Genomic DNA, 144,179 nt, shown 5'->3' with positions numbered 1-144,179 from the left:
TGGATGACTGTTATTTATATATTTTCATATTCATGTATTTGATCCTGCAATGTCAAGTATTCTGTTGATTTATTCACTACATTTTAAAGATTTATTTATTTATTTGAAAGACAGAATGAGCGAGGGGGAGGACTAAAGACAGAGAAAGAAGGGGAGTAGGAGGAGAGAGAGAGAGAGTGAGAGAGAGAAAGATCATCCATTTTCTAATTTTCTCCCCAAATGCCTTCAATAGTTAGGCCTTGGCCAGCCTGAAGTTAGGAAACAGGAGATCTATCTGGATCTCCCATGTGGGTGGCAGGAACTCAATCACTTGGGCCATCATCTTTTGCTTCCCAGGTACATTAGTAGGAATGTGGAATGGAAGATATTGTATGATTTCAAATTTTCTATTTATTTTACTTCTTTTCTTCTGTATTCTTGCATGCAAGTATATTGATAAGGCCATTTTAATGACCTTTTCATCAATTCTCTGTCATTTTCCCATCTGTTTTATGTCTATTTTTTCCGTGTTGTAATTGGAAATAGTTATCATGCCTGATTGTCTTTTATTTAAGCCTATACACGTTAACTTTTGCTGTTGTTCTTAGGTCTTATACTAATGGGCTTTATTCAACACTGAGGTAAATTACTAGGAATAATTTGTTTTTCACAGCTTGCTTTTAAGCTTTGTTAGACATATCCAAAAGATGTGTTTAAAAACTAATGGTATTTTCTTCCTTTCTGATTGCATAAATATTCCTCTAAGAACTCTATCTGATGCTCATGTGTTTGCAATCTTTCCTACTTCATTGTAGAAAATGAATTGCTGCTAACTATAGGGGTGTTGTTCTGCTTGCTATTTCTTCATCATTCTATGTCTAGTCTTTGTTGTCTTCTTTTAGGAATTTAGCTGAAGACCTAGGGAAAATTCTGTTTACATCTTTGGAGCTTTGTCTTGGCACTGGACATAACAGAATGGGAATTAAATAATTAACCAGAAGTAAATGTACTAATATCCATTTGAATTTAATGTGGTAAAAAAGAATTAGGAAATCAAACATTTTACATGCAATCTCTTTTTTTTTTTTTTGAAAGGCTAGAAATCTAAATGTAGGAGAGAAAAGAATCTTTATTCTATTTAGAGGACATATGTTCATTGTTGCTAAGAATAAAATTTATTATCACAAGGTAATGAAGTATTAATGGCTCATTCATATAATGCTTGAATTTATCATTCTGTGCAGGATTGTTAATATTTCTTAGCCTCTGTATATAAACTAAGTACAAATAATTGGCTTAGGCTTCAAATAAATTAGTTTGTGACAAAAGTAATTCAGACTCTATTCAGAAGGAATTAAATAACATCTTTATTTTTATTTTTTTCCTTGCTAATTTAATTTTAGCGTTGAGTTAGGTAATAAAATATTAATTATTTGATGTCCTAAATACATTTCAAAGTGCTTTACATGCATTGTTTTGTTGTCCCAATGAGTTACTTAATATTTTAATGTTTGCTTATAGGACTAAGTTTAAAAAACATATAAATGTTTAACAAACATTAATTTTAATTTTTTAAAATAATTCTTTAATTATATATCACAAAATAATGTTATATTGGCACTCAAATGAAATGTATTTACCTCTGTCTAATTATTTACAACATGAAATTTAATCCTTGAGGATTACTTTACGTTACAATAAATTAAATTATGTTTTATATTGTTAGATGTTGAAAAATTTGCTTTGTGAGAAAAAAATCAAAATATTGTAGAAAGTTGTCATCATCTTAAAGACTCTATTATGTTCATCTACATTCAAGCACTGACCCCAAATCTTAGGAATGCACTAATATGTGTCAATTGGATTCATCTGTCTCTTCTAGAGTTTCATACAAGTGAGACTTTATAGTAATCTGTAATGTCTGGATTCTTTGTCTCATCAAAATGTATTTTAGAGTATCCTGTAATATCACATAATTATTTTGAATCAATAGATAATGATTGAAGTTTTGTTGTTTTTTCCCTATGACTATTTAGTTGTTTCAGCAAGATTTGTCTCTTGTCTCTTTTGTTTTTCCTTCATACTCTTTGTTGGACTCTTTAACTTAGTGTAGAGTTAACTTAATGGTCATGAGTGAACTGATAGTAAATCTTTGTAAAAATTAAGAGTGGGATTGGGAGTGGGAAGGGGAAGAACATTGGAGTGTGGTCAGGAGGGAGGGTAGAGTGGCAGATTTCAATATGTTCCTAAATCTGTACATATGAAATACATGAAACTTGTATAACTTAAATAAAAATTTTTGAAAAAGCAAGATTTGTTTGAATACTATATTCTTTCCTACGTGGTATCATCAGCATCTTCATCAGAATTAAATTGGCCAGCCAGTGCCGCGGCTCAATAGGCTAATCCTCCGCCTTGCGGTGCCAGCACACCGGGTTCTAGTCCTGGTTGGGGCGCCGGATTCTGTCCCGGTTGCCCCTCTTCCAGGCCAGCTTCCTGCTATGGCCCCGGGAATGCAATGGAGGATGGCCCAAGTGTTTGGGCCCTGCACCCCATGGGAGACCAGGGTAAGCACCTGGCTCCTGCCTTTGGATCAGCGCAGTGTGCTGGCCGCAGCGGCCATTGGAGGGTGAACCAACGGCAAAAAAAGGAAGACCTTTCTCTCTTTCTGTCTCTCTCACTGTCCACTCTGCCTGAAAAAAAAAAAAAAAAAAAAAAAAAAAAAAAAAAAAAAAAAAAAAGAATTGAATTGGCCATATATTTATTTGTGGCTTATTATTCTGGATTCTGTGCATTTGTATCCATTCATATGTTTTGTGTGTACAAATATGTCATACTCACTATTTTATAGTTGATTCTTTTATAAATGAGATACCTTTAAATTTTAGTTTGAAATGCTTTTGATAGCATACAGACATAGAAATGTGTTTTTGGTGTAATATTGACCTTGTTTCTGAAAACCTACTGATCTCACTCATAATCCTAGTAGTTTTAGTTTATGTATTAGGATATTCCTCTTTAGTGATTGTAGCAGTTATGAGTAAAGTGTCAAATTATCTTAATATTCCTATTATGTTTTTCTAGCTTTACTGTAAAGATTACAACATTCATTATGTTTTAGTAGTTATATTGTTTAAATTTTAAATTTATTGCTACAAGATATAGTTAAAATTTATTTTCTATTATCATAAATTATTTTTCTTTCTTAAGATTTATTTATTCTTATTTGAATACATAGTTACAGAGAGAGAGAGGGACAGACACAGAGAGGTCTTCCATCCACTGGTTCACTCCCCAAATGGCTACAGCAGCCAGGGTTGGGCCAGGCTGAAGTCAGGTGCCAAGAGCCAGAAGTTTCTTCTTGGTCTCCCTTGTGGATTCAGGGGCCCAATCACTTGGGCCACCCTCTACTGCTTTCCCAGGAACATTAGCAGAGAGCTGGAACAGAAACAGCATCAGAGCCTTGAACTGGCACCCATATGGGATGCTGACTTTACAGATAGCAATTTAATCCACTACACCACAAGAGTTCCATTATATGATTTTTCTAAATTATAATCTTAGCTGATGTTTCTGATAAGTTAATATTAAAGTTCATTTTAGATGTGTTTATCCTGAAAAAAATCTAACTTGAAGAATAAATGACATATCCATTAATGAAACATCCTAATTAATTTAATAGTCTGGAGAATTGTGGTTTACTATGGTTTATATATATATGCTTATCAGAAGTAAAATGTTCCTATATTTTCTATAGACCAATAACATTTATCTGTCACTAGATAGATTATTGAAGCTTTTTTTTTATTTTTCTTTAATGATATCTAATGTATTTTATTATGAAAAATGCCAGATTAAGAATTTTTTAATACACCTAGTCCAGTTATTCTTGGTAGAGTTTGTCAAGCATCTGGAGGATAAAAGGGGGTCTCATTCCAGATGGTCATACTAAATGCCTTAATATGCAATCTTCAGTTTCTTTGCCAGCACATCAGAGTTGTGTTTCTAATACTGAGCAATTGACTATGAGAGATCTTCAACTTGATGTCTAGACCAAACATCAATATATTAATGCAATTTCCCACAATTAATTTTCTTCCACATTTTTCTCCCATGAGCATCTGTTGCCTTGAAGGGATTACGTTAGGCTTTAGTTCAGATTTCCAGTTTAGGTTTGCTGTGTATAATTTGCATGGCTTTGAACAGCTGGCTATCACTTTTGCTTTTCTGTTTCTCTCACAGTTGAAATGATTTACCACCTGTAGATGCATCATTTTTCTTCTGTGTTCATCTGTTGAGTTAATTAACTTTCACTCTTTTCTTCTAATATAAGTCTTCATACTTAATATCGTATAAACAGCTACAGGGTATGCACTGTTTTACTAAAAACAACTGTGTTGAGAAGTCTACATTAAAGATGTGTTATTAAAAAATGAAAATAGTTTCCCCAATTGAAATGCATCCTATTAAAGTTCAAAGTCATTTCATAGATATTTTTACTTGACAATAGAACATCTAGGCTATAAAGTAAACCATAATTATGTCAATAAACAAACTATGTGTCTTCACAATTTCTGCCCCACAGAAATATCTGCTTTAATGCAGTTATGAATCAGGAAGCCTGATTGTATTTCCCACACAGTCCATGTTGTGATACTTTCCTGGTGTTTGTGCATTTATTCTGCAGCTAAAAATTCTTTTCTCCCAATTTTCCCAGCCAGTGTGTTTCAGAAAACCTTAGCTGACATAGTTCCTCTTGCATTTAAAACATATTAGAAATGCTAACATGATGGAATTAAAATGTTGGCAAATAAGAATTATTTTATATTTTATTTTTAATACTCATAGATTTTACCCAAGTGATGCAAATATAAAAATTTTGCTTTGGGCTAAAGTAACTCAGATAGGTATTTCTAACTAAAACTAACATTGCACAGAATAGCACTCAAGAATAAAAAATCCCATGGATTGAATTTTATGCCCCTTGACAAGTTCTCTTAGCCTCAACTAGAGCTGTTCCAGCAGAAAATGTTTTCAGAATGACTTGGACTCAAGTTCTATCAGTGGAACCGGACAGCCTCCTGACCTAAACATTAGCATGGGCTTTTACTTCTTCTCTGAGACTCCATAGTGCATGAAAGATGAGACCTGTGAGAAACCACATGCCCATCAAACATGCACACCAAGAAAAAGCAGGAGAGTCAACACTGAAGGGCCAGCCTTGACCATTTAGGGACGATGGCAAGTGAGTACATCCTCACCACTTCTACTAGCAGGCAAAGGATGCACGTAGAAGGGCAATGGATGCTCTGTCTTCTGATTGCAGGAACGGCTTAGGGTCCAAATATTGCCATTAAGTGTCCCAAAGTCAGAGGGGCTCCACAGTGCTTGGGCTGATGACTTCTGGTGAATCTTGGTGAATCTCAGTTCCAGCTTTATAGTCTCTGTCCACTTTGAATTGATTACAATTAGAAGTAGACATTTCCAGGTGGAACATCCCCCACACTTAAACATTATTTGTTTTACATAGACTACATTGTAATCTGATATGTATTCTACTCAAAGTGGTTTAATGTCCAGGAATTTATGATGCAGACCTCATGAATGTGCCACAAAGCTGAGTGCCCTCTTTTCTTTTTCTTGGTTAGTGGAGATGAGCTAGGAAAATGTTTTCATACCAATAGTACTGTTGCTTCCTTTTTCTTCTCAGAGTGTGCTTTAAAGTCAATGCAAAACTGCACGACTACCACTTGAAAAAGGGTTCATGAAGGCAATTGTATTTAAAGATCTCTAGAAATGTAATGGGCTACTCAGGAAGGCTCTCAAAGCTTAGGTCTCTTGTTTAAAATGTATGTCATTCCCTTCCATCCTTTTTGGCACACCTGAAGTCTCTGGCAGTCAGAAACCAGCTTTTGTAGTAGTCATCCTCACAGATGCTTCTTACTGATTTTTCCCTCTTTTCTCAATCAGTTTCTCTGACTTCTCTTTCCTGCTCTTGTTTCCCAAGTTATCATTTACCTTTTTTTTTTACATATGTCTTTTTTTTAAGATTTATTTTACCTATGTCTTTTTTTTTTTGGATTTACTTTATTTGTTTTAAAGACAGAGTTATAGAAAGAGGTAAGCCAGAGAGAGAGAGAGAGAGAGAGAGAGAGAGAGAGAGAGGTCTTACACCTGCTGGTTCACTCCCCAAATGACCGCAACTGCCATAGCTTAGCTTATCTGTAGCCAGGATCAAGAAGCTTCCTCCTGGTCTCCCACGCAGGTGCAGGGGCTCAAGGACTTGGGCCATCTTCTACAGCTTTCCCAGGCCATAGCATAGAGCTGGATCGGAGGAAGAGCAGCTGTCATTAATATTCATACATAATTCATTCATATTTTTCTATTCTCATTTGATATTTGATGGAGCGCTCTCTCAGAAAAGATTATATGATAGTAGTCTTCCATAGCCTGAAGTGAAAGTATATGTGACTGCATTTGAGGAACTTGCTTAAAGAAAACTAAAAATTTCCTATTGCTATATATCCCCATATCCAGTTTCAATATATCCTCCCCAATTAAGGGCAAGTATTTAATAATGTGGAGGCCAATAGTATTGTATGATCTTATGTTGCTGCCAAAAAGGGTCAATTTTTCACTAATAAAAATATTATTTCAAATAGATAATTTCATAATCATTATAATGCTTAGGTCTTAAAATATGATTTTCACCACATTTTTTATCAGAGTTCCTATCACAGAAATCTAAGTTGTTGTGAAGTTGCACATTTATTCTGTATAATTTAAATTAACACCATTGGCTTGTGCCGCGGCTCAATAGGCTAATCCTCCACCTGCGGTGCGGGCACACCGGGTTCTAGTCCCAGTCGGGGCACCAGATTCTGTCCCAGTTGTTCCTCTTCCAGTCCAGCTCTCTGCTGTGGCCCGTGAGTGCAGTGGAGGATGGCCCAAGTGCTTGGGCCCTGCACCCGCATGGGAGACCAGGAGAGGCACCTGACTCCTGGCTTCAGATCAGCGCGGTGTGCCGGCCACAGCGCACCTGCAGCAGCGGCCATTGTGGGGTGAAACCAAGGGAAGAGGAAGACCTTTCTCTCTGTCTCTCTCTCTCTCACTGTCCACTATGCCTGTCAAAAATTAATTAATTAATTAACTAACTAAAACCATTACTTATCCCTGTGCTCAGAGAGAAAATGTTAAGAACAGGTGAATAAAATTTTGAAATGAAGAAAACACACTCATACACAATGTTCAAAATATATTTCAATTCTATTTTTTGTCTTAATGCTATCTTTATAAATATTTCTGCCACTTAATCAGCCCAAATACAAAAGAATAGGTGGTAAAATGATGTGATTTGAAGCCTCCACATGTTGTCTGAATTCAAGGAAAATACTCTTCCCTATCATCCTCTTGCTCTGTGGCTGTTTTCAGATTTTCTTTGATGTGTTAAATAGAAGAAAAATAAGACCTCTGTTTGTATTTAACTACCTGCTCTTCTTGTCTTGAATCTAGAATTTATCTCTGCAAATTGGCCAAGAACAAAATATAAAAATTGAATTGAAGTTTATAGATAGCTAATATTTTCATGGTAACATTATAACATATAGAAGATGAAGATAATATGTGCTAAAAATTTAAGTATAAGTCAAGGGAGTGGAAGATACTAAAGCTGATAGGTATAGTAATATTTATGTATACTTATACAATTTATATGAAAGGCAGAGAGACAGAGACCAAGAGGCAAAGAGAGATCTCTCATCCATTTGTTCAAAACACCAACAGCAAGCAGGCTAAAATCAGGAGACTGAAATGGTAAACAACTTAAATTTTCGTGATAGGAACCCTGATAGATCACATGCTGAAAATCATATTTCAGGATTTAAGCATTATAAAGATGCATGAAATTATCTATTTAATATCTTGTTTTAATGATAAATGATAGCTTACAAAACATCTGTATATTATGTTCTGTAGCCATGTAATTTCGCACATAAAAATTCTGTAGATTCAAAGTCTAACTAATTTCATATACATATATATGGACAGAAATGAGAGTATAGTATATATTCTCTGACCCGTATTTTAAAGGACCTATTACAGGATAATGTGGATTCTAGGGCATGCTATATAAAAATAAAATTTATTTCATAGTTATATTTAAAAGTCATCATAATACAATTTTCAACCAGCAATTCCAGTAGCATTAGGGCTATATTGCTTCATATTACATGCCTATTAAACAACTGAAATTCCATGCATTGATAGGCACAGATAGGTATATATATTGCTCACAGTCCTTATCATGGTCTCTGTGTCCATTGCAGCCTTAAGTGAATTTTCACTATTCCTACAGTACCAGAAGCCTCTAATTGGTGGGTGTAGTGATACAGCGGTTTAAGCCAGAACTTATGAAGCTGCATCCCACCTTAGAATGCTATCTTAGAGTCTCAGTTGCTCTGCTTCTGATCCAGGAAGGCAGTGGATGATTTTCCCAAGTACATTGGTCCCTGGCACACATGTGGAAGCCCAGGATGGAGTGCCTCTCTCCTGGCTGTTGCTTGGCCCAATCCAGGCTGCTGTAGGGATTTGGAGAGTGAATCAGCAGATGAACATTGTCTCTCTATCGCTCTCTCTCTGTCACTCTTTCAGTGAAATAAAAAAAAAAACTTTAAAAATACATTGGTTGCTACATTATATATAAAACCTCATTTTCTTCAAAACAATGACATTGTATACAGTTTAAATAAAATTGTTTTTCTGGGGGGGCGGTGCTGTGGTGCAGTGTGTTAATCCTCCGCCTGTGGCGCGCTGGCATCCCCTATGGGTGCTGGTTCTGGTCCTGGCTGCTCCACTTTCCATCCAGCTCTCTGCTATGGCCTGGGAAATCAGTAGAAGATGGCTCAAATCCTTGGGCCCCTGCACCCATGTGGGAGACCTGGAAAAAGCTTCTCTCTCCTGGCTTCAGATAGGTGCAGCTCCGGCCGCTGTGGCCAACTAGGGAGCGAACCAGCGAATGGAACACCTTTCTGCCTCTCCCTCTCACTGTCTGTAACTCTCTCTCTCAAATAAATAAATAAAATCTTAAATAAAATTGTGTTTCTTGTATTTATAATGAAAACTTGTACATTTTAAGTGTAAATTGATTCATATAAGCCTGTAGAAATATATTTAAAGCATCTGATTCTAGAAATTTCAGATGAATGATAACTAGTATCATGTAAATAACCCTTATCATACAAATAATTCTTAATCAGCTTAGAAAATTGGGTTTTATATTTTAGCCAATACAATAAAATTATTTTTCACTTCAATATTTTTGGTTAAGCATAGTAGCAATATGTTTGTACATGTTTTTGTTATTTTTTCCTTATTGTATTTTTATGCTTTTTCCTCTTTAGTACAAAATACATGTGAAAGGGATGAAAAAAATTAATTTCATTAGACTCGGAACAAAATAAATTAAATTTTTAAGTCAAGTTGATATTTTTCTCCACATTTAGAACTCCTTGGCTATCAATTCTGCATTCACCAATTATGAAGTTTGAATTGTGTCTTAATTTTCTAGGATGCAATATGATGACACAGGATTACTTTAATGGGCATCTTTTGCTTTCTATGTGACCACTACCTTCAGAAATTCTTATAATGTATCTTTTTTCCTCAAGAAATAAGACATAGCAAATTCTTTCCTTTGATCTACAAAAATAAGCAAACTAGGCTACCCTAATCTAAAAAATCCTCTCAAGAGCAATGATGAAATAGCCATAGTGCAGACAATAGTGGGAATGTTTACCTTCACACAGCTTCAGCTGTAAATAAATTGACTTTCTACACAGAAAATGGTAATATTATAGTGTAGGTAAAACTAAGAACACTGAATTTTAAGATTTTTCTGGTTCTTATCACCCTACTAATTTTCATGTTTAAGTTCATAAAAGAAAATAAAGAATTATGATAGTAGACTGTTCCTTCCTATAAAATGCTTAACATTCAAAGGAGGTGTTGTTGGATAATGGTCACAATGCCCAGTTACTTTTTTAATCTACTTTTTGTAAAATATCAGCTATAATATCCTTTTTTTATAATACTTATGGTAGAAATTAGATGAGACATTTTCAATCAATAACCTATCATAGTACATGTAACATTAAAAAAAAAAAAACCTTCAGTTAACAAATTTCTAATTCTATTTGAACAATATTTGTTTTTCCTTGTGTTTCTGTTTAATTCCTGGCTAAAAAGTTCTCTGTTAATAATTTCTGTTGAGTAATAAAATGTAAGTTGCATTTTTTTATATTAGTAAGGGTTTTAGTATCATTTTTAAGTTTATGTCTTCAGTTTCTCTTCAGTTCCAAAGGTAGAAATTTTGGTTATTTCCTACTTTGTTCCATTTCTTCTAATTTCCTCAATGAATTGTTTGCGTTTTTCTTTATCATTACTGCTGTATTTAAGCAGAATGGAAATTGAGCTATTCTGTATTCACTACTTGGTAAACTTTATTTTTTGAACTGTGAACATACAAAACGGTACATGGGCAGTATCTGGTTACTGCTGGCATAATGGTGGACATTTTGCTTCTTTCCTATTTCTTTCATTCTTATGTAATGTTCTAAATTTGCATCTCCCTTTATGTTGGTATTTAAAAGAGTTTAGTATCCATGAAACTTAAACTTAAGTTTAAAGTTTCTTGGTACCATTTCTACTTGAATAATCACCTGAAAATGATCATGATTTTTATTTCATAAAATTTTATGTGTTTTCTGGCTTCAGTTTTATTTCGATTGAAAGTAGTTCAACGTGCATTATTCAAAATCAGGTAACAGCTAGTCAGATCTCTGGAAACTGAAAAATTTCTTCCTTTTAGCCTTTGATTTTCTAGAGTTAAAGAAAATATTGTCAACGTAGGTGAGATGTGCTTCATATGTTTTTTTCAAAGGTTACATGCATATATATGTATATACACATAAATGTAGACAGACATAGACATAGATGTAGACATAGATATAGATATAGATATAGATACAGATATAGATATAGATATAGATATAGATATAGATATAATCTTCCAACCACTGCTTCACAGGTAGATCCAGAGAGAGAGAGAGAGGTCTTCCATCTTCTGGTTCACTCCCCAATGACTGCAATGGCTAGAGTTGAGCTGTTCCGAAGCCAGGAGCCAGGAGCTTCTTCCAGGTCTCCCACGCAGGTGCAGGGGCCCAAGGACTTGGGCCATCCTCTACTGCTCTCCCAGATCATAGCAGAGAGCTGGATAGGAAGTTGAACAGGCAGGACTCGAACTGGTGTCCATATGGGCTGCATGGCACTGCAGGCCATGGCTTTAACACACTGCGCCACACTTAAATATTTCTAATACAATCACTTTGTCTAGGAAATGTCAAGGATAAGGTGTAATCCTTACTGTAGGTTCAGTTCTAGTTTTTATGGCTAAAAAAATAATGAATAAGTAACAAACCACAGTAGTAAATATACCACACCTATATCCTATGTCCTTAAATCCAATCAGTATGTGATGTTTATACACACATCAATGTAAACAACAATATTTACCTGTATATCACTACATAGTCTTCATGATATTAACTGTTCAACTCAGGAATAGTATTGGATATATAATGAAGTTATTTCTCATTGTTTATTTATGCCTTCATAGTTTGCTGCATTACTGGGCCTGGGAAAGATTTTATTTTCATACTAATTTTATGTCTTGCAAGTGTACTAGAAGACATGACTTAAGAATATGTTGATTTGAGATGCCAGGTAAGCTATATTTGTATGACTATAACTATAGTAAATAACTATATATTATCTGATCATTGGCAATTAAAACATCTATCTAACAAATATATCTAAGTAATTTAATTTCATAAAATTTGAACATTTAAACATTAATCAATGAAGAATAAATCATTCTCAGCCAATTATTTTATTTTTAGAGTGCAACTAACCTTCAGTTTAAGCATTACTTTTCGAGTTTTTAAAATACCTGCAGAAAACTAATGTATTTCTCATTGTACATAGACAAAAATTGTCATTTATAATTTTCAAATATTAAATTGAGGAAAGCATTTGGTACAGTGGTTCTGTTACACCTTGGATTCCCATATCCTGTATCAGAATGCCTGGTTTGAGTTCTGGCTACTCTGTTTCAGATTCAATTTCCTGCTGAAGTGCATGCTGGGATGCAGCAGTAATGTCTCCAGTGCTTGGATTCCTGCCACTTTTGTGAATCAGTCGGATTGAATTCTGGGTTGGCTCAGCCTACATGTTAACAGTCATTACAGGTATTTGTGGAGTAAACTGGTAGGTGGAAGACATTCTCTTTTATCTCCTTATCTCTTTCTATGATTCTGTGTCCTTCACCATTCAAATAGAATGAAAAAAATTACTTTATCTGTCTATATTTATGTTTGATAAAGTCATCATGTTCATTGTTTCTCTAATTAGAATAAATATTGCATACTTATCTGCAATTCTTTATTCAAATACAATATGAAATATATTCAAATTTATTCACTGCCACTGCTTCACAAAATAAATTATCTGATAAATACAATATCTATAAAGCTATAGCTTGCATAGTGTGCAGTGTGCTATAATTTTATTATTTTCTTTCCCTGGAAACCTTGAAATGATGTGATATAATTCAAACTAAAATGAGTTTAGTTATATTTACTTTTTAAAATGGGCATACTTGATACTCCTGATGTTAAAATATGAAGAGGTTAACAAGAAAGAATTCTAACAGAACAATAGTTCTAAAAACTCCTTTGCAGATTGATTTTGACAAATCAATAAACTTTATATGTACTGCAATTTCATTTTCATTTTGTCCTCTTCTGCTTGGTTACTAACACAGTGGTAGATTGCTGTCTGTATCAAGGTCAGGAAACATGTTTACAATATAATGTTCCTGAATTCTCAAGCCTAAATGAGCTAGGTTCGTATCTCTTCACATGCGTACTGTTGTTCCCTTCAAAACACCCGTCTCTGAGAGATACTGTTTAAAGTGGCAAAAGAAACTAATGGTGTATATACAGGTATAAAATTTAACTATGATTCCTGCTTATATTTTTATATCAGTTTGTTGTCAGTTTTTTTTTTTAGGATTTTCTCATTTTCTTCAAGAAAGTGTTGTATTGTTGCCCAGATACACATCATTCCAAACAGTGTAGAAATACTAATGATTCTAATAAAGTTACCATAGATTCCCGCAACACACTTTAGAGTCTTTAGATAGTAACCTGTAAACAGTTATATTTTCAGTATAGATTTTTTTTAGTTTTTCTTCATGACAGAGATAAAGAGAATTAGTTTTGTCAAATTAAACAAGTGGATTGTCGGGGAATAGTCTGCGGTGGTATCGCTAGGTGGAGGTTTTTTACTTTCGGTTTTGACCAGGGGGCTTTCCTACGGGCGGGGCTCTCCTGAGGCAGAGGGATCCAGGTCGCAGTAAACAACAAGCTGCCTGCCTGCTGCGTGACACCTCTCCTGATTGGCCGAACGATGCGTGCCTTTCACGTGAACAGAGACCGGATTGGTGTGCCCGATGCATGGACTCTAGCTTGCTCCTGACTGGTCGCATTTTGTATATAAGCCGCGGGTGTAAGGAGGAAGCTCTCTTTCTCTCCTCTCCTTTCCTCCTCCCTCTGTCACGTTTACTTTCTCTAATAAAAAGTCTACTGAAGACGGATAAACGTCGTTTGTTCTTTTCTCGCCCGAGAAACCGAGAAACCGTCGTCGCGGGCCCTGGGTTGAGTCTGCTGGCCAGACTCCCTGAGACGCTCGCAGCAGTGAATCAAGATGAGTTTATCATATTATTAATCCAGAATCATGTTGGAAAAACATTTAAAATATTAGAAAATAAAACAAATTCTAAATATAATAAAATCAGAGATATATGTTTTTGAAAGGAACAAATTTTTTATAATTTATCAAAGGAGAAATATATTATTCATAATAGTTACAAAAATTATTAGTAATGAGATAATATATAAATCAATGGGAACAACAAAAAGTTATAATCATATTACACAAGATATTATACAACACTCAAAATTAAAATTTAAGTTAAATTCAATCACAGAGAAATGAAAAGTCTGAGTGATATCAATAGTTTTAAAACGATCTTTAAAGCATATTTAAAAAGATTCTTAAAGACGGCGCCATGGATCACTAGGCTTATCCTATGCCTGCGGCACTGGCACCCCTGGCTCTAGCCCCAGTTGGGGTGCCGAGTTCTTGTCCTGGTTGCTCCTCTTCCAGTCCAGCTCTCTGCTGTGGACCGGGAAGGCAGTGGAGGATGGCCCAAGAGCTTGGGTCCCTGCACCCGCATGGGAGACCAGGAGGAAGCACCTGGCTCCTGGCTTTGGATTGGCGCAGCGCACCGGCTGTAGCGGCCATTTGGGGGGTGAACCAACGGAAGGAAGACCTTTCTCTCTGTCTCTCTCTCTAACTCTGCCTGTCAAAAAAAAAAAAAAAAAGATTCTTACTAGTTAAATATTGCCTCTCCTTAAATACACTTGGTTTCTTTTATAAAATATGTCTGAAATTTGCTTTCTGCCTCAATGTCAGATCTATATTGTTTTAAATATTAATTGATAATAAAATATTTTAAACAGATGCAACAGTATGGGATAGGTCATTAAAATAATTTCATTTTACAGTTATTAAAAGGAAAAAAATTTAAAGCACTATTGTTTGATAGGATTGGACAAAAATATCTTTGGCCTCTTAGCTTATAGTAATACTGTTCAGTTTTGACAATTTATTTTAATATAAATTATGATTGCAAATATTTTTATAAGAAATATAAATTGACTTTATTTTGAAATTGAAATGAGAGATGCTTGTGCGCAAATCCTGGTCCCCCATATTATATATTGATTATCATGGCTAAACCTGTGATTCAATTAGGGATTTGGAGGAAGTAATTATTCTGTATTTCTCCAGATGGTCCTTAAATCCAATAGTATGTGTTTTTAAAGAATGAGACAGGGAGAGTAGATAGACACAGAGGAGCAGAGAAGGTAATGTGAAGAAGCAGGCTGAAACATTATTGATGCACCCACATAACAAAGAATGCCAAGAGAAACCAGAACTGATAGAGTCAGGATGAAATGCAGTCCTTAGGCCAACCTCGTTTTCAAAGGTCTGACTCCAGAGTGGCAGAGTGTAAATTTTGCTTGTGATTTTATGTGCCAAGTTTTGGAGAATGTGCTACAGAAACTCTAAGAAATTAATATAGATGGCAAGCTACCATGGTACTGAGGATAGTTTTGAAATAACAATGTTTTTAAAATTTATGAAGGGATTTTAAGCAATTGCTGGATAGAATATCAAAGACAGTATACTCAGAGTGCATATTATAGTCCTACCTATGGACAAAATGAGAAAAGTTACAAGTCAGTAGACATTAAAGCATTTTGTTTCTAAGTTTCATAAAGCTTTTTAAGTTTCAACATTTAAACTTTGAATTTTGCTCCATCGCCTATATGAACATTTTGGATTAAATATTAAGTATTCAAAAATAATAAACACAAATGAACTGATAGCAATTATGGAACATTTTGCTTAAGAGTAGCTGATGAATCTACAATGTGGTTGGGAAATCTCCACTATGTCATTTGTACAATATGTTATAATATGTATAATAAGCATACTCTACAATAAATATACCATTTTATTATATGTATATACTATTTGTTTGTATCAGTAACCCCAAAATATTGCTGGTATTCTAGGAGCTCAGGAGCTCAGTGTAAGACTTACTATTTATACTTCCATTTTAAACTTCCACTTCTGCTTCTTTTGACAAATATGCTCAAAACCTGAAGGACGGGTTAACAAAATGCTTTCAGGTTTTCATTTGGTTCATAATAATTGCACTGATATACGTAATGGAATCTTGAAGCTGGACAAGGTCTGGCTATTAAATATGAGTAAGGGTTCACTCACGTCCATGTGTCTAACAGACTGAACATGACTCAATCAGACAGGTCAATCTTCTTGATATTCATTTGTCCTTGAGCCTCTTTCACTTCACTTGTCAGGGTTATCTTCATGGAAATAAGTCCCATTCATTTTTAACCAGTTAATATTACTTCTCTCCATGAACGTCATCTAAAACTTTATCTGACTATATATAAGGTGTATTTACTATTGTTTCTTTATTTTTTTTTAATTTTTTAAAGATTTATTTTATTTATTTGAAAGACAGAATTACAGAGTGGTAGAGACAGAGAGAGAGGTCCTCCATCTGAAGGTTCACTCCTCAATTGGCTGCAACAGTCGGAGCTGTGCCGATCAGAAGCCAGGAGCTAGGAGCCACCTCCGGGTCTCCTACGTCGGTGCAGGGCCCAAGGACTTGGGCCATCCTCCACTACTAACCCAAGCCACAGCAGAGAGCTGGATCAGAAGAGGAGCAACCAGGACAAGAACTGGCGCCTATATGGGATGCCAGCGCTTCAAGCCAGGACTTTAACCTACTGGGCCACAGCACCGGCCCCTACTATTGTTTCTTTCAATCTTTCTAAACATGACCAAGGAAAAAGCACTAGTGTTTCCATGATGTAACTCCTTCCTCACTGTTATTCAACTACACAGGATAGGGCAAGTGATTAAGAGACATGCATATAATGCATCATTTCTAGTGATTGCTCTGTGATTTGAGGAAATTTCCAAAAACAAAAATTTACTCAACTTGTGACTGCTTACTTGTAGACAGACAGCCCACAGAACTTCCCCAGTGCAGCTTTGTATGGTGAGCAATAGGGCAGAAGAATAGCTGTGGTAACTTTTATAACCCCTTTCAGAGAATTGTGGAAATTCACTTAGACTCATAAGATTGTTAATGGCTTTTCAAATATGCCACTACAATGGAAAACACGATTGATTTTGTTTTCCAAGGCTTCATTTCGATTTTGGTTTTCCATTTACAAATACCTAACTCACACCAGTGGAAATAAATTTGACATTAAATGCATTATACAAAATGTAAAGACCTATAAAACAGTGTTATTGAGCAGTATAATAATCTACAAGATCTCAGTAGAGGACCAGGTCCATTTAATCTCAGATAAATATTTTTTTTTGTCTTAGAAATGTTCTGAATTTGGTTTTCTGTGTGAAGATTGCTTCAAACTGTCTCACACCTTCCCTTTAATATTCCAGGACTCTTGCTTTTCTCTTCACTCCTTTCATCCTGTTAATTCAAAAGGAAAATTGAGAGTACTGAATAAGAACACTATCTACTGTTTGACAAAATTTACAAATCCCCTTTATTATTCTACTACCTTCTATTCTTTCCTGTTACCCCAGGACAATGGCCCATAAAACCTGGTGTTCCTCAAAACTACCCTGAGGACTTGTTAAAACACAAATTACTGGGTCCTGGGTCTAAATTGGGACTGTAAAATGTGCATACATCTCTGGTACCCTTAATATTTTTAGTATTAGACAACTTCTATACTACCTTTGAACTATACAATGATTTTTGCATCCCTTATGTATAACAGAAAATATGAAAAATATCCAAAAGTAACCAGAACAACATAATATTGTTATCTCCATGATTCTGATCAATGTAAAACTAAAATGATAATTTCTGAAAAAAAATGAAAAAAGCATCTTTAAAACTATGAATGTATTTTAATTTCACCTAAGAAATATTTATTTCTTTATTCTCATGGTATGGTCCTGATTTGGTTGTTTATAATTTATTGTCTGAATTAGTGTTATCAGGTGAGTTGAAAAACATTTAACATATGACTTCCCTCTTGTATCCAGTCTAAAATGGCGTAGAGAATCCTCTCAAATTATCTGAAAAACTCAAATTTATAATCACTATTACTTTTATGAAACAAATCTTGTGATTTCTGCAATACACAGTGAAATCCCTAATTATTCAAAGGAATTCCATCTTCTCTTTTTTATAAAAGCTTTCTTGATCTGCAGTGGGAACTCATAATATTCAATTCTATATGTCTCTATCACTGTGCTGAGAAACCTAATTCAGAAGTTTCATTCATTCTATTTGAATTGATGTTTACCTATCACATTCATCACCTTATAATCTTATTCAAAGCCAAATAATAAGACATAGTCTTATCTTTACTGTTAATATATAGCACAGCTACCACAGAGAGTAAGCAGCAATAAGTTATTGTCAACCTAATAAGCCAATCAATTTGCAGAAATAGGAAAAAAAAAACATTAGAAAAGACCATGGAGAAAAAAATTAGTAGAATCATAGTGGTTTATGTAATGAATCTTGATTCTGTATTGGGAAGCAAAGGGACTTTAAAGTTATTTTTATTATTCTAATCATAGAAACTCAGTATCAAAAATGAACAAGAAAGCAAGAGAAACTTAGATGTATACATGGCTACAAGCAGTGCATTTGATCATGCATATCACCTGCATGCATGTGTTTTATGGATCTTTCTACTAAGATCTTTCTACATAAAGGTATTAATATAAAATGGATACTTTTTAGTAGGTTTTGAAATGTGTTGATAATATCACTTATCAATTTTAATTTCCTTTCCTGATGAATATTTTTATATGACATTTGTAAATTTCTTGCAGTTGATTCTGACTTGTGCTCAAGTTAAAAACAATGCCTGCAGAATGGTTTTTGAAGCACAAGATATTTTACTTCTTATATTAGTTATACCTTCCTCAGATTCTGAGACTGTGCTATCTCTAAGTTAAATGCTGACAGAGAATGTTTGTACAGATTAAATTTAATTCTTTCCATTAATTGTAATTCCAGTTGCTAGCAACAATCTCACAATTCATGATTTTTAAACAGATTGTTTATTTGCAAGTTGTAGTTATAGTGAGAGAGAGATTGACTTCTTCCATCTGATGGTTCACTCCCGAGATGGCCACAGTGTTCAGAGCTATGCTAGGCCAAAATCAGGAGTCAGGAGCTTTTTCCAAGTCTCCCACTGGGCGCCAGGGCCCAAACACTTGGGACATCTGGTGGTTTTCTCAGGCCATAAGCAGGAACCTGGATCAGAAATGGAGTAGCCGGAATGCAGACCAGCACCATATGGGATACTGAGGTTATAGGTGGCAACTTTTACTCACTACTCAACAATGTTGAGCCTATATTTCATTATTTTTTTTAACTTTTATTTAGTAAATATAAACTTCCAAAGTACAGTTTATGGATTACAATGGCTTCCTCCACCATAACTTCCCTCCCACTCGCACCCCTCCCATGTCCTGCTCCCTCTCCCATTCCATTCACATCAAGATTCATTTTCAATTACCTTTATATACAGAAGATTGATTTAGTATATATTAAGTAAAGATTTCATCAGTTTGCACCCACACAGAAACAAAAAACAAAGTGTAAAGTACTGGTTCAGTACTAGTTATAGCATTACTTCACATTGGACAACACATTAAGGACAGATCCCACATGAGGAGTAAGTACACAGTGACTCCTGTTGTTGACTTAACAAATTGACACTCTTGTTTATGGCATCAGTAATCTCCCTAGGCTCTAGTCATGAGTTGCCAAGGCTATGGAAGCCTTTTGAGTTCACCGACTTCAATCTTACTCTGACAGGGTCATAGTCAAACATAGTCAAAGTGGAAGTTCTCTCTTCCCTTCAGAGAAAGGTACTTCCTTCTTTGATGGCCCGTTCTTTCCACTGGGATCTCACTCGCAGAGATCTTCCATTTAGGTTTTGTTTTTTTTTTTTTTTTGTTTTTTTTTTCCCCAGAGTGTCTTGGCTCCAGATCCAACAGCCTTTAGGGCTGATTTTGAGGCCAGAGTGCTATTTAGGACAACTGCCATTCTATGAGTCTGCTGTGTATCCCACTTCCCATGTTGGATCGTTCTCTCCCTTTTTGATTCTATCAGTTAGTATTAGCAGACACTAATCTTTAACTAGGATTTTACATGATATAAATGTGTGGTATGTGTTTTTTTTCTCCCTACAGATATATTGCAGTCATTATTATTCTAAAATAATTGGCTATAGAAATGAATCACATATATTTTCCTGTTTTTAAGAATGAATATTTTTGATTGACAAAATTTGCAATGTATGTAAATAAAAATTAGTTTAATTTTACTCTTTCATATTTATATGGAAGGTACTTTGGAATGATGTGTTTTGTAAGTGGAAGTGAAAACTGTCATACATAAATAAAAGAACCCAACGATAGAGTAATTTTTACAGATTTTTGTATTCAACTGTGAATTCAAGATGTCATGAATTGTAGAAAAACATGAAAACCATCACATTCTCATTTTCCACGTATTTGCTAAGCAGACTGCCATGTACACAGTATGTCATAAATATTGATAAATATAAGATGTGTTAAGCTATGTAATCTTACCAGATTAAAAGGATTACTATCTGCTTAAAGCTGAGTAAAATTCCATGCATTTATTCACTTACTTAAAACAAATATTTATCAAACACATTAAATATTCAAGGCACTGCAGCATGTGCCAGACTTGCAAAATGACACAGAGATACTCTTCTCAAAAACTACATAGCCATATAAAGTTCTGGAACTGAAACTATTTCCATTATTCAACACAAAATTAATCTTATTTAATGAAACTAATTTTCTTTTTTACCCATCTCTGTAATATCTCTCTTGTGATTGGTTTTTAATCCATGTATAACAACTATCATTTGCATCTGCTCTTTTTTGAATTACTATACACTCCTAACTTATGTCTTTTGTGTCTTGTATCTATATATATTACTGATTTCTTGTATATAAAAGAACACTGTATAAATTCTGCTTCTTTGTGGTATGTGGGGGCTAGGGCTGGTATCCTTATGCATTTTGAATAATGTACCATAGATAGTCTCACCTTTTTTAAATTTCTGAAAAGCTTGCTCTTTGTTTTATTTAGTAATTATTTTGGCTAATCTCCAACCATAACTTCTTTCCTTACTCTAATGGACTCTTCTTTAATCTGTTTAGACTGCTTGAATTTGCTTTGTGCAAACTTGGTTTAGCCTTAACCACATTTGGGTGATCTTCCAGTTTGATTATTGTCATTTAGGGAAATTTCCCTCAATTTTCTGTTTTCAGAAAAGCTCCAAATTCTGTCCTCATATTTTTCTAACTCTCCAGGAAACCAAAGATTTAGATTAGAATTGTATTCTCATATGCATTGAGGAATGATTTAAAGCTGAAAGCCTCCCAAAGCAGAAATTTGCCAGTGTCATTCCTTCATGTTGAATTTCTGCTACCATTCTGTGATGCTGATGGTGCTCTAGTACTTAGGTACTTGCCTTTTTTATGATTTTTTTAACATTTCAGTGTCTGAATTTAGAATTAGTCAAATAGGATTTGCTAGGTCTGGTTGGTTGACGCAGCAGTTAAGACACCACTTGGAACATCTGCATTTCATATTGGAGTTTCTGGGTTCTGGTGCCCACTCCTATATGCATTCCAATTTCCTTCTAATGTGCATCCTCAGAGACAGCAGATGATGCCCCAAGTGGTTGGAACCCTACCACTCACAGGGAAGACCTCAGTTGAGTTCTGAGCTCCTGGCTTTACTTTTGCCCAGAGTCATCTGTCCAAGGCACCTGGGGAGTAAACTAGTAGATGGAGGATCTCTGACTGTCTCTTATTTTATCTCTTTCTTTCTCTTGGTCACTCTGCATTTCAAATGCATAAAATAAATACGTAATTTTTAAAAAGAATTCCTTGGAGCTGCCAGAATTCCATATTGGCAGCAGTTCATGTCCAAGCTTCTTTAGTTCTTCTTTTTTTTTTTTTTTTTTTTTTTTTTTTTTTTTTGACAGGCAGAGTTAGACAGTGAGAGAGAGAAAGACAGAGAGAAATGTCTTCCTTCCATTGGTTCACCTCCCAAATGGATGCTAAGGCTAGCGCACTGTGCCGATCCAAAGCCAGAAGCCAGGCGTTTCCTCCTGGTTTCCCATGGGGTGCAGGGCGCAAGCACTTGGGCCTTCTTCCTCTGCACTCCCGGGCCACAGTAGAGAGCTGGACTGGAAGAGGAGCAACCGGGACAGAATCTGGCACCCCAACCAGGACTAGAACCATGGGTGCCGGCTCCGCAGGCAGAGGATTAATCTAGTGAGCCTCAGGGCCGCCCCCAGCTTCTTTGCTTTTTGATCCATTTTCCTGCAAATGGCTAGGGAAAAGCAGGGGAGGATGACCCAAGTGTTTGGCGCCTCCTACCTACATGGGAAACCCTGTGAAGCTCAACACTTCTGGCCCAGCACTCTTTATGGGAGGTATTTTATTCCAATATGCATTATTTACTTCATAAAGAAAATGAAACATGAAGTAAGCTTTTCACATTAGAATATTTTGAATATTAGGACCTCATATCAGTATGTATTTCTGCTCTTAATAGGGCCATTGCCTAATATGAATTGAACATGTGTTACATATGATTCCCTATACATGTGACACCTTAGATATACTTCTACATGCATACAGTGATTGGTCAATATATATTGTAAAATCACCGGGCTAGAACTTCAATGTATTACTCAGATTCATGTGTAGATGTAGAAATGCATACAGTTTTTTCCCATCACAACTTTTCTGAACTAATCCCTATTAAGAAATTGGCCATTTTGCACTCCAGAAGACAAGGTGCCAATCAAAATTTTAAGGCTACTGGCCAAGAGTGTACTATAAGTGAATTTTCACAAATTTTTGCTCTTCCAGTGTGTTTGCAAGTTTACTGTAAGACTGTTTTGCTATAGAGAACTCAGTGTCATGAAATGAGTATGTGTCAGTTTGGGGGAGGAAGGTTGATCCAGGACAAGTGCTTATGTCAATCTAAGCATGAAACTGGCATTAGTTTTGTACTGAAAAAAGTAATATCCACCAAATTCTGCCAAGTATGGAAATATATCTGAAAACATTGCATTAATAAGCTTCTAGAATTAGTAGAGTGACAGAATCCTTTTTCAAAGGTTACATTTTATACAATGCACAAGTAAATCATATCTCTGGCTGAGAGAATGAAATGGGCCTCAGACTGAAAAGGAAAGAGCAGCTCTGCTGTTATTCAGGCTGAGAGAACAAGAAACATTGTGTCAGCTTCACTCTCACTTCATAAACCACTTCTGTTTTATGACAGCATCCAAGCACTCCTGCCTCTTTTAATCTCACTTCCAATACTGCAACCATAACAAAACTGAACTTGCCTCCCTTAGACACTCCTCATGGTTTTTCAGAGGACACCTAAACCTCACAAAAGAAGCATCCTTCTTTTATTTTGTCAAGAAGCATTTTCCATTTCCTTTCTACATCACATCTTTGCAGTAAATATGATTTCGACAGATTATAGGCTTAGTTTGGTCAGTTTGGGGATGATTATGATTTAGCAGTTCTTTTGGTCAGTGATCACAGATAAGAAAAAAATTCAACTTTTAGTTTAAAAAAATTATTGCAAAGACAGTGATACTGGAGATTGAGGGAGAGTGTGAAGGAGAGAGAGAGAGAGAGAGAGAGAGAGAGAGAGAGAGAGAGAGAAAGAGGGAATTGATTATATTCATTAGTTCACTTCTCAAATGTCTACAACAGCTGGAGCTACGCTAGGTTCAACCCAGGAGAGAAAACTCTTCTGGTCTTCCACATAGGGGGCAGGAAATCAACTACTTGTGTAAACATCCTCTACTTCCTAGGATCTGAATTGGAGTAGCCAGGACTTGAATTGGCACTCTGATATGGATGTGAGTATCCAAAGCAACAGCTTAACCCATTGTACCACAATGCCCATCCTCAGTTCTTAGAGGAAAAAAAAACTTTTTGATTAGAAATTGGCAAAGATTTATGGCTAGGATAAGTATTAGTATAATCAATTATAATATAATTATATATTATATTAATGTATATATTTATATTAATATATTATAAATAACAAAATATTGCAAATTTCATCGCTATCACCTTAAAAATCAAATTTAATCATAAATATCTATGTTCACAAGGAAAAGTTATAATTAAAGCAGAAACAGTATAGTCACAATAATTAAGATCTGAGTTCTGAAGACACTTTGCATAGCATTCCATATCGTGTTTTACCACTTGCCAGTTATGGAACCTGAGTCAGTTCTCCTGATTCTTTTTTTGAATCATTGATAAAGTATATATAATTTTCAAAAAAATCAAACTTACAGATTCACAGATTCATTGTGAGGAATAAATAAGATATTACTGTTAAGTCTCTCAAGATAGTGACTCTAAATGCTTTCTGAAGTTCTTAAAGTAGTCTTGGTTCAAGCACCTAATTCATCTCCTTATGAAATGTAGTATTAACCATGGTAGGGTCAGAAATACAGAACAGGAAGCCTGAACATCTCTAATATCTCTCCTTCCCACAATGTGTGCAAAATTCTGGTGCTATGTTGAACAGAATGTACTTGTGAATTAAAACTCCCTTTGCCCTTTGGTACCTACTTTTTGTGTTCAACCTTTTAACTAATGTACAGAACAATTCCAAGCTCATAACCAACACATTGTATTTTTCAACCAGTTACTGATATATTTTTAACCCCATTCTAATCTATTCAAGTTTTGGTTTATTGCTATATAATTGACAAGCAATAATTGAATATACTAAAGATATTCAGTGTGAGGCCTTTATATATATATATATGTATATGTATATATGTATATCTATATATATATATATTGTGAAATGATCATGGAAAATCAAAATAATTATCATATTTATCATTATCTCACATAGTTTTTTTTTTTTTTTTTTCCGTTGAAAAAGAAAGAGAGAGATCTTTTGTCTGCTGGTTCACTCTCCAAATACCCACAATAGTAGAGCCATCCCCTGTAGTCTCTATGGGTGCATGTTAGCAGGAAGCTGGAATTAGCAAGAGAGCCAGGGCGCTAATCCAAACGCTCATATATGGAAGGAACAAATCCCAAATGCCATCTTAATTGTTGTCCAAATGCATGCTTCATATTTTTCTTTAAAAAAAAAGAAATGTGTATTTTCAAAAACCCTTTGTCCTCGGATACTATTATTTTCTTCATAATTGTACCAGTCTTCTGGTATAAACAATATCATTTCGGGTTTCTTATCCAGTTTGATTCTTACCCAAATTTTTGTCTCTTTTTACAATTGGAAGACTAACACTAATGTCAATTCTAATGTTATATATCAAATGAAATTCTTGGGCTTTGAAAATATTTTGTGTAGGAAATGTATAGGCTCCTCCAGCTTCAGTGTACAGATTTCCAGTATTGATTATGTTAGTTATGCTGACCTCATTGCCAGACAGAAACCAATTTCAATAACAACTGAAGTTTGATTTTCTTTAAAGATGCCTGAAATGTATGTATGGCCCTAATAACTGTTTTTTTTTTCTTTTTTTTTTTATTTTTTACAGGCAGAATGGACAGTGAGAGAGAGAGACAGAGAGAAAGGTCTTCCTTTGCTGTTGGTTTACCCTCCAATGGCCGCCACAGCTGCCGCGCTGCGGCCAGCACACTGCGCTGATCCGATGGCAGGAGCCAGGTGCTTCTCCTGGTCTCCCATGGGGTGCAGGGCCCAAGCACTTGGGCCATCCTCTACTGCACTCCCTGGCCACAGCAGAGAGCTGGCCTGGAAGAGGGGCAACCGGGACAGAATCCGGCGCCCCAACCGGAACTAGAACCCCGTGTGCTGGCGCCTCAAGGTGGAGGATTAGCCTACTGAGTTGTGGAGCCGGCTCCTAATAACTTTTACAGTTTCATCTGTGACTATCAAAAAACCCATTAACCCTTGATACACCTTGAGTTTTCAATGATTTCTATTTTTACCCACTTGCATAGAACTCTGTGGTTGGTACCACTTTGGGAAACATATATTTTCACTGTTGTCCACCACACTTCTTAGCTGGAGAAATTAAGACCTATGATATCCCAATACCCCTAACCTAGCAATTTTCTATAATATGCAAAACTCTATAGAATGATAATTATGGAATGGGAACATAACAGAATCAAGGAAAGAAACATGGAGGACTGAGAAAGACATGAGACCAGGAAGGAGTCCAATACAAGGGAACTAGAAGAACCAAAGAAATAGTAAAGTTCATAAGATCATCAGAAATAAGTCATAAGAACAAAAGTCCATTTGATTTCATTATCAGGAGGTGATAGGTGAGAATAAATAATAGAGTGACTAGGTTGTTTTATATACTCAATTTCTTTTTATATTCACCTTCTAAAGGTGCAGACTTAACTGATGAACAATCATCTTCATTATAAATTATACACATCTTCATTATAGACTATACACTTCATGGAGGTAGGTAGGCCCTGTATTTCATTTTTTAATATGAACCAATTATCTAAAAGAATAACTATAGCAAACTCATGTTCAGACTGTTTATTTTGTTCTCGTAATGCTTGTGGACACAATGACTAGAGTTGGCCCAAGGCAAAGCCACTACCAGGGACTCCATGTTGGTGTCCCGTGGGCATAGCAGGGCCCCAAAGCATGTTAGCAGGAAGCTTGATTGGAAGAGGAGCAGCTGGGGCTCAAACCATCTCCAATATGAGATGTTGACATTGCAAGTGTTGATTTAACCTGCTACTCCACGTTGCTGGCTCCTAATTTTAAAACTCATATAATGCTTCCTAAGGTTCACATGACTGAAAATTAATGAGACTAAAATTTAAGCAGAGTGCTATCCAGAATGCATCTCAGCTTCTGAAAACTATACACAGCTTGATCTGTAATACTACTGTGAACAATGTTGAATAAATGGATAGTAAAATTGTTTTCATATGAAAGCAAATAGAGAACAAGTGATTAAAATAATGTGAAATACAACCCATATGCTTATTTCATTACTAATTTATATTTATTCCATGGAGTGTTAAAAATACACATTAATTTTAAAATATGAATTAGAATATGAAAATACCAATTTCACGCTTTTGAGGGGGGAAACGGAGATATCTGCAATATTTGGCTACTCTTCATTTTTGAACATTGCCCCAGAACAACATTTGGTGCAGAATCTACTCATTGGAAAAAGGCATTCAACATCTAAGTTGATACATCATTCCTGATAACTTAATCCTTTGTGTTGCCTTCTTGTCTTCTATAGTTGTTATTGGCTACATTCACTGGTATTTAATTTTCCGATTAAGAGAAGAAAGTAGGGCGACCATTGGTTCAGAGATCTGCTTCCCACATCGGTATGCCTGGGGTTGAATGTTACCTCCACTTCTGATCCAGCTTCCTGCTAATGTACCTAGAAAGAAGCAGATGGTGACCCAAATACCTCCTGCCACTCACATGGGAGACCCAAATGGGATTCCTTGCTCTTTTCTTTGGCCTGGCTGTTACTCAGATAATGGATAATCTCTCTCTCCCTCTCCCTCTCTCTCAGTCCCTCCTCTCTCCCTCCCTCTCATCTGTTCTTTTCTCCCTCTGCCTTTAAAATAAATAAATAAGTAAAACTTTAAGAAAAATGAAAGTATATGTAATAAAGCAGCTATGGGAGGGAAGGTTAAAAAGGTAAGAAATGGAATCTTGTAAGATGTAATAGATTAATTTCATCTACTCCTCCCTGATAGAGCAAGAGGAAATATTGAACATGGGGGGGGGGGTTTACAATCAAGAAAAAGGCAAATTGTTTTGGAATTTTAGGAGCAGCACTGCAGCAGTCACCTTTCATTTCTCTAAAAACAAACTACTGAGACTGAACTTGCTACTCATGGGCATAGCAACAGAAAGATCCCATAGGCCTAATGGGAATCCATCAGGAAACACCTAACTCTACATCCTTCTCACATATAATAAAAAGCTAGGAGAGTGTCATTTAAAGTACATATCCAAGGTAAATAATCTATTTCTGAACTATAATTGAGAATCTATTTTTCCTCCAAGAGACACTGGGAAGAACAGACAGAACCAGATGGGGCACCTCTTCACATAAAATGGCCCAATCCAGAAAACTGTTAACCATGTACTTCAGGAGTCTTCCCTTCTCCTGACTCCAGCACAGTGTGAGGTGACTAATAATAGGTTACCTTGGAAACCTCTTCACCTGAGCATTGCCAGCAGGTACCATACAAACCAACCAAAACAAAATAACAAAGAAAAGCTCTTAAGATGTTATTGGAACTGCAGAACACATTGGATAGCCAAGATCATCACTGTGCTGAATACAGATTGAATTCCTGCTATTTTTTTTAATTTAATTGGACTCAAAGTCTCCGAATATAAAAGACAAAATATCCAGAATGAAACAGAAGATGATCCATTATTCTTAAAAGCAAGCAAATCAGGATAAAAAAATCAAATGATGCCAATATTGAAATGGATTATGTGACAGAATTATCTGACATGGATTTTTTTTAAATTAGCCATCAAAAAAGGGGTTAGCAGTTACAAATACTATGGGAACAAACAAAATAGAAAACTTCAGCAGAAAGTGGAGGTTATAAAATGGAAACAAGGAAAATTGCTACAAAATAATTAAAAAACAAAATAAATGCAATAATAAAGTACAATGTAATATGTAAAATATTGTACAATACAGTAACAATAAAATATTCAATGAAATACAAATGAGAAAACCTGTATAGGTCCACATGATGCAGTAGGTTAAGTGCTGCTTTCAATGCCATCATCCCATATTGGAGCACTGGCTAGCAGCCCAGTTGCTCTGCTTCAAATCCATCTCCCTGAACATGTACATAAGAAGGCAGTAGAAGATGACCAAAGGACCTGGGCCCCTGCCATCCACATGAGAGACCTAGATAGTATTCGTGATTCCTGGCATCGACTTGGTCTAGTTCTGGCTATTGTAGCCTTTTGAGGAGTGAACCCTGGAAGATGGAAGATTCTCTCTCTCTCTCTCTCTCTCTCTCTCTTCCTCTCTCTCTCCCTTTCTCTCTCTACTTTTTCAAATAAATAAAAACTTAAAATATATAGTTATTAAAAAATCTTACAAAAGGTTTTAAAATAATTACAAAGCTAGCAGTTTGGACATGAGAAAGTATAGAATTTGTGAACTTGAGAACAGAAAAATAGAATTCACAAACTATGAAAGACAAAAAAGAAAGAGAGTTGAATTAACAAAAAGAATAAGCAGATGCTGCAAGTCACATAGGATAATAACCAAAGAACCAGTATTTGTATTATTCAATATCCAGAGAGGCAGAGAATTAAGGAATGTTCAAAGAAATGCTGTCTGAAAATTTTCCAAAGATGGCAACAGTCAACCATCAATTCTAAATCTAGTGAAATTAATCATTAGAAATTAAAGAGAAATTAAATATTCTCTGGATATATGCATGTAGATAAGATTTTATTATTATATCTAATATATTTAATACCACAATAAATCAACAGAACAGACTGACGTATGTATGGATATACCATTCTACCCAATGACAGTAGAATAGATGTTTTTCCAAGTTGCATAGAATATTCATTATGAAAGAATATAAGAGCCATAAAACAAATCTAAATGGAGAAAAAAGAATTGAAATCACAGTATCAATAACAGAAATACAATAGAAATATATTTTATTGAGTTAAAATTGAATAATACCTATCCAATATTCCATAGTTCAAAAAGATAATCACAGGATATTCTAAAAATACATAAAATTGCAAAAACAAAGCATTACTTATTAAAATATTTGAGATATGATGAGCTCTGTTTAGGGAGATTAATAGTAGTAAACCTTCATACTAGAAATCGGAAAAGGTCAATTAGCCTATATCCTTATCTCAAGAAATAATCAAAAAAGGGTAAGTACAATACAAGCATAAAGAAGGAAATAAAAAACAGAAGAATAAAACAATGTTATTGAAATTAGGAAAACTATAGAATGTATCAATAAAATTTCTTTAAAACTATTAAAGTAAGAGTCTAGAAATACAGACAAAAATGAAAAGAACGGCTATACAAATTACCAATATCCCATGAAATAGTGAATACTGCTTCAAATACTATAGTAATTAAAAGAAATACTAATGACATTATTCTCATTTGAGAATTTAAAAGAAAAAATTTTTCTTCTAACTCCACAAAGTACCAAAAATTTTAAATAAAATGAAATATAAAACCTGAATAAACAAATAACCAATAAATATGTGGGATATACTATTTTCACAGCTCCTCAAATAGAAATTTTGCCTGCCCAGATCAATACAAAGATATATCAGGTTTAAGGGTATATATATTACTTCTGTAATTTGCACTACTCTCCATGATTCAACTAATTTTTTTCAACACCACTGTTCTCAACCTGGGAGAATGAAGTTGTTTTATTGGATTGATACATAGAAAGGGGTTTATAGGTAGACTGAGAAACAGTCAAACTGTTTCTTCATACAATCTTCACAATGTTATTGACATAAGCATAATATGAAAGAGAAATCTTTTGGTCTGTTTGAACATAAAAAGAAAATACATGCCTGCTTGCTTGGCATGCTTTCTAATCTCTGTGGATAAAACAATGATTTGTAATAGATATTCATCTCTGCAGAAAATAGTGAATTAATGTTAAATATTGGAATCAACTCTATAAATCAAAAAGGGGTAATTGAAAATATTCATGTAAAGACAGAAATCTTGAGTAAAGACAGCAATGGCTTTTCTAAATTAAGTTTTATGATAGCTTAATTTGCAATGAATTAGCCTCCAAATATTAAAAATATGCCAACATTCAATATAATTAATCGAAACATAGAAATGCACAATTTTAAATTTTAGTTAGCATTTCATCCTATAAATAATATCCCAGACTGCATAATTTTTAGTCTTCATTTTTTCCACTAGGAAAACTTGTGCAATATATTTCTGTGTGCTGGTGTTTGTGTGTGTGTGTGTGTGTGTGTGCGGAGAGGAAGAATTTCTGTAGATTCTTCCAACAACAGCATCTAAGACAGACCTCAGCCACTTTTGTTCATTTTTGTCACTTCTGCTAATTCTTGCTTAATCTCACTGCCAAGCAACTGTTTTATTGACTTCTATAATACTCATCAACCATCCAAACAGCCAGAACTTTCCCAAGATTTTCTAATCATTGTAGCAATAGTCATCATTTAAAAATGGAAATCTGACATATTACCTCACTTCCACTAAATGTTTTTCAATTACTTTCCTTACTTTTAGAACACTTTTAGTCATAAATTTTACATATCCTGCAGAGCCCTGCATGACTAGATACCTATTATACATCTGTTGCTTTGGCAGGGCTGCAAAATCTTTCCTTTTCTCTGCTAATAATTCCCAAAGTTTTCCTTAAAGGACAGCAGTGACTCCTACCATCACAGTAACTTATATGAATTAAGCTGAAAGTGTCAGATAAGACTCACATTAGGACGTTTATTCTGTTCCACTTTTTGCACTACAGTTAATTTTAAAAAAATAAAAAAAGAGAGAAAGAGAGAGTAACTTGAGTCTAATTTAAAACAATCCATAAGATTTTCTTAGAATTTTCTATAAAAGAGATCCTTTGTTGTTGTTGAAGTAAACTAGATACAATAGAATTCATCCCCTCTGAATAAGAAAAGAGCAATTAATACTGGGAACAATACAATAAAATTCCAAGCCAAGCAAATACAAGGAAGTCAAGTCTTCAAAGCATCACTTAAATGCTGAATGCAGTCATGTCTGAATTTTTCAATTCAGTAACTCAAATAAATTTTATTTATGTACTGTTTTTGCTCAAGGAACTTTGATTTACTTCCTACAACTAACAGTTAAAATACCCTGCTGGAGATGGCCTTGTAGTATAGCAGGTTGTGCCAGCCACTAGGATGCCAGCATCCCATATAGGTTCAATTTCAAGTTTCAGCTGCTCACTTCTGATCCAGCTCCCTGCTAATATACCTGAAAAATCAGTAGAGGATGGTGTGAGTACTTAGGCCTTTGCCCTCAGTGGGAGATCCAGGTGAAAATCCTGACTCCTCTCTCTGTATTTCTGCTTCTCTCTCTGTAACTCTGCCTTTCAAAAATAAATAAATAAATAAATAAATAAATGTTTCAAAAAAGAGTTGTTAAAATATAAGATAAAATACCCTGACAATTATGTAATTGTCTATTATTTCCTTGCATCACAGACCTCCCCCACTTTTATAAATTTCTTCAAGTCTTTTGGAAATCTGTCCCAGACTTCCATATATCTGTCATTTTCAAATATGCCACATGATGGTATAGTAAGTTGAAAGTATGTTATTGGGAAAATATTAAAAGAAAACAAGGAAAAAAAGAAATTAGGAAGGAGGGAGGTTAGGAGGAAAGTACTACAATTGTATCTAGGACATCCATGAAATGTCCTCTTTGTATTAATAAATAAAATGCAATAAAAAGAAAAATGAAAGAGCAATGTCCCTAATGAGCCATTAATATCAAATCAATTATATTCTACATATACAGAAAATCTACATTCAAACACCTCATTTGGTCCATAAACAAATTATTTGTAAGACTTTTGATGATGAGGATTTTACAAAGTATTTCATGTTTATCTGAATAGCAACTAACCCACACTTCAATATAAACAGCCTAAAAGAAGGAAAACATATTTTAGCTCTTCATTATATTTCTGGCTTGGTCTGTAATTCATGCAGAAAAGTCAATAATAGTATATATTATATATATATATATATATATATAGAGAGAGAGAGAGAGAGAGATGTAAGAATGAATCATTCTGTTCATTAGATTGGTTTTATTATCTGTTCGTAATCATCTTTAACAACTAAAACATATTCTCTGGCCAATTGAATCAACATATATCAGCATCAGTGAGTTCATTTAAGATAAAATGGCATGCATCTAATTTTTTAAACATTCAACCCAAAGTTAATTTCTTTTCTCCACATTGTCAAACTTTTCTTTGTACATTATCTCATGTATAAAGTAAGTATTGTCTCAGATCTAATTCACCCTCTCTCCACCCATTTAGCTCTTGAAACATTTTAATGTGCCCTCAAAAATGTTATTCCCTTACATGTAACCTCTCTTTCCTTATATTCACTGTACAATAAAAATGCTATTATTGCTAGAAGTAGTTCATTGGAGTTGTTCTGTGTTGATAGATGATTACTAAATTTTCATACTCTATGCAAGCTGATCATTATGTACAATGTTGGAGAAAAATTATAGGGTCCATGAAGTAAAATTGAAATAGGAGCAAGAATTTGTCTCCCTATTGAGGCAACAATTGTAAATTTTAATGTAATTATTTTGGAATTTTGAAGTATAATAAAGTCATTTAATTTCCAAGGGAAATACTGAATTAAAGTAAATTAAATTTCCAAGGGAATATAAATTAAATAATATTCACCACATAATTAAGTGTGATTAATATTTATCAATTTTCAGTTTATCTCCATTTCAGCAAGCTATTCCCCACACCCATGACGAAAAGACTTGGAGCTTTCAGTATTGAAATTTCAAAACATTTAGAGAAAAACTAATATCAATTCCTCTGAAAATTTTCCTCAAAACTGCTTTAACAGATGGGATGCTTTAACATCTTCTCTATAGCCAATAATTCTATAGTAAAGACAGCTAAAATTACCACCAAAAACCCAGAGACCATTATCTTTTATGATCATCAATGTCTCATTTCTCAATAAAATACCAGTAAATCAAACTGAATTCATCATCATATATTAATAATTATACACCATCTACAAAATAGAATTTTTATTGGAATTCAAGGTTGGTTCAACATACAAAAATGGATCAATGTAACCTCTATATTGACGGATTGAAGACATAAAAATCATCTTAATTGTTGAAAGGAAGGCATTACATAACATTCAGTTCTCTTTCAATGTAAAAACACTCAATAAAATAGGAATAGATGAAAAGTACCTCTACATAGTAAATGTGTTACATGAAAATCCCAGAGAGATAAAATTCCCTAACATCAGGAAATTAAGTAATATACTTTTTTAAAAAAGATTTTATTTATTTATTTGAAAGTCATAGTTACACACACACACACAGAGAGAGAGAGAGAGAGAGAGAGAGAGAGAAAGAGGTCTTTCATCCGCTGGTTCACTCCCCAATGGCCGCAACGGCTGGAACTGCACCTATCCGAAACCAGGAGCCAGAAGCTTCCTACTACGGCATGGTGCCGGCCCCAGTAATATACTTCTATATAAACCTTGGGGAAAGGAAGTGTCTCAAGAAAACTATTTAAAAAATTTTTTTTTTAAATTAAGTGAAATGTAATTTATCAGGAATTTTGGATTCAGTAAAAGTGGTACTTAAGAAAACTTTTTTTTTTTTTTTTTTACTTATTTATTTATTTGAAAGGCAGAAGGAGAGTTAGCGACAGGGGAGGGGGGGATCTATTATCCACTGAATCGCTCCTCAAATGCCCACAACAGGTGAAGCCAGACAAATTCAATTAACATGTACCAAATAGGTGATAGCAACCCAAGAGTAAGGCTGTCACTGATTGCCTTCCTAGGAAGCTGGAATCAGGAGGGGAGCTAGGTCTTGAAACAGGTCCTCACATACGGAATGAACGTGCCCTACACAGTATCAACTGCTACACCAAATGTCTGCTCTTGTCCCAGATTTATATGATTAAATGTATATAGTAGAAAATAAGATATGAAATCAGTTACTTAGCTTTCATCGTAGAAAACAGGGAAAAGTGCAATTTTGCCATAACACTATAAAAACAAAATAATAAAATTAAAGAAATTGATTTAATTTAAACAATAAAATGAAAATACTAAAAGCTAATCCTTTGAAAATTTCTGTAACATTGATAAATATCAAGCCAGAAAAAATACAGAAAACAGAGTGACATAATTAATGTTAGAAATAAAAATGAGATCACTGCTACTGATACTGGTGATTTCATGAAGTTTAAATCAGGAAATGAATGCTACTCACACATTTGATAATATAGATTAAATGGACCAAATTGCTATGATTTCTACTACTAAAATTTACATAAGAAAAACCAGGGAAGTTATATTGACTATATCAATTAAGAAAATTGAACTAATAGTTAAAATCCTACCCCCAAAATAAGTAATAGACTTACATAGTTTCATTACTGAGTTGTCAGAAACTTTAGTATATTTATCAGAAATTATCCATGATTCTTGCAGAAAATAAAAATAGAGGGAACATTTCCTAATTCATTCCACAGCCAATGTTACACCCAGAAATATTACAGGAAAATGAGAATCCTAAAGGATGCCTCTCAAGAGATCTGATACTAAAATATTCAACAAAGTATTTGAAAGATAAATATAGCTATAAGAAAGGCATGCAACTCAAATCAAATGGAATTTAACCTACATATTTAAGAGAGGTTTGACATTCCAAAATATCAATTCATCTACCATATCAACGAAAAATAATTGTCATAAGGAATGGCATAGAAAATACATTTCATAATCCAGTATCTACACATGATATAAACTAACAAGAAATTAGAACTGGAGAGAAACTTTCTCAACTTGATATAGAACATTCAATAAATAAATACATACATAAATAAATAAATCCTGAAATCATATGGAATTGTGAAAGAGGGCACATTTCCCCTAACACTGAGATAAGGCCAAGTGTGTTCTCTCTTCCCATGCTTTTTCTGCATCCCACTCCTACTATAACATGTGCAAATACCTGGCTCCTGGCTCCTGCCAACGGATCAGCGTGGTGCGCCGGCCACAGCGCACCGGCCGCGGCGGCCATTGGAGGGTGAACCAACGGCAAAAGGAAGACCTTTCTCTCTGTCTCTCTCTCTCACTGTCCACTCTGCCTGTCAAAAAAAAAAAAATAAATAAATAAAAAAATAAAAAAGCATTTGAATTTTAAAAAATAAAATAAGTCTATCTTTGTTCTCAGATGAGAGGATTGTTTATGTACAAAATGCAAAGAAGCTACACTAACAAACAATACCAGAACTCTACATGGATATAATAAGGTAGCAATGTTCATATATTTCCTATATACCAGCAATGAAGAACTAGAATTTGAAATAAAAAATAGCAGCAACAATAAATTTCTAAATTGCTTATGTATAAATATTATAAAACACAGTCTAAAAGTAGAATTGAAAGATTGATGAAAGACATTAAAAATTACAAGTAATTGACAAGATAATTGCAATTGTATTAGTAGATTCAATGTAGTCTAGATAAAATATCAGCAAGTTAACCTGTATTTGTGAAAAAAAAAAAGATTATAAAATTACATGGAAAATTAAAGTGCAAAGAGTATCCTACATAATACTAGAGAACAAAGTTAGAAGACTCGAACTATCAAATTTTAGATTTCCTATAAAGATACAGTATTAAAGAAAGTATAGCATTGTCATGCAAACAGGATATCAAATGAAATATGAAATATCAATGAAATAACTGAGAAATACACATACATGAACTTAATTAACTGATTTTGTTAAAGAAATAAGGCCAACATAGTGAAATAATAGATCTTTTCCAGAAATACTAGTATAGATATTTGAATAAATAAATTGAAAAAAGACAAACATTCATGCAGAAAATTCCAGACAATTGATGTAGATACTTCTCTATTAAATATGTGAAGTATCCATCAGTCATCATTCTTTAATTGAAGCCTTTACAAATCTGTCTTCCTTCCAAAGAGTACTGTATAATAATGTGAGGTAAATGAAACAGTAACTTTTAAGTACAGAAATCAAAAGCTTTCAAAATTTTATGATCAATGAGAGAATCAGCAGTCTTAACTGATGTTGATAGAATATTTTCTTAGTATGATGTGCTGAAAATAATATCTTACTTCTGTTGCTTTTCCTCACAAAATACCACCTTCCAACTGTAAATCTGAGAAATTGATAAATTTGATAAAAAAAGCTCATAAGTGTTGATCATCAAAATATTCAAGATCATCAAATATACAGTCTAATAAGCTTTCACAAACAAGAGTAGTGAAAAGTGACTTGACAAGAAGTGATTGTGTGTCCTGGATATTATTCTGGAAAAGATAATGGACAAGAGTGAGTACCAAATTCAAAGTTTCAAAATTGGTCTGTTAATTGTGACAAATGCACCATATGTAGGTAAGAGAATGGCTATATAAGAAAGAGAACTCTATCTATGCAATATTTTTTTTTTTTTTTTTTTTTTGACAGGCAGAGTGGACAGTGAGAGAGAGAGACAGAGAGAAAGGTCTTCCTTTGCCGTTGGTTCACCCTCCAATGGCCGCCATGGCCGGCGCGCTGTGGCCGGCGTACCGCACCGATCCAATGGCAGGAGCCAGGAGCCAGGTGCTTTTCCTGGTCTCCCATGGGGTGCAGGGCCCAAGCACCTGGGCCATCCTCCACTGCACTCCCGGGCCACAGCAGAGGGCTGGCCTGGAAGAGGGGCAACCGGGACAGAATCCGGCGCCCGACCGGGACTAGAACCCGGTGTGCCGGCGCCGCTAGGCGGAGGATTAGCCTAGTGAGCCGCGGCGCCGGCTTCTATGCAATATTTTTGATAAATGCAGAACTATTTTAAGCTTTAAAGTTTATTTATAATACTAAATATTCGATGAAATATGTAATCTTTATTACTAAATATAATGGGCAATGTGGGAAACACAAATATCTCTTTTAAAAAAAAATTACATTGATTTATTTATTTGAAAGGCAGAGTTACAGAGAGGCAGAGCCAGAGAGCCAGAGAGAGAGAGGTCTGCTATCTACTGGTTCACTCCCTATTTGGCCACAATGACCATATCTGGGCTGATTGGAGGCCAGGAGCCAGGAGCTTCTTCCAGATCTCCCATGTGTGTGCAGGGACCCAAAAACTTGAGCCAACTTCCACTGTTTTCCCAGGCCATAGCAGAGAGCTGAATTGGAATTGGAACAGCCAGGATTTGAACTGGCACCCATATGGGATGTTGGCACTGCAAGCAACAGCTTTACCAACTATGCCGCAGCACCAGCCCCATGGACAAATACCTCTTAATGATAAAATTTCCTTACTTAAACCACAAATCTTCCAAAAGTCAAGGCCTTTAAATATCCTTTTTACATGCTCCAAACAGATTTTGACATATTCAGAGTTGCAAATCCATCATCCTAGAAGAATATTTTAACCTTCACAAATAATAAAGTTATTTACTCTTTTATGTGCCAGGCACTAAATATTACTCATTCAGCAACACTTTTAATTCTCAAACCAAACTGAAAATAGATATCATAGGGAGAAAGGACCATAAAAAGACACAGAGAATAGTGCATGAAAGTGATGGGAGTTGTAGCACACTGCCACTTGGAATGTCTATATTATATTACTGCATTTCATATTCAAATCCTGGCTACTCTGCATCATATCTAATTTCTCATGAATGCATCCAAACTATGCAGAAGACTATGTCCAGTGCTTGAATCTTTGTCACCCACGGGTGAGACCTGGATGCATTTTCAGGTTCCTGTCTGTCCTGGCCAAGCCTCAGATGTTATGAACATTTCGACAGTGAATCATCAAGTGAGAGACATCTTACTCACCCTTTCTTAATGATTGTGTGTGTGTGTGTTTCTATGCCTTTCAAGTAAATGAAAAACAAGAGAGAAATGTTGTGTAGCTTTGTGCTTTAAACCACTGCCTGTGGCCGGCGCCGCGGCTCACTAGACTAATCCTCCACCTTGCGGCGCCGGCACACGGGGTTCTAGTCCTGGTCGGGGCGCCGGGTTCTGTCCCGGTTGCCCCTCTTCCAGGACAGCTCTCTGCTGTGGCCAGGGAGTACAGTGGAGGATGGCCCAAGTCCTTGGGCCCTGCACCCCATGGGAGACCAGGATAAGTACCTGGCTCCTGCCATCGGATCAGCGCAGTGTGCCGGCCGCAGCGCACCGGCCGTGGCGGCCATTGGAGGGTGAACCAACGGCAAAGGAAGACCTTTCTCTCTGTCTCTTTGTCTCTCTGTCTCTCTCTCTCTCACTATCCACTCTGCCTGTCAAAAAATTAAAAAAAAATAAATAAATAAAAAAAAAAAAAACTGCCTGCAACACCGGCATGCCAGAGGAATATCAGTTTGAGTCCCAGCTGTTCAGTTTGTGGTCCAGCTCCTTGCTAACACAGCTGGGAAAGTGGTAGAAGATGGCTGGAGTGCTTGAGCCCCTGCCACCCATGTGAGTGACCCAAATGGAATTTGAGGCACCTGGCTTCAGCCCGGTCTAGCTCTGGTTATTGTGGTCATTTGCAAAATGAACTAGCAGTTGGAACATCTTCCTCTCCTTTTGTATCTCCCTCTGTCTCTTTCCGTAACTCTTCCTTTCAAATAAAAAAAAATTAATAAGTAGATTGAAAGCATTTTTAAAAAAATATTATATTTCAAGGAACCAAATAAAGTGGAAAGTCACAAGACTGAATGGGGCTTTGTTAGTTTCTTACAATACATGCTGTTTATTGGCAGTAAGATGGAACAGTTGATTTAGATATCACGAAGTCATTAATGCAATACTTCCACTCAACATTAGAAACAATAAAGTTTGTAATAAAGATTCTACCTCCATATTTTTCTACCATAAATCAAATTATATTTCATATTTATTTCTTAGACATTTTTCATAAAGCATATCACTCTTATTCCTTCATACCTGCATTTTTAAATTCAAGTCCTCAGGCTTTCTTGCTTCCTAGAGCTTAGCATGTTTTCTGACCTCTGTAATCTAACCCACAATGCTCAACACTGCTTCAAGAATGATAGTTTTAAGGTGACTGCCAGTGAATATCAATTCAAAATGATGGAACAAATGTTACCAATTCTAATGTGAACTACTGAGAACCGTATGTATATCATGAAAACAATGAACAATGTGTCAGCTTTTATTTTAAAACATTACTTTGTTTTTTTAATTAATAAATGCAATGATGGTATGAGAAGAAATTCTTATAAAGTTTTTTCTGGGTTCCACAATGTTACAGTCTTGAATATTCATGATATTTTTATCAAAATTAGGAATTGGACATTGGCACAATATCGTAAATTAACTATAAACTTTCTTCAGATTTCACCAATTTCCTACTAGTGTCTTTATATGGGGATTCAATTCAGATACTAAATATATTAGGTCAACATGTCATTGTATTCACCTCCAATCTGTGACAGTTGCCCAGTCTTTGTTATAATTTCATCCTTTGAGGAATACTAGCCATGTTTTTGCGATGTCTTACAATGCACATCATTTATAGTCAGTAAAATGGAATAATTAATTTAGATGTCATAAAGCCATTGATGTAATACTTATATGTCTTATTTTCTGAGGATTTCCTACATTATGGACCCAGAGGTTGAATATCATAGAAGTGAGGTGATACTTCACCCTTTGATCAGAGGGTATGTGATACCAGCATGACTTCTTATTGGTGAAGTTTACATCTGTAACATGGATGTAAGTGGTGCTTGCCAGGTTTACTTACTGCTAAGCTTATTTGCATTGCATTCTTGTACCCTATTCTGTAAGATTTGAGATAAATATGCATGCAGTCTATTTAAATCTACATGCTAGAAGAAGGCATCACAGCACTTGCAGACTTATATTATTTTACACAGAATGCTGTGCCTCCCTCCATCAAATTACTGGTTTGAATTCTTGACCTTCAATGTGAAAATACTTGAGATAGGTTCTTTGGGACTTAATTAGGGTTAGATGAAGCCATGTTACATATGGTTGAAGGATGTCTTGTTTTCAATTTTTGGTCACTGTAACACTGCTTGAACCTCTATAGGAAATCTTTGTTTGAACATGTCTTCAATTCATTTGAATATTTACTGTGATATCCTGCATTACAAGACAGTCCTAAACTGTTTTCTAAATTATGTCTACTTTCTGAATTACCATTAGTAATAAATCTGAGTTTCAATTTCGCCCTAGATTTGACATTTTCCAATTTATTCATTTTTTCTTAACTTTTAGACAATTTAATTTATTTATAATGATACTTCGATGTGATTTTAATTTTCATGCTGTAGTGACTAATGATGTTAGGCATCTTCATATGTTTATTTAATATCAGTATATTTTCTTTGATGCAGTGTCTGATCATGTTTTTAAATCTACGCTTTAAAAAACTTGTCTGCCTTTTAATGTGTTCTACATATATTTTGGATGCAAATCTTTTATGTGATTTATAAATACTTTCCCTTAATGTGAATTTGTTGATTTTTACTGTTTACTAAACAATGTCTTTCACAAAACAAAAGCTGTAATTTTGCAAATTTTTCTTCTTTTATAAGTTTGGATTTAGGACCATATCTAACGGCTTGAAAATATTCTGATCATACAGATTTTAGTTTTATATATTTTTACCTGAAATCTGTATAACATTTCATTGTAATTTGTATGCATTTATTTTATTTATTTGAAAGACAGAGTTACAGAGAGAGGTCTTCATCTGCTAGCCCACTCCCCAGATGGCCACAACGGGGTCTCCCACGTGGGTGCAGGGTCCCAAGCGCTTGGGCCATCCTCCACTGATATTCCAAGCCACAGCAGAGAGTTGGACCGGAAGAGGAGCTGCTGGGACTAGAACCAGTGCCCATATGGGATGCTGGCACTTCAGGCCAGGGCTTTAACCAGCTGTGCCACAGTGCCGGCCCCTGTATGCATTTATTTTAAGTAAAATTGCATATAAAGTGAGAAGTGTATGTCCAGTTCCATGTTTCTTTCTTGTATTCTTTGCACATCCAATAGTTCTAACAATGTTTTCAAAGAAATTAGTCATTCTCAACATAAAGGTTTTACACTGGTATAAAAGAAATAATAGAAAGTATAGGCAATCTATGTCTGGAATATGCATTCCATTCAATTATATAATGTATACTGTTTTGACTGCTGTAGCATCATGGTGAATTAAAATTCATGGTGAATTAAAATTATGAATTGAAATTGGATAATGTGAACTTTATCCTGTTATAAAAGCATTATGTGGCTGTGCTACTCTCTATGTCTACAAATTTTAGAATGCCTTAATATACAGTTATAGCACCATATTTGTAAGAAATCAATTAATAAAATAAGTAAATTCTGAAAGATGAGTTTATATAATATAAACATTCATGTTTTCCTCCTCATCACACAATTCTTTCTACTTTCTCTCTCTCTCTCTCTCTCTCTCTCTCTCACACACACACACTCTCTCTCTCTCCTTTTTTTATTTTTATCAAATTTTATACATTTCCCTTATTAGATTGGTATTCTACAGAAAGTACCGACATGTTCCATTAGCTTAATATACCTCAGGGCAAATCTGCACTAAATGAACTTTTTTAAGAAATAGAGTACTTACACAATTTTTCTATATTAGATACAGAAACCATCTTAATAGCAGCTCAGAGTTAAAAACAAAACAAAATTAAAAAACAAACATACAAAAATAAGAAAATCAGGTTTTATCAAGGGCATAAAGACCTGAACCTGTGTTGGAGGCAAAGCCTCTAAGGTACAGAAACTACAAAGTCATTAGACGCCTATCTACATGCATTGCACATGACTAAAACAATCATTGTGTCAGACAAAAAGATTCTTAATCATTATATTAAGATATCTACTTTTATCCTGATGCTAATGCTATAAGCTAGTAAATAACTCATTAGTTCACAATAAAAATGCACATATTTATTTATGCAACTTTCATTCTTTCTAGTACATTAATATGTAGCATCTCAACCACTAACTATGTGATAAATTTTTCTCACATTTACACAAAATATAAGCATATAAAATATGTATATGTATTTTATATAGCAAGGGTGATGTTTATGCATACATCTCAATGTTTGCACAATCTTTATAGCACAGTTCAAAATATAGATGACAACATGCTTATTTCAAACAATCTTCCTCAAGAATAGCAGAATCTCAATTGAAATAAGTAATGTTGATTCATTACTTTCTTTTACTCTATAGTTCAAACAGACAAATGAAATAAAAGGCTGTATATTTCTGCTAAAGTTCTTGTAGCTTTTAAGATGCTTGTAGTGAGCTTCCTGAATAAATTTTCAATGTATTTAAAATGTACCAAAAAGACCCTTAGAAAAAAGTTACACATTATACAGTTAATAAATAACACAAGCAAGCAATAATTAGTATAACAGTCTGACCATATCAGTAGTCTGTACTACATAAGATTCATTACACTCATCATTTTTTTCTCTAAAAGTAATCAAAATGATGATACAAATGATGTTATTTATTACATGATTATTATGAATGTATGACTATGAACATCACATGACAAATAAGAAGGGAATTTTAAAAGTTCCTAGAAGTGTAATTAAAAGAGAATATTATGGCCAGTGTTGTGGCACAGTGGGTTAATGACCTGGCCTGAAGCATTGGCATCCTATATGGGTACCGGTTTGAGACCCGGCTGCTCCACTTCCGATCCAGCTCTCTGCTATGGCCTGGGAAAGCAGTGGAAGATGACCCAAGTCCTTGGGCCCCTGCACCCACGTGGGAGACCTGGAAGAGGCTCCTGGCTTCTGGACTGCGCAGCTCCGGCCATTGCAGCCAATTGGGGAGTGAACCATCGGATGAAAGACCTCTCTCTCTCTGCCTCTCCTCTCTCTGTGTAACTCTGACTTTCAAATAAATAAATAAATCTCTAAAAAAAGAGAGAGACGATTATTTTGGTGCAAAAAGATGAAATCCATGTACAATTTTTTTTCATAATATGTGGTATCTTCCTGGAATTTTTTTAAGAATTTCATTTGATTTTTGTTTTTGTCTCCTTAGCATCTTTAACATACTTTATTCTGACATGGTCCTAAAATATTTCTGATCTTTAATTTTATTCCAAATTTCTCAGTGTCTGTGTGTGTGCACTGAAGTAATCTTTCATAAATGATACTACAATCAAGTAATTTGTTTAGAGAAGCACCCCACTCCACTCAGCACTTAGAATCAAAACTCTTTTTATGTGGTCTACAAAATATTATATGACAGGGATGGCATTTTGTGATAGCATTGTGGTGTAGCAGCTTAAGCTGCCACCTGAAATGCCAGCATCTCATATGGGCACCAGTTTTGTCCTGGCTGCTCCACTTCTCGTCCAGATCCATGTTAATGGCCTGAGAAAGCAGCAGAACAGGATGCAAGTGTCTTGGTCTCTGTCACCCACCTAGGAGACCTGATTAAACTCCTGTCTCCTGACTATGGCCCGTCCTGGCCCAACCCTGCCCATTGTAGCCATTTGGGGATTGAACCAGCAGATAGTAAATCAATCAATCTCTCTCTCTCTCCTTCCTCTATGTAACTCTCACTTTCAATATAAATAAATAAATCTTTAAAAAATATTATATGATTCACCTTTATTTATCCTCACAGCTGCATCTTTAACTATTCTTTTGTTCAATGTACACCTGGCACACATTATTTTCAATTATCACTCTAGAGAATTTTACTATGCTGTTGGGGTTGTTTTATTATAGATGGAGTTGCTATTTCTACTGATTTTCAGATAGGATTTAAAAAAAAAAAGATTTTCTGTTAATGAAAGAGAGAGAAAAAGACAAAGATTGAGCTTCCATACGCAGGCTCACTCCTCAAATGCCTGCAACAGCAGGGTTTGGGGCAGATTGAAGACAGGATCCAACACCTTCATAATCACCTTCCACAAGAGTGTCAAGAACCCAAGAACTTTGGCCTCCATCTGCTGCCTTCCAGGTGCAATAGTCGGAAGCTGGATCAGAAGTGCATGGTAGCCAGGACTTGGATAGGCACCCCAATAGGGGAAGGAGGCATCCCAAGAAGCAAGTGAAACTTCTCTACGCAAATCTGGCCACACAGATAGAATTTTTTGTACTCTCCTTTTTTTTTTTTTTTTTTTTTTACTATAAATTCTGTCTCCTTAGAGATGATTTCTATTACTATCCCAAATAAGAGATCAAAGCTCTTCTCAAGTATCATGTTAGTCTCCATCATAATATTGTTTATTGCCTCATACAAGTTACCGCTTAAGAATTGTGGTATGGACATATTAATTAAGTGGTAACTGTCGATTCTGACCTTTCCCTTTGATTATAAGCGTATCAACAAGTGATCTGTGTTCAATTGTCTCCCGCTGGTGTGCTTCTTCTGAAAAGTAATGTGAGATACGAATTGAGGAGAAGAAGACATAAATACAGGAAATGGGCAACTGCTTGAAATAACTTGCTCAAATTTATCCAAGTATTTAAAATGCTTGGCTGTGTATTTGCTTAAAACACTGAGTTCCAAGCTTCTGGTTAAGCATCTTCAATATAAGGAGGAAATCAAAGGATAAAAATGGTAGTACTGGTTTATTATTATGCATGAACACAATGTACAAGTGTGAACATGTAGAAAATTATTTACTATGTCTGCTCTAGAAAGTGTAAGGAATTTACAAAATCATGAAATTATCTGGAAAGGATAATGAGAGTTTTGTGATTTTTGTTTTTGCTTTTCTTTCTTTGACAAATGTTCTGTCTTCAAGCTCTTAGAAACTACTGGAAAACATGGGTAACAAATCATGCAACAAGTAATAGAGTCCTAGATTCTGTTAGGGGTTTTATTCATCATTGTTTAGGCATTTAGATTTGGCAGGACAGGTCAGGAGGCATAAGGCATAAATAGGCTCTAAAGTCATCCAAGGTTTTCAGGTCCTCTCCAAAACCATTTGTTACTTATTCTAAGCCTCATATGTTAATGTTTATTTCATACTTATAGCAAAATTTATTGGAATGTTTTTTTAAAAATTATTGCAAAATTATACTGCAAATATTATATTTGTCAGGATATTTCCAGAAAATATATTTTCAATTATGTGTAAATACAAATACCTTTAGTAATTACTGTGGTGATCTGATAGATCTTTTACTATGTACTAATTTTAAAATTAATAAATATAAATATGAATTGATATTGTCATAAAATAATTTCATGTAAGGATGAGCTAGAGGCCATTTTAGTCTGAGATCACTTAAGCCTATTTGAATAGAGATTATTTTTCAGCACAAAAAATTTTCCATGGAAAAATAAATGTTTCTTTATGTTGAGTAAATCAATAATGATTAAATATAAAGTCATAGTGAAAAAATCAGCTTGTTAAGCAAAACAATAGTGACTGGTATTTCAAATTTGGAAAAAATGAAAAAATTTAAAATGATGAGTTTGTAGTATATGAGAGAATAGAAAATGCAGTCAATTATCATAGAACCACAGATTTTGTGCAGTTCCTTGAAACAGGGACAAGCTTTCACATCACTAGCCTGTGTAAAAGACAAGAAAACTATTGAAGTGACAAATGTGAGGGAAGGAAAACTTTTCATTTTCTTGCAGATAGTAAAATGTGTAAGCAAAAATTCTGAAATAAACTCCATTTAAGATGCATATTTAAATGTCTCCTGCAGAGTAATCAAACCTCCATGGTTAGTAGATAATTGGTGAAGAAGTCTTAGAAGTACAAAAGCATCAGCAACCTTTGAGCCTCACATGGATTCATAAGCTCCATTTGAATCTTCCCTAATTATCTTCAAGTGTCTGTATTAGGGGAATTACCCCCCAGTGAAGTGGGAGCCCAGGTCATCAGATTTAATTTAGTTCTGTGGATATGATGCAATTACTTGGATATCTTATTGAAAAATACATTCTAGTTAATGTACAGTCCTATATTTAGAACAAAAAGCAGAAAACATAATAAAAGTCATAGCAGCTTTTGGTAACAAAAATGAAACAAAAAACTGTGAAACAAATGTTCATGTAAATTGTTTAAATAAAACACTTAGACAAAATCAATAATTTTCATATAACTTTTCAGTTGATATGCAAAGTATAATATGTAAGTAATAAATTTAAATTTATTTCTTTGTTTTTATTTATTTATTGTCTTTCCACTTGAAAGTCAGAGATAGAGTGAAGGCCAGACAAATGGAGAGAGGTCTTGGATCTGTTGGTTCACTCCCCAAATGCCTGAAACAACTGGGGCTGGGACAGACTTAGCCTAGGAGCCTAGAAGTCAGCCTGGGTCTCCCATATGAGTGAGTCATCATCTTCCACCTCCCAGATTGGTCAATAGCAGAAAAAGCTGTATTCTAAGTAGAGGAGCCAAAACTCAAACCAGCACTTCAATAGGGAGGTAGGCATCACAAGCAGCATCTTAACTGTGCCAAAAGTCTGCCTCTAGTATTCAAAAATAAAATCTACTTTTTGTATTTGAAATTAGAACATTATGTTATGGTCTTTGTACTACAACCAAATGGTTATTTTAGTGAAGCACGTTAGCATATTTATTATCTCATCCAAATACTTCATCATAAGACAGACCTGATAAAATCTACTTATTTAAAAAAATCACTAATACAATACATTTTTATTAACTTTAGAACAGATGTTGTACATTAGACCTCTAAAAATGTTCAGCCAACTTTTTTTTGTATCTTTTGACCTATTTTGCCACATTTCCTTTCTTTCTCCTCCAATGGTAATTCCTTTACAGCAGATATCACCTTAACTAAGAGGTAAGATTAATGTCAGTGTTGATGGTATATGATGCAATTGGATCACCTTTGGCACTTATTCTCAAACCCAATACCATAACCTACCTGAAATGAATCCAAATTTAGGAGCAGTATATAAAACATCTGGGAAGAACTTTTCAAAAGAGTCAAGGTTGTACAACAGTAGAAAAGGAAGAAAGACTGTGATAAACTAGGAGGAGATTAAGGTAGCATGCAGCACAATGCAAATCAGAATCCTATATTGGAACTTCCACGTAAGGAAGTAGTAGAAAATCTGAGGTCAACCAAGTACTGTCTGCACTGCAATGACTGTACTTTGGTTACACAAGGTGTAAACATTAAGAGAAGCTCAATGAATACTTTTGGAAATAATTTCAAGTTTGGTCTTTAAATACTTAATGTATGTATGTATTTATGTATTTGAAAGGCCCAGTTACAAGGGAGTAGGGAAAGACAAAAATACACACACACACACACACACACACACAGAGAGAGAGAGAGAGAGAGAGAGAGATGCTGATTTTCTTAGCAAATGTTGGCCAAGGGGCTGGATCAGCTGAGGTGATGATCTGGGAACTCAGTCTCGGTCTCGTACATGAGAGGTGAGGAATCAACCATTTGAGCCATAATTGCTTCCTCCTGGGGTGCACACTAGCATGATGTTAGAACTGGGAGCAGAATCCGGATTTGAACCCAGGAACATTAGTGAAGAATGTGGGTATCCCAAATGGTGTCTCATCAGCAGGGCCAAACACTCATTCTCAAAACAAATAAATTTTGAAAAGAATATATATTTGTGCTTGTCATTGAGATGAGCTTTAGTTAACTTACATTTTTGAAAACTTAAAAATCCAAGAATAAACACTGAAATTTTCAAAGTTGAAAATATGTTATAGATGCTTTCTTCATTTAACTAAGTGTTTTCTTCAATTTCAGTAGACATGCTGTTTACCGTTGCCTTGATTTTCAGCCTAAGATATATCCAACAGAAAATCTTCACTACTTATAACTATAGGGTGATTACTGATGCTACTGTGCTCCTCATCTTTTAAATTAGCACAATAATACAGATTAGAGAGAAGACCAGGGCAGTCTTACTTTAACTGACAGAAGGCTTTACCTGTGGGAAAATGTAGAAAGAGAGGATGGTGAAAGGTGACTTGTCTGACATCCCACCTATTGGGATTATCATGTCAGATACATTCTAGAACAATATATGTCTGAGGATAAAAGTGGCCATTATCAATTATTTTGTCAGAACATCAGGCATCAAAGCAGATTTCCTCGGGCAGATTAAAAATTAAATAGTCATTTCACAAAGGGAGGCACACAAATAGGGAGTACATGAAAAAATACTCATATCATGTTGAATGATTAAGGAATTACATGTCAAAACTACAATAACATTTCCATCCATTTCACTCACATGACTATTATTATAAAACCAAAAGATAACAAACGCTGGCAAGGATGTAGAGAAAAGGGCAACCGTGTGCAATGTCGGACAAGTAAACTAGTACAGACATTGTGGAAAACTACATGCAGAACTTCAAAAAACTAAAAATAAAATTACCAAATGGTCAAGCAATCTCACTACTGATATATCTAAGGGAAACTAAATTAATCTGTCCAAGAGTCATCTGCATTCCATTTGCTTAGTTATACAAAATACCCAAGAAATGGAGACACCCTGTGCCTGTGTATGGATGAAGAGATAAAGAAAATGTGGAATATAAGCATAATGAAATACTATTCATCCATAAAAAGGATGGAATCTTTTCATTTCTGAGGACATAGATCAAACTGGAGATCATTTCGTTAATGAAATTAAGTCTTGCACAGAAAGATAAATACTTCAGGATCTTATTCATATTTGGAATCTAAAAATTGATCTCATAGAAGTTAATAATATAATGGTGATAACCCAAGTTTGCAGAAGGAATGGAGGAGCAAAGAAGGAAAAAAGATTGATAAATAGGTACTTATTGTATTTAAGTATGCTTAAGAAACTATTTATTCTTGATTTCTATATATATTAACATTTTATATATTATAAAACTGGCTAGGGAAGAAAGATTATAATAAAAAGGCAACAAATTATTTGCTATAAACTAAGAAAATGTGTTGTGGAAAATATCCAGTTATAGTTGATAGAACAAAAGTGAACTAGAAATAGGAAATTCATGTTACTGGGAGAGACTTCAGAAGTAAGCCAGGCCGGTGCCGCGGCTCACTAGGCTAATCCTCCACCTTGCGGCGCCAGCATACCAGGTTCTAGTCCCGGTCAGGGAGCCGGATTCTGTCCCGGTTGCCCCTCTTCCAGCCCAGCTCTCTGCTGTGGCCAGGGAGTGCAGTGGAGGATGGCCCAAGTCCTTGGGCCCTGCACCCCATGGGAGACCAGGAGAAGCAACTGGCTCCTGCCATCGGATCAGCGCGGTATGCTGGCCGCATTGCGTCAGTCGCGGCGGCCATTGGAGGGTGAACCAAGGACAAAGGAAGACCTTTCTCTCTATCTCTCTCTTTCACTGTCCACTCTGCCTATCAAATATATATATATATATATATATATATGCCAGTAAGTCAAGTTATGCCAACACTCTGTTTGCTGTGTTTGTTAACATTGAGAAATTCACCACTTTGATACCTCTAGGTACATACTGAAGGTACAGAATAAAATAAAGTACATTTTATTGTTAAATAATAAAAATTGGTTCACAAAACTGCCACATTATGGCTTTTTGTTTTGTTTTGTTTCTGTAACAATAATGCAAATCTTTTTGTCTGCTATTGCTAATTCTAACTAGGAGTGACACTAATTAATTTGAGTTTGTCAAAGAGCAAGTAGAAATAAAAATGTTGAGAGTCTGAATTTTTCCCACATATATTTGTTGGCTGTTTTTAATGGTGAATAGTGCATAATATTGATTTTGTTTAGGATATCCATTTTCATAGCATAATCCCAAAGATGCATTTATACCCATTAAAGAAGGCAAAAGTTAAAGTAATATTTATTATTAGAATGAAAATGTTCTGTTAATTTCCAAATAAACAACAACAGTTTATGCAGTGATTTCTTTCTATTTTCCACTGCATCTTCTGACAACATATACAGAAGACAGCTTTAGACATATTGGACAGTGATTTTCTGTTGGAGAAACAACAGAATGCTTCTAACAAAAACTGTCATTTGTGGCTCTGGGGAAGAAAATATTTAACAAATGAAACAGCCCAAAAAACAAACACATGATGTTGAATCCTGAAACGGCTATTTGTCCACTTCTCATTTAAGTTTGTTCATTTACATATAAATCTTGGCAAAAAAATTTCAAAAGCATCCGAGGGCTACCAACATATGTGATTTCTGCTGACATCTTCAAGTGTCACAAACTTTCTTTTTATTTAGACTTTCTTTTTAGGTTTAGAAAGGAGTGTAGCTGGGGTCCGTGTTGTTGTGCCAGTGGATTAAGCCACTGCCTGCAATGCCAGGATACCATATGGGCACCTGTTCAAGTCCTGGCTTCTCCACTTCCAATTTACCTCCCTGCCTACAGCCCGGGAAAAGCTTCAACAGAAGATGACTCAGTGTTTGGACCGCTGCGCCCACATGGGAAACCAGATGAATCTCCTGGCTCCTGGCTATGTCCTGGCCCAGTCCCAGCTAATAAAGCTTTTTGGACAGTGAACTGATGGATGTAAGATTCTCTCTCTCTGTCTTTCCTTGTCTCTCTGTAACTCTTTCAACTAAATAAATAAATCTCAAAAAAAAAAAAAAAGAGAGAAACAAAAGAAATTTGTGTAGCTTTGTGATCCCAATTAGGAAAATGCATATATATATATATATATATACATATATATGTAAGCATGTACATGTACCAGTATGTAAAGATAATATTGAAAATAGAGCAATATTTGCAATATCTATTACATCAAAGGCTGAAAAATTATCCACAATCCTTTAAATAAACTGTCTGATTTGCCAATAATTTATTCAGAAATTTATAAGCTTACACATATTTATTAAATATCTGTAAATTTGAGTCTCTAAGGAGCATTTGATGATCATATTAGATCTTTTTAAAAAACTGTAATGGGGCCGATGCTGTGGCGCAGTAGGTTAATCCTCTTCCTGCGGTACTGGGATCCCATATGGGTGCTGGTTCTAGTCCAGGCTGGTCCTCTTCTGATACAGCTCTCTGCTATGGCCTGGGAAACAGCGGAAGATGGCCCAAGTGCTTGGGCCCCTGCAGCCACGTGGGAGACCCAGATGAGGCTCCTGGCTCCTGGCTTCGGATCAGCACAGCTCAGGCCGTTGTGTCTATTTGGGAAATGAATCAGCAGATGGAAGAACTTTCTCTCTCTCCCTCTCACCATGTGTAACTCTAACTCTCAAATAAATAAATAAAATCTTAAAGAAAACCTGTTTAATATATTTTAGATTGTTAGCAAACATTGAAAAGATAGTACAGAATTTATATATGCCTTGTTTCTAGTTTCCCTTATTATTAACAGCTCATATTAAAATGATTTACTTATTGTAGATACTCTTTATATGATATTATTAATTATAGCTCATAGTTTTCTCTGATTTACTTAATTTATAAATGATACCATTTTTCTATAACAATATTACCTTAGGTTAAAACATTTTACGTTTCCTTAGTCTTTTCTTGGCTATGAAAGTGTATTAGACTTTGTTTTTAGATAATATGAGATTTGAGAGGTGATATTTGAGGGAGAAGGTATGTTGAAGGCTAATTCTCTGTGGAAGATTTCCATTATGTTGTATGGTTTAGGGTAATGTACTTGAGGGAGGAGAACCACAGAGCTAAAGAGCCATTTTTGTAGCATCATATTAAGGACACATACCACCAACAGGTGTATCAGTTGGATGTGTTCTTGCCCAGGCAGCTGAGGTAAGTGCTTCTCAGGTTTCTTAATGACACTTGATTTTTACCATTTCTAAACCATAATGTTAGAGATCGCTACTCCCATCCCCTACTTAAGGATTAGGAACTTATGATCGCCTTCATAGAAGGTGGGGTACCTATATCATTTGGATTTTTTGATGCAGCCATTAAGCAATTTCTTCCACAATTATTAATATCATCGACCATTGATTTGTAATAGCCTTGAGTAATGCACATTTATTTTGTGTTAATGACACTTTTTAGTTTTGCCTTTTTCAGAATGCCACATTATAATTGCTACCATAATATACATTTTCTTTTTCTTTAGATTGACCCCATTCTCTTAACAATACACATTATAGTCCCACCTTTTAATTTTTTGTGATAATATAGTTTCAATTTACTTCTTTTTCTAAAGATTTTATTTATTTTTTTGACAGGTAGAGTTATAGACAGTGAGAGAGACAGAAAGAAAGGTCTTCCTTCTGTTGGTTCACTCTCCAAATGGCCGCAATGGCCAGAGCTGCACCGATCTGAAGCCAGTAGCCAGGTGCTTCTTCCTGGTCTCCCATGCGGGTGCAGGGGCCCAAGCACTTGGGTCATTTCTACTGCCATCCCAGGCCACAGCAAAGAGCTGAATTGGAAGAGGAGCAACTGGGACTAAAATCGGCGCGGGCCCCTCAATTTACTTCTTAATCACAGACTCAATGCTCCCACTCTTGCTTTCCTACTGGAGTTTGACAATGAACTTATCGCTATTTCTGAGTAATATTTCTTCATATGGATACAATTGCTTATTTATACTTTTACTGATATTTATCTGGACATATTCAATTTTTAGTAATTAGAGGTTAAAGTGTGAAGACATTAATGTGAGTTTTTTTTTTTTGTTTTTTTTTTTTTGTGAACATAGGCTTTCGAATTATTTCAGTAAGTACCTAGGAACAGGACTGTTGGATCTTCTGGCAAAATAATATTTAGTTTCAAAAATCTTCAAAATGTTTACCAAAGTATCTGCACCATCTTGATTCTGGCTAGCAATGAGTGGCAATCCCTGGTGTTTCTCATCCTCACCACCAACAGTGTTGTCATTTTTTGGATTTTTAATGTTTAAGTAAGCATGGTGATATCTTACTGATTGTTTAAATTACAACAATTTAATTTCTCTAATGACAAATGGTACTCAACAACTTTTAATATGTTTATTCTCTCTCCGTATGTATGTTTGTATATATATGTATATGTATGTATGTATGTATGTTTATGTATGTATATGTATGTACATATCCTTGGGTGGAGAGTTTTTCTTTATGGCTTTTGTACATTTTTAAAGTTGCACTTCTTTTTTCTCATTGTTGAGTTTCAGAAGTCTTTGTATAATTCAGATACAATTACTTTGTCACATTAACGTTTCCCAAATGTTTTCTCCCAGTCAGGGGCTTTTAATATAATTCTCCTCATTGTATCTTTTACAAAGTTTTTATTGTTGCATTTCACATTTTGGGCTAAGATCCTGTTTTTGTTTACCTTTACAATAGTTCTGATGTCACTGTCTTTATTTATTGTGTGTATTGGAAACCTTCCAACATAACTAGAATCAGTGCTGAAAATTCTGCCTTTTATAATTGATTCACCTTTTCTCCTTCACAAGAATTGGTTCCCCTTACGTGTGCGAAAGTATTTCTCAGCTGTCTATTCTGTTTTGCAGATCTATATGTCTTATGTCTGTTCTTTTTTCAAATTATTTTAAGTATGCACTGATTATACTTCCAGAATTAAATAATGCTTATTATGCTTACCTATTAATATATAGAGAACAGATTTCATGAATTGCTTAGATACGATTCCATGAACACAATGCTACTCTCTTCCCTCCCCCTTCTTTCTTTCCTTTTAATTTTTTGTGATAATATACTTTCAATTTACTTCGTAATCAGAAACTCAGTGCTCTTCTAAAAAAGAGCTATAAAGTAAAAAGTAGATAAATCACTGTTTTGCAGAGGTATAGACAGAGGTTAAAGATGACAGTTAAATCATAAGATGAGATTTTTAGCTTGATATGTCTTGTGGCCTTTTTTGCTCTACATATTAGCTACAAGCAATCAGATAAAACATTTGATATTTGCCATTTTGGGTCCTGTTTATTTCACTACTCATGAAGGTCTTCAGTTGCATCTATTTTGTTGCTAAAGACAGGATTTCATTCTTTTTTTAAGATTTATTTTTATTTATTTGAAAGAGTTATGGGGAGAAATAGAGACAGGGTGAAAGACATCTTCTATCTGCTGGTTAATTCCCCAAATGGCCACAACGGCCGGCACTGAGCCTATCTGAAGCCAGGAGTCAAGAGCTTCTTCCAGGTCTCCCACGTGGGTAAAGGGGCACAAGGTCTCAGGCCATTTTCCGCTGCTTTCCCAGGCACATCAGCAGGGAGCTGGACAGGAAGTGGAGCAGCCAGGACTCAAACCGGTGGACATACCGGATGCATATCGGACTTTAAACCTGCTGCTCCACAGTGCCGGCCCTCATTCTTTTTTTATGGATGAGTAGTATTCCACTGTGTTTATGTACTACATTTTCTTTACCCAGTCTTCAATTAATGGGCATTGGGTTGATTCAATATCTTAGCCATCATTAATCATGCTGATAAAAACATGGGGGTTGAAATAACTCCTTAACATGTGGATTTCATTTGCTTTGTGAAAATTTCCAGAAGTGGGATGGCTGGATCTTATTGTAGATCTGTTTTTAGATTTCTGGGGAATCTTCAGACTCTCTTCCACAATGGTTATACTAGTTTACATTCCCAAAAAGATTGTGTTAGGGTACCTTATTCACCACATCCTCACTAGGCAGTTGTTATTTTTGTTTGTTTTATTTTTATTTTATATTTTTAATTTTAAAATATTTTTAAAATACTCAAATGATTTGTAGATGTAATTCTAAGAATGTATGTTATTCTCTTTCTCCTTCTATGCCTCCCTCTCTCTCCCATCCTTCCTCCTTCTCCCTTTGGTTCTTTTTTTGTAGTTTTTAAAATAATATATTTAAAATGTTTAATTACATTGAAAATCCTTAATACTTGAGCAAATAAGACGTTTAATAAGTAAAAAAGAAAAAAAACCTACTTTGGTTGGTATTTAGACAATGGTTACAAACAATAATTAAATGGAAATACTAGCTAATAGATTCCATCAACACATTAGTAAGATCATTCATACAGACCAAGTGGGATTCACCCCAGGCATGGAGGGATGGCTCATCATATGAAAACGAATACATGTGATACATCACATTAACAAATTGAAGAATAAATCCATATGATTACCTCAATAGATGCAGAGAAAGCATTTCATAAATATATCTATCACTTCATGATGAAAATCTTAAGAAATCAGATATAGGAAAAAACATATCTCAACACAATCAAGGCAAATTGTGTTGTGTATGACAAACCTACAGCCAGCATTACATTGAATGGGGAAAAGCAGGAAATGTTTCCATTAGGATCTGGAACCAGACAAGGATGACCAGTTTCACCGTTACTTTTCAATATAGTTCTAGAATATTAGCCAAAATCATTAGGCACAAAAACTAAAACAAAGGAACACAAATTGAAAGGAATAAATCAAATTATTTTGTTGAAGATTTTGCATTTATGTTTATCAGGGATATTGGTCTACAGTTCTCTTTCTTTGTTGCATCTTTTTTTTATTATTTTGAAAACATCCAACTGCTTGCTGTCTAAAGGCAAGAAAGGGTTTTGTGGCATAGCTGGTAAAGCCACCACCTGCATTGCCAGCATCCCATGTGGCCACCAGTTCAAGTCCTGGCTACTCCACTTCCAATACAGCTCTCTTCTATGACCTGAAAAGGCAGTGGATAAAGGCCCAAATCATTGAGTCTCTGCACCCACTTGGGAGACCCAGAAGAAGCTCCTGGATCCTGGCTTCAGATCAGCCCAGCTCCAGCTGTTACAGCCATATGGGGAATGAACCAGTGGATAGAAGACTCTCTCTCTCTCTCTCTCTCTCTCTCTCTGTGTGTGTGTGTCTCCCTTCCTTCCTCTCTCTCTGCCTCTGCCTTTCTGTACCCTGCCTTTCAAAATAATAAATAGTTACATATTTTAAAAAAAGAAGTTATTCTCCAATAAAGGTGATTTCAGCTAAGATTACCTTGGCATATCTTTCCAATTTTGGAAGTGTCAAAATCTTGGTAAGTGGACAAGATTTTGGAAGTGACTTGGAAGTGAAAAGATCTTGGCATATCTTTCCAATTTTTGAAGTGACAAAAACCGCTTTTTTGTCATACAAATAGACATGGAGAATTTCAAGATTTTACATGCCAGAACCTAAACTAGAAATAAGTATCTGTTTGGGCCAGCAATGTGGCACAGTGGGTTGATCCGCTGCCTGCTGCACCAGCATTCCATATGGGCGTCGGTTCTGGGCCCAGCTGCTCCTCTTCCAGTCCAGCTCTCTGCTGTGGCCCGGGAAGGCAGTGGAGGACAGCCCAGGTCGTTGGGCTCCTGCACCCACGTTGGAGACTGGGAGGAAGCACCTAGCTTCTGGCTTTGGATCGCCACAGCTCCAGCCATTGTGGTCATTTGGGGAGTGAACCAACGGACAAAGGACCTTTCTTGTTGTCTCTCCCTCTCACTATCTGTAACTCTACCGCTCAAATAAATAAATATCGTAAAATAATAAAATAAAATTAAAAAATTAAAAAGAAATATGTATGTGTTAATGGGTTGGTTTGTGTGTATTATTTATTTTTTATATATAAGTATGTGTAAGTTATATATATAATTGTACTTCAAAAAGTTTGTGGAAAAGGCATTAAAGCATGAGCTTATTTTGATGAACAAAATTTTTGAAATCTTTGTATCCCAGGGGTCTTCAAAGAGTTCACAGAAAATACATGTTATGAAAAACCATGCTTTAATTTAAAAGTACTGCAACAAAATAAGCTTAATTTGTGATTTACAGCATTTTAGTTAATTTTCTATGAACTTTTAAGTATATGCATTATATTATTAAAATTATGTAATCATTTTGTATTTAATAACAATATGACAAATTGTCTCTCAAGGCTTCACTGAGTTACTAGACAAAGCTTGAAGAAACAATATTTTTCTCCTTGTTATTAAAAATTCTATAAATATGTTTGTTTAAATTGAATATAAATTAGCTTAAAAATCCATTCTGTGAATTTTAAACTTATTGTTTAATTACTTGCATATTTTAAGAGAAAAATCATATAAGGCAAGGGATTTTTCTTACATTCTGAATACTGCAAATATTTACTTAAATTTTGCTATTTCATCAATATTTCACAATGTAGTTGCATGTTAATTACTTGATAAGAGCATGCTTTAATAAAACACCTATTAAATGGTTAAGATGCATATGTAATATACAATCACCTAGGAAAAGCACATATGAGCTTTTGAATACTGAGTTAAGCTCCTTCATTTAAAGTCAACATTACAAATACACCATAGAAATTACCATATATGATTCTTTTATTTTTTAATATTTATTTATTTATTTATTTGAAAGTCAGAGTTACACAGAGAAGGAAGGACAGGCAGGGAGAGAGAGAGAGAGGGAGGTCTTCCACCTGCTGGTTCACTCCCCAGATGGCCACAATGGCCAGAGCTGAGCCGATACAAAGCCAGGAGCCAGGAGCCTCCTCCAGGTTTATGGGTACAGGGGCCCAAGGAACTGGGCCATCCTCTACTGCATTCCAGGGCCACAGCAGAGAGTGCCCATAAGGGATGCAGACACTGCAGGCAGCTGCATTATTTGCTATGCCGTTGTGCAGACCCCAATGTTCCTTTCTTAATATTGGTGCTTGCACTGTGACATAGTGGCTAGAGCTGATGCTTGCAGCGTCAGGATCCCATATGGGCGCTGGTTCAAATCTCAGCTGCTCCATTTCCAATAAAGCTTTCTGCTGTGTCCTGGGAAAGCAGTAGAAGATGGTCCAAGCCCTTGGACCCCTTATCCCACGTGGGAGACCCAGAAGAAGCTCCTGGCTCCTGGCTTCTGATCAGCAAAGCTCTGGCCATGATAGCCAACTGGGGAGTGAACCAGCAGTTGGAAGAACTCCCTCTCTCTCTGCCTCTCCTTCTCTCTCTGTGTAACTCTGACTTTCAAATAAATAAATAAATCTTTAAAAAAAAGAGAGAGAGAATGGATATGTTCTCCCTACTTAAATGATGAAGTATTTGTCTAGAAAACAACTTTTAATCTATTACAGATATTTGTCTAGATTACAACTTTTAATATATTATAGGTCTAATAAAAGAAGTCTTTTATTATATTCTTTTAACTTTTTTTTTTTTGACAGGCAGAGTTATACAGTGGGAGAGAGAGACAAGAAAGGCATTCCTTCTGTTGGTTCACCTCCCAAATGGCTGCCACGGCCAGCACGCTGCGCCAATCCGAAGCCAAGAGCCAGGTGCTTCCTCCTGATCTCCCATGCTGGTGCAAGGCCCGAGAACTTGGGCCATCCTCCTCTGCCTTCCCAGGCCACCGCAGAGAGCTGGACTGGAAGAGGAGCAACTGGGACAGAAACTGGCACCCCAACCGGGACTAGAACCCAGAGTGCCGGCACTGCAGGTGGAGGATTAGCCTAGTGAGCCGCGGCACCGGCCTCCTTTAACTTTTGAGATTACATAAATAAAAGAGATAGAAAATATTTTTTTTTCAATTTGGGCTCTAATTTTTATCTGAAAATTTAGTATTTTTTTTATGTGCCAGCAACAGCAAATGCAGCAGAATACTTCCTTTCTAAGATATTTGAAATTTTTGTTTCTAAGTTTTAATTTAGATTACACACTTGGAATTTTATCATCAAGCTTGTTTTGTTCTTTAAAATATATATTCTTGAATCCCTTAAACTGAATGTTATCCTATGTGTTGAAATTTTCCTTCCTGACCATCATGACAGCTTTACTTTCTTATTTATGAGCTACTTTTAATTATTTTTCTTACTTCTTTCTAATTTAAAGAAACAAAGACTGAATTATAGGAGGTGGCACTGTGGTGCACTGGATTAAGCTACTGCCTATGACACCAGCATCCCCTCTAAGTGCTTGGGGAAAGAGTGGAAGACAGCCCACAGGCTTGGGTCCCTGCACTTATGTGATAGACTTGGATGGATTGACCTGGCTATGCCTGACCCAGGTCCACTGGATGTTGAGGACATTCAGGAAGTGACACAGAGGATGATAATACCAAAAATATCTCTCTCTTTCTTTCACTCTCGTTGTCGCTCCATAACCATGTTTTTTCAAATAAATAAAATGAATCTTTGAAAGCACAATTTTATAGGAATCATCAGGGCAGATGTAAATCAAATACAATTATATTATTTTTTCTTTAATAGATAATTAACACAGGGGCTGGTGTGGTGGTAAATCATGTAAAACCAACACCTGCAAAGATGGACCAAGTGTTTGGACCCCTGCCACCCATGTGAGAGACCTGGATGAAACTCCTGGCTCCTGGCTTTGGCCTGGCACAGTGCTGGCCATTGTGCTCATCTGGGGAGTAAACAAGCAATGGAAGACCTCCATGTCTTTCCTTCTGTGTTAACTCTGATTTTCAAAATAAATAAATAAATCTGCAAATAAAGATGACTAGTATTAAGGTTTTCAATATATTTAGGAGCATTAAAATATGATTGTATAAAATTCATGACCTAATATTTGCTTAACAACACTGAAGTAACTGCACAATGATATATGTATGCATTTAAAACTATTGCAATGTTAAATCATACATTTAACCCTTGTCTAAACTCTTGAGAAACAATAGCTTTTCTACATACAACTTGTTGAATTATTTGGTGGTGGGTTAAGTTTGTTATAAAATAAACTGAAAGAATGTCATAGCAAAAAGTAAGAGAAAATATAAGAAAGGAAGAAGTTAGGGAGTGTGGGAATTGGGCAGGAGAGAGGGTGGGTGTGAAGTGTCATTATGCTTTTAAATATGTATATATGAAGTACATGAAATTTGTCAATTTACATAAATAAAAAATTTAAAATAAAAAAAATCTTTGTACTAACTTTAATGTCAGAATGAAATTAAAATAAATAAAATTCTAAGAGTGTATTTTACAAATGAACTTGGAAAAATTCCAGTTGAATTTTTAGGTTGTATTTGCTGATATTTGTCGGTAGTGCCTTACTCAGGCCAACTGGAAGCCTTTCTCAAACCACAGGAACTCTCACTGTTGCATGAGTCATTCTGTGTGATTTCCATGTGTCTTTGGATCACGGTGGGTACCAGAGGTCTTGAAACAGAATGAATGAATGAGCAAACACATTCTAAGGAATCTAGCCTTTTGTGTCTTGACAAGACAACAACTTTCTTATAAATTTGTGCCTCTACATGAATACCTTGATTAGTTTTTCATGTGCATGTTTGCAATTTTCATTTGCAGCAACTAAAGGATTTATAGTCATTTGAGACTTTATGCTGATAAATTAGAGCATGTCTTTCTGATAATAAAACATGTCCGACTTTAGAACTTCTTAATTGCTTCTGATCTATGCAGTGAATTAACATTCCTATTTTATAGAGTCAAAAAAGAAAGTGATTGTTATCAATAGCTATTTTCCTCTCCTAATATTTCTCTGTTAATAGTGCTGGCTACACCGACACTTGAACCACGAAGTCTGTAACTGGCTGGTGAATATGCCATTTATTTTTGTTCTAAAGTCAATGACAATGAAGTGCCCAATATGCATGAAACCACAATTCTCATAAAATGACTGGAAAATAGATGGCTTAAGAATTTGTAGCTCTCTCATGAGTCTTTTTTGAGAACCTATTCTAATAGCCACTTACATGTAATCAGATGGACTTTATGCAACCTCATCTCGTAAATGGACCATGTGAATGTTTCCCTATTATTGCTGCCATAGCTCACAGACTATAGAAGATTTGCTAGTCATTTTGCACTAAAACAAATTACTATTCGAACAATAGAAATCGCAATGGCCTTCACATAAGTCAGGCCTTTTTAATGTGGAGATTGATATAACTGCTTAGGGGGCATAGAATTTGCCCATTAAAATGTCTTCTCTGTTAAATTTGCCACATAGATATTTTCTTTAGGTACTCAGAAATAAGGGATATTACCACAGAAAACAATTTGGGGTCCACTTTAGCAGTCATAGGGCATGCTATGCTAACAACTATACTTTTGGTACTATTGATGAAATATGAACATTTTATATCTATATACATATATATAGCATATATATATATATATATATATATATAAACAGCCTCAGATTGCTAACCATTCTGATTTTTTTCAATTCTAGACATGACTTAATCTATTGGTCCTTTTTTTAAAGTAATAATATTCAATGTACTTCAGAATTTTAACCATTTAATATTATGACAAATATCTAAATCTAAGAATTAAATATCTAGAAATTGAGAGTTTAGAAAGAATGTTGTCAAGTGCATCTGGTAAAAGTCATAAGACATTGGGGCCAGCACTGTGGCATAGTATGTAAAGCCACCACCTGCAGTGCTGGCATCCTATATGGACGCCGTTTCCAGTCCCAGCTTCTCCACTTCCTACCCAGATCTCTGCTATGGTCTGGGAAAGCAGTGGAAGATGACCCAAGTCCTCGGGCCCCTTTACCCACATGGGAAGACCTGGAGGAACCTCCTGGCTTCTGGCTTTGGATCAGTGCAGCTCCAGCCCTTACAGCCAATTGGGGAGTGAACAGGCAGACAGAAGATCTCTTTCTCTCTCTGCCTCTCCTTTTCTCTCTGTGTAACTCTAACTTTCAAATAAATAAATAAATCTTTAAAAGGAAAGTCATAAGGAGCTGACACTGTGGCACAGTGGGTTAACACCCTGGTCTGAAGTGCTGGCATCCCATATGGGCGCAGGTTTGAGACCTGGCTGCTCCACTTCTGATCTAGCTCTCTGCTACGGCTTGGGAAAGCAGTAGAAGACGGCCCAAGTCCTTGGGCCCCTGCACCCACATGGGAGACATGGAGGAAGCTCCTGGCTCCTGGCTTCAGATCGGTGTAGCTCAGGCTGTTGCGGCCAACTGGGGAGTGAGCCATTGGATGGAAGACCTCTCTCTCTCTCACTGCCTCTCCTTTTCTCTCTGTGTAACTCTATCAAATAAATAAATCCTTAATAAAAAAAAGTCATAAGACACTAAGGTTGAATAGCACTAATATAAATGTTCCATTAATAATGAGAGAAAACATGCACTGAATTGTCATTATATATAAAATGGAGAGCAAAATCTAATAACAAATCTAGTAAGTTAATCACATGTACACACACATGCACGCACACACATGCACATACATACACAGAGGATATATTTTGGAAAATATATAGAAATATGACATTACTTTGACAAGCTAAAGTTTATGTTATATAATATGGTTAATAATTTAAAAAACAGTCACACATGGTAAAGAATTTAGCAAAATATACAAAAAGAAAAAAATAATCTTTAAGCCACATCTCAGCATCAAGAATTTTTCTTTGAAACATATCCAAATTTTCAGTTGCATATGGGAGATAAAAGGAAATGAGCTTGTTTTAAATCAGCCGTTTTTTTTTTTTTCTGTTCAAAGCATAATTTTATTTTAAAGTCAAATTTTATTTTAAAGTCAAACTTTACTTCTGTGTTTTATCCATATATAAAAAGCCTAAACCGGTCATTGCAAATTGTTATTTATCATCATTTAGAAAAACATTAATGATCTTTGCATAGAATTAGTCTCAAAAATCTTACCTAATTAATACATCTCAAAACTGTTCAGATTCACCTTATCACTATTAAGTCAGCATCTTTAAAAGTGATTTTCTTCCTTGATTACTCTTGAGGAGAATAATGCTACCCATCTAGTTGTCTAGATCAATATTGTAACATGGATACCAGGAAAGAGGTACAAATTTACTTTTTAATATTTAGTTGACTCATAATTAGAGTTTTGTGTCAATATTTTCAGATGATTGATCTTGTTATCCAAGGTGTGCTTTCTCATTAGAAAATAATCAATGGTAATGAAAAAAAGCTGCTCTCTTTATTTTGGCTGTTCCTCCGAGTTTGGCAAAGTCCATTTGGTTCCTTGTCTTACCCTGATGTAGAGATACAATTTATTGCTACATCTTGAGGCCTAAAAGTTCAAGTTTATCAGCAGAGAAGAATTAATTATAGTAGCCAAGCAAGTTTTGGTAAATTAGGGTCATAAGGATTTCATGTCTTATCTATAGATACAGCTATTCCCCTAGAGGCAAAAGAGATTTTTTTTTTCTAATTTTAAGATTCAGTGAGAAAAAAAGTGGAAGTGTAAATCAAGTTCCAAAAAAAAAATAGCATTAATTATAACACAATAATCATACTATCATGGACTAAGTATTTAGAGCTTAAAATATATGCCTGAGTCAATTTACTTTACATAATGATTCAAACTCATTGAAATATCCCTACACTGAAGTTGCTGTTTGTTAAAGCTAAGATTTAGCAGGCTTGTCCACAACCAGTTTACCATATTTTATTTTGACAGCCCCAAAGGGATTAGGATGCACATAACAATAGCTGTTTGTGTACTATATAATTTTCCTGTAATTTCCCCATATTTTTTGATGTGTGTGTATGTGTGAGTAGACTAAAAACATAGGTGGAGAATAATAAAGCCACTACCATCCTGTTTCAAACAATAAGATCTTGTACTTTTTCATTTTTGTCAGTGACAACTTTATACACATATATGCCAGGTAGGTAAGTATGAGCGGCAGGTGAGGCACCACAAAGCCCTCATCCAGGAGAAAGATCGGGGACCCTGTTCTCTGTTGGCACCCATCCAATCCACCCATTTTGTGGTGTAGCTTGTGATTTAATTTTATTGATAAAATGGGAACTCAGCCTAGTCTACAGCTACATGTGCAGAAAATCCACGTGTATGCACTTCCCAGATTCTTATCTCAAATACCAGTCATAAGTGGCATGGCCATATCGCTAGTCAACATTTCTCATACTATAGCGATAAAAGTTCCAAAACAGGAAGAAAGGATGCCACGTGTTGTCTCAATTGGTCCATTCTTCCCTTGGAATGTTCTTTACTATTCCATCAAAGGACCTCGTACTCTCCTGACTGGCCTGTTCCTTCTTTGGAACACTTTTCAGTAAACTTTTACTTTACTATGCTTACTTGCATTTCTCTGAACAATAATTTGTCACAAAAAAAGAAGCAAGTTAAGCAGGCTGATGCCAAGGACACATATGTACACCTTCTTAGAAAATGCATTAAAATTATTTTAATGAGAAAATTATAAATCCTTGATACTTGGAAATAAACACAAAATAATTTCTAATTCATATAAGAAGCAACAGAGAAACAAAATGAATGATTAAGAAGCATCATTTTGTTTAAAAAAAGACAATTTATTGGGAACACTATAAATAGCAAGAATTAAATGTTTACAGTTTTAACTAAATAATAGTGCTTGAAAAACACCTCAAAGTCAAGTTTAAACAAAGCAATTTCACAAATTTCTTTGGCATATATGTAAAACTATGAGAAAAATATAACATAAAATATTGTATATAAAGCCTAGTATCTTACACAAAGAAATGAAATATAGAGAGATGAGTAACTTTCAATTCCAAACTATGCATTTTGTTAAACTCTGTATTCAAAAGAATTATAATTTAACTCAATATATCAATTTTCACGTAACATGAAATATTAAAGTCAAAGAATAAGACACATATTTTAATGAAGGTTATTGAAAATGACAGAAGTTTACCTTTTCAAATCCAAAAGCTTGCTTTGCTGATTGAAACAACATGTCATGGGCAAGCACAGCTGCATAGCGGGTAAAGCTGCCTCCTGCTATAGCTGTCATTCCATGTGGGCCCTTGTTTGAGTCTTGGCTGCTCCACTGCTGATCTAACTCCATGCTAATTTGCCTGGGAAAGCAGCAGAGAATGGCCCAAGTGTTTGGACTCCTGCACCAATGTGGGAGACCAGGAGAAAGCTCCTGGCTCTTGCCTTCAGGTCAGCCCAACTCCGACAATTTCAGCCATTTAGCGAGTGAACCAGCAGATGGTAAATTCTCTCTCTCTCTCTCTCTCTCTCCCCTTCTCTCTCCCTCTAACTCTGCCTTTCAAATAAAATAAACAAACTTTGCAAAAAAAAAAAAAAAAAGTGTCATAGGCCTAGGTGAATAATACTGATCAATAGACAGGATGTCGTCATAGAAAATAACCAAGGTGATCTTAACATTCCCATCAGCTTGACTACATTTTAGACAGATTCTTTCTACATATTGGCCCATTGTTTCCTGTTTAATTTGCTTTAGAAAACTTATTCTACATTTTCTCTATCTTTCTGATACGTTAATATTTTTTCAGATTCTTGTCAATCTTTCAAACCAGGACGGCTTTTCTCAAGAATCTGAGAGTCATTTCTTTAAAATAACATCATCATAAAAGATAGTTTCGCAGTCTCCCAGTCTCTCTGGGAGATTAGGAGGCTACCATTGCTAAGTACTAACTAACTAACACAGATTCCTCACTCTCCTCAACGAACCAACCCGTAACTTTGTTTAGTAATTTTCCATAGCTCATCCAAGTATTTAAAAACCTTCCCACTTTTTGATGCAGTATAATTGAGTTGTCCCTCTCCCTTATTATAACAGTGTTCAACAATCCATTGATGACTATTTGACTGTTTGGTGCAATTTTTCTTTGACAAAATATATACATGAACATATAAAACCCTGTTATATGACATAGGTAGTAAAATAAATAACTGAATAAAATAATATATTCAATAACTTTGGAGTATTGCCATGCATATGAAGTAAAAATTGTAGCCATTGTTTTTTTCTAACAAAAACATAAAAACTGAAATTTCTCCTAGGTTTATGTTTTGAATAAAAAAGAAATACAACAGACATACAGCTAATTAAATGTATGTTCACACTCACTAGCAATTATGAAAACACAGAAGTATTTAACCATGCTAAATCATATTAATTAATGAAATTAGCCACAAACAATTTCATTGAACTTCTTGTTGGCAAGTGTATAGAGGAAAAAAGGGTGAGATTTATATTTGTACTACTACTGATCAACAGCAATAGCTAAATGCATATAAATAATGTTATGCTTTCAAATAATGTCTTAATCAATTATCTTTAATCAATTACTAAGGAAAGTTTTCGGATACTGAAAAATACTGAGAAATTTCTCCCCACTAGAAAAACCAAATAGAATCAATTAGTAAAAATATCATTATTGAGAACAATGACACCACCAAAAAGGAAAATTTACAAGTCATGATTATTGACAAAATATTAGCTCCATAATTTTCTTGTCATTTCTTTATGTGCCTACACATGAACATGTGTATATATGTACACATACAAAATAAAAATTAAATAAATAATGACATGGCTAAAATTACTCAATGCTGTTCACTATTATTTATCATTTTATGCATTTATTCTTTCTTAAAGATCATAGAAAATGTATTTCCTGGTATGAATTTAATTTTAAGCCAGTCATTTCATTGTGAGATTTTTTTACTCTTTCAGAAATAATTAATAGGTTTATTTAGATTTATTAAGTTAGAAAATCATTGAATGCAAGATAATAAATGTGCTTGTTTTTACTTTTATTTTCCTCTGGATTTTATTTAATAATACCTATAATGTGTGTCATTTAATGACCATTATATTGCTTTTTTTACATGAAAAACTCTAATTTGTTCAAATTAGATATGTACTCTATTTCAAGAAAAATAACAATTAACTAAAAATAATTAATTTCTAACTAGTAATAAATTATAGTTTTAAAATTAATTGAATTGGTTTAAATTTTTCTTTTGACATATGTTTGTGAATTTTTTGCTGATTGCCCAATATTGAATCATCTCAAAGTTTTCCTATTAAGTCCTTGCACATATTGATTTCCAAGTATTGTATTTTATTTTATAGACATGTTTACTACTCCAGTAAATAGAGAATTCAACAGTATATAGTAGAAAAACCACTGTTCATTAAGAGCATAGACAAGGTCTGCAAAAACAAACTCAAATGTCCATATCACTCATATGCATTACATTTTTTACTCTGTATATTAGTTACCACAAATTAGGGAAAACATATGTTATTTGTCTTTTTTGGACTGACTTATTCACTAAGCATAATGGTCTCCAGTTGTATCCATTTTGTTGTAAAAGACAGAATTTCACTCTTTTTATGGCTGAGTAGTACTCCATATTATATATAAACCACATGTTTTTTATCCAGTCATCAATTTATGAATATATGTGTTGGTTCTATATCTTAGCTATTGTAAATTGAGCTGCACACGGGTATAAATAATACTTTCAGATGCTGATTTCATTTCTTTTGGGTAAATTACCAGAAGTAGTATGGCTGTGACACATGGTAGATGTATTTTCAGATTTCTGAGGAATCTCCATACTGTCTTCCATAATGGTTTTACTAGTTTACATTCACAACAACAGTGTATTAGGGTGTGTTTTCCCCCACATGCTTGCCAGTATTTAAAGTTTTTTTGATTTTTGAATGATGAGCATTGTAACAGTGATAAGGTGAAACTTCATTGTGTTTTTTATTTGCATTTTCCGTCAGGCTAGGGATCCTGAGCATTTTTTCATCTGCTGGCTATTCGGATGTCATTCTTGAAAAATGCCTGTTCATGTCTTTTGCCCATTTTTTGCCAGATATTAGGTGTCAGGTTTCCCTTGTTATTACCCATGCAAGGGACTCTATAGACTCTCTCTCCTAATTAGATAGCTGTTTTCAAATTAGCACAAAGTCTTTTTAGTGTGCCTCTTGGTGACTTTGGGCTTCTCCTTTCTAAGGATTGTCCATGGGGCCAGCAATGTGGCACAGTGAGTTAAGTTTGCTTGCTATGCTGTGATTCCATATAGGCCCTGGTTTGTGGTCTGCCTACTCCATTTCCAATCCATCTCCCTGATAATGCACTAGGGAAAAAAGTGCAGGATGGCCCAAACATTTGGGCTCCTGCACCCATGTGGGAGACCTGAAAGAAGTTTTTGGGTCCCATAATTAACCTGGCCCAACTCTGGCCATCACAGCCACTTGGGGAGTATACTGGTGGACGCAAAACATCTCTCTCTCTCCTTTTCTCTCTTTATAACTCTGCCTTTCAAATAAATAAATATATTTTTAAAAAGAGATTTTTATCATGAAATGATATTGTATTTTATCAAAAGCTTTCTCTGCATCTATTGAGGTAATCATATGGTTTTTATTCTTAAATTGTTAATGGGATGTTTCATTTATTGATTTATGAACATTGAATAACTTCAGCATATCAGGGATAAATCCCACTTGGTCCCAGTGAATGATGTTTTTGATATATTGTTAAATATGATAAACTGGAATTATTTTCGTATTTTTACATCTATGTTCATAAAAGATATTGGCTTATAGTTCTTGTTCTTTGTTGTATCTTTTTCTGGTTTTGTAATTAATGTGATTCTAGCCTCATGGGAGTTTGGAGGGTTCCCTCTCTTTCAATTGTTTTGAATGGTTTGAGAATAATTAAAATTAGTTCTTCTTTAAATCCTTGGTAGAATTTGAGAGTGAAGCCATCTGGCCCTGGGATTTATCTTTGTTGGTAGGGTGTCTATTTCTGCTCCAATATCTCTCTTGGTCTATTTCAGTTTTCTATGTCTTCATAACTCAAGTTTAGTAGATAGTATGTGTCCAAAAATCTATCCATTTCTTCTAGATTTTTTAATTTATTGGTATATAGTTATTTGTAGTAATTCCTCATGATTCATTTTTTTTTTTTTATTTTGATTAATCCTCCACCTGTGGAGCCAGCATCCCATATGGGCACTGATTCTAGTCCCAGCTGCTTCTCTTCCAATGCAGCTCTCTGTTTTGGTCTCAGAAAGCAGTAGAGGATGATATAAGTGCTTGGGCCACTTCACTTGTGTCAGAGACCCAGAAGAAGCTCCTGTCTCCTGGCTTTGGCTGGGCCCAGCTCCAGCCATTGTGGGCAATTGGGGAGTGAACCAGTGAATGGAAGAACTTTCTCTCCATCTCTCCCTCTCACTGTCTGTAACTCAACCTCTCAAATAAATAAATTAAAATCATTTTTTAAAAGACATGTTATGCAAAGAGTGAAAAACAGGTTTTATTATATTGGACAAAATGGAAAATTGATATCTTAATAATTTTGTCATTAGGATCATTTTGATTTACATTATAGGTGAATACTCAGCTTAGAGCCTCTTTTATGTAGTAGTTTGAAAAAATGTGAGGGGTGGTGTGATAAAACTTAGTTATCATGGTAAAACACAATCTTATCAAATAGGAAGTGAATGAAAAATAAAAAAAAAACTCATAACACCCTCATTTTGCCTTTTGTTGTTTTTTCTTCATTACTACTGTGCACAATTGTGCACAAAGTTACATTATGAAGAAAGGGGAAAGAATCTCAGTCAATATTCTCACAAAATAGTAAAACTTTTAAAAGGTTGTTTTCAATATTCAGATGATAATGACTCATTAGAAAAGTCTTACAAAGATATAGTTTCTTTTATTAAAACATTATATTCTCTTTCTTGTGGTTTAAAAAAAGGAATATTGATATAAGACTACTACCATATAAGCAAAATACCCTCAAAATTTCAATGAGGAAAATATATAAGAAACTAGTTGGTATTTAATGTCTACTTATTATCAGTAAATTTACTAAGAAGGAAAAGAGTGTATTTATAACATTTAAAGTTAACACTTGTTTTCTGTGTTCATTTTTGGCTCTGCTATTCTGCCCATAAGATCATATTATTATAGCACTTGTCATAGCTAGGTGAAAAGTAAAATATATAAATCTCTGAGTCTACTAACCAGCACTGACTTGGCTATGAACTGGCCAACTGGCAATTCCTTTGGTATCTCAGAGACATTGTGTGTCCATAAACACTAGTACATCTTGTAGCTTTAATAATCTACAATTTTAGTATGAAAATAAATTTAGAACAGTTGTTTTCAATCTACAGTTCCTAAGCTGTCCATGGTGCTGTAGGAATTTTGGACGTGAATGGAAACTAGCAAAGAGAAGTAAGCAAGACTCTAGTCCATCATTTCTTCAAATAGGTAAACTTTTATCTTCCATGATTGAGAGTTTCATATATAGTATGAAGACTATGCCATACATATAGGATATGTCCCATGTATGATCATTCTCTAACATCACATTTCAAAGTGTATTAATGAATAGAGAAATGGTCAAAGCCGTAAGTAAAGGAGAGAAATATGGGACCAATTCAAAACTAACATACTACTGATTTAAAATTTTGATAGTCATATTTGCTTAACTTTTTTAAAAAAATATTTTATTTATTTACTTGAGAAAGTTACACAGAGAGAGAAGGAGAGGCGGAGAGAAGGAGGTCTTCCATCCACTGGTTCACTCCCTAGTTGGCTGCAATGGCCGGAGCTATGCTGATCCAAAGCCAGGAGCCAGTAGCTTCTTCCAAGTCTCCAATGCGGGTGCAGGGGCCCAATGACTTGGGCCATCTTCTGCTTTCCCAGGCCATAGCAGAGAGCTGGATTGGAAAAAGAACAGCTGGAACTCTAACCAGTGCCCATATGGGATGCTGGCACTCCAGGAGGAGGCTTTACCCACTATGCCAAAGCACTGGCCCCTTGCTTAACTCTTAATTCATCTTTTAAACAGTTAACTTTTAATTTTACCACAGGAATATTTATATGGTCTTATCCTTCAAATAATGTTGCAGTCAATGTTCATGAACAAACAAATGCATGCATTCCATAGTTGGCCTAAATGCTAAACTATATTTAATTTATCTCATTTCTCCTGGTGGTTATTTTAATTATGGTTCTCTCAGTTTGTGTGTGCTCTGGTTCTTTGTTGTTTTTTTTTTTTCTTTTTTTTTAAGATTTATTTATTTATTTGCAAGTCAGAGTTACAAAAAGAGAGGAGAGGCAGAGAGAGAGAGAGGAGTCTTCCATCCGATGGTTCACTCCCCAATTGGTTGCAATGGCCGGAGCTGCACCCATCCGAAGCCAGGAGCCAGGAGGTTCTTCTAGGACTTCTATGTGGGTGCAGGGGCCCAAGGACTTGGGCCATCTTCTACTGCGTACTCAGGCCATAGCAGAGAGCTGGATTGGAAGTGGTGCAGCCAGGTCTCTAACTGGCACCCATATGGGATGCCAGCGCTTCAGGCCTGTGCGTTAACCAGCTGTGCCACAGTGCTGGCCCCTGGTGCTTTGTTAGACAAAACTGTTCTGTTGTCTTTATTTTTTCTTTTTTTGTCAGGCAGGGTTAGACAGTGAGAGAGAGACAGAGAGAAACGTCTTCCTTCCGCCGGTTCACCTCCCAAATGGCCGCTATGGCTGGCGCGCAGCACCAATCCGAAGCCAGGAGCCAGGTGCTTCCTCCTGGTCTCCCATGGGGTGCAGGGCCCAAGCACTTGGACCATCCTCCACTGCCTTCCTGGGCCACAGCAGAGAGCTGGACTGCAAGAGGAGCAACCAGGACAGAATCTGGTGCCCCCAACCAGGACCAGAACCTGGTGTGCTGGCGCCGCAGGCAGAGGATTAGCCAAGTGAACTGTGGCACCGGCCTATTTTTTTCTTTTACCATCACAAGTGTTGATATATGTTTTTTCTGTCAATCAATTTCATATGATTTGCATTTTATTTCTCAGAAACACTTGTATGTTTCTCCTTCAGATTTCTTCATGCATATGTTTGCAATGTGTGATAACTTAATGTATTTATTATTGAATATAAGAAATGAGATACCTGTTTCACTGAAAGTATATTGATCAAAGTCTGAATTGTTTCTTAGCGCTTCCTCCCACTTGGGAAGCAAAAACTCAGGAACAAAATCCCCAAGCTGGATACAATGAAAAATCTTTGTTATTTATTGATTCTATATAATTGTTCTCTAAACAGTGTCTTCATATGCTAAAATAAGAGTTGATAAAGTTTTTATTTCTCTTACAAGAAACCAGCAATCTTCAGAAAACATGTTCAGCCAACATACATGAAAATTTTCTTTCTTTCTGTTTTTGAAGGAATAATGCTAGGAAAAAGATCTGCATACCTAAGTTAATTTTGTCCTGGGTTGCATTCAAGCTATCTATGAATTTTGTCACCTCTGTTAAAGGGATGTGAATGAACTTAAAAGCAAAGACATGACTTTAGTTTTCCTTTCATGCGAAAAACTCCTCTGTCAGTTAAAAGTTCATTTTTTTTTTCAGAGAGATTGACATACCAGGAAGCTTTTGTTTGATTAATTCTTACTTATTCTTGTGTAGCACACATTATCACCTTTCAATCACCCCTGAAATACAGGGGTGGGAGAGATTTCTATTGGATCATGTACTTTCTGCTCCATACTCCTACTCCCACCCTCTCTTCATACACATTTTCAAAGATTTCCTCTAATTACCTGCCATGGCAACAGATTGCTTTTGTAGGTAGATTGTCAGTGATTTTCCAGTACCTTTTCTTTCAATTTATTATTTTCTCTATACCACTAAGAAATTTGTAAGTATTATTTTTCATGTAGATCATAATCTTCAGCTCTATGACAATTTTATTTAACAACTGCACATGTGCACACACACACATAACAGAGATTTGTTTAATGAAGCACTTTATATTCAGAATACTGTACAAATTAGTACAATGTGCATCTGTTCATGGTATAACAAATTTGTTCTCCTATTTAATATGTGATAGTTCATGTCTTCAGTTATATGTTAAGACTAAGTTCATTTTGCTTTTATTTTGAAAGAGAAAATAATTCTGAGTTTATTTCTTTGCTCTTTATTCTTTGACATTTTTACTCCAAAAGTTTTTTTTTTTTCTCTTTCTGTGTTCAGATTTCTTAGTCACATATACCATATAACCTGCAGCAAATAACTTAGACATTTTAAGCAGGATAATTTTTGATAACTCTGGACATTTTTTGGTAATTCCTTCCATGTACAGAGTTTAAAATGCTACATGAAAACATTAATTACAAATATGGATATTTAATAATTTATCAATATACCTACTTTCCTGACATGTTTGTTCCAGACCACTTAATTCGTAAATACTCTAACAAAATATTCATTCTACAAAGCACATAACGTGTATGTAAATGTCATACCATTTATTGAAAAATAATGTCATACTATTTATTGAAAAATAGCTTGAATTCAATGCCTCTTGTTACACTCAGAATTTTGTTAGAAATTGTCAAAAAGTATAGCTAAGCACCAGATTAAAGAATAATTTTGTAAACAAATATCATCTTATGTTGGAAGTATATTATCTTTAAATTATTTAAGTGGATTTTTTAATGTTCATTTTGCGTTTATTGTTTGGAAAAAAGTTGAGTAGTTTGGTTGAGTTCTGTAAATAAATCTATGACTAAAAGAATAAATGCAAGTTCAGGATTTATATGGATGCAAATGATCTATACAAATAAACAATAAAAAATTGCTTTGTTCTTATTTCATAACATTGTGTCAACATAGGAGTGCATTCATAATACATCTTACAAATAAGTGATTTTTCAATTATTGCAGGAGTACAGATGAACACTGACTGCACATTCATTCCTGATAATCCTGTTATTATATGTCTAACTTTATTCTGTGAGAAATAAGAAATATAAAGTTTTCCTGACAGCTTTGAATGATAGATATTAAGATAAAAATATTAAGATTTACAACATCCGAAATTTCCCATATGTAATGCTGAAAAACTGTAAGTGGTTCTATATTTGAGTTCTCACAATATTTTCTCTGGAGGTTCAAATATGGATAATAAGCAGATATGTGATAATATAATATATCAGGGTTCTGTTGCTTTCTGATGTCAGAGCATTTGTTAGGGAACCTATAATGATAATATCACCATTTTGTTGTAAAACCAACAACAAATGGCAAATTCTCACTTGAGGTCTCAAAAAACACTTGTTTCTCTCTGACCTCAGCTCCAGTGATTTTTCTTCACCCACTTCATACAGACAGACCAGCCTTTCTGGTCCTCAAACAACATAGTTGTTTTCATGCCTCAGAGCCTTGCCCTGGTGATCCACTTGACTGAAACTGTCTTCTCAAATATGTTACCACCTTAAAGGTGCTTTGAGTACCTTGTCCTGCTGATCACTTTTATCATGCTCTAGTTTTATCTCCTTTATCCATCTTATAAATTATAACATTCTGAAATATTACACAATTTTCATATAAAATATTGATTTATTTCTTTGAATGGCAGAGAGAGAGAGATTCAGAGATCAACTGACCCACTCCCCAAATGACCACAATAGTCAGGGCTGGGACATACGGAGGCCAAGAATCACAATGTCACCAATCAAGTCTTTTTTTTATTATTTATTTGACAGATAAAGTTAGACAGTGAGAGAGAGAGAGACAGAGAAAAAGGTCTTCCTTCCGTTGGTTCACCCCCAAAATGGCCACTATGGCCAAAGCTACGCTGATCTGAAGCCAGGAGCCAGGTGCTTCCTCCTAGTCTCCTATGCAGGTGCAGGGACCCAAGCACTTGGGCCATCTTGCACTGCCCTCCCGAGCCACAGCAAAGAGCTGGACTGGAAGAAGAGCAACCAAGACTAGAACCTGGTGCCTGTGTGGGATGCCAGTGCCGCAGGTGGAGGTTAACCAAGTGAGCCATGGTGCAGTCCCCCTCCCCCGTTTTGTAATTATTTACTTGACAGATAGACAGTGAGAGAGAGAGACAGAGAGAAAGGGTCAACCAAATCTTTCATGTGGGTGGCAGGAGCCCAAGTATTTGAATCATTATCTGCTACCTCCGTGTGCACTTTAGAACTGAACTGGAAACAGAGCATGGAGGACTCAACTGACAGAACCACATTGAATGCTGAAGTCACAGTGGCAACTTGACTCACTGGACTTCAATGTCAACCATTATATCTTACTTTTTATATGGATATCAGGTAAACAATATTTTTCTCTAATAATAGAACTACTATTTTATTTTATTTTCTGCTTTTTTAAATCAGTGCAAAATGTAAAGAATATAGAATGCCATCTATGAGTTTAAAGAGGCACTCAATAAATAGAATTCACTAATCCATTTTAAAGAAAATAAAGCAATAAAAATGAAAATTTTGTATACTACAATTGCTTTATACTATAAGTTTTCACAAGCTAAAAATTATCCATAGCAAATTATCATGCATTGTCTTCATTATGAATCATATGAAATACAAATAAGTAATCATATACATACTAATGTTCTCATTAAATTGTAGTATCCTAAATAAAGGTAATAAAAACAAGTGGTCTCATATAAACATTGATACATGTCTTCTATACTATGTAATACTTAGAAAATTATGATTATCCAAGAAAAATGTGTTTTCACAATAAAGACATGAGAAACATTTGAGAAAATACAGTAACCCTAATTTGAACATTGAATGTAAATATGCATCAAACATTCTATGATATCCCATAAATGTGTACACATTCTACTTGTCAATTAAAAAACACATTTTAAAATGTAAAGCTGGTAGCAACTCACATGTCTGGTATGACTGACCATATTTCAATATTCTTTCATTTTAGAGATAATTTTGTCTTACCTATTGTTTCAAACTTAAATGCATGCCTATATGAAAAAAGTCTTTCTTCTTTCAACAAAGAGAACATCAAAAACCATGACATAAGATATGGCATTTTAAAATTAACATTATTTTCCCAATTTAACCCACATTTAATTTTTCAGCCTATGAAAAAATTTAATTTGATAACCATATGATTTACTCCTGTTTTTAATTTTCTATGGAAATAGTAATTTGATGATGATGCCAAAACCATTTTAATTCTCTACTTGAGAGAAAGACATTGGATTACTATATAGAATTCTCAGTTAAAATCAGCACCAGAATTAGTAGGGCTCTTTCTATTTCCTATTTTAAAAATAAAATAAAATATTTGTACTTCACTTTTCTGTTTATCTTAATTGCTGTAGCTTGGCTATAAATTTCAGGACAAATATAAATTTATTAAAATTCACCATTATGAAATAATAGGAAAACTTCAATTGTAACAAATGACAATCAAAATGATGCCATAACGCCTTACAATTTCTGTTTCCAACCTCAGAAGGAAAATTATATGTATTTTTGAAGAGGCTAAATATTATCCAACAAACTGAAGGCAATAATATTGAAAGTGAACCATATGAAAAAAATAATTAGCTCAGTAGTTTCTTTTATCCTCTTCAGTAATGTCAACCTTGAGTTGCATACGCTGTGAATAACATTTCAAAAGAGCTAGAGGCCAATTCTGGTTGAATGTTTTGCTATTATTGATAATTAACAGTTATTGAAGTTTAGGATGCAATTAGGATCTGTAATAAACATCAGCTAATCTGAAACCTATCTAGTTCGTCTAAAGTGATTGCATAAGTAGATTAAGTTTAGACTGAAATAAAAGCGACTAAAACTCCGAAAAACTGGGTGGTATCAAATCAAGTACGGAAAATTCCGTGGAAGAAAGAGCTCATTTTCTGCCTTCTATTGCCATTTAGCAACATAAGCACTGAAACAACACTCAATATCATTGTTCATGTTCTTTACCAATTATTATATGTAGCAATTAGTTTTAAAATAATGCTGGTTAGATCCTCTTAAATATTTCTACAAATAAAAAATAGATTATTTTGACAAATTATTTTAAATATTGAGTTAACTTGCAAATTGTAGGAGGATGATCATCAAAGCCTGAATGAAAAGAATTCAATAATTCATATAGATATGGAGAAAGGACCAGGCATTTGGCCCAGAGGTTTAAGAATCTAAAAAGAATGTTCGCATCCCATTTGGGAGTATGTGGGTTTGGATCTCAGTTCTACTCCTGATCCCAGGTTCCTGTTAGTGTACACTCTAGGAGTCAGCAGGCAATGACTCATGTACTGGGGTGTACCACATGTACCATGTGAGAGACCCAGATTGATTTCCCAGCTCCTGAATGTGGCCTTGGTCAGGACTAGCTGCTGTGGACATTTGGGGGAGTGATCCAGCAGATGGGAGACCCTCTTTCTCTCTTTCTCTCTCTCAACTCAGCCTTTCAAATAAATAAATCTTGAAAAATAAAAAAAAGAAGCAGAGCTTGGATATGAACCCAGTCACTCTGATATGGGATGAGGTTGTTCTAAGTGATGTCTTAATTACTAATCCAAATGTCCACACTGAGTGAAAGTTTTGAGCCTCCACTTTCTGGTAAATTCAGTTTTAAATGAGGAAAAATAAGTGAGATGGCACAAAATTTTTCACAAATGATCATACTTCAAAATTTCCATGTCTAGGGCCGGACATTGTGGCATATCAGGTGAACCCACCACCTACAATGCCAGCATCCCATATGGGTTCTGGTTTGTGTCCCAGTTTCTCCACTGCCGATCCAGCTAGCTGCTAATGGTCTGAAAAAAGCAATGGAGGAAGGGTCAAGTGTTTAGAGCTGTGCTACCCCTGTGGGAGATCAGGAAGAAGCTCCTAGTTTCTGGCTCCCAGCTTGACCTGACCCAGCCCTGACAATTGCATCCATCTGAGAGTGAGCAAATGATGAAAGATCTCTCTCTCTCTCTCTCTCTCACTCACACTGACTTTAAAATAAATAAATAAATAAATCTTAAACAAGCAAAAAAATTCCCCTTCTAAAAGCAAACATGGTCTTCTAAGGAAATTCAACAAAAATTGAGTTTCTTAAAACGGCATTACAGAATTCACATGATCTCACCTCAGTATCTCCAATTACCACGTCCATTACCACACACTGTCCTCTTTGAATTATCTTAGTTCTTTAAAAATGTGAAATTCGTTCTTATTGCAAGAAATTTTCTTTTATTCTCTATTGATTCTGACATATTATTTCTCCATATCTTTTACTTATTAATTTTTAGAGTTGGATTTTATTTATTTGAGAGGCATATACACACTTACACACACAGATAGGTATCACTCCACAAATAGCAGCAAAACTGGAGCTTGGCCAAACCAAAGCAGGAACCAGCAGGTCCCTCTGGGTCTCCCATGTGGTGCAGGGGCACCTGGGACATCCTCTGCTGCATTCGCAGACTCAGTACGAGTGATCTGGATAGGAAATGGAGCAGCTGGGACTCAAACCAGCACTGATATGTGGTGCCAGTACTGCAAACGTCAGCTTAACCCACTGCACCACAGCTCTGGTCCTCCAGCTCCACTTCCTTCAGCTTCCAGTTAATGCAAACCCTTGGAAGCAGTAAGTGATCTTTTAAATGCTAGGGTACCTGTCATGTGAAAGACCTGGATTCCAAATTTTCTCCTGGCTTCAACCTGGCACAGCACTGGTTGTTGTGAACATTTAGAAAGTGAAACAGCAAATGGAATACCTCTTTTACCCTGTCTGTTTCCCTCTCTCTACATGTTTATCTGCCTTTCAAATAAAAAAAAAAAAAAAACCTGTCAATAATTGCATTTTTAGATACAGAAATTAAGTGAAACTTGCCTTGTTTAATATGAATTCATAAATGTAATATATTTCATGATCCATATTTTAGTTAAAATCCTAAATTAACCTGAATTATATTGTAGAAAAAAATGGGAAATATAAATTTACTCCTTATGTATGTGTGTAATAGGGAATATATTCTTAACAGGAATGGTAGAGTATAAATAATCAACTTGCTAAAAAAAACTCAAATATTAAGGGAACATATCAATATCAACACCAGATTGCTCACCTAGATAATTTTAGGTGGGCAGTAATATTTCATCATTTTAAGCCACTAAACCTAGTTTTAACTGTGTATTCTAACTTTTAAAGGAATACTGAAAATAAGACAAACCAATATGTATATTAAATAGAAACAGAGTAGAGGTAAACAGTAGAATTTTAGGGCTCAAAGATCAGAAAATTGATAATTATTTATTAGAAAAAGTAGGTCTCCGTGTTCAGAAGTAAGAAACTAGATCCATATCTTACACCTTACGCAGAAATCCATTCAACCTGGATCAAGGACCTAAATCTATAGCCCAATACCACCAAATTACTAGAGAACATCAGGAAAACTCGGCAAGACATTGGAATAGACAAACACTTCTTGGAAAAGACTCTAGAAGCACAGACAATCAAAGCCAGAATTGACAAATGGGGACACATCAAGCTGAGAAAATTCTTCACTGCAAAAGAAACATTCAGTAAAGTGAAGAGGCAACTGACAGAATGGGAGAAAATATTTGCAAACTACACAGTTGATAAAGAGTTTGTATCCAGAATCTATAAAAAGCTCTAGATACTCATCAGCAACCAAACAATCCAGTTATGAAATGGTCAAGGCTTTTTTCAAAAGATGAAATTCAAACGGCCAACAGACATTAAAAAAATGGTCAGGGCCACTAACCATCAGAGAAATGCAATACAAAACCACAACGAGGGGCTGAAAATGTGGCATAGGGGATAAAGCTGCCACGTGCAATGCCGGCATCACATATGGCCACTGGTTCATGTCCTGGCTGCTCCACTTCCAATCCAGCTCTCTGCTTTAGCCTGGGAAAGCAGTAGAAGATGACTCAAGTCCTTGGGCCCCTGCACCCACATGGAAGACCTGGAAGAAGCTCCTGGCTCCTGGTTTTGAAAAGGCGCACCTCCAGCTGTTGTGGCCAATTGGGAAGTGAACCAGCAGATGGAAGACCTCTCCCTCTCTCTCTCTCTCTCTCTCTCTCTCTCTATATATATATATATATGGAGTACTTCTCAGTTGTAAAAAATAAATAAATAAAATCCTGTCTTTTGCACCATTATGCTCAGCGAAATACGCCAGTCCCAAAAAGCCCTGATCTGAGGTAACTAATAGACTACCTAAAATGTAATATTTATGAGTGAAATGGACATTTTGAGATTGATGACTGTTTATAGCCCTTGACTCTTCTGTTAAGGAGGCATTTTTTTTTCTTCTTATTTTTCATCATTACTATTTGTTGAACTATTTTACCTAGTGTAGGGTTAACTATATGATAATTAATAAACTGAAAATATGTCTTTGTAGAAATTAAAGTGGGACTATTGGAGGAGAAAGAAGTGGTGGAGCTTGAGTGGGAGGGAGGATGGGGAGAAGCATTACTATGTTACTAAATCTGCATATATGAAACACATGAAATTTGTATAGTTTAAATAGTTTCTTTTTTTAGACAGGCAGAGTTAGATAGTGAGAGAAAGAGACAGAGAGGAAGATCCTTTTCCGTTGCTTCACTCCACAAATTGCCGCTATGGCCTGCGTGCTGCACCCATCCGAAGCCAGGAACCAGGTGCTTCCTCCTGGTCTCCCATGCAGGTGCAGGTCCCAAGGACTTGGGCCATCCTCCACTGCCTCCCCGGGCCACAGCAGAGAGCTGGACTGGAAGAGGAGAAACCAGGACAGAATCCGGCACCCCAACCGGGACTAGAACCCTATGTACCGGCGCTGCAGGTGGAGGATTGGCCAAGTGAGCCACGGCGCCGGCCATAAATGTTTTTAAAAAAGAAATAAAATGTCAGAAATAGTCTAGGACTGCAGTTGTGGAACTTAGGTCCTGATGTTTTCAGTTATTTCCTGCTAGAAATAAACTCAGATTAGTGATATTAATTTTCAAGCAGAGATTTTAAAAAGTGACATATTTACTAAGGGTTGCACTCCCTGCCTACAGCAGAGTTTCAGTAAGATTCTATAAAGATGGCCCAAGTCCTTGAGCCCCTGCACCCATGTGAGAGAACTGGAAGAAGTTCCTGGCTCCTGGCTTTGGATCTGCACAGCTCCGGCCATTGCAGCCATTTGGGGAGTGAACCAGCGGAAGGAAGACCTTTCTCTCTGTCTCTCCCTCTCACTGTCTGTAACTCTACCTCTCAAATAAATAAAGTCTTTTTTTTTTTTTTTAAAAAAGTAAGATTCTATAGTTAGAGTCTAACTGCTTCAACACCTCAAATTGAACTAGCTAGGAGTGGTGGACTTGGAACTGGTAGTCTAAATGAGGGGTAACACGGATGTCATGACATAGAAGACAAGTACCATGTTGGCAAATTGGAAGTAAAGTTGTTACCTTCAAATTCAATGCTTTTTTTCATGTGTTATAGATCTATATAACATTATGAGAGATCAAGAGAGCAAGAGTGGTGAATACAGATGTCATGAGTTTAAACAAAATTCAGACTTCAAAACTTAAGAAAGATGAAGAGCCTTGCCTGTTTTTCATACGTATAAAACTTCCAGAAACAATAACATTACTAAGTTTCAAAACAATTGTATTGTCAAGGATACCAGAATATCCTGACATTTTCAACACTTTGAAATGTCTATGCTTACAAATCTACGCCATATAAAGAACTGAAAGAATGAAATTCCATAATGTCCAATTCAGAAAAGACAATAAAAGGTAAGAGATAAGGAAGACTCTATCCAATCAACATTAAGTTCATAGGGAAATGGGCAAAGGAATTCTTCCTAAGGAATACTACTTGTAATGTCAGATAAAATAACTAATATTTCACTACTAAAGAAGGGCATCTTTGCATTCTTTGAAAGGCTGAATTAAAAATTATTACGGACATATAACTTCTGAGTGAGTTGAGTTGTGTTGGTTTGCTCTGATATGAGTATATTTTTTAATCGTGTCTACCTTGTAATATTCTCTTTTAAAGAATCCACAGGTATAGGCAAGACATAATTTTATTTTTACATTACCTGACCACAATGTTCTGAAGCCCAACATAATGGAGAGTATCATTCTTTACACAGAATAGCTGAATAAAGTTACACTTTTTCTTTGATAAGAAATGACTGCTTTATGTATAGGAAGAGGAGGGCATGCAAATATTTGGGATGCCAAATGAAGACAGGTAATGGTACAAAGTGAAAGCCATCCTCTGTTACTTTTAAGGATAACTGCAGATTAAGTTGTGACTGAAGACAGCTAGATTGCTGCCCTGAAATGTAAGCAGAAGAGACCTGTGGCAGTTTATGGGAGCTTTTATTAAGACGGAGGAGCATCAAGAAACTTTGTCCCCTCCTTCCCTCATTCTCCTTCCAATATATGAAAAATGGAGCTTACATTTGGAGCATACAGGTAAGAAAACCACCCTTAGAAGCAGAAAATTGACAGCTTTAAGGTCATCTGAAGATTTAATATGGTAGTACTACCACCTGGTTTCTGGATTGCTAAACCGAAGAATTTTGAAAACTTTTTTTTTTTCTACTTTAATTACTGGGGGCAACGCTGTGGCATAGTGGGCTAAACCCCCACCTTCAACTGCTCCACTTGTGATCCAGCTCAGCGCTATGGGCTGGGAAAGCAGTAGGAGATGGCCCAAGTCCTTGGGCCCCTGCACCTGCATGGAGACCCAGAAAAAGCTTCTGGCCCTGGCTTTGGATAAGCCCAACTCTGGCTGTTGCAGCCATTTGGGGATTGAATCAGCAGATGGAAGACCCTTCTCTCTGTCTCTTCCTCTCTCTCTCTGTAACTCTACCTCTCAAATAAATAAATACAATATTTTTTTTAAAAAGTGCATTCATTTTTATTTACTTGCACATGTAGAGAGGCCATAGCATCCATGGTAATGTTGAAGAACCAAACTGAGAACACCAAGTGTCAGGGGATGTTGGACATTGAAGGTCATAACCTAGGACATCCGGTGAGAGTGCTTGAGGAAACAGATTCTGACTCCTCACTACTGCAGCAATAAATGATTTGTTGGATGTCTTTTTATTTTATTCTCTCAGGATCTATAGTCACATTTTACAGCTCTCACTTGAAAAGAACCCAGATTTTGTGTCTTAATTCTAAGCAGAAATTATGCAGGTGTCTAGTTCCATTCTTTTTTTTTTCAGATTTATTTTTGTTATATTGAAAGTCAAAGTTACAGAGAAGGATAGACAGATACAGAGCTAGCTTCCACTTGCTGCTTCACTTACCAGATGGCCCAACAAATGAATAACGATTGTAAACTGTTCCAAATAGTTATTAAATTGAAATATAATACAAATATTTAGTTTTATACCAAACTCAATATGATTTTTACTTTTACTTTTCTTGTCCAAAGTAGCTAACATCCTATATCAGTTAAGTGGCAAAAAATATTATTAGAATGAATGAATTATGAAACCTTTAAAAATTGGGAATTGACATAAAACACATAAACACAATCCCACATATATCATCATCAAAGAGAATTTGTACCACAGACTATATATTGCTAGCAGCAGGAAAATTTAAGTATCATTATTTGTTATTACCTAATCATATGACAGATGGACTACAAAGAGATCATCATTTTCGCATATCGGTTTCATGATGGAAAAGCCTAGAGTTCTTTAGGAATGAGTAACTAAAAAATACCTCCGAATGACAATCTCATTTTGATATTAGATGACATGGGGGGATTAAGCAGGCAGCGACAGCAGCTACAAATAAAGAAGAAAGTTGGCTGGGATCTGCAAAGATTTAATCAGATCTGGAGTAACTTTCTTAGTGCTATGGATACAGCCTCATTATGCGACATGTGACAAAGAAACGAACTGTAAAGCTTCTTAGCTGCAGAACTAGAGATTGAAGCCAAGAAATAATATCCCAAAGATCTTGGATGGCAGTGTGAAAGAATAGTGGAAAAGAGCAGCATGAGTTTAAATATTCATTAGTACTATTAAAATGAATTGTATTTTAAATAGTCTCATGGTATCATACCTCAGTCTTGGGTCTCTTACACAGAACCAAATAAGTGGCAATCATTAGTACCAGCAAGTTATATTAGCACTAATTGTTGTGCTGATTCCCAGAAGATTTCGAATAGTTTGAAATGAAATTTTATTACAGAATGTTAAGGGAAAGCATGAATCTCTACTATTTAAATTGGAATACATTTTGGTAAATTAAGTTTTAAAAACCAAGAGGTGCACCTGAATCCGGAAAAAATAACATTGTCTTTATAGTTCAATAGACTTGTCTTAAAGGGAATTATTTTTTCTGGAAAGTAAGAAATTAGCATAGATATTTAAAAGGATATCAAACAACATAGCAGTAGATATGGAAAATAAAGTTCAGTACACAAATGAGTGAGCTGATATATTTCAGAAATGAACTACCTGTGATAATATGAATAATTATAGGGGCAGGTATTAATAATTATTGAGTGGCACAGTGGGTAAAATCATCCCATATGGGAGCCAGTTCAAGTTCTAGCAGATCCATTTCCAATCCAGCTTCCTGCTAATGGCATTGGAAAAGCACTAGAAAATGGAGCAAATGTTTAGGCCCCTGTCCCCATTTGGCAGAAACTTCTGGCTCTGAGATTAAGCCTGGCCCTGCTCTGGCTGTTGCAAATATCTGGAGAGTAAACCAGTATGAGAAGATTTATCTCTCTCTCTGTCTTCCACAACTCTGACGTTTAAAATAAATAAATAATTCTTTTAAAAATAATAATTATTAGAACAACTCTTACAAATCAAGCACTGTAACTGTGAAGATGAAATATTAAGCAAGTTCAAAGAGATAATTTTATCACCTAAGAAAGACTTCACCTGACTTGGAGTAAAATTTGGTATTTTAGATACTCGACATATATGATAAAGAATAAAATAGAACCTGGAAGACAATTAAATGCTTTGGCATAGGTATGCTCAAGTTACAGTCCAGACCCCTTTCACACCATGTTATCACTGCTCACAAAGAGTTAAAACAGAAATTAAACCAGACTTGGAGTAAGTTTGTAAGCAATGTGACATAGTAGTTTTATGTTTGTTAAATATTGATAAAATTAAATCGTATTTTCTATGACACTTTAAAGTTTCAATTTTCTAAATAATTAATATCTATTGTATTTTTGAAAACTTATAAATAAGGATTTTGAATGTTTACACCATAAAGAAATAATAAATATTTAAAGTTATAAATGTATTTACCATAATGTTAACATTGTATATATGTTCACATGATACTTTATGATCATGTGTAGATTTTATGTGTTAGTTAAAAATAAAGATAAAAATTGTTAAAATTATTTTTCCCAGGAGAGTGCAAATTGGAAATTAAAACATGGTATAGCCAGCATTTTTAAAATTGTTGATATTGCTTTATCCAAAAATAATGATGATACAGGAGATATAGGCTCCTCTCAAGATCTCCTCCTAAGTGCTTAATTCTTTTTTTTTTTTTTTTTTTTTTTTTTTTTTGACAGCAGAGTTAGATGGAGAGAAAGGTCTTCCTTTTCCGTTGGTTCACCCTCCAAGTGGCCGCTACGGCCGGCGCGCTGCAGCCAGAGCACTGCACGGATCCGAGGCCAGGAGCCAGGTGCTTCCTCCTGGTCTCCCATGCGGGTGTAGGGCCAAGGACCTGGGCCATCCTCCATTGCACTCCCGGGCCACAGCAGAGAGCTGGACTGGAAGAGGAGCAACCGGGACAGAATCCGGCACTCTAACCGGAACTAGAATGCGGGGTGCCGGCGCCGCAGACGGAGGATGAGCCAAGTGAGCTGAGGCACCGGCCCTAAGTGTTTATTTCTACCTTTCATTTCTCTATTATATTGCCTAAAATGCCTTAAGAAACCTCAGGGTCTGCTATAATACAAATCTCATTTCAAATCCAATCTCAGGGGAAACATTTAGTGCAATAATAATAATACTCCTCTGTCCCACAGTGAGGTTCAGAGTATATAAGAACCATATATTCAAGTATGTTGTTTGATTCAGCCATCATAATATTTCTCTATGAGAAAGACTGAAGCATTGAAGGATATAGATTGGTACAAGTTCCTTATCTCCTAGATAAGTAGAACACATTTGACTGGTTGCTTTATGTAGAAACATTACTGATTGCATCTCAATGAAAAAGAAAACTCTGGCACATTGTGAATCACTGATGCTCAGAAAATGTCTCAACATTGTCCCCAGGGCTACAACAGTAGCAGAGAACAAAGAGGTTTGGAAGAACTTGATAGACGCCTTGTAGAGCTCTGGGGTCACAGAAATCAGCATCGAATCTGAAGGCCGATGCTGTTAGGGTTGGATAAAAAGAAAAATAGCAATGGGAAGGCCCAAGATAGCAGAGATTGTAGGGTGCCTTCTCAGGGCTGATTCTTTCTTGAAGGAAGCAGGCTTCTTATTTTCCTGAAGCAACCCTACCCAAAAGTCACCCCTTCCAGAGATGCATCAGTGGGAAAGCACTTTGTGAAAAACTCTGAAAAAACAGATATTTTGTCCTTTTCATAAATAAACAAATTAGCTTACTATGGCTTCATAAATGCACACAGATTTAAAAAAAGAGTACCAAGAAAGCAAGGAGAGGATTTATTTATTATTCCACAACAGATAGAATGAGCTTAATGTTAATAATATTGCTTCTTGCTCCAAACCTCATGGGAGTAATGTATAAAACAGGGACCATTTATATGGAAGATACATGATAGTTTTGTGTCACAGCCCAAGAATCCCAAGTTTAGAAAACTACAATATTTTAAAGGAAACTGTTAATAGACTTGACCAAATGTGCCATGGAGGGCGACATAACTTTTATTATCTTAGGTATTTTAAAGAATGCCCTTTGATATGAAGACAGATATTATCTTTATTTCAAAAGTTATTTGTTACGCAAACATTCTTGAAAGTTTGCACAGAATAAAAATTGATGCAAGACATTCAAGAAAATCACACTTCATTTTTAACATATCTAAGAAAGTTGTAAGAGTTTAGGTAAGTTTCTTTCAACCATGGCCAAGGACACTCATTGTACCCTTTCATAAGATTAGACATTTTGGAGGAATCTGCCATGTTAAATACCTTAATTAATGTGTTATACCCAGGAAATGTTGCGGATTTTTCTTTCTCCTGGATTTTTTAGCTCTTATAGACCATAACTCTTTTTCTCCACTGGTTTCTTTTCTCATATCCACAAAAATGTGAGCGGCACAAACAAAGGAGAGTGAGTAAAGTGAAGGAAGTGTATTTAAGGAAATTAAAAATAAAAGCTCACAGCAGTTGAGAGGGGTCCCTATAGGAGGGAGCTAATGAGGGTTGATTATCTAAAGGATTTTTGTAAGTGGTAGAGTCGAAGTTCTCATGACTGTTCCAGGAGAGGCCTTGATTATTTAATTGGATGAGTTAAGTCTCCAATCACACAAGTCCTTCTCAGAAGCCAGCTGCTTGACTTTGCCCAGGTCCTCATCTCCAGATGGCGAGGAGGAGCCTGTCTAACAACCCCATCTCTGAAGATGTAACCCTAACTGTCATTAGAGATAAGGGGCAACAGTTGCTCTTGCTACTTTAAGTTAAATTGGATGACATTGGAGACAGCAGTCAGGGCTGTTTCTTCAAAGTCCTATTCAAGGATCCCTATCTGAAGATCTGCCTCTAGACAAGAAGAGACAAGTTTTACAAGATGGTTGAGTATACAAGACTTAGACTTAAATGGCATCACAAAAAAGCAAAGAAAAGCTATAATGGGAAAAAATCATGTACATTTGATGGAGAGCCCTAAAAAGCCAAAGAGGGACTTCAAACCCTAGGATTTGAGCCTGACTGTTCACTTAGGATATCTATGAATATGGGCTTGCTAAGTCTCACTGACTCTTAGGATGCCCTTCAACCCTGTGAGATTAAAAAATGTGAGATTTAAAATGGATTTCTCCAATGTGGCATCATACACATACCCAAAGAGGCCTCTACAATCCCTCACTGTGTTGCATAATGGGTTAAAGCCAAGTAATCTCTAGCTATGAAATCATACCATTAATGGAGGTAAAAAGTGATGAACCATAACAGGAACAAAATTAGGTTATTCCCCAACATTACTGCAGTTTGATGACGGATTGAGCTATGAAAACTGGGGAAGAGTGTGCAACACACATTTATTTATTTATTTATTTATTTATTTTGACAGGTTGTATAGACAGTGAGAGAGAAAGAGACAGAGACAAAGCTCTTCCTTCCATTGGTTCACTCCCCGAAAGACCGCTAGGATCAGCGCTGCACCGATTGAAAGCCAGGAGCCAGGTGCTTCTTCCTGGTCTCCTGTGTGGGTGCAGGGACACAAGCACTTGGGCCATCCTTCACTGCCCTCCCGGGCCACAGCAGAGAGCTGGACAGGAAGAAGAGCAACCGGGACTAGAACCTGGCGCCCACATGGGATGCTGGCGATGCAGGTGGAGGATTAACCAAGTGAACCACAGCGCTGGCCCCAGCACACATTTCTTTATATTTTTTTTAAAGAAAATCTTGAACCCTCTGATGGCTTGGTGGGAGTTCATTTTCCTTAGAGGTGTTCATTTGTCCTCCAGGACTGAATCTGAATTTTGTTCAAAAACTCAGGCTTTGACTTGGAAATGGTGGACCCAAGAGTCTAATCCAGACATTTTCACCACAGCAGGAGTACAAAGGGATTCAAAGCACAAAGAATCTAAAGAAGGAGAGTGATTTGGAAGGTCCTTTATAACCACTGAGTCTCCTGAGCATATTTAAAGGCTTCCCAATCCCTGGAGTTGTGTATCCAGGAGATCTTGAATGACCTGTTGGAATTTGGCAAGTGCTATGATGGACACAATGAGACAAAGGTCTCATTTTCCCTTAGGAGATCATTAGTAAGGAAAGGCTGATCATGCTCCATGTCAAAGGGATATGTCTGATATGCACTAAAGGTACAGGCAAGAAAGTGATCAGGAAAGGTGAGTTTTCAGAGACGGCTTCTTGAGATGTCCCCTGAGGATGCTATTAGTGATTTCTACACAACTATATGACGGGGTCTTCCAAGTCCAATGGAGATATTGAATACTTAGCACCTTAGAGATTCTCTGAGTGATGGTAGCCTTGAATCCGGGCCATTGTTACTTTGTAGGTTCTTAGGGAGTTCAGACTGAGGAATGATTTCACAGAGCAGCACTTTTGCCCTTCAATAGACTTCTCAGTTCTACAGAAGGTCCCCATCCAAGTAGTGGAGGTGTCTACCCACACCAGGAAGGACTGGTTATTTCTTTTTTTAGGCCTGTGGGTAACAACTTTCTGCCAGTCCTTCCCCAGATTGCTTCCAGGAAGAAGAAGCCCTTGATTTAAGAGATCATTCTTAAGACAAAACTCACAGGTTCCTACCGCCTCTTTTATAGTCCTGAGGAGATTCTTTCACATAAATAGCCCTCAGCCCAGCTGAAAAGTCTTATCCATCACCAAGTAGAATGCTTGTTGGAGAATTTTAAATGTCTTCCACTGTCAGAAAGAAAGAAGGAATACATATTTTTTTCACTTCTTCAGACTGAAACCATCCCCTGGGCTAGAGACACAGGTCAGAAAGTGTCTGCTGGGTCTCTTCAAGGGAGAATTGTGATCTGATTTCTTGTGGCAGTTTTTCTAAAATGGGCCTCGAAAGTCTCAAAGGAGCAAATCTCCTTGGTTGCTGATCAGGCCACTAAACCTGCCAGCTATTTGGCTGGTTCCCTTTTTGTGTCCCTTCTAGTATATAACCGCTACTTTCTAGGGGAGGAACACTGAAGGTAACACTCAATCTATTTCTTGATGGAATTTGATTGCAGGGCCCTCCAGATGCAATGTATGATATTTTTAGAAAAGTGATTGTAAACCAGAAGCTTCCTCTTGAGGCTACTAACCCTGTCACATCATAGTCGGGGGAGATGGGGATACACTGTTAGATTTGGTTCCAGGGTCAGTTGATGGTTTCACAAATTAGGAGAGTGATAGCAGCCCCTGCTCAGTGGCCAGATGACCATTTTTGGCTACCAGATCAAGTTCATTGCTAAGATGCCCTATGTGTGTTGAGCATGCTTCTTACACTGAGTCAACTCTTCTCAAGCCATCTCTTTTCTGTTACAAATAGATTTAAGACTTTACTCATTGATAGGCTCCAACTCTGAACCCTGAGTAAGGTCTGTTTAAGTTAGATAAAGGCTAGTTTGTCCTCTGGGCCCCATGACAAAAAATGTACCCTGGCATCTGATTATTTTTTATCAATTGGTACAAAGGATGGACTATTTTCCCGTAAGTGGTGCCTCATAGTCGACAGAATCATGTGATTCTCAGGAAGCCTCTAGACTCTTTCAGGGTTTTAGGATGTGAAAAAGGAGGCTGTGGGATTGATTCTGTCTACTCTCAGTGCCTGGATATCTTCAAATAAGTTTAAGCTTAGATACTTCCCAGAGGATTGAGAAAGTTGAGCTTTAGACTTTGAAACAGTGTAGGCTCTCTGTGCTAGAAAATTGGGAAGGGTTTACTGCTCTCTTGGGAATCCTCCTCAATTCAAGTGAAGAGGAATGTTATCTACATACTGTAACCTAGTGGCATGAAAGGCTACAGAGAAAAGGGCATTATATGAACTCAAATCTGTAAACCAGTTAGTCTTTCCAGATCGGGGGACCTTTAAGTATAAGGATTAGGGACCACTGCGTGAGTGGAATCATGGCCTTACTGATGAGTTGGAGATCTTGTAGTAACTTCAATTCCCCAACAGGTATTTGGATTCCCAGGTTTGTAGCATTACGGGAACTGTTACATACCTTTAAAAGTCCCTGTGGTTTTTAACTTGTTTCTTATGGTTTTAACAATTCCCAGGTCTCTGAATTTATGTGATATTATTTTTGATGGATAAGAAGAGGGGAATCCTTTAGATAAATCCATTGGGAAGTTGTTGCTCAGCCAATAGTTCCCTGACCTTGCACAAACCTCTGGATTAATATCTGCCACAATCAGTGGAAGGCATTGCTTTGGGCACATGAGGATCATGTTTTCCATCTGGACTGAGATCTCTTCCTAGAAGTACAGTGGGACTCTCCAGTATGATCAGGAAGGCATGTGTGAAAAACAAACAAAAAAACAAATTATCCCAGTTACAGCTTAGGGACTAGGTGGTATATCTAACTCAGGGCTTTCCTGTGATGCCTGTATGGTCATAATAAAGGAAAAATGGAGATCTGGATTTGAGAGAAGTTCAGAAAAGGCAGCTCCCTTATCAAGGAAGAAGTCAACTTCCATCATTCATCATTTCCACATATAGGTGGTCTGACTGATAGGAGCCTATAGGAAAAGCCCCAGGCCCATGTACTCCTGTTGAGTCATCTGAGGAAGGGGACCCAACTCCAGAGACAAAGGCCTAGGGAGGCAACCCTTCCTTGATCCCGTTTGTTTTCTCCAGAGACAGAATGGTAGATATTCCTTCTTGTAGTGCCCATCACGACCACAGCAATAGCAATTTGGAGACCCTTGAGGACCCTCAGGTTGATTTGACCATAAGGCTATCAGAACTGAAGTCTTTTTTTTTCAACTTTTATTTAAAAATATAAATTTCCAAAGTACAACTTTTGAATTATAGCAGCTTATTTTGCCTCAAAACCTCCCTCCCGGCCGGCGCCAGAGCTCACTAGGCTAATCCTCTACCTTGCGGAGCCGGCACACCGGGTTCTACTCCTGGTCGGGGCGCAGGATTCTGTCCTGGTTGCCCCTCTTCCAGGCCAGCTCTCTGCTGTGGCCCGGGAGTGCAGTGGAGGATGGCCCAAGTCCTTGGGCCCTGCACCCCATGGGAGACCAGGATAAGTACCTGGCTCCTGCCATCGAATCAGCGCAGCGCACCAGCTGCAGCACCCTGGCCACGGCGGCCATTGGAGGGTGAACCAACGAAAAGGAAGACCTTTCTCTCTGTCTCTCTCTCTCACTGTCCACTCTGCCTGTAAAAAAAAAAAAAAAACCTCCCTCCCACCTGCAACCATCTCATCTCCCATTAACTCTCCCACCCCATTCTTCATCATGATTCATTTTCAATTATCTTTATATAAAGAAGATCAACTTAGTATATACTAAGTAAAGATTTCAACAGTTTGCACCCACACAGACACACATGGAGTACTGTTTGGGTAGTAGTTTTACCATTAATTCACATAGTACAACACATTAAGGACAGAGGTCCTACATGGGGAGCAGGTGCACAGTGACTCCCGTTGTTGATTTAACAATTGACATTCTTATTTATGACATCAGTAATCACCCAATGCTCTGTCATGAGCTGCCAAGGCTATGGAAGCCTCCTGAGTTCACCAACTCCGATCTTATTTAGACAAGTCCATATTCAAAATGGAAGTTCTCTCCTCCCTCCAGAGAAAAGTACCTCCTTCTTTGATGGCCTGTTCTTTCCACTGGGATCTCATTCACAGAGATCTTTCATTTAGGTCATTTTTTTTTGCCCCAGTGTCTTGGCTTTCCATGCCCGAGAAACTCTCATGGACTTTTTAGCCGGATCCGAATGCCTTATGGGCTGATTCTGAGGCCTGAGTGCTGTTTAGGGCATTTGCCATTCTATGAGTCTGCTGTGTATCCTGATTCTCCTTTTTAATTCTAGCAATTATCATTCTCTCCTTTTTAATTATAGCAATTATCATTTGCAGACACTGGTCTTATTTATGTAATCCTTTTGACACTTAAGCCTATCTTTTTGATCAATTATTTGTTTTATTTGACATATAGAGTTAGACAGTGAGAGAGAGAGACAAAGAGAAAGCTCTTCCTTCTAATGGTTCACTCCCCAAATGGCCACTAGGGCCGGTGCTGCACTGATCAGAAGCCAGGATCCAGGTGTCTCTTCCTGGTGTCCCATGTAGGTGCAGGGACCCAAGCACTTGGGCCATCCTCCACTGCCCTCCTGGGCCACAGCAGAGAGCTGGACTGGAAGAGGAACAACCGGGACTAGAATCCGGAGCCCATATGAGATGATGGCGCCGCAGGTGGAGGATTAACCAAGTGAGACACAGTACCGACCCCAACTTTTTGATTAATTATGAACTTAAACTGATCACTTTAACAAGTAAGATGGCATTGGTACATGCCACCTTGATTAGATTGAATTGGAATCCCCTGGCACGTTTCTAGCTCTACCAATAGGGTTAAGTCCAAGTGAGCATGTGCCGAACTGTACATCTCTTCCCTCCTTATTCCCACTCTTACGTTTAACAGGGATCACTTTTCAGTTACATTTAAATGACTAAGAATAATTGTGTGTTAATTAAAGAGCAATTCCTGGAGCAAGGACAGTCTATTCAACAAATGGTGCTGGGAAAACTGGATTTACACATGCAGAAGCATGAAGTAAGGCCCTACCTTACACCTTACACAAAAATCCACTCAACATGGATTAAAGATCTAAATCTATGACCCGACACCATCAAATTATTAGAGAACATCAGAGAAACCCTGCAAGATATAGGCACAGGCAAAGACTTCTTGGAATAGACCCCAAAGGCACAGGCAGTCAAAGCTAAAATTAACAATTGGGATTACATCAAATTGAGGAAGTTTCTGTACTTCAAAAGAAACAGGAAAGTGAAGAGGCAACCAACAGAATGGGAAAAAATATTTGTAAATTATGTAACTGATAAAGGATTAATAACCTGAATCTACAAAGACAACTAACCGAGTGCCTAAAAGGAAACCTGTTAAAGTGAAATGGACACTATGAGAAACAATGTCTTGATCAGCCCTTGTCCTGACTGTTGAGGAACAACTTACTATTTTATTCCTTTTAGTATTTTTTTGTTCTACTTAATAACATTGGTTGAACTCTTTAATTAAGAATTGAAGTCTTTTTGTCATCCCTTTTCTTTCCTTGTTAGGTCTTTCCTAGTTTTGACTGTGAAAGACCAAATTGGTAATCTTCAGTAGGTTTTCTAACATGTTAGAATAAATTGTTTTGAAGCTTTCTTTTAATGTCTGCAGCTGATTGAATAATGAATTTATGCTTTAAGATTGTATGTTCTTCCATGGAATCAGGGGATAGGGAAATACACCTGACTAATGTGTCCATAGATGTCTCTAGAGAGGTGGAGGGATTGCCCTCTGGACTTTGGTCTATTGTAGACAACTTAGAGTATGGCAGGGGCTTGGTCCTGGTCCTCTTCCATCCATCCAGGATAAAGGAATGAAATATTTTCATTTCTATTCATCAAAAAAGTCATCTTGTGTCCATTTTTGGTGAGGCTCTTCCTCAGGAACAGCCTATACCCTGTAGGATACAGCTATTCCTTGTACCCCTGATCAGGCAAGGATGTAAATATCACAGGAATTCATTACTGAAAGTTTCTGTAGCTTGGAGAAGGGGGGGTGGGCATGAACAAACACAAGCAGTACTGGTACTGGGAATTTTGTAAACCAGGCAACATTTATGATTGAACATAAGATATCTCAGGCCATTTCCATTCTCTGGGACAAAAGAGGTCTGTTTACAGAATAATGGTGTTACAGTTAATAGGTCGATAGGGGACACTAATGTGTCTGAATTCAAGCTTTTATCCTGGCTATGCAGTAGATCAGAAAAAAACAAGTTATGAGGTCAGAAGGATCTCGGTGCTTGTGGATGCACTCTGAAGACGTACATGCCAAACATAGTTTATCATCCATCTGAAATAAGAGGACAAGAAACAAAGAATTACCCAAGTGCCTGCCTCTGCTTGCTTGAGAAATCCCTCAAATTCCTTGGCTGTGGGAACATAGAATCATGGAGCCTACCACAGGGAGAGTTCAGAGAACAGGAATGGATGCTCTTACCTGTGCCTCTACCATTTGCCTTGCTTCTCTAGGATCCTGATCTCACATCCTTGACCTCTAAGTCTTTCTCATGACTGGTATGATTATAACTTGGATATAGTATCACTAATCAGAGTGTGTACTAGGCCTTTAAAAACTAGGATCTGTAAGAATGTGATGGATGTCCATATCCATGGCCCCATATAGAGAGTGTGGGGAATGAACATGTGATGATTACTAATATAAAATGTTCCAGCATGAAACATTCAATTGTTCTAAGACTTTATCCCAGTATTAGGCTTCAAATGAATCTCTGCAGAAGGAAGCTGAGGCAGAACAAGACCAACATCCCCAGTGCCAAAAGGTAGGGAGAGATTAATCAGGTCTCCCCCAGAACACCAGCCCTCTGAGTCTTTAAGACTGAGAGCCATGATAATTGATTTTAATTGACACAGTCCAAGTGTTTTTCCATTGATAGTGAACTGTGATGGAAAATAAGGATCTCTGAAAAAAAACAATAGCAGGGACAGTCTGTCCTTACTCACTTTCCTGACAATACCAAATGAGCTCCCACAAAAATGTTTCAAGAGTGTGATTTTATTTGCTTGGGTTTGTGTCTCATTCCTAAGAAATTTTGCAGATTTTTCTTTCCACCGAAGTTTTGAAATGTTACAGCTCTTCAAATTAAAATTATTTTCTCCGTTAGGCTCTTTGTCTTGCATCCACAAAGAATGAAGAGCACAGACAATGAATAGTGAGCAAAATTAAGTAAGTTTATTGGAAAAAATAAAAAGCAGAAGCAGCTTTCAGAAGTTGGGAAGGGTCCCTGAAGAAAGGAATCATTGAAGGCTGATTGTCTAGGATTTTTTGTTTGTATATTTGTTTGTTTGTTTTTTGTTTTGTTTTTGATGTAGAAGGGGATGTTTTTATAACTGGTCCAGGAGAGGTATCGAGAAATGACTGTTTGATTTGAGTGAAACTTAAGTCTCTAGTTAAGTCTCCAGTCACAATAATCTTTCACAGAAGCTGGCTGTCTGACTTCATTCAGGTTCTTTGAGACTCATCTCCAGATGGTAGGTAGGAAGAATCTGGTCTCTATCTACTTAGCCAGGAATCTATCACTTTATTAAAAAAAAAGAAAGAAAGTTAGACAGTTATCACAAGCTTTCTTAATTATTTGAATATGTCAACCCATTTCCTACCCTGATGTCAGAGGAGGCCAGCGGAGTAGAGTAAAAAATGAAGGAGTCTGTTGGGGGGGTGGGGGTGGAAGACAGCATTTTAGTACAACCGGTTAAGCATCCTCTTATGATGTTAGCTTCCAGTCTAGTGCCAGTTTGAAGTTTGAGTCACAGCTGCTCCATTTCTGATACAACTCCTTGCTAATGTGTCTAGGAAATCATCAGATGGTGTCCCAAGAACTTCAGTCTTTCTACCCTTGTGAGCGACTAGTATAGAATTCTTGATTCCTGGTTCATGGTTCCTGGCTTCAGTCTGGCCCAGACCTGGCTGTTGTGGTCATTTGGAATTGAACCAGAAAATGGAGGAGATCGCTCTCTCTCTCTCTCTCTCTCTCTCTCTCTCTCTATCTCCTTCAAATAAATCAATAATTTTTAAAAAGATTTATTCAAAAGTCAGAGTTACAGAGAGAGAGAGAGGGAGGGATGGAGGGAGGGAGAGAGGGAGAGCGAGCGAGCCAGTGAAAGGAGGGGAAGGGAGAGGGAGAGAGAGGTCTTCATTCACTTGTTCCTTCCCCCAAACACCACGATGGCAAGAGCTGGGCCAATCTGAGGCCAGTAGCCAGGAGCTTCTTCCAGGTTTCCCAAGAGGATGCAGGGGCCATAGCACTTGGGCCATCTTCCACTGTTTTCCCAGGCTCATTAGCAGGGAGCTGGATCAGAAGTGCAGCACTGGACCGGAACTCTGGCTTAGCTGGTAAAGCTGCTGCCTGTAGTACTAGCATCCTGTAGGGGTGCTGGTTCAAGTCTCAGCTGAATCACTTCCAATCCAGCTCTCTGCTGAGGCCTGGGAAAGCAGTAGAATATGGCCCAAATCCTTGGGCTCCTGCACCCATGTGTAAAACCTGGAAGAAGCTCCTGGCTCTTGGCTTCAGTTCAGTGCAACTCTGGCCACTATGGTCATTTGGGGACTGTACCATCGGATGGGAGACCTCTCCCTCTCTCTCTCTCTCTCTCTCTGCCTCTGCTTATCTATAACTCTGCCTTTCAAATAGATAAATCTTAAAAAAAAAAAAAAAAAGCAGTGTAGCAGCCAGGAAATTGAACCAATACCAATTTTGGATGTCAGTCTCACAAGCAGCAGCTTTACCCACTACACCACATCACTGTCCTAATATATATATATATATATATATATATATATATATATATATTTTACAGTAAAGAAAACAGAATAAGGAGAACAAACAGGGAACTCGACCCAGGGTTGGGGCAGTGTTGGGGTGGGGGTGGGGGGTTGGTGGAGAGAGGAACCCAGTTAATCCTCACATAATTATAAATTCAGCTGGGGTCAATAATTTTGAAAATTAAAAAGTATTTTGTTTTATAAAACTGATTTGCAGGCCAGTTTTGTGGTATGGCTGGTTACACCACCACCTGCAATGCCACCATCGCATATGGCACTGGTTCAACTCCTAGCTGCTCCACTTCTGATCCAGCTCCCTGCTAATGTTCCAGGGATACCAATGACATAATTTGTCATTTGGCAAACATCAGACAAGCAGTAAAATAGAGGCTGATGTGATAAACAGTGGACCTAAGTTTGTAAAAATAAAGTCCCACCAACATTAAAGGAGTATAAAACTTCCCACTGTTTAGACTTGTTTCAGTGCCCTTCTTTTCATTTTCAAACATGGAAGAGACTGATATGCTGATCAGAGGTCAGTCTGTGTCTTGGAAATTATCAATGACCTCTGAAAGCAGATGATGATTAGATCTACTCTGAAATCTGGTGTAGTAGTTATTCACATCATCAATGACATTCCCACAAAATTCAATCTTGAAAATCATTAAGGTAAAGAGTTGCTAAAAGAAAAAGCAGTTGTTATTTACTGACACCCCAGCAAAGCTATTTCCCTCTTTGTGAAATAGGGATGGTAACATTCTTTATATTTGTGAGTGAAATAAATATGAAATTCTCAAGACCATTGCAATTTAAAGTTCTTAAGGATATATTTATTATTGGAGCTTAAATACTACCTTGGTATTTTTGGTATTCATCATCTCTCTTATATTCACATTTGCATATTACTGGGGATAAAGTTTTTTTTTTTTCTTTACAGTGAGGCAATCTATATCTATGCTCTTCAGCAAAATAGATAAGCTTTTTGTGTCAAAACATTTAATTATAAAATTGTTCATGTTAGTTAAGAAGTAAATCATTTAAAGGGTAAAAAAGATTAAATGTAATCTTGAAAGGAAAATGCTTACTGATAAAAAGGAAAGAAGCTTGTAGTCAAAGAAAGAAAGTAATTTGTCATTTCAAGATAGTTAATGAGCTTCAGATACACTTTGATGATGAGAAATAGTATGATAGACACAAAAAAAGCTTTAATGAGGTACAAAATTATAACAGATAATGAGGTTCTTTTTATAGAATATGCAATTAGTAATTGTTGAATTTTTCTATTTACTAGGAACATAAATGTATTGGTGACACTGTGTTCATCTAAAACCATTTTGAATGAGTGATAAATTCCAAATAAATATAATCAAGATCAAACTAGAATTTCTTTTGTTCTGCCTTAGTATTGCATCCTGATGGATTAAGAGGAAAAGAACTGGCTTCCACAGACAGGATTTTAGAAAGATTTACATTAAACTGTTTGAATTGTAATAGTATAGGAAATAGCTAGGTAATTCATCTATTCAAATGAAAGTGAAGAGTTTTATGGAATTATCTGAGAAAATAATTTAGGGATAACATGAAGAAAAAATTGAACATATTGACAATTTCGAAAACAAGAATCGGCTGAATTTTTAAAATCATAGCTTCAGAAGAAAAATGAGACATAATTTTCATCATTTGCAAATGTACATATTAAAGTTAACTGTTTAAACATTCAAATCAAAAGGAATTGCTATTCCAAGTTTTTATATTTTGTGCCTTTTAAAAATTTTCTTTATTAAACATCTGTAAGAAAATATCCTACAGTACTACAAAATAATTAAAAAGTGTATTTACCACATATTTATAAATCATGATGTTCTTTTTAGTACCATTTATAAATGAATAAAATGTGGATGAGTAAAATTCTCAATAATAAAACATAGCTTAAATATAATTTGATTCCCTAAAAACATCATAGGTATATACTAGAAGGACCTAAATAGATATACATCTTATAAGAATAGGTGAATAAGCACGTAATTTGAAAAGTAAGCCTTAAGGGCCGGCGCCGCGGCTCACTAGGCTAATCCTCCGCCTTGTGGCGCCGGCACACCGGGTTCTAGTCCCGGTTGGGGCGCCGGATTCTGTCCTGGTTGCCCCTCTTCCAGGCCAGCTCTCTGCTGTGGCCAGGGAGTGCAGTGGAGGATGGCCCAAGTGCTTGGGCCCTGCACCCCATGGGAGACCAGGAAAAGCACCTGGATCCTGGCTCCTGCCATCGGATCAGCGCGGTGCGCCGGCCGCAGCGCGCCGGCCGCAGCACGCCGGCCGCGGCGGCCATTGGAGGGTGAACCAACAGCAAAAGGAAGACCTTTCTCTCTGTCTCTCTCTCTCACTGTCCACTCTGCCTGTCAAAAAATAAATAAATAAATAAATAAAAAGTGAGCCTTAAAAAAGAACAAATAGCTTGGCATTCTTCTAAGCTGTGATGTATGTAGGGTAAGTTATATATTTCTTTGTGAATAGAATCATGTGCTAACACTATGTAATTGTTCAAATTATTTTGCAACGACATGCTTCTTAGACTTTATCAATATTTTCACTATTAATAGAGTCTATAATTTTTAAATATTTTGGAGGCAAAATAAAAATGACAAAATAAGGTAAATACTACTTAATAATATGAAAAACTACTGTTTTAAAAATAATCATGGCCGGCACCACGGCTCACTAGGTTAATCCTCCGCCTTGCAGCACTGGCACACCAGGTTCTAGTCCCGGTCGTGGTGCCAGATTCTGTCCCGGTTGCTCCTCTTCCAGGCCAGCTCTCTGCCGTGGCCAGGGAGTGCAGGGGAGGATGGCCCAAGTGCTTGGGCCCTGCACCCCATGGGAGACCAGGAGAAGTACCTGGCTCCTGCCATCGGATCAGCGAGGTGCGCCGGCCGCAGCGCGCTGGCCGCAGCTGCCATTGGAGGGTGAACCAACTGCAAAGGAAGACCTTTCTCTCTGTCTCTCTCTCTCACTGTCCACTCTGCCTGTCAAAAAAAATAAATTAAAAAAAATAAAAAATATTCATTATTAGGTGTCCAAGATTCTGTATAAGTATAATTTTATATATTGCATTTGTTCTCATTTTTCTCAGAGGATATTATTAAGTGATTGCCTTTTAATCAATCCTAATAATTTTGACAAGAGTTTTCTATTAAGCAATTTCAACTAATAGTAAAAGAGATTATTATGTGAGGACACTTCTGAATATTGGTTCAATATTATAACATTCAATTTTTGGTTAATATTAAACCAGTAGACATTGAGTAACCAAGTTAATGTGGGTCACCCTCATAAATCAATTAAGGACCTTACAAGAGAAGAGGATAGTCTTCTGATGCCTTCCAACTCAAGACCTCATCATCAGCTTTTGCTAGAACTTCCAGGCTGCCCTGCAGACCTCGTCCCCATGAGTCAATTACTAAAAAAATATATGTCTCTGTAGCCATACTTATATATCCTATTGGTTTTCTTTCTCTGGAGAACGCTAACTAATAACGTAACTAACAATGCTGACTGGATTAAAACACAAGTAAATCTCAGTTGTTTAAAATTCAAATACCTTTAGGGAAAAAACAGGCAAACAAAATTAGGAAGTTATACAAGGTAGTTATACAACAATAATCAGTGGAAGTAATGGTATTGAACTTGAAAGTTCATTACTGTTGAAACAAATTCAAACTAAGATACTTTAATGTGCCCGAAGATTAATATCTTGGAGGCTGATTCAGCTTGTGCCATTGTGTGGCTCAGTTCAAAGAATTAAAGGAGATGGATCTGTGGATTAAGATGACTGGAAGAAACTTCCCACAGGTACCTCTACACACCACTACAATGATCAAATTGCACAATGATTATATCACCAAATGTTGCTGAGAATCTGAAGCAGCCTGCATTTTTTCGCTGGTGAGAATGCAAAATGCTATACCCATTTTGGAAGACATTTTAGGAGTTTCCTACAAACCTAAACATAGTATCACCACAAGATTTAACAGTTGTTCTCTTTGGTATTTTTGTAAAGGAGAAAAAAACGTGCCCGCTGAAAACTTACACATGGATGTTTAGAGCAATTTTATTCATAATTTTCAAAACTTGATAAAAATAAATGAGCGATGGGCCGGCACCACTGCTCACTAGGCTAATCCTCCGCATTGCGGTGCCAGCACACCGGGTTCTAGTCCTGGTCGGGGCGCCAGATTCTGTCCCGGTTGCCCCTCTTCCAGGCCAGCTCTCTGCTGTGGCCTGGGAGTGCAGTGGAGGATGGCCCAAGTGCTTGGGCCCTGCACCCGCATGGGAGACCAGGATAAGTACCTGGCTTTTGCCTTTGGATCAGCGCAGCACGCTGGCCGCAGTGGCCATTGCAGGGTGAACCAACGGCAAAGGAAGACCTTTCTCTCTGTCTCTCTCTCTCTCACTGCCCACTCTGCCTGTAAAAAAAAAAAAAAAAAAAATAAGCAATTAAACCATGAAAAGGCATAGTGGAAACTTAGATACATATGAATAAGTATATGACATACTGGAAATTAAAAAAAAAAAGCTGCAGAGACAATTAAAAAAAAAAAAAAAACAGTGGATGTGAAAGGCTAACATGGAGGGATGGATGAACCATGCAGCGTAGGAAATTTTTAGGCCTGTGAATCTACTCTGATTCTATAACGGTGGATATATGATATTCTACATTTGTCCAAAGTCACAGAATGTACAACACCAAGAGCTAAAACTCATATGAACTGTGGAATTTGGATATTAATGATGTTTCAGTATAAGTTCACCAATTTAAGCAAATGCACCACTCTGGCAAATGATGTGATAATGAGGGAGACCATCCATGTGATGATAGAGAGATGCAAGGGAGATTTCTGTGCATTCTCTTTAATTTTATTGTGAGACTAAAACTGCTCTAGAAACAAAACCAATATAGTTTTAAAAAATAAAATAAAAGTAGACGCACAGCTTCAGGAAGGTAGAAGTTATTTTGAAATTTTCTTTTCAAAGTTGGCCTTGAATTTCCCTCTCATGGCTAAACTGTAGACAGCAGACTTCTTTCTCATTCTAAGCCACTGAATTGTACTTTTTATAATATTTACTTTAGAAAACTTACTATAAAATTTGTCTCCAATCCTTTGAGGTTTAAATCATTTTATCAGGTTTTGCCAGTTTTGTTACAACACACAAATGTCTTTCTCAAAGACTTAAAAATATCTTTGAAATGTAATTATTAAGAAAGGTTGTGCCTTTTATGGAGTGGCTTTGGAGGCTAGGAATCTACCTTCAGCAAGGGACTTGCTCCAAGTTGTAATCTGCATCATGTTATGTACATACGTTCAGTATAAAATTTGCTTTGATTTTTTTTCATACTTTTGTGTCAGCTAGCAAATATAGATATATAGGCAAATAGATAACTATATCTACATAAATATTTAAAAGTTTTCTTCAACAAAAGAAATGGTAGAAATATCAAGTTATTTCAGAGTACATATATTTCCTTTTTGGTCTTTAACAGTTTTGAGTTAAATTGTAATTAAAAAAAAACTTGAAAATATTATTTTATGCAATTGCTAGAAGGTAAATGTAATAACACTTTCAGAATGATATTTGGCCACTGACTGTACAATCCTGTTCATGTTGTTTGTAGAGCGATGTAATGCTTTGAGAATGGGAGTGTTTATAAAAGTAATTTATACATCAGAATGTCATCAATAACCTGGTTCTGTTAGCAAATGCACATGTAGCATATTAAGTAAATATAAAAAAAATGCACCAAATCAAAACTAAGTGTATCCCCAGGGGATTACCCTTAATCAGATCAGAATTCAGCTAGCGATAGCAATCTTAACTAATTGCTGTGAATATACAGACTTGTGTGTGTGTGTGTGTATATATAAAACATGTATATATATATATATACACATATGTAGTATATAAATTTTAAAATATATACAAAAATGTTATATCAAAGGAGGGTCCTGAAGATCAAGGGTTTCATTAGCTTCAGTTTAAAGCTGCCTGGGGATGTTAAGTTTTGCTTACTTAAGAGGATAGAATTTACATATTTCCAATGCCAATTAGGTAGCAGGCATATTTAATTTCAACCAAAAAGCTGATTAAGTTGTATTCTCTTTTGAAAATAGAGAAAATAAAGGTCAACAATACTAAGGGATTTATCTTGAGCCACAAAATAAGAAAGTCATGAACTACTGTGTTTAAATTCAGATTGAACTTACTCTAAAGCACCTTCCACACAACATATGGACCTTTCTCCTGACCAAACGATGGTACAATAGTACACGTTCAGTACAAGGAGATGCAGTGTTACTGTGGCAGCGAACATGAGGGCAAGAAAATAAATATCAGAAAATCGCTATGTGGACAGTAGAACTTGTGGTCAAAAAAAAAAAAAAAGAAAAGAAAGAAAGAAATAAATGCTACTCTGGAACTACTCACTCAGTCTCCAAATAAGAAGATTAATAGACAAGATTCAAGAGAAACAAGGCAGAAAATTGCAATTTCGGTGATTGTACAGGAATTACAAATGAACCACATAATCAAAGGTCTCTTCACGCTACCAGGATGAGAGGGTGAATTAAATATCTGAGTATGAAGTTTTATTATATTTCATGTTTTGATTATTTTATATTTTTATAATCTGAGATGACTCCTGGTATGTATGTGTGTGTGTGTGTGTGTGAGAGAGAGAGAGAGAGAGAGGGAGAGAGAGAGATAGAGAGAGAGAAAGAGAGGGAAAGAGACAGAATATGACTACTAAATATATCTGAAGATTACTTAAAAATACTTAGTATTTTCTATGCTCCAGATTAAGTAATCCTGAAACTTCTCACATTACCTAACTACAGCCTTGAAAAACGACTCAGTGTAGGGGAATCCATAGCAAACTCACTCATCTTGCTAGATTTGAGAAGTTACAAACTCTCCCCTTGGGAGGTGCAGAAAGGGCTATGTGCAACTATCTATCATTTCTCTTTTCTCTCTTCATTTTATTCTTCACTCAAAGAAACTTAAACACCAAATTATTATAAGAATATGTAACTATATTCTCACATAGTACTTAATGAGAATGCTGAAATATAATTGTAGTATATCACATACATATCACACTATTTATTTTTAAAGCCGAGGCATTCAAATTATTAGAATGAAACATTCTTTTAAAGAAGTGGAGAGTACAAAGTTACACACAAATTGCAAGAATAGCTATTGCAGAAAATACAGTATAGATATTTTTCAGATTAAAGGCAAATAGCACAATAGAAACTATTGAAAGCTTCAATCCTTGACAAATGTATTTCTTTTAAAAGAAACAGGAGAGACCTAGGGTAATTGAACAATTTAGAAAGGCCAGCCTCTGAATTTCCAGTCCCAGGTAAAGCAAAAATGGAAGTGAAGTATTTGCCATCTCAATATTACTCCTACATGTCTTTTATGATTGTAACAATGCAAAAAAAAAAAAAAAAAAAAATCCAAGATGGCCGAATAGGGTACGGCCACACTAAGCTGCTCTGGGATATGAAAAAGACAAAGGAAGGGCTATGTTCCCAGGAGTCTGGTGGAAATTTTTGGCAAAGAAGCAAAAAACAAACAAAAAGACTTCATGGAACAAGAGGAAAGAAGAGAGAGACACCCCTGCATCCAGCCACATGACCCATCAAGCTGCTGGCTGTGAGCCACCAGATTACCACCTCAAGTAGGAAGAAATAACAGGGTGCCCATGGCTCACAGTTTTAGAGGAATTCAACAGTCACCATTTACTTTTACTTCAGGTTAAGGAACTGACTATGGTCTGAACAACTGCCAGTCTTGGGGCAGGAAAGCTAACCCCCTTCTTTTTTGAAAGCTTCTAACAGCAGAGTAAACCAAGTGAAGGAAAGAATTTCTGACCTCCAGGACAAGAATTTTTAATTAACCAAATCAAACAAAAATAAAGAGAGAATAATTTAAAATAACGAAGTCAAAATTGTCAAAAGTTAAGGGAAGAATCCTAAGGACACTAAGAGAAAAGTGTTAAGTTACATATAAAGGAATACCAACTAGATTGACATCAGGCTTCTCAATGAAAACCTTACAGGCCAGAAAACAGTGGGATGACATATTCAAAGTATTAAAGAAAACAACTTCCAAATAAAATTTTTAAATTCACAGAAGCTAACCTTTAAAAGTTAAGGAGAAATAAAAAATGTTTCAGATAAACAAACCACCACCAGATCAGCCTTCCAAGAACTTCTGAAGGGAGTCCTTTATTAGAAGTAAACAAGAAAAGCTGGTGTTGTGGCATAGTGGGTAAAGTCACCATCTGCAGTGCCAGCATCCCATATGGGCACTGGTTTGAGTCCTGGCTGCTTTGCTTCCAATCCCGCTCTCTGCCATGGCCTGGGAAAGCAGTGAAAGATGGCCCAAGTCCTTAGGCCCAGATCCCACGTGGGAGACCTGGAAGAAGCTCCTGGTTCTTGGCTTCAGATCAACAAAGCTCCGGCCATTGCGGCCAAAAGGGGAGTGAAACAGCAGATGGAAGACCTTTCTCTCTCTCTCTCTCGTTCTCTCTCGCTCTCACGCTCCCTCCCCTTCTCTCTGCCTCTCCTTCACTCTCAGTGTAAGTCTTTCAAAATAAACAAATAAATCTTTAAAAAAGTAAGTAAATATGAAAAGTATATTACCACCAAGTTCACTAATAGAGCAGGTAGAATCCTTATCCAAGCAACAAAATGATGGGTCTTGGTTCTTATCTATCAATACAAACCTTAAATGTAAATGGATTAAATTCACCAACCAAAAGACTTAGGTTGACAGCTGAAAGTATAAAAAACCATGATCCTATTATATGCTGCCTAGAATGAAAGTGAAGGGTTGGAAAAAGCAATACTAGACAAATGGAAACCAAAAGCAACCAAGTGTAGTCTGATATCAGATAAAACAGACTTAAATCAAAAACTGCAAAAATAAATAAAGAAGGATATTATATTTTGATAAGTTTCTAGTCAGCAAGAAGACATGATAATCATAAATATACATGTACCCATAGCTAGACCACCCAGATACATACAGCAAATACTATTAGACTCAAAGGGATAGTTAGACTCCAATGCAATAATACTGAGTGATTTTGACAACTCACTCTCATCAATGGACAGATCATCAAGACAGAAAATTAATAGATACATGGGAGTTGAGGCATACAATTGAGTAAATAGATTAACACACATTTAAAGCACATTTCACCCAACAACTACAGAATACACATTCTTCTCATCGGCACATGGAATATTTTCTAAATCATAAACTAGGCCTAAATTAAATCTCAGCAAATTTAAGAAAATTGGAATGATGCCATGTATTTTCTCATACCATAAAGGAATAAAATTAGACATCAACAAGAAGAAGGAAGTAGAAAACTCAGGAATATTTGGAAATTAAACAACATTCCACTGAATAATCAATGGGTCATTGAAGAAATTAAAAAAAGAAATTAAAATGGTTCATGAAATAAAAATGAAAACACAACATATTGAACATGTATTAAGAGTTTATAAGGAAGTTTATAGAATTAAGTGCTTACAAAAAGCACTTTTATTTCTTTAAAATATTTTTATTTATTTATTTGAGTTGTAGAGCTATAGACAGTGAGAGGGAGAGACCGAGAGAAAGGTCTTCTTTCTGCTGGTTCACTCCCCAGATGGCCGCAACAGCTGGAGCTGTGCCAATCCAAAGCCAGGAGCCAGGTGCTTCTTCCTGGCCTCCCACTTGGGTGCAGGGATCCAAGCATGTGAGCCATCTTCTACTGCTTTCCCAGGCCACAGCAGAGAGCTGGATTGGAAGAGGAGCAGTTGGGACTAGTACCGCACCCATATGGGACGCTGGCACTGCAGGCGGATGATTAACCTCCTGCACCATGGCGACGGCCCCACAAAAAACACTTTTAAAGAGCAGTATGTAGAAAAATCGGTATTAAGATGGAAGTTTGTAGCATTAAGTTATATATTAAAAAAGAGAAATGACTCAATTTAAAGATCTAATGATGCATCTTGAAAACTTAGAGAAACAAGAACAAACCAAACCCAAAATCAGCAGATGAGAAATGATAAGTATCAGAGCAGAAATAAGTTAAATTGAAACTAAAGATACAAAGCTAATTAAAACAGAAAATTTGTTTTTGAAATGATAAACAAATAGACAAACTTCTAACAGACCAACAAAGTAAAAAGAGAAGAAACTCAAATAAATAAAATTAGAGATGAAAAAGGAGACATTATAACAAACAACACTGAAATACAAAAGATCATAAGAAACTGCTATGAGGGACAGTGCCAGATAAAACTGGCGTTAATGTATAGGTACCAGTTTGAGTCCTGGCTACTCCACTTCTGATCCAGCACCCTGCTAATGTGCATGGGAAAGCAGAAGATGGCCCAAATACTTGGGACCCTGCATGCATGTGGGGGGAACCTACAAGAAGCTCCTGGCTCCTGGCTCCAGATTAGCCCAGCTGCGGCCACTATGGTAATTTGAGAAGTGAACCAGCTGATGGAATCTCTCTCTCTTTCCCCACTTCCCCTCTTTCTTTTTCTCTATAACTCTGCCTTTCAAATAAATGAATAAATTATTATGAAAAGAATAAACTACTATGAAAAACTATATGCTAATAAACTGGAAAACCATTAAGAAAAATGGATAAATGGGTAAATTTTTGAATTCATAAAACCTACTAAGATTAAATCAAGAAGATAGAGACAATCTTAACAGACCCATAAGAAGCAATGAGAGTGAAGCAAAAAATCAAAGTCTTCAATAAAGGAGAATTCCAGAACCCGATGGCTTTACTACTGAATTATACAAGTATTCAAAGAGGAATTAATTCGAATTCTCTTCAAACTATTCCAAAATATTGAACAGGATGAACTCTGTCAAACTCTTTTTATGATGCCAGCATTACTTTGATACCAAAACCAAAGACACACCATGAAAAGAAAACTGCAGGCTTATATCCTTAATGAACATAGATGCAAAGATTCTTAACTAGATACTAGCAAATCATATCTGAAACCACATAAAAAAGATCATACTTCAATATCAAGTGGAATTTATCCCAAAATTGCAACAGTGATTCAACATTCATAAATCAATAAACATCAAAATAATTTCAATAGAATGAAGAACAAAAACCATATGGTCGGCTCGATAGATGCAGAGAAAGCATTTGATAAGATTCAACATCCCTTCACGATAAAAAGAAAAACCTCCACAAATTAGGTATAAAAGGAATATTCTCCCTAATTATAAAGCAAATATATATATATATATATATATATATATATATATATGATAAACCAACAGCCAGTATCATACTGAGTAGGGAAAAGCTGAAAGGATTTCTCCTCCAATCTGGAGCAAGGAAAGGATGTCCACCTTTGCCATTCTTATTCAGTGGAATAAAGGGTATTACAATTGCAAAGGAGGAAGACACATTATCCATGTTTGCAGATGATATCATGTTGTACATGTAAAAACATAGACACTCCAAGAAAAAGCTGTTAGAATTGATAAGCCAGTTCAGTAAAGTTGTGGGTTACAAAATAAGCGTACAAAAAACAGTAGTTTTTTTGTGTGCTAATGATGAATTCACAAAAGGAGAAATTAAGAATGGCATCCCATTCACAATAAGCACCAAATTAATCAAATATATAAAAAGGAATTTAACCAAACAACTGAAAGATCTCAATAAAAATTATCAAATATTGATGAAAGGGCACACAAATAATGGAAAGATATTCCTTGCTCATGTATCAGAGGAATCAATATCATTAAAATGTCTATACTACCTAAAGCAATCTACAATTTAAATGCAATGCCTATCAAAATACTAGAAGAGGCAATCCTAAAATTCACATGGAATCAAAAAAGACCCAGAATAGCCAAAGTGAACCTGAACAAGAAAAATCAAGCTGGAGCCATTACAATACTAGACTTCAGAGAATACTTGCAGTAGCACACAACAATAGGGGCTGGCGCTGTGGCGTAGCAGGATCAGTTTTCGTCTGCAGCACCAGCATCCCTGCAGCACAGGTTCATGTCCTGGTTGCTCCTCTTTTGATTCAGCTCTGTGTTTATGGCTTGAGAGGGCAGTGAAGAATGGCACATGTGAGAATGAAGGATGCATACATGTGGGAGACCCAGAGAAGGTTACTGGCTCTTGTCTTTGGATGGGCCCAGCTCTGGCCATTGCAGCCATTTGGGGAGTGATCCTGCAGTTGGAAGACTTTTTTCTTTGTCTCTCAAAGAAACAAATGAAATCTTTAAGAGAAAAGAAAAGGCTATAGTAATTAAAACAGCTTGGTACTGGCATAAAATCTGATACATAAATCAATGGACCAGAATAGAGAGCTCAGAATTTAATCCACATACATATAGCCAACTGACAAAAGTGCTCACCATACAGTGGAGTAAAGACAGTCTATTCAACAAATCATGCTGAAAAAACTAGATGTATATATGTAGAAGAATGAAATTACATCTATACCTCTCACCATATACAAAAATCAACTCAAGATGGATCAAAGACATACATATCAGACTGGAGACAATGAAATTGCTAGAAGAAAACATAGGTGAAACACTCCAAGACATTGGTGTAGGGTATGAGTTCTTATACAAGAACTCATAGCACAGGCAAAGAAAGCCCAACTAAGAAAATGGACTATATCAAACTGAGAAGTTTTTGATGAGTTGGCCAACATTTAGAATTTGGCCTTTTGGGCTCTCTCATCTCTGATTGTACACCTTGAAGGCACCTCTAAAATTTCTGCCTGCAGGGTCATGGGACCTCTCTAGAGGTTTGAGTTTTGTCTTGATGGTGAGAAACTTTGGGTAAAGAAGTGATTCATAAGGAGACTACGACCATCAGGAGACTCTGGATCTAAGTTTGTATACTGGAGTAGGATTTGTGTTAGGTGCTGTAAAACAGCAGAAGGATTTTCCTTCTTGTCTTTAATAACCTTCTGAAGTTTGTCATAATTTACAGTCTTTCTGGTGGATTTTTGAAGCCCCGCCAACAGGCAAGTGATGAGGTGATTTTTGGTGGTTATTTCATTGGGGGAGTTATATCCAGGATAACATTTGCACTCATGGGGTGAGCCAGATATCCTGGTGGGTTCATCAGCATGTAGAAGGGCCTGTTCCCAAACCCGCCTTTGTTCCTCTGGGAGGTGTGTATTAGAGAGGATCATAAAGGCATGATGAAATGTCAGGTCATAGGACTGAGTAAGGTGTTGGAATTTTTTGATATTGGAGGTGGGATCAGAAGTTAAGTAGCCAAACTCCCCTTCTCTCCTCTTTCCCCATCATCCCCTCCTCTCCCCTCATCTCCCTTCTCCTCTCCTCTCCTCTGTCCTCTCCTCTCTTCCCTCCTTTCTCTTCCTTTCTTTCTCTTTTTTTTTCCTGTTAGATGGATCTTGGAGAATGAAATGAAAGTGTTCATTCTGGTTAACTTATTTTGGTGAATTTGGTAGATGTTAAGTAGTTCTGAAATTTCAAATATGAAATATCAAAAAGAGACATACAGGTTTTAGGTTAAGATAGAATGCTGTAGGCCACTGCCGTAGCTCAATAGGCTAATCCTCCACCTTGTGGCGCCGACACACCAGGTTCTAGTCCCAGTCGAGGTGCTGGATTCTGTCCCGGTTGCCCCTCTTCCAAGCCAGCTCTCTGCTGTGGCTCAGGAGTGCAGAGGAGGATGGCCCAAGTGCTTGGGCCCTGCACCCCATGGGAGACCAGGATAAGCACCTGGCTCCTGCCATCGGATCAGCACAATGCGCCGGCTGCAGCGTGCTGGCCGCGGCGGCCATTGGAGAGTGAACCAACGGGAAAAGAAGACCTTTCTCTCTCTCTCTCTCTCACTGTCCGCTCTGCCTGTCCAAAAAAAAAAAAAAAAAAAAAAAAAAAAGATAGAATGCTGTGGCATACATGCAGTGCAGCAGTTAATATGCCACTTGAGTTGACAACATTACTTGTTAGAGTTTCTGGTTCCAGTCCAGATCCTCCACTTCTGATCCAGCTTGCCAATAATGCACACCCTGGGAGGCAGCTATTGATGGCTCAAGTACTTGTGTCCTCCTCACTCAGGGGGAAGATCTGGATTGAGTGCCAGGTTTCTGGAGTTATTTGAATTCTCTTCTGGAGCGCAAAGAATCTGCAAGGGTTGGATGCTATACTGATTATTTTTATCTGTGAGCTCAACTGTGCTAGGAAGACACTTGACCTGTTGTAAAACATTATTTCTGAGGATGAGATTAGCATTTCAGTTGCTGCAGTGGCAACATCAATCCATCATGGGCCCAGGCAAAACTAAAAGACAAGAAGGACAATTCATTTCTCCTTCTTAACCTGGATATGCATCTTCTCTCCTCAGATACTAGAGTTCCTGGTGATATGACCATTTCACTTCAGGACTTAAACCTGCACTTCCATCAGTGTATACACCCCCTGAAATTGGGATTTACACAATTGGTTCTCTCTGACTCTCCTTCTTTCAATGCAGAACTGAATTATGCCACTACCTTTATTGGTTCTCTGATTTTCAGATGAGTGATGATGATATTTCGTGGCTTCCATAGTTTCTTAAGCCAATATCCACTAAAAAAAAACCCTCATTAAATCAATGCATAATTTTTATAATATGTATTTTCCATAGAATGTTTAAGACCCATTTATGGATGAATTTCAGAAATGCTTTGTATAAAAAAATTAGCCTTTTAATTTCATTATCCATGAGCTTTTTGAATACCCCTTAAATACTTCAGGCATACATACTTAAACATTCACACGGATAAAAACAGACATACACATATCTGAAGTCCTGAGAGACAGAACTTGGTTTGGAATTAGAAAAGAGAACTTGCCTGAAATTAATCTTGAGTTGCCATAAATATTTGTGGAATATGCAGAAGGCTGGTGATAATTTGAACCCAATAATTACATATATGCATAAGGAACCAATATTCCTGAAACAAAAAATGTAGCAAAATTTAAGTGGATCATATGACATGCTGAAATAATCAAAGTACAAAAAGGAACATTTTTTTTACATTTAGAATATAGCAGCTCACTGGTAAACTAGCAAGAAAAGTCACTGTATAATAAAGACTGACTATTACCATGGAGATAAAAAGAAAAAGATCAGTAGTTGAAGAGATCAATTAAAACTTCAGTCTGATCAGTTTTCAGGTAAGTTTCAGCACTTAAGAAGAATTGTGTATTGATTACAGTATACAACCAAAAGTATTAAGTAGAACAAACAAAAAAAAATACTAAGAGGGATAACATATTAAGGTGCTCATCAACAGTCAGGGTGAGGGCTGATCAGTCACCATTTCTCATAGTGTTCATTTCACTTTAACAGGTTTCCTTTTTGGTGCTCAGTTAGTTGTCACCTATCAAGGAAAACAAGTGGTATTTGTCCCTTTGGGATTGGCTTATTTCACTCAACATAATGTTTTCCAAATTCCTAACAGGGATCACTTTTCAGTTAAAATTTAAATACCTAAGAATAATTGTGTGTTAATTAGAGTTAAACCAATGGTACTAGAACAAAAAAAATACTAAAATGGATAAAGTATTACATTGTACATCAACCGCCAGGACAAGAGCTGATCAAGTCACTGTTTCTCATAGTGTCCATTTCACTTCAACAAGTTTCCCCTTTGGTGCTCAGTTAGTTGTCGCCGATCAGGGAGAACATATATTTGTCCCTTTGGACTGGCTTAATTCACTCAGCATGATGTTTTCCAAATTCCTCCATCTTGTTGCAAATGACTGGGTTTCGTTGTTTTTGACTGCTTGATAGTATTCTATAGAGTACATGTCCCATAATTTCTTTATCCAGTCTACTGTTGATGGGCATTTGGTTCCAGGTATTAGCTATTGTGAATTGAGCTGCAATAAACATTAATGTGCAGAATGCTTTTTTGTTTGCCAATTTCATTTCCTTTGGGTAAATTCCAAGGAGTGGGATGGCTGGGTTGAATGGTAGCATTATATGCAGGTTGCTGAGGAATCTCCAGACTGATTTCCATAGTGGCTTAACCAGTTTGGATTCCCACCAACAGTGTGTTAGTGTCCCTTTTTCCCCACATCCTCTCCAGCATCTATTGTTGGTAGATATAAGTATAAGAGTGGGAATAAGAGAGGGAAGAGATGTGCAATTCCGGACATGCTCAAGCTGACTTACCTCAAACAGTAGAGTTAGAAACATACCAGGGGATTCCAATTCAATCCCATCAAGATGGCATGTACCAATGCCATCTCACTAGTCCCAGTGATCAATTTCTGTTCACAATTGATCCTAATGATAGGACTAAGAACCAAAGGGATCACATAAACAAGAATAGTGTCTGCAAATACTAGCTGATAGAATCAAAAAGGGAGAGAATGATCCAACATGGGAAGTGAGATACACAGCAGACCCATAGAATGGCAGATGTCCTAAACAGCACTCTGGCCTCAGAATCAGCCCTTAAGGCATGTGGATCCAGCTGAAATGCCCATGAGAGTATTTCAGGCATGGAAAGCCAAGACACTCTGGGGGAAAAAAAAACCTAAATCAAAGATCTCCACGAGTGAGATCCCAGTGGAAAGAATGGGTCATCAAAGAAGGAGGTACCTTTCTCTGAAGGGAGGAGAGAATTTCCACTTTGACCGTGGCCTTGTCTAAATATGATCAGAGTCAGTGAACTCAGGAGGCTTCCATAGCCATTGCCACTCATGACAAGAGCCTAGGGTGATTACTGAGGCCATAAACAAGAGTGTCAATTTGTTAAGTCAACAACAGGAGTCACTGTGCACTTACTCCTCATGTAGGATCTTTGTCCTTAGTGTGCTGTACATTGAAATTTAATGCTATAACGAGTACTCAAATGGTATATTTCACTTTGTGTTTCTATGGGGGTGCAAACTGTTGAAATCTTTACTTAATGTATACTAAACTGATCTTCTGTAAAAAAAAAAAAAAAAGAAATTATCAATTCCCAACTTGACTCTCACTGGGATTAAACATGACAATAGGTCTGATCTGATTTCATCATCATTTAAAAAATCATCTATTATTTTTCACTTTATGTTTCTGTGTGGGTGCAAACTGTTGAAATCTTTACTTAATGTATACTAAGCTGATCTTCTGTATATTAAGAGAATCGAAAATGAATCTTGATGTGAATGGAAGGGGAGAGGGAGTGGGAAAGGGGAGGGTTGTGGGTGGGAGGGACATTATGGGGGGGAAGCCATTGTAATCCATAAGCTGTACTTTGGAAATTTATATTCATTAAATAAAAGATTTAAAAAAAATTCAGTCTGAAAGAATTGAAATGATTAAAAGTAATTGTATGAAGATGGCATAAGTGGTTTAGCCTCTTCATGGAACATACACATCCCACAACTGAATGCCTGGATTATAGTCCCCCTACTCTGTTCCCAATTCCAGATTCCTATTAATGCCTACTTGGGAGGCAGAAGTAATGGCTTATGTAATAGCATCCCGTTCACCCATGTGGCGGGTCTAGATTGAATTCTGGGCTCTTGGTTTCAATCCTGCCCTGCCACGATTATTGTGGGTGTTTGGAGGTGAACCAGTATGTGCGAGATCTTAGTCTGTCTCTGTGCCTTTCAAATAAAATAAAAATAAATATAAAAGTGTGCTAATTATAATTTTTAACTGCTTACTATGGTTTATTAGTGTTTAAAGAATGAAGTTAAGGCCTCACAGTAAGAAGAAAAGTAGATGATAAGGAAATAAAACGAGATTATTTTCAGATAAGGCACTAGGTAATCATAGTGTTTGATTTCATTGTATGAAAAATTAGATATTCAGATCAAATCTTGGCTGTTTCCTCAATACTTATGTGGTTGAGATAGGTTATTAAATATAGACCTTGATTTACATATTTGTATAGAAAACATAATAATACTATCTACTTTCTATCTATCATAATAATAAAATCTACCTTCTATAGAATATGAAAGTGGCCGGTGCTGCGGCTCAATAGACTAATCCTCCACCTTGCAGCGCCAGCACACCAGGTTCTAGTCCCAGTTGGAGCGCCGGATTCTGTCCCGGTTGCCCCTCTTCCAGGCCAGCTCTCTGCTGTGGCCAGGGAGTGTAGTGGAGGATGGCCCAAGTCCTTGGGCCCTGTACCTGCAAGGGAGACCAGGAGAAGCACATGGCTCAGTTCAGTGCGCCGGCTGCAGTGGCCATTGGAGGGTGAAACAATGGTAAAGGAAGACCTTTCTCTCTGTCTCTCTCTCTCTTACTGTCCACTCTGCCTGTCAAAAAAAAAAAAAATCAAAGTGTCCATTACTGTAAGCTAATGGAAGCAAAATCTGATAAAGGGAAGTCATTCAATAAATGTAAACACCAACAGCTGTAAAAATGTTACTGAAGGAGGAGGATTCACTGCCTGATAAGTACAAATCCAATCTATATCACCTATTTTTGGGAAAGAAAGAAATTATGTCTGACCAGCTACCTATTTCCCAGATTGGGTGTCTAGAAAAGATTTTTGGGGTTGTGCACACATCAGTGCGATTTCTGATTAGTGGGATCTGTGGTAAGACTATGTATGCATCTGTATGAGGAAAAGTCCAATCAGTCGACCCCTTGTTGTCCAGTTCTATTTCTGCTCATTTTCTAGTTTATTTGTTTTTCCAGGTCTAGCAGGGCAGAAATTTGGTTCCCCTTTTCATCTGCAGGTCACAGTGCTCCTTTCTGCTGCTGTGAATTTCAGGCTCAATGTGTCAGGCTCAATCTACTTGAAACAGTTTTGGGCCAGGTTGGTAAAGACAATGAAACAACTGAAGAAATAATGATACAATAATCTGAACTTTGTGTGGTTTGAAGCTATTGTTAAGCAACAGATCAGGGCCATAATTACCATCAAAACAATGAGGAAGTACAGCAGGGGGCTTTGGAGTTTCAGGAGTGTAAAGAGAAAGCCTGGTTAAAGGGATACCAACCCAATTTCATAAAGGCGGGATGTTTGGAATTAAAAGTAATAGAGTAATCTGATCTTAGTTAAGTAAGCAAACTACAAGCTTTTCATTAATATTTAATGATATTTATTAACATATTACAAACTCATTATTTGTATAATTTTCGACAGAATAAAGATAGTACCACTCAGCGGTGGACAAGGCAGTAGATGCCATACCCAAATGAAATGCACAGAGGACAGGCAGACTCATGTAACAAAATGCTGAGTGGATATTTAGCTCTGTCACAATAATGATACACAGCTGTGTATGAAAAGAACTGGAAAAAGGCAGAACTAACAAATTCCTTTCTTGTTTCTGCCTGAGAGGTCTCTGGTTCAGCCTTTATAAGCTTATGACAAAAAATGGAAAGAAAAACTGTTGTCAAAAAAGCAAAGGAGGGGGGCTGGCACTGTGGTACAGCAAGTAAAGCCGCTGCCTGCAGTGCTGGCATCCCATGTGGGCACTGGTTCAAGTTCCAGCTGTTCTACTTCCAATTCAGATCTCTGCTATGGCCTGGAAAAGCAGTGGAAGATTGCCCAAGTCCTTGGGTCCCTGCACCCATGTGGGAGACCCGGAAGAAGCTCATGGATCCTGGCTTCAGATCAGCACAGCTCTGGCTGTTGCCACCATCTGGGGTGTAAACTTGCTGATGGAAGACTCTCTCCCCCACACCCCTCGCCCACCCGGTCCTCCTCACTCCCTCCTTCTCCCTCCCTCTTTCTCCCTGTAACTCTATCTTTCAAATAAAGAAATCTTAAAAAAAAATCAGCAGTCATTTTTGTTTTTGCAGTTGCTTGTTTTTAGAGCTAATGCGCTGTCTCTGGCAATGTTTATAACCGATCATATTATAAAAGTTATAATATCCAATTTGTTAGAAGTATACTTCTGATACCTAAAGTCTGTATTTTTTGGTCAAGCCCATGTACATTCACTGTATAATGATAAATTAAAATTACTGTCATGAAATATATAAGTTCTTACTGGAATTTGACCACTTGGAAACTCAAGACTCAACTCCTGATTGAGATAGTCTGCTTGAGCTGTCAGTCATATTCCTCTCTGAATAAACCCTATATTAACCTGTTTTACAGAGTCTGTATATTTCCATTGATAAAATATTTATAACATCTCTATTTATAGTCCTTAACACTTAGAAGCCACCAAGATGCCCTTAAATATGAGAATGGATAAATAGTATTAAATCCTGACAATGAAAAGTTATTCAGAACTAAATATGTAAGGAGTTATTAACCCATATAAAAACATGGAATTCATTTTAAATCCAAATAAATGAGTGAAAGAAGGCAGTCAGAAAAGGTTAAATAATGTGTGATTCCAAGTAAATGAAATTCTGGAAAAGGCTAAACTATGGAAACAGTAAGAAGTTTAGTAAATGTGAGCCCATAGAGAGGAGGACAGTTGTATGGTTAGAGCACAAAAGATTTCTGTTTGTTAAAACACTATACATGATACTATAATTGTGGCTGTATGTCACTGCACAGTTGCACATATCCATAGTAGGTGCAAACACCAAGAGTGAACCTCTTGGGCTTTTAACCATAGTTAGTCAATATGTAGTTTTTTCATGTATATCAAATACACCATTCTTGCGGTGGATATTGTTAATGGGGGAAGCAATGCATGTTCAGGGGCAGGAGATATATTGGAAATCTTGAAATTTTCCTCTGAATTTTACCTTGATCTAAAATTACTGTGAAACTTGGCTGGTGCTGCGGCTCACTAGGCTAATCCTCCGCCTTGCGGTGCCGGCACACAGGGTTCTAGTCCTGGTCGGGGCATCGGATTCTTTCCTGGTTGCCCCTCTTCCAGGCCAGCTCTCTGCTGTGGCCAGGGAGTGCAGGGGAGGATGGCCCAAATGCTTGGGCCCTGCACCCCATGGGATGCCAGGATAAGTACCTGGCTCCTGCCATTGGATCAGCGCTGTGTGCCGGCCGCAGCTTACTGGCCGCGGCAGCCATTGGAGGGTGAACCAACGGCAAAGGAAGACCTTTCTCTCTGTCTCTCTCTCTCACTGTCCACTCTGCCTGTCAAAAAAATAAATAAATAAAATAAAATTACTGTGAAACTTAAAGTCCATTGAAGCCAAATAAAAGAGAAGATAAAAGTAAGTTCAATAGAAGTCAAGAAAAAAGAACATTTCAAGAAAAATGGTTTGAAATACAGAATCAAAGGTTATTGAAATAACAAACATAAAAGAGTAAAAAATATGTTTGGATAAGAAAACATGATGATGGTCAAGAGTGCTTTGAGGAGGATGATAGAGTGGCAGACAGATTTATTGGATGAGACAAAAACAATATAAGGGAATATAAAATTTGAGAGTGATATAAGACACTATATTGTAAGGAGCAAAAGAGAAATATGGAAGTACTTCAAGAGGAAGCAGAGCCAGGACTAAGATTTTTATGAAGAGCAAAACTGAAATCCAGCATGGCCTATTGTAATGTAGAATGAAGAAAAGAAGAATGCAGAAGAGGAATGGGATGGAAATTAATCTATAAGATATCATAAAAGTAAAGAAAATATTAAAGAATGTCAAGGCTTCGGGCCAGCACTTGGAGCTTGATGGGTAAATCTGCCTCTTGCAGTGCCAGCATCCCATATGGGTGTCAGTTTCAATCCCAGCTGCTCCACTTGCAATCCAATTCCCCGCTGATATGCCTGGGAAAACAGCAAGAGGTAGTCCAAGTCCTTGGGCCCCTGCACCCATGTGAGAGACCCAGGGGAAGCTCCTGGCTCCTGGCTTCAGATAGCCCAGCTTCAGTCATTGGGGCCATTTGGGGAGTGATCAAGCGGTTAGAAGACCTCTCTACCTCTGTAACACTGCCTTTAAAATAATAAATTAATTAGTTAATTAATTAATCTTTAAAAAAACAATGGTGAGGCTTGTAGTAATAAAGTTGTCATAACAGAAAAAAAATGACAGGATATTGTATAAAATATGTTTATTATTTAGTGTATTTCTAGGTCTAATTTTATCTGTAGATTGTCAGTGACTTTGATGTTTACATATTTTTCTTAAGTCTATGAAAATATTATCAAGGGAGCCGGCGCCGTGGCTCACTAGGCTAATCCTCCGCCTTGCGGTGCCGGCACACAGGGTTCTAGTCCTGGTCGGGGCATCGGATTCTTTCCTGGTTGCCCCTCTTCCAGGCCAGCTCTCTGCTGTGGCCAGGGAGTGCAGGGGAGGATGGCCCAAGTGCTTGGGCCCTGCACCCCATGGGAGACCAGGAAAAGCACCTGGATCCTGGTTCCTGCCATCGGATCAGTGCGGTGCGCCGGCCGCAGCGCGCAGGCCGCGGCGGCCATTGGAGGGTGAACCAACGGCAAAGGAAGACCTTTCTCTCTCTGTCTCTCTCTCTCACTGTCCACTCTGCCTGTCAAAAATTAAAAAAAAAAATATTATCAAGGTCATATTGATTTCAAAAGACAATATCTGTTTTAAGTGCTAGTTATTATGTATCAAATTTGCCCATAAATGACTTTCGTAGGAAAAAAATCATGTTTATATCAAGTGTTAAAAATTTAAGCCTTATATCAGATTCAGTTGATTAAAATAATTGTGTACTAGCTATTTGCTCTAAGGCATGCAATGTATAGGGAATTTAAGTTGAATGGATGACTACCTGTCTCCACACAAAACATTGTAAAATTCGCTTCCTAAGAAAAGATTCTTTGAATAAACATTTAATGAACACTGCCTCAGCACAGCACCAGATAATATTTATCAAAAGGAATCTGCACAAAGAAAAGAATATTTTATAAATTACAATATTATTTTCCATAGTAATGACTGTAAAACTGTATAACTATAGTTTTTATTATAGGATTAAGAATATGTAGAAAACTTACTTTTTTCTTAAAATATTTTAAGCCATTGCTTCACATTCATTGAATTCAACTATCTGGATGTACATCTATGGAGGTTTGTAATATCAGTTTATTTATAGTTAAGTCATATACTGGCTCTTCCCCATTATAAGTTACTGCTCCAAGGCATACGCAATATACATTTCAGCGGAATTACTTGTATCCTAGGAATTTTTTAAAATGTGCAAGAAACAGATGGATACACCAATGGAACAGAATAGAAACACCAGAAATCAATCCAAACATCTACAGCTAACTTATATTTAATTAAGGATCCAAAACCAAGCCCTGGAGTAAGGACAGTCTATTCAATAAATGGTGCTGGGAAAATTGGATTTCCACGTGCAGAAGCATGAAGCAAGACCCCTACCTTTCACCTTACACAAAAATACACTCAACATGGATTTAAAGATATAAATCTATGACCTGACACCATCAAGTTATTAGAGAGCATTGGAGAAACCCTGCAAGATATAGGTACTGGAAAAGACTTCCTAGAAAAGACCCTGGAGGTGCAGGCAGTCAAAGCCAAAATTAACATTTGGGATTGCATCAAATTGAGGAGTTTCTGTACTGCAAAAGAAACAGTCAGGAGAGTGAAGAGGCAACTGACAGAATGGGAAAAAATATTTGCAAACTATGCAACAGATAAAGGGTTGATAACCAGAATCTACAAAGAAATCAAGAAACTCCACAACATCAAAACAAACAACCCACTTAAGAGAGGGGCCAGGGACCTCAATAGACATTTTTCAAAAGAGGAAATCCAAAGGGCCAACAGACACATGAAAAAATGTTCAAGATCACTAGCAATCAGGGAAATGCAAATCAAAACCACAATGAGGTGTCCCCTCACCCCGGTTAGAATGGCTCACATTCAGAAATCTACCAACAATAGATGCTGGAGAGGATGTGGGGAAAAAGGGACACTAACCCACTGTTGGTGGGAATCCAAACTGGTTAAGCCACTATGGAAGTCAGTCTGGAGATTCCTCAGAAACCTGAAGATAACCCTACCGTTCGACCCAGCCATCCCACTCCTTGGAATTTACCCAAAGGATATTAAATTGGCAAACAAAAAAGTGGTCTGCACATTAATGTTTATTGCAGCTCAATTCACAATGCTAAGACCTAGAACCAACCCAAATGCCCATCAACAGTAGACTGGATGAAGAAATTATGGGACATGTACTCTATAGAATACTATACCGCAGTAAGAAACAACAAAATCCAGTCATTTGCAAAAACATGGAGGTATCTGGAACACATCATGCTGAGTGAATTAAGCCAGTCCCAAAGGGACAAATATCATATGTTCTCCCTGATCAGTGCCAGGGGATTCCAATACAATCTCATCAAGGTAGCATGTACCAATGCCATCTTACTAGTCCCAGTGATCAATTTCAGTTCACAATTGATCACACTGATAGTTCTAAGAGTCAAAGGGATCACACAAACAAGACTAGTCTCTGCTAAAACTAACTGATAGAATCAAAAAGGGAGAGAACCATCCAACATGGGAAGCGGGATACACAGCAGACTCATAGAATGGCAGATGTCCTCAACAGCACTCTGGCCTCAGAATCAGCCCTTAAGGCATTCAGATCTGGCTGAAGAGCCCATGAGAGAATTTTAGGCATGGAAAGCCAAGACATGCTGGAAAAAAAATTTAAAAAAAGACCTAAATGAAAGATCTCTGCGAGTGAGATCCCAGTGGAAAGAATGGAGCCATCAAAGAAGGAGGCACCTTTCTCTGAAGGGAGGAGAGAACTTCCACTTTGACTATGACCCTGTCAGAATAAGATCGAAGTCAGTGAACTCAAAAGGCTTCCATAGCCTTGGCAACTCATGACTAGAGCCTAGGGAGATTACTGACGCAATAAACAAGAGTTTTAAATTGTTAAGTCAACAACAGGAGTCACGGTGTACTTATTCCTCATGTGGAATCTGTCCTTAATGTGTTGTCCAATGTGAAGTAATGCTATAACTAGTACTGAAACAGTATTTTACACTTTGTGTTTCTGTGTGGGCTCAAACTGATGAAATGTTTACTTACTATATACTAAATCAATCTTCTGTATATAAAGATAATTGAAAATGAATCTTGATATGAATGGAATGGGAGAGGGAGCTGGAGATGGGAGGTATGCAAGTGGGAGGGAAATTATGGGGGGGGGAAGCCATTGTAATCCATAAACTGTACTTTGGAAATTTATATTTACTAAATAAAAAAAGAAGCATTAAACACTTTTTAGGAAAGACTCAAAAAAAAATAAAATGTGCATCCCAATTTGGTACTGTCACTGTAATATTTCTGAAAACATTTTACAGCTGTTTACTTGTCTAGTTAAAAATTATACATTTATATACTTAGTAATTCATACATTTATTATACTTATTTTAAAAGCAGGGGGACAGAGAGAAATCTAACATCTACAAATTCTCTCCTCAAATGTCTACAAAAGCTGAGGCTGTGCCAGGCTGAAGCCAGGAGCTGGGAAATCAATTCAGATGTCTAATATGGGTGGAATACAAGTACTTGAGCCATAACCTGTGGTCTTCTAGGGTGAGCTATTGTAAAAAGCTGCAAACTGAACCAGATGTAAGACTCAAACCTAGATATTCCTATATGGAATGTGTGTATCCCATAAAGCATCATGACTACTATGCCAAATGCCTATTTCATCTACTGTTTGAAAAAATCAAGCTATGGTTAGTAGTAGTTCAAATTGGTATAATTCTTACCATTTTTGTCTGATGCACAGATTCTTTCAAATCTATCCAACAATCCAATGAAATGAGAAACCCTAGGAAATTATCTGTATTTTGAATCTGTTGATTTTCATCAGGCTAAGAACTATTAAATGTAAAGGCAGGGATGAAATTTAAGCCCAATATGTCAATGTTGTATCATGTGACTTTCTTATTTATGGAGTGATTATAGAAGACTCTTCCTGGCTGAAGGTCTTATACAACTTTCTTCTCTTCTTGAGCACCACTTTCACATTGTCCTAATATTCTAAGTCTTGTAGAACCTCAGCTTATTTATTCAGTTCTTGATCGAAATATAATTTCCTTGAATTTCAACTTAACTAGTGTAGGTTCTCATGTACTATTCTCCAGTCACAACACATATAGTTATTTCAATTACAGTTCTTATAAAGATCCCTTATATGTGAAATTTATTTTATTTATTTGAAAGAGTTACACAGAGAGGTAGAGACACACACAGAGAGAGGTCTTTCATCCTCTGGTTCATTCCAAAAATGGCCACAGTGGCCAGAGTTGGGCCCATCCAAAGCTAGAAGCCAGGAGCTTCTTCAAAGTCTCCCACATGGGTGCAGGGGCAAAAGAACTTGGATCATCTACCACTGCTTTCCCAGGTGCATTAGCAGGGAGCTGGATCAGAAGTGCAGCAGCTGGGACTAGAACTGGCACCCATATGTGATGCTGATGCTGCAGGCCAGGGCTTTAACATGCTGTACCACAGTGCCAGTCCCAACACTGATCATGTTTTAATAGTTCATTGTAAAACTTATGCATAGTTCATTGTGGAAATTCAACAATCCATGGATATCTGTTGAGTTAATGGAAGATAGAATGGAATCATTCTTTATTTTCAGATTTGTTTTCAACAATTGACCATTCAATTCCTTATAGAAAATGTCTTGTTTCATTTCCTCTGTAGAGAATTCAAAAACAAATGCAGATTAGTTAGCTGTATTTGTTAGATTTTTCAAACTTTCTTTTTAACGTAAAATGCTCAGAGCTGATCTCACTTATGTTCTCTGAGTAGGGATAATTACTTCACCATGCTTCTTTAAAATGAACACTGAAGTTGTGTTAATTCTAAGTCAAAATTTCCTCACTGAAAGCCCTGTCATGCCACTGACTTTGTTACAATTGTAGTTAACTTCAAACCTTAGGTTTTTTTCATAGAAAGTGCTGAAAATTCATAACATTCCTATTCTTTATTGCCACATTTGTTTCCAAATGTAAGTAAAACAATAAATTAGAAAATGAGTTTTTCAATATTATAAGGAACTTAGACTGTCCTTCTTGTTATCTACTCTCAAGATATCCAGTTCCTTGTGGAAGACTTTTGAATGTAATTTTCCTTCACATTTTTGACATTTTTATTTATATATTTTTGAAATATCTTTATTTTTATTTTAAGTAATTTTAACAGATTGAATGATTTCTAGATATAATACCAAAAACATAATGATAACACTTTCCTACCTCCCTTATTCCCTCACTCTGTTCTTCCATACCCTCTTTAATTTTCCTTTTTTAATGTCTTTTTTTTAGCTTTTGCGATCACATATTTTAAAATTATACTACAGTAAAAAAGCTTAATACTTACAGAAGAAGTTTAACAAGTAAAAAGCAAAAAGACCCTAGCTTAATGGGGATATAGAAAATGGCTAGAAATAATTGAATGGGGAAAGGACCATTTCTCCCATATACAGTGAATTTTAGAATAAACACAGACCATTAAAATTATTGCAGTATAACATTCTTAATATTGATCTGATAAAGGTATAAAACAAAATTTGACAGAACTGTATTTGCAGAGATACTGATATACAAAGACATTTCTTTTCTTCAAATTTTCTTTTCATTGCTTTCTAAATTTTAGGTTCCATATATAAGGGAAAACATGAAGTATTTGTCTTTTGGATCCGGCTTGTTTCACTCAACATGATGTTCACCATTTAAATCTATTTGGTACTAACTCCAATAAGCTACATGCTAAATGGACTAGACCTTACATTGCTATTTTAACCACTCCTATAGCAGCCAAATTACAGTAATTTTCAACTGGGTTCATTTAACCCACGTTAACTGCTGACCCCCACCTCACTATACAGTTACTCCTACAGGCCTACTTGCTATCAAAATAACTAGGACACAGACCCAGCCTTAGTTAGAACAAAATATTAGGCCGGTGCCACAGCTCACTAGGCTAATCCTCCACCTGTGGCGCCGGCACCACGGGTTCTAGTCCCAGTTGGGGTACCGGATTCTGCCCCAGTTGCTCCTCTTCCAGTCCAACTCTCTGCTGTGCCTGGGAGGGCAACAGAGGATGGCCCACGTGCTTGGGCCCTGCACCCGCATGGGAGACCAGGAGGAAGCACCTGGCTCCTGGCTTCGGATCGGCGCAGCACACTGGCCGTAGCGGCCATTTTGGGGGTGAACCAATGGAAGGAAGACCTTTCTCTCTGTCTCTCTCAGTCAGTGTTTAACTCTGCCTGTAAAAAAAAAATAAAAAATTAAAGCCCTTCAAATGATTGCTACCTGCATCAAACAGTCCTTACTCGGGCCAAGGGAATCTATCATCTCCTCCACTTATGCAGCCTCTAAACACATGGTTAATGACTTTCTGGGACCATTTACTGCCTTGTTCACCCTGGCATTCCTATTACCATGTCTGCTTAAATGCTTACAGGAAGTGATAATAGAATGCATCAGACTTTTCACCAGTCATGCAGTTAACCAGTGTTACTGCCTGGATATATACAGCTTCCCCCTTAGGAGACCCCAACATAAAAAATATAGATCCCATGACAGCAGGAAGCAGCGTTAGAAAATGGAATTATGGTCTTCTCCATTTTCAGTCTCCCAAAACCAAAATGAATACCCATCTCTTATAATAAACAAAAAGGCAAAATTTTGGCAACATGGCCACCATTTTGTCTCAGGCATAATGTTGCCAAGTCTTGATTCCAAAAAACTTAAACTTAGCTAGCTTCTCTAAAATCAGACGGTGCCCAGATAGCCCAACCAAAGCTGTCCCCCATCGAGAATGTGAGCTTCACTCATAAAGAGACCCCCTACTTTATCCCCTCCCACATTTCCTCATTGACTAATTATAACTAGACCTGTGGTTTCAATTTTCAGCTGCTGCTCTCTCTCACATGTCGAGAGGAGGCCTGTTGGATCTTTCTGACAATAAGGCTTTGCTTTTAACCCAGGGTGTGATGTGTTCTGTGTGGGCCTTTCAGCAATCCTATAGTATGTCTTGAAATCTGTTATTGTGATGCTTCCAGATTTGTTGTTATTTTTTATGATTTTTTTGGCTAGTAAGGATTTTTTGTATTTCCATTTGAATTTAAGATTGTTAATTTCTTGTTCTGTGAATGTTTTTTGGAATTTTTATTGGGATCACATTGAGTCTGTAAATTGGTTTTGGGTAGTATGGACATTTTGTTGATATTAATTTTTCTAAATCATGAACAAGGAAGAGCCCTCCATTTTTTGTGTCTTCTTCTATGTTTTTTATTTATTGTAGAGTTCTTTCACATTGTTGTTTAGATGTATCCCAAAGTCTTTATTCTTTTGTAGTAACTGTGTAGTAACTGTGAAGGGACTGATCTTATCAGTTCTTTCTCAGAGTTTTGTTTGCATGCATGAATACTATTGATTTTTATGGTTTGATTCTATATCTGAAACACTGTTGAATTCCCTTATGAGTTCTAGTTTCTTAGTAGAGCCTTTTGCTACCTTGTGTAAAGGATCATGTCAAAAGCAAACAGGGATAATTTGACTTCCTTCTATCCAATGTGTATCCTTTTTGTTCCATTTTATTGACAGATAGGTAAAATTTCCAGAACAATGTTGAATAACAATGGTTAGAATGTGCATCTTAGTGGAAGTATTTCCATCCTTTCTCCATTCCATGTGGTATGGTTGTGGATTTGTCATTTACTGTCTTTATTGTATTAAGGTTTGTTTCTTCTTGTAAAATATTTTAGAAGTTTTAAATCCAGAAAAGATATTGTCTTTTTTTCAAATGTTTTATTTGCATCTATTGAGAAAAATCACATAGATTTTATCCTCCATTTTGTTTATGTGATGTATCACATTAGTTAACTTGAATATATTAACCATCTTTGTTACACTTGATAAATCCCATTTGGTCAGGATGGATGATCATGATATGTTGTTTGAAATAATCAGCGTTGTTTAATTTTGTTGAATATTTTTGTCTTTATTTTAATTAGAGATGCTGTTCTACAGTTCTCTTTTGTTGTTGTTGTTATCTTGTCTGGTTTTGAAATTATGGTAACTTGTTTCATAGGATGAGTTTGGAAAGGATTCCCTATTTCTTTTGTTTTAACATTTTAAGATTAAGGATTAGTTCTTCCAAAAACTCTGATGGAATTCATCAGTGACCCATTTTGTTTTGAGGCTCTCCACTACTAATTCAATCATAAACTTCATTATTGGTATGGTTATCTATGTATTTGTCCCTTAATTTGCAAAAAATTACATGAGTCTAGAAATATAACTATTTTTTCTAGATTTTTCAATTTGTTAACATGTAGGTATTTATAATAATTCATAATTATTCTTAGTATTTCTGTGGGATCCACTGTAACATTTTTAAATTATGATTTCCATCTTCTTTTCATTTGATTATTTGGGAACAAAGGTTTATCAATTTTGTTTATTTTTAAAAAAACCTGACGTACATTTCACTCATCTCTTGAATAGATTTTAAATTTCTATTTTGTTTATTCTTCCCCAAATTTTAGTGTTTTACCCTTCTGCTAATTTTGAATTTCATTTGATCTCATTTTTCTAGATCATTGAAATGTGTTGTTAGATTATTTTTTTTATTTAACAGGTAGAGTTATAGACAGTGAGAGAGACAGAGAAATATCTTCTTTCCATTGGTTCACTCCCAAAATGGATGCTACAGCCGGTGCTGCACTGATCCGAAACCAGGAGCCAGGTGCTTCTTCCTAGTCTCCCATGCGGGTGCAGGGACCCAAGCACTTGGGCCATCCTCCACTGCCCTCCCGGGCCACAGCAGATAGCTGGATTGGAAGAGGAGCAACTGGGACTAGAAACTGGTGTCCGTATGGGATGCTGGTGCTGCAGGCAGAAGATTAACCAAGTGTACCATGGCACCAGCCCCTCTCTCTTGTCCTCTCCTCTCCTCTCCTCTCCTCTCCTCTCCTCTCCTCTCCTCTCCTCTCCTCTCCTCTCCTCTCTTTCTTTCTTTCTTTCTTTCTTTCTTTCTTTCTTTCTTTCTTTCTTTCTTTCTTTCTTTCTTTCCTTCCTTCCTTCCTTCCTTCCTTCCTTCCTTCCTTCCTTCCTTCCTATAAAGAGAAATAATTTCATGTATTTCATATATACAATTTCAAGGAGATAACAATAATTACTGCCCACACTTCCTCCTCCTTTCTTGCTTTTCTTTTTTTCTTTTGATTTTTGCAATAATACATTTTAAATTACTTTATTTTCATAGGCTTACTCCTAAACTAAAGAATTCAACAAGCAGAAATTAGAAAGACCGTTGTTTCAAAAGACTGTATACAAGGGTTATAAACAATATTTAAGTCCCAAATATCAATTTCACTCATGTGCTTTTTTCTGTACTCCATATATTAGCACCACAAGTAAGAAAAAATGATATTTGTTTTTGAGGTCTAGCTAATTTCACTAAGCATGATTGTCTTCAGTGGCATCCATTTTGTGGCAAAATATAGAATTTTGGTCTTTTTGATGGCTGAGTAGTTTTTCATCATGCGTATTACTACATTTGACTTATCCAGTCATCACTTGATAGACATCTGAATTAATTCCATATCTTAGCTATTGTTATATGAGATGCTATAAACATCAGAGTATTGATAACTCTTTCATATTCTGATTTCATTTTCTTTGGGTATATTCTCAGGAATGGGATGGCTGGATCATATGTTAGTTCAAAATACAGATTGTTGAAGAATCTCCATACTGTTTTCCATAATGATCATACTAGTTTATATTCCCACCAACATTGTATTAACATACCTTTTTTCTCTAAATCATCACCAACATATGTTATTTTGTGATTTTTGGATGATAACCATTCTAACTGGGGTGAGGTGAAACCTCACTGAAGTTTTCATTTGCATTTCTCTGATTGCTAGTGATCCTGAACATTTTTTCATGTGTCTTTTGGCCATTTGAATTTCATCTTTTGAAATGTGCCGGTTTCTGTCATTTGCCCATTTCTTAACTGGATTGATTGCTTTGGTGCTGTTGAGTATTTTAAATTCCTTATATATTTTAGATATTAATCATTAATCAGATGTATAGCTTGCCAATATTTTCTCCCATTCTATTGGTTCTTATCACCTTGTTGAGTGTTTCCTTTGCAGGGCAGAAGCTTCTTAGCTTGATGTAATCCTATTTGTCTATTTTGCTTTTATTGCCTGTCCTGGGATTTTATCCAAAAAGGCATTGCCGGTGCCAATGTTTTTGCAGTGTCCTTCTAATAATTTGATGGTTTTGAGTTTTACACTGAGATATTTGTTGTTATTTTAAAGGATGTAAGGTAGGGGTTCTTGTTTCATACTTGTATATACAGTGGCCTCTACTCTATGCTAAAGATAGTCATCCATTGCTTTCTGGTCAGAACTGAAATGTCCCTATACTATGTCACTTCAAGGAACTCAGTTTACAACTATCCCCTCACTCTTTGGCCACCATGTGACTTTTTGATTTATAAATTGAAAGCATAGAACTCAACAAAGAATCAAGGGTCTTTCTGTGGAGATCTCTAGAGCTCTACTCTACATAACACAGGACAGCTTCCCTACAACTTACATTGGCCTCATTTCCCATACATTTCTGTCTCCACCCCCTCACTTCACCAACTTTATCAGTTTCTGTTTTGACTTTCCTTTCACTGTACCAGGATTGCAGTCATTGTGTACAACTAGAAAGCTAAAACAATGATATAGCTATTTCCTGTCAGAGTTCACATTACTGCACATTTTTTCCATTGCTTGAAAATAGTATTTAGATATTTGACAAGTTTTCTATGCAGAAAATGATTCATTTTTAGCCTAACAGAACAGATAGCCAAAAGTTAGTTTGATATAGATTCTGTGAATATGCTTGTTATCATACCATTAAATTGCTTTAGTAAAGTGTTAAATATGTCTGATTACATACATGTGCTTTGCATAAGAAAAAAAAAAAAAACAGTACCATAGAAGAATCAGCTTTCCTTAGAGAGCTATGCATTTTGTGACTGAAGTAAAAAACGTTAAGCCATCTTTTGTAGGTAGAGACCAGGATGATTTTCGAGTTATCCAAAAATAGTACTTACAAATGATTCATGTTGAAAACAGTATTATAATTTATATAATTTAATAACTATGCAAGATATTAAGTGGGAAGTGCTGAGGTTCACGTTTTCAATAATGATCAAAACAATGAAAATAATTTCTTTACAAACTAAACACCACAGTACTGGGAATATTTTAGTAAATATGTTTATTATGGTCAGTGTTGTTTGGCTTTCTACCACATATACAAGCAATATCCCTCAAATACAAAAAAGATGAGAATAACTTCACAGTAAAGGAAGAAAGTAGATGTTAACAATTGCTCTCAGGTGGGTTTGAATTTGGGCTCTTCCAGGTACAGGTGTGAGACATTTGTCCTTGATTCACCTAGTTTACCAGAAACACTCAGAAAGTTTTGAAGTTGTTATCCATTTTTCAGCAATTTGTGAAACAACAGGAACATTATAGTTGGAGCTTACAGACAATGAGAAAAAACTCCAGGAATTAAAGGATGGATGAATTTCTTAAAGAAACTGATAGTGTCTTGACCTTCATTAGATAAGACATTTGACAACAGAGTATTTATGACTGAAGTATTCTGTGACCTTGCCTATGACTATGGTATGCTCCAAATAATTTTCTGTAAACAAGTAAGCAGCATTCTTTACATATAATAATTATTATTTGTTTATTACTATATATCCTTCAAATATATCATTTAATACTATCTCATAAGAGCCTAATCTAAAATTCATTACCTCAGATGCTCTTCATTCTAGTGAGAAAAAATACATTAACATAAACAAAACTCTAAAGGCAACATATCATATACTCTACAATAGAAAAATATTCAAAAATAAAATTGCAAAGAATTAATGCCAATTCTGTATAATTCTTATTTAGTCATGTTTATGATAAAGTGTCATAATTTCAGTCATTTTCTTCTACAGGGTAGTTTCGTATGCAATACAAAATTCAATATGCATATGACTGAAATTTGAATTTATTAAAATATTATTTGAATAGCACAAAGATTATAACATGGAAGTGATTCCTCAGGAAGAAAAAAATGTCTTGATCACTTTAGCTTTAGAGAAATGAATTAAATATTCTTCATTATTTCCTTCATTGGATTAGTGAAGTCATTTCTTCAAGACTACAAATAGTATTGATTTCTATCAATTTCTTCCTGCAAGTGGCAGAGTGCGCAACCATTTCTTCCTACCTTGGCTTGGTAAAGTGGCGGCTCACAGCCCACACCGGGCTGATCTGCAGGGCTTCCTGCAGCGGTGCCTCTGTCTTCTCTGCTCTTGTACCCTGGAGTCATTGTCTTCTTCACTGCTGCACTGAAAATTTCCATCAGTCACCCTTGAAACATGATCTTTCCTTTGCTCTTTTCGTACCTCAAGGCCACTGAAGTTAGTGTGGCTATACCATTTTCAGGCATCTTGTATCTCCTGCTCTTTGAAATCATTTTAACTAGATCCAACTATATATTTTGCTGTAGTTCTTTCTACTTGAAAGTTTCTATCTGTTCAATTTACCAGTTCTCTGGATTTAAATCCATTTCTAGTTCTCCCATTGAAACATAAAGCATTACGGGGAAATGGGATGGATTAAGAGCTCACTGTTATGGCTCAGGTGATGGTGAAAGTATTTGATTCTCAGTAACTTCCTTTTGATGCCCCCAACTATTCCTATATACAAGTCAGTGGCTCCATGGGCAATTGGAGACTGAAGAATCTGATTTCCCTAATAGTCCCTGACAGTTTTAGTCATACTCATCATTACAAATAATGTGCAATAAGGTTATCAACAGAGTTGATTGGCATTTACATTAGATATAGTCATTACATTTTTCCATTTTTAATTCTGAATTCAGTTAAGTACAAATTCCATTCATGTGAAATGGTGTCCAGAACATATTACAATTTTTCCAGAGATATTCAAATTTAATACCACACTGTTGCAATCTAGTGGGTCAAGACCCACACTTCATAGATCTTCAGAATAAGTGTGTGCATTGTTCAATGCTATCATTACAATTTTTCTTTGTTAAAAAAAAATCACTAGAGGATTTAAGGACTTTAAACACCCATAGAACCATTACTGGCTAACTGGTAAGCCCAATTGTTTTTTTTGTTTGTTTGTTTGTTTTTTTTTTTTTTTTTTGGACAGGCAGAGTGGACAGTGAGAGAGAGAGAGAGAAAGGTCGTCCTTTTCCATTGTTTCACCCCCCCAATGGCTGCTGCGGCCATTGTGCTGTGGCCGGCTTGCTGCGCTGATCCAAAGCCAGGAGCCAGGTGCTTCTCCTGGTCTCCCATGCAGGTGTAGGGCCCAAGAACTTGGTCCATCCTCCACTGCACTCCTGGGCCACAGCAAATAGCTGGCCTGGAAGAGGGGCAACCGGGACAGAATCTGGCACCCCGACCGGGACTAGAACCCGGTGTGCCGGCGCCGCAGGTGGAAGATTAGCCTAGTGAGTCGCGGCGCCAGCCCCAATTGTTTTTTCATTTTAGTTTTCTCAGCTTTGTGTGCATGAGACTGCTGCCTAGCCCACACAGTAAGCTTGACTGCTGGCAGGTGGCGGGAGACCCAGGCACAATTTCCCCACCCCCACCTTCTGCCACTCTGGTAAACTGCCCAGGCCCACCTGGAAAGCTACTAGCCTATGTGACCTTCAAGCTGATTGGAGAAGCATGGCAGCAGGAATATTGGTTCTGTCCTGTAGAATTAGTGTTGCCCTGAATTAGCTTTGTCTCTTCTGCCTGCCCTTTGCCCCCCCCCACCCCGCATTCCCTTTAAAAAAGTGTGTTTGATCATTAATAAAGCACACATGGTCACCGAAACTTGTCTGAAGCTTCTTGTCGAAGAGTGCCATTGCCCCACCTATGCCGACAAGACAATTTGCAAGATAAGCCTGCACCACTTATTTTTTATTTGTTCAGTCTGGGAGCTAGGGCTGAACTTACTTTGCCAGTAGAGGGATATACTGCTGTGTGACATATGATAACCATATTACTACATTTGACTATGTGCACAGCAGTGCTGGGGACATGGAAAAGCAGATTGCCACTGTCTTCTGCTATTTCACAGTTTGCTCTTTCTCCAACAGCAAATCTAAGAATGAATGGAATTTTTTAAAGCAGCAAATGAGCTAGATAGTCTGAAGGCGGGTAGATGTAAGTGAGATACAGTGGTTGCATAACAGAAGCTTCACAAGGACTGCTTAATGGAACCTTAAGGTCCAACCAGACTTTTCTGCACTCAGGGGTAGAATGTACCCAACAGACAGTACAATTTGGCCTAAAATAATGCCAAGTGAATATTTACCTAACCTGCATCCATGGTATGAGTTAAAGCTTTTTACATTTAAAAAATATTTCCTTATCATATATTTTTCCTTGAATTTTACTTTGTTTGATAAGATCACATTTTTATTTCTATTGTCTCCAGGGCTAAACACTGTTTAGCCTAACAGTCCCATGTCAGAGTGACTGGCTCTATTCCTAGCTCCAGCACCTGACTTCACCTAGGAAGAGAGCAATCATGGATCAGGTAATTAGATTCCTGACTTACACGTGGGAGACATGGACTGAGTTCTCAGTTCCTGGTTTTCACTACTCCAAGACACAGCTTTTAGGGGTATTCAGGAAGTGAACCGTTGGATAGAAGCTCTGTACGTCTGCGTTTCTATTCCTCTTTCTCTCTGCATCTCAAGTAAATACAAAAAACTTTTTAAATTATTGTTTCCAAATGTGGAATAGACACACACACTTGATTTCCTTCTTTAGTATTTGAAAAAAATATATTCTAGAATTTTCTTTTGTAGAGTATGCAGTTTGTTCCCTGTGACAACATAAGCCATTGCTTGGCTTTTCAATGGCAATTTAAAGAATTTTTTTTTTTTCAGAGTACAATAGCATTTAATGGGCAGAATCAGATGTATAGTATTACAGTCAGCCACAAAAACTGTGCTGTACAGGACCCCGTCCTGGCAGAGTTAGACAGTGAGAGAGAGAGAGAGAGACAGAGAGAAAGGTCTTCCTTCCATTGGTTCACCCACAAAATGGCCGCCACAGCCAGAGCTATGCTGATCTGAAGCCAGGAGCCAAGTGCTTCCTCCTAGTCTCCCATGTGGGTGCAGGGGCCCAAGCACCTGGGCCATCCTTCACTGCCTTCCTGGGCCACAGCAGAGAGCTAGACTGGAAGAGGAGCAACCGGGACTAGAACCCAGTGCCCATAGGGGATTACAGCGCAGCAGGCGGAGGATTAGCCAAGTGAGCCACTGCCCTGTAATTTTCTTCCCTCATTGAGTCATTGTTCAATTTTTGTATCAGATTGATGCTGGCCGAATGAAAAGCGATTGGCAGATTTCAATCTGATTTCAGTATTTCAGAGTATTTTGAAAACCTGTGGAGTTAATTCTTCTTTAAATATTTTTTTTAGAATTCAATATTCAAAATAATAGGTACTGGATTTTTTTGATGAAAGACTTTTAATATTACTTTAATTTTATTGTTTTATGGGGCCAGCACTCTAGTGTAAAAGGTTAAGCTTCCACCTGCAGAACCAGCATCCTATATGGGCACCAGTTTAAGTCCTGGGTTCTCCACTTCCGATCCTGCTCCCTAATAATTAGCCTAGGCAAGCAGCTGAAGATTGCACAAGTGCTTGTGCACCTGTACCCCCATGGGAGACCCATAAAAATGTCCTGGCTCTTGGCTTTGGCCTGGCACAGTCCAGGCCAAAGCATCCATTTGGGAGTGAAAGAGTGGGTGGAAGATCTGTCTCGTTATCTCTTTTTCTCTGTATTTCTACCTTTCGAACAAATACATCTTTAGCCAAAAACCAAAAGCAAAACAAAACAAAATGAAAAAAACAACAACCTTCTTGCTTCAAATGGCTCTGCTTGGATTTTCTATATCTTCTTGATTTAAACTTGAGGGGTGTGTGTGAGTGTGCATATAATATATATGCAATATATATACAATTTATAAAATATATTTTCATATACATCTATTTATTTATTAAATATTTATATATTAATATATTTCTTAAATATATTTCTTAAAGGAATTATATATTTCTTCTTTTTTAACTTTTATTTAATGAATATAAATTTACAAAGTACAGCTTATGGATTACAATGGCTTCCCCCCCATAATGTCCCTCCCACCCACAACCCTCCCCTTTCCCACTCCCTCTCCCCTTCCATTCACATCAAAATTCATTTTCGATTCTCTTTATATACAGAAGATCAGTTGAGCATACATTAAGTAAAGATTTCAACAGTTTGCTCCCACACAGAAACATAAAGTGAAAAATACTGTTTGAGTACTAGTTATAGCATTAAATCTCAATGTACAGCACACTAAGGACAAAGATCCTCCATGAGGAGTAAGTGCACAGTGACTCCTGTTGTTGACTTAACAAATTGACACTCTTGTTTATGGCATCAGTAATCACCCTAGGCTCTTGTCATGAGCTGCCAAGGCTATGGAAGCCCCCTGAGTTCACTGACTCTGATCATCTTTAGACAAGGCCATGGTCAAAGTGGAAGTTCTTTCCTCCCTTCAGAGAAAGGTACCTCCTTCTTTGATGACCCGTTCTTTCCACTGGGATCTCACTTGCGGAGATCTTTCATTTAGGTTGTTTTTTTTTTTTCCCCAGAGTGTCTTGGCTTTCCATGCCTGAAATACTCTCATGGGCTTTTCAGCTGGATCCGCATGCCTTAAGGGCTGATTCTGAAGCCAGAGTGCTGTTTAGGACATCTCATTCTATGGGTCTGCTGTTTATCTCACTTCCCATGTTGGATCGTTCTCTCCCTTTATTATTCTATCAGCTAGTATTTGCAGACACTATTCTTGTTTCTGTGATCCCTTTGGTTCTTAGTCCTATCATTATGATCAATTGTGAACAGAAATTGATCACTGGGACTAGTGAGATGGCATTGGTACACGCCACCTTGATGGGATTGAATTGGAATCCCCTGGTATGTTTCTAACTCTACTGTTTGAGGTAAGTCAGCTTGAGCATGTCCGGAATTGCACATCTCTTCCCTCTCTTATTCCCACTCTTATATTTAACAGTGATCACTTTTCAGTTAAGTTTCAGCACTTAAGAAGAATTGTGTATTGATTACAGTATTCAACCAAAAGTATTAAGTAGAACAAATAAAAAAAAATACTAAGAGGGATAACATATCAAGTTGCTCATCAACAGTCAGGGTGAGGGCTGATCAAGTCACCGTTTCTCATAGTGTTCATTTCACTTTAACAGGTTTCCTTTTTGGTGCTCAGTTAGTTGTCACCTATCAAGGAGAACAAGTGGTATTTGTCCCTTTGGGATTGGCTTATTTCACTCAACATAATGTTTTCCACATTCCTAACAGGGATCACTTTTCAGTTAAAATTTAAAAACCTAAGAATAATTGTGTGTTAATTAGAGTTAAACTAATGGTACTAGAACAAAAAAAAATACTAAAATGGATAAAGTATTACATTGTACATCAACAGTCATACAAGAGCTGATCAAGTCACTGTTTCTCATAGTGTCCATTTCATTTCAACAAGTTTTGCCTTTGGTGCTCAGTTAGTTGTCGCCAATCAGGGAGAACATATGATATTTGTCCCTTGGGACTGGCTTAATTTTATTTCTTTAAGATTTATCTATATCTTAAAGATTTTCTAGTTCCTTATAAAGTAGTTTCTTATGATCCTTTGTATTTCAGTGGTCTCAGATATAATGTCTCCTTTTTCATGTTAATTGCACTTATTTGAGATTTTTCCCCTTTTTTTGTAAGTCTGGCTAAAGTTTTGTCTATTTTCTTCTCCAAAAAACAGGGATTTTTGTTGTTGTTGATCTTTCATATTTTTTAGTTTCGATTTCACTTATTTCTGCTCTAATCATTGTTTCTCAACTTCTAATGTTTGGTCTGGTTTGTTCTTGTTTTCCTAAGTCTTTGAGATGAATAATTAGATTCTTTATTTGAGACATTTTTCTTTTTTAATAGAAGCACTTAGTGGTATAAAGTTCCCTCTTAACAATGATTTTGTTCTATCCAACAGGTTTTATGTGTTTTGTTTTCAGTTTTCATTTGTTTCAAGAAAGTTTATTATTTCCATTTTAGTTTCTTCAATGATCCATTGGTCATTCAGTAGCATGTTGTTTAATTGCCATAAATTTTTAAAAGTTCCATTATTATTATTGAATTCTTATTTTATTCCTTTGTGGTCTGAAGATGCATGGTATGATTTCAATCTTTTTAAATTTACTGAGACTGGATTTGTAGCCTTATGTATGATCTAGCATAGAGAATGTTTGATGTGCTGATGAGAAGAATGTGTACTCAGCAGCTGTTGGGTGTTAGATCCTGTCAATGTCTGTTAGGTTCATTTGCTCAATAGTATGTTTCAGCTCCAAACTATTCCTTTGATATTGAAATGGATGACTTGCCCATTGAGAGAGTGGGGTGTTGAAATCATCTACTGTTTCTATACTTGAGTCTATCTCTCTTTTAGGCCTCATAGTATTTGTAGTAAAAATCTGGGAAGCCATATATTAGGTATTATGTATTTATGATTACGATAGTTTCTTGCTAAATCAATCGTTTTATCCTTATAAAACTTACTCTTTGTCTTTTTTCAGTCTTTGAATTCAAGTCTGTTTTATCGTATATGAAGATAACTTCTTTTTATTTACCTGGTACATCTTCATCCAGTCCTCCCCTTTCATTCTATGTGTATCTTTATTTGTGAAATGAGTTCATATTATACAACATACTGTGGGGTCTCCCTTTTTTATCTATTCTGGCAAACTAACTCTTTTGGCTGTAGAATTTCATCCATTTACATTCATGATTAGTATTGATACATAAGAAGTGTAACTTATCAATTATTTTGTTGATTAGTTATTGATTATAACTGCTCTGTTAGAGAATTTTGCTATGTAATGTGTTTTTGTGATGTTTACTTCTGATATAGGACTCCTCTCAGAATTTTTTATAAGGGGTTGCTATGGTGGTGATTTCTCTCATTTTTTGGATTAGATGGGAAATACCTCATTTCTCTTTCACTTCTAAAGGATAGCTTCGGTGGATATAATTTTCTTTATTGGATTTTTTTCTTTTAAGAATTTGAATATTTCATCCCCATGCCTCTGACATGTAGAGTTTCTGCTGAAAAGTATGTTGTTAGTATAATTCACTTCCCTTTATATGCAACTTGATGCTTTTCTCTCATTATTTTTAGGATTGTTTTACTTGTCCTTAACTTTTGGCAATTTGAAATATGCCTTGGAGAAGATCTTTCTGGATTTAAGATACTTGGAATCCTTTGGGTTTTTTGTATCTGGATGTGTGTCTGTTTCAAAACCTAGGAAATTTTCAATTACTATTAAGTTTAGCAGCTTCTTTACAAATTTTTCCTTCTTTTCTCCTTCAGGAATCCCTATAAAATAAATATCTGGTTGCATTGGTGTACCCCATATTTCATATATACTTTCTTCCCTATATTCAGTATTTTTCTCTTTATTTTTGTCTAATTAGACTATTTCAAAAATCTTGCTGTCCAGATCAGAAACCCTTTCCTCCACTTAGTCTGTCCTGCTATTGAAGCTCTCAATCATATTTTTTATTTCACTGATTGAAGTTTTTATTTCCAAAATTTCTATTGGACTCTGTATAATAATTTCTAGCTCCCTAGTGAATTTTCACTTACTTCAACTTGATTTCTTCATTTAAAAAAAAAAAAAAACCTCTATATTTGTATCCTTTGCATTACATTGAGTCGCCTTATAATCATTATCTTGAATTCTGTTTCTGGCATTTCACAAATTTCCTTTAGATGAGGATCTAATTTTTGAAAACTATTGTGTTCTTTTGGAAGTGTTATATTTCATTGCTTCTTCAGGTTTTTGTGTATTCCTTCATTGTCAGGTGTGCAGGTGTGCATCTTTTGAAATAATGCCTTCTTTCTGGAGTAGGTTTTATTTGGAAAGAATTTATGGTTTAGATGGAATGCAGAACATCACTCAGCTTGTTGCTTTGGTTTGAGTTTTAGATGAGTCCAGAACTGTAGCCTCTGAGGGATTTCATTTGCTGTAGTCAGTGTCAGCTGTGTCAATAACTGACACAGTGGTTTAGTCTTCTACAGTTTTCAGGAGTAGAAGTATGACTTTGTGATGAATGTGAGCTTCGTGGCATGTATTCAGACAGTTTGGTGTCGGTTAAACTAGCGATTGTAATAGCCAAGGCCTTGCTTTTGGGGCTGAGGGACAAAAATGAGGATGTCCCATTGTTCCACTTTTAAATTTGAGTGATGCTGGGGTTTGGGGCACCAATATTGATGACTTTAGGATTGTGTGGTAAGGATGGGTTCTTACTAAGGAGTAAGAGGGAGTGAAACTTGTCCTAGGGCTTATAACGCCAACATCCCTTGTGCCATAGCTGTGGGATATGAACTGAACCCTGCTGTAGTACTAAATGGTGACTACAAGGTATACAGGAGATTTTGCAGTGGCAGGTGTGGCTATAGAGAGAGGGAATACCAGCAGATTTTTCTCTAGGTCCCACTCTATAGATTCCAGATTGCTCCATTTTGTTGCAAATGACCGGATTTCATTTTTTTGACTGCTATATAGTATTCTATAGAATACTTATCCCATAATTTCTTTATCCAGTCTACTGTTGATGGGCATTTGGGTTGGTTCCAGGTCTTAGCTATTGTGAATTGAGCTGCAATAAACATTAGTGTGCAGAATGCTTTTTTGTTTGCCAATTTAATTTCCTTTGGGTAAATTCCAAGGAGTGGGATAACTGGGTTGAATGGTAGGGTTATCTTCAGGTTTCTGAGGAATCTCCAGACTGACTTCCATAGTGGCTTAACCAGTTTGCATTCCCACCAAAGTGGGTTAGTGTCCCTTTTTCTCCACATCCTCTCCAGCATCTATTGTTGGTAGATTCCTGAATGTGAGCCATTCTAACCGGGGTGAGGTGAAACCTCATTGTGGTTTTGATTTGCATTTCCCTGATTGCTAGTGATCTTGAACATTTTTTCATGTGTCTGTTGGCCATTTGGATTTCCTCTTTTGAAAAATGTCTATTGAGGTCCTTGGCCCATCTCTTAAGTGGGTTGTTTGTTTTGATGTTGTGGAACTTCTGAAAAATTCTAAAAACATGGAGTGACCATTCTCAATATATTTAGAACAATATAGGGAGGGAGACTATCAGTGAATATGGACTCTGTGAATGAATGAATGAATGAATATCAATCACAACTGATAAAAGGGGATAATCTCGAACTATACTGTAAAGGGAAAATAAGTGAATAAGTGCGGAGTATGTAAAAATTATAGGCATAAGAGAATTAAGCAAAAATAAAAAGTTTTTTTTCTAAAAATCATCTGTTTAATTTTACAATGTTTCATGAAAATCATACATTATCTGTTAAAGATTCAAGAAATGCTTAAAAACAAATCATGATATTATATAAATGATCATGTTATTATAAATCAAACATGATTAATCAGATTAGCAAATTACAGCCTTATGAGATGCAAATAAATTAAAGACGAGGTTAATAGTAAATCTTTCTTATTACCAAAGGGCTATGAAGGTTAGGCCCTTTCCTGGAGTGCAAATTTCAAGGTTTTATCAAGAACCTCAATAATTAAAATGAATAATGTTCTAATGAAAGCTTTTCAAAAAATTAATACAAAATTCCATGATGAAAAAAAGACCGTTCTTTAAAATTTCAAATTCTGTAATGGTTTCTATGAAATTAACACTATGTGTAGAATAGCAGGAGACTGATCTTTAGGAGCAGCAGTCTTGGCAATGACAAAAATAGTGATGACATCTGTAGTAGGGTTCAGGAGTATGAGGGTAAGTGTTTCAGTGTTTCTATATTGTTCTGCACCTTCCCTTCTTGTTCCTTCCTGAATAGGATGGAAACATACTTTTGTCAAAGGCTTAGACACTAGTAAGAATATAAACATAGGCAAACATAAGCAAGCATCTGATGTTTGCTAAGGCATGAATGCCTTCACTCAACCACCACAAGAAGTGATTTTTTTAGCAAGTATTAACTGAATTGAATTCTGGAAGAAATATTGATACTGATTTTCCCAGTCATTTGAGCAGCATTAGAATATTCCAGATTGCCTCCTGTGACTTTATTCTAGAAGTCTTGGTGAATCATGGTGTTGGGAAGATAATGCAAAAACAGTACATCAAATTGATCAAAACAATCATCTCATGACTCTATATATGCATGGAATGCAGACAGTAATTTGAGAAGCATTTAATCATGGAAAACTGAAACACGTTCATGGAATTACAGCATTAGTCTGCTCTCTTCTACACTAAGGCTGCTCTTCCCTTCCCAAAACCCTCAAAAAGTTGATGCAAGGATATGATTGTCCCTCAAGTATATTTGCCCAAGTGGGAGCAGAGCAAATTTTGGGTCAGGCATAGCACACCCCGTGTTTTAGTGAACTTGACAGGGGTAAAAATGTAGCTTTTCTTGTCTGAAATTTTGTGGTCTTGGTTGGGTAAACAGACAATCGAGCAACCTGACCATGAGATCCTGAAATAAGAGTCATAGAATGGATGTGCATTCTCTCTACACTTCCTCAGATCTAGTCACTGGGAAACTGTACACATGCCTAGGAGGACCCAATAGGCTCTGATGGGCAGGAAAGACTATATAAGACATGACAATATCTGAGGTTTGTGCTTCTCAGCGTGAGCATTTGGCATAATACTTGAGACACCTACGTCCCACATCAGAGTGTCCAGATTCAAGTTTCTCCTTCCTGGCTTTGGCTCACCTGGTCCTGGCTGCTGCAGGCATTCATGGAGTGCACCAGCAGACAAGAAGTCTCCACTCACATCCCTACCACCTCTGATATTATTATGAATAAATAAATAAACATGCTTCTCAGAGTGCTATTTAGGACATCTGCCATTCTATGAGTCTGCTGAGTATCTCACTTCCCATGTTGGATCACTCTCCCCTTTATTTATTCTATCGGTTAGTGTTAGCAGATACTAGACTTGTTTATGTGCTCCCTTTGACTCTTAGTCCTTTCATTGTGATCAATTGTGAACTGAAATTGATCACTTGGAATAGTGAGATGGCATTGGCACATGCCACCTTGATGGGATTGAATTGGAATCCCCTAGTATGTTTCCAACTCTACCAATTGGGGCAAGTCAGCCCGAGCATGCCCCAAATTATACATCTCTTCCCTCTCTTATTCCCACTTTTATGTTTAACAGGGATCACATTTCAGTTAATTTTCAACACTTAAGAATAACTGTGTGATAATTACAGAATTAAACCAGTCATATTAAGTAGAACAGACAAAAAAAAAATACTATGAGGGATAATGTATTAAGTTGTCCATTAGCAGTCAGGGCTATGCTGATCAAGTCACCATTTCTCATAGTGTCCATTTCACTTCAGGAGGTTTCCTTTTTGGTGTTCAGTCAGTTGTCACCGATCAGGGAGAACATATGGTATTTAATCAGCCCTAAAGGCACTCGGATCTGGCTGAAAAGCCCATGAGAGTATTTCAGGCATGGAAAGCCAAGACACTCTGGCAAAAAGATCTCTGTGAGTGAGATCCCAGTGGAAAGAACAGGTCTTCAAAGAGGGAGGTGCCTTTCTCTGAAGGGAGGAGAGAACCTCCACTTTGACTAGGACCTTGTCTAAACAAGATAAGAGTCGGAGAACTCAAGGGGCTTCCATAGCCTTGGAAACTCATGACTGGTGCATAGGGAGATTACTGATGCCATAAACAGGAGTGTCAATTGGTAAAGTCAACAACAGGAGTCACTGTGCACTTACTCCTCATGTAGGATCTCTGTCCTTAATGTGCTGTACACTGAGGCTTAATGCTATAACGAGTACTCAAACAGTATATTTCACTTTGTGTTTCTATGGGGGTGCAAACTGTTGAAATCTTTACTTAATGTACACTAAACTGATCTTCTGTTAAAAAAAAAAAAAAAACAGAAAAGAAACTATCAATTCCCAACTTGACTCTCACTGGGATTAAACATGACAATAGGTCTGATCTGATTTCATCATCATTTAAAAAAAAATCATCTATTATTTTTCACTTTATGTTTCTGTGTGGGAACAAACTGTTGAAATCCTTACTTAAGGTATACTAAGCTGATCTTCTGTATACTAAGATAATCGAAAATGAATCTTGATGTGAATGGAAGGGGAGAGGGAGAGGGAAAGGGGAGGGTGGTGGGTGGGAGGGACGGTATGGGGGGGAAAGCCATTGTAACCCATGAGACGTACTTTGGAAATTTATATTCATTAAATAAAAGATAAAAAAAAAATAAAAATAAACATGCTTCTCAACCTAACTTAACAGAGAATGGCAACCTTGCAGGCTTACGTGTTTTCATACTACCTCTGCCCACATTATTGCCTGAACATTAACTCATGATATGAGATTAATACTTTGGAAACCAGGCTAATAATAAAATAAAAATATAAAATGAAGAACAAAATTCAGTTAAATAACAATTGTAGTGCACTGGGTTAAGCCTCCACTTGCAAAGGCAGCAAAATATATCCCAACTGCTCTCTTTCTGATCTAGTTTCCTGCCAATATGCCTGAGAAAGCAGCAGTTGATGGCCCAAGTACTTGGGCCCCTACCATTCACATTAGAGATTTGCATGGAGTTCTTGGCCGCTGGCTTCAGCTTGGCCAACCATTGCTGTTGTGGCCATCTGGGGAATGAATCAGCAAACTGAAGCTCTCTTTCTCTTTGTTACTCTACTTTTCAAAAAAAGAAAGAAAAGTTTATCAAGGAGAAGGAGGAGGTGAAG

This window comes from Oryctolagus cuniculus, chromosome 9, assembly GCF_051225735.1.
Source record: "Oryctolagus cuniculus isolate XC-2025 breed Fujian yellow rabbit chromosome 9, ASM5122573v1, whole genome shotgun sequence".
Taxonomy (NCBI): Eukaryota; Metazoa; Chordata; class Mammalia; order Lagomorpha; family Leporidae; genus Oryctolagus; species Oryctolagus cuniculus.
This window is presented reverse-complemented; position numbering follows the sequence as displayed.